Source organism: Eucyclogobius newberryi, unplaced genomic scaffold, assembly GCF_026437365.1.
Source record: "Eucyclogobius newberryi isolate DKJ021-1_F unplaced genomic scaffold, fEucNew1.0.hap1 SCAF_6, whole genome shotgun sequence".
Lineage (NCBI taxonomy): Eukaryota > Metazoa > Chordata > Actinopteri > Gobiiformes > Gobiidae > Eucyclogobius > Eucyclogobius newberryi.
In genome coordinates this window covers 37,384,169-37,512,940 of record NW_027316278.1, presented here as the reverse complement: position 1 = coordinate 37,512,940, position 128,772 = coordinate 37,384,169, and the positions used below count along the sequence as shown (strand labels likewise).

General features: G+C 41.6%; 1 protein-coding gene across 2 annotated transcripts; it reads left to right on the top strand.

Annotated features, from left to right (window-relative positions):
• Positions 1–22,712: 22,712 nt before the first annotated feature.
• On the top strand, positions 22,713–93,371 carry ebf2 (EBF transcription factor 2). Of its 2 annotated transcripts, XM_072433587.1 has the most exons (16): positions 22,713–23,032; positions 25,702–25,858; positions 30,462–30,516; positions 34,959–35,014; positions 36,110–36,183; positions 38,668–38,736; positions 82,053–82,134; positions 85,271–85,412; positions 87,549–87,679; positions 88,511–88,637; positions 90,064–90,152; positions 90,490–90,555; positions 91,141–91,312; positions 91,474–91,656; positions 92,956–93,120; positions 93,296–93,371. In XM_072433587.1, the coding sequence occupies exons 1-16, from the start codon at positions 22,902–22,904 to the stop codon at positions 93,325–93,327; spliced, it is 1,731 nt and encodes a 576-aa protein (XP_072289688.1). In that variant the 5' UTR covers positions 22,713–22,901; the 3' UTR covers positions 93,328–93,371. The 2 variants fall into 2 exon arrangements, with proteins under 2 accessions (XP_072289688.1, XP_072289687.1); XM_072433586.1 differs by having other exon boundaries at positions 92,956–93,371.
• The last annotated feature ends 35,401 nt before the right edge of the window (positions 93,372–128,772 follow it).

Genomic DNA, 128,772 nt, shown 5'->3' with positions numbered 1-128,772 from the left:
ACATTGAGACATGGATAACAAGTATACAAACAGTTATTAGTGTCAAAATACAGAGTAAAAGCCATCATAGATACAAAACACTAGTCCAGAATAAATAAATAAGATAAGAAATTCCTTTATTGTCCACACATGGGGAAATTTCATTGTTGCAACGCAAGTAGATACAGAGGAAAAGGACAGATAACTTATAGGAAGTTTGAAAAACACTTTCAATAGAAGAACTCTTAAAAACAAAAAGATAAACTCCTATAGACAAAACCTCTCATATCTTAATAGGGAATGGAGGGGGAAAATAAAGATAAAATAAAAACAGCTTGCGTAAGACAAGATAATACTAATAATAATAATGGTAAAATAAACATTCTATTTACATCAGTTATATAAGATAAGATAAGATAAGATAATCCTTTATTGTCCCACATGGGGAAATTTCATTGGTGCAACGCAATGCACCAATGAAATGTGACATTATTGCATGTGAGTACGACAGTAATTGCACATGAATATGACGGTATTGCACATGGTTAAGTCAGTATTGCAAGTGTTCAGGGCAGTGTTTGTTATAAAGTCTGACAGCAGCAGGAAGGAAAGACCTGTGAAACGTCTCCTTCACACAGCGAGGGTGGGTCTGTCACTGAAGCTGCTCTCCAGAGCGGACAGAGTGTCCTGCAAGGGGTGAGACTCATGGTCCAGCATAGATGTGAATTTAGCCAGGACCCTCCTGTCCCCCACCTCTTGCACCGAGTCCAGAGCACAGCCAGGACGGAGCTGGACTTCTTGATGACTTTGTCCAGCTTCTTCCTCTCCCTCTCTGCGATGCTGCTGCTCCAGCAGGCCACACCGTACAGGAGGGCTGATGCCACCACAGAGTCGTAGAAGGTCTTCAGGAGTGGCCCTGTCACTCCAAAAGACCTGAGTCTCCTCAGGCGGTAGAGCCGACTCTGGCTCTTCCTGTACAGTGCGTCTGTGTTGTGAGTCCAGTCCAGTTTGTGGTTCAGATGAACACCCAGGTACTTGTATGAGTCCACTCTCTCAATGTCCCTTCCCTGGATGTTCACTGGTGAGGGGGCAGTGGAGTGGTGTCTGCGGAAGTCCACCACCATCTCCTTTGTCTTTCCCGCGTTGCTGACACCAGTCCACAAAGTCCTGCTCTTGTCCTCTGTACTCCGCATCATCGTTGTCCATGATGAGTCCGATGATGGCAGAGTCGAGAACTTCTGCAGGACACAGCTGTCCGTGTCGTGTCTGAAGTCTGCAGTGTAGAAGGTGAAGTGAAAGGGTGCGAGGACTGTGCCCCACACTGCAAGTCCGAGTGTCAGACACACAGTCCCGGGCTGTCACAAACTGGGGTCGGTTTGTGAGGTAGTCCAGGATCCACTCTGCTAGGTCGTACTCCACACCAGCCATCTCCAGCTTGTCCCTCAGGAGCAGCGGCTGATGGTGTTGAAGGCGCTGGAGAGATCAAAGAACAGGATCCTCACAGAGCTGCCAGGCTTTTCAGGAACAGGAACAAGCAGTTGAAAATAAATAAATTATTGTAACATTTTTATATAAAGCAGTAACTTGTATGTGTGGGAAGTTGTATACAGTATTTTTTAAATAAACGTTTGTCCGATTTATATTTACAAGACAAAAATAAACATGGTTAAAAATGTAGAGCAAAATATTATTCATAGTTCAGAGTTAATTTGTGCTGACATAGCTCATTGAACTTCAAAACATCTACATTGTGATATTGAATCTGTCATTGCACATTAGATACTAAGGATGGTGGGATCAAGTGAAACCAATAGTGCAACTTTTTCATCCCTTGATATTGCACTAAAGACAGGGAATTTCTTTTGTTAACAAAAATAAGAGGAGAACAAATCTCGCTTATGTTTTAAGATGATCCAATAAAACCACATCAACTATTGTGTGTTATTTATGCAACTTCTGTTCAGTGTCAGAAAGGACAGGTGGAACTTCTAATATCCCATTTTCAGCATACAGTAATGGTAATAAGTAATGCACACTTGCTGGAGCTTCTGGCACTGACTCACATAGAGTCATCTAAGTTACGAAGAGAACAATGTTTGTGCTTTAAAATATTATAAATTCTGAAAAAAAGTTTCAAAATTGTTTTATAATGCAATCACGTCAATCTGTGTCTATGGTACAAATGTCTGCATTTGAATTGAATCCTGAAGGAACAGAAGGTCTGCTGGACATCACCTTTTCAAAAAGAATGCTTTGTCCAACCACTGTTATTATGAATGTGCATGACAATGCACAGTTACACTCTAGCTGCATTTCCGCTGTTTCAGATTGTTTTTATTTATATTTCATGTAGAGCACAGTGATTAGGTGATGTTAGGGCTAATTTATTATTTTTTTACATGTTAGTTTCATGTCAGGACAACTTCAGGAAAAAATAAAATTTTATGTTGTTACTGACTTACACAATTGAATCGCTTCAAGGTGAAGGATTAAATTGATATTAACAGAACTGATCTCAACCAGCAGATGGCGCCAATGTCCAACATAAACGTGTACTGTTGTTGTCGAACCAGAGATGGGAAGCAGACAAAGTAGGTCTCAAATCACCTGCCTTATTTTGTTTTCTTGTTCTTCTCTCCAGATCCTGCTGCATTTGCAAGTGTAATTAGCTCCATCCTCGGACAGAATTTCAGAGTCAAGAAACACTTTCTGTATCAATGATCTTTAGAAGTGAAAATGTGTTTTCCTTACATTCCCCCTTGAAAAATGGCAGTTAGATAATTATGCAATGCTTTTGTTCCCTTAACATGCCTCTTACTTTGAAAATGTTCCATGTTGTTTATTGTAAACTACAATATTGATCTGAAATGGCTTGTTAACAGAAACAGCGCCACTGACATTCTGTTATTGTTAATATATATTTTTGATAACAGGACATTTCTGAGCATTCAAGCCTTAGTTACAGGACAATGCAGGATCACTCTAACTAAACTAAAGATATAGAAACACCGTTATACGTATAAAGGATTATTGAAGTTCTGCATTGGTCCCCTATAACAAAATGTAAATAATAATGGTTAAAAAAATAATAATAATTTGGTGACTGAACAGTCTAATCGTTTAGTATTGATGGTGAAATCAGACGTAAATAATGTCCATAAACATGTAGACTTTTTTTCCCCAACGCTTTCTTCAGAACTCGTATACACACCCACACTGACGCGCACGCACACACATGCATCAGTTCCTTTTACAGAACGTGATGAGGTCTTCTAAATCTCCCTTTTTATTATTCATGTGACAACAAATAGCTTTGAAACTTTTCACCGATGAAAATTTGTTTGAGCTTGCTGTTATTACGCACGTTTCGCACGGACCCCGCGCGTACACTTTGGTCAGCGTGTGTGCGTGCCCCTGAGTTTGCGTGTCTTTGCTTATGTGGAACCACAATCCACCGCTCTAAAGCTAATCGATGGCGCCGCTGTTTCCTCTTCGCTGATCTGAGGGATGGGCGCGAGCCAGCTGCTGCCGCTCACGCACGTGCACGCACAGTCCCGGCCCCGCTAACCTCTGTGAGCGCGAGCCCCCTAGGCCCCTGGGAGCGGCCGGCACACGAGAGCTCATTGTGTGCGTTCTCCATCAGTGTTTCCCGTAGAAGAGTTTAGATGGCCACACAAAAATCCTGGTTCAGAGTGCACGTTACGCCTCAGAGGAGCCCAAAAGAGATCCACGGGCCAAGCCGCTGTGGATCCGCTGTGTGCGGTGGGCGCCACTTGTGGGAGGCCCCTAGGCCCTGACGCTCAGACCGGGAGGACTGTTTGATAAAAAAGACACATTTTTGGAGATGTGAGGGCAAGTATTTTGAGGGAATTTTTGATGTTATATATGTATATGTATATATAATATATATAACTGTCACCTCACCCTCCGCGGGTGGTCCCCTTTGCTGTTCCTAGCTCTGCACTTTTCTGGACCGAGATTTCCGATGACTTTCCTGGGATCTGCTCAAGCCATTCTTCCAGTTTGGGGGTCAATGCCCCAAGTGCTCCGATCACTACGGGCACCACCGATACCTGCACGCTCCAGGCCTTCTCCAGCTCCTCTCTGAGGCCTTTGTATTCCTCTAGTTTATCGTGTTTCTTACTCCGAATGTTGCCATCTCATGGTACTGCAATGTCATTCACCACGGCTTTCCTCTGCCTCTGTCTGGTTGGTTTACCATTAACATTCTATTTCAGTAACCCAGTCAGAATGTGGGATGAATATATATATATATATATATATATATATATATATATATTGCAATGCCTTTCCCAATTCTCATTCACTTTCTTTCTACACTGTCCTGTCCAATAAAACCTATGGCAAAAAAATCCTTGAAATGTGTTAAACAAAAATCGTCCGACAACATAGGGTCTTACATTTTGTGTATTTAATTTATGGTGTTGGTTGCTATGTCAGTGAAATAGGCTACTTATAGATGAAAAATCCAGGCTGATCTTTAACACATGTTGCGTCACATTAACACAGATGCTTGTGGAGCACATCATCTCTGCCTCCTTCAACTCAAAAAAGAAATAATTCTCAGTACATCAGTAGTGACTGCCCTGACCACGTGCATCCGCTCCCCACGCAGATGCTCGTGCTGACCTGTGGCTCCTGGCTGAGGGTGGGTCACGTGAGACGCGGTGGGGGCGGGGCGCCGTTCCCAGAGCCTTTTGAATGCACCGCTAGCAGATGGCAAGGGGGCGGGGGGCACATTTACATGCATTGTCCCACTCTCTAAACAGGCTCGATCTCTGCGCAGCCTCAGATTTCACTTTCTCTTTCATTGCAACCAGATTTCATATAGGGTTGTCAAAAGTAGAGTGATCATGGATATAGACACTTTAAAATCAGAATCAGAAAAGGTGTATTGCCATTGTCAATGAACAGAACTCACAAACATAGGAACTTGCTTTGAGGATACAGTGCAACATAAAACAATGAACAATGAAAAAACAACCTAAATAAGTAAACATAAAAAATGGTTTACTATGTTCACAAAATGTACAATCTAATTTACAGATGAAGTGCAGAAAGTAAACAATGCAGTGAGTGACTAAATGATAGTTCAAGTGAAAGTGTTTAATAAGTGTTCATGAGTCCAATGGCAGAGGGAAAGAAACTGTTCTTATGGCGGGAGGTTCTGGTCCGGAAGGACCGTAGCCTCCTGCCTGAGGGGAGTGGCTCAAATAGTCCATGTCCAGGGTGAAAAGTGTCGGCTGTGATCTGACCTGTTTGTCCCAGAGCCCTGGAGAAGTACAGGTCCTGCAGAGATGGAAGTCTGTAGTCAATCACCTTCTGTGGGCTCTACTGTTTGTCCCTGGCTGTGGCTCCAGCATACCACACGGTGATGGAGGAGGTGATGATGGACTAAATGATGGCCATGTAAAACTGCACCATCATCTGCGCTGGCAGCTTGGCTTTCCTCAGCTGCCGCAGGAAGTACATCCTCTGCTGGACCTTCTTGATGAGGGAGCTGATGGTGGGCTCCCACTTTAGGTAGTTTGATTTTCCATTTCTCAAATTGTTCCCAAAATTAAGAAAATAAATACAAATAAAAAGTGTATTTAAAAAAGTGTTTGTTCCTGTATTTAATTCACCTTCATTTGTATTGTGCAACGGAAAGCTTGCTTTGACCCCCTGACATGTTGTGGACATTTGGGCACTGTCTTAATAGAAGAAAAGTTAAATGTATCCTAATTCATTAGCTCTGCATACCTCATTGCTTTATGATGGAATTGGATCACTAAAAGTCAAACGACACCATAATTTCAGTTTTGATTGGAATATTCTATTCTGTCTCTAATAATTATTTTTGATGACCTCCCATTAAATGGCAAATAAAGTCATGTTTTATTATTATAACCATATGTTACACTGTAATGGTGACATACAGATGTCATATTTGCGAAGAAGACATATTGAGAATAATCCCTCATTCATCCGTGTTCCATAGTCACAAAAGTTTCAAAAATGTAATAGGTTAAAGACCTTCCCCTGTCACATAGTGATTTAGTTCAGTGAAAAATGTAACATAAATATAATTAAAGCCGCGGTAGCGGCGATGATGGCTCTCGCCACCCGCTCAACCGTGTTTTGATCTCAATTGCCCCGACACTACGTTCTCTTAGACTTTATTCTTTATACTTTATTCTTTAGACCCCCTCCTCCCTGTACCTCCGTCACCTAACAACACAGACCCGCCGCTAATGCTGATGCTAACGCTAAAGCTAAGACCACGGCACGAGAGGAAATGTTCCATCAAAATAAAAGAGGAAGAAGAAGTGAAGGCATTAATGTTGGCCAATTGTGAAAATACACAATATCTTCAATGCACTGCCGTCCTTTTTCCTCACGCATACAATTGGACTGGAGTAGGGCGATTTGGACTTGGTGATCCAGCCTCTGTTCAAGAGGTCCTCAAGGTACTCTTTGACTTCTTCATGGAGCGGTTTTGGTACAGAAATATAGGTGTGTCGTACCGGTGTAGGGTCACTGAGGCGGATCTTAAGCTGCAGGGATGGTATGGTTCCCACATCCTTGTCATTCCGAGCAAAGACATTGCTCATTTCTCTCAGCACTTGTCTCACTCTGAGCTGTTGTGCGGGGCCAAGATGATCCAGGGGAACTGGCGGATCCCATAAACTGTTGTCTTGTTCGTTAATCCTACTTGGTTGTTCTACAGTCTGTTCAACAGTTTGCGTCATTACCTCCGGTTGCATCATTTTCGCTGTTTTTGTGTTAGCTGGGTATATTGTCTTCACCGCTTGAGTTTGTCCTAGTGTGGTTCGTGGAGACAGGAAGATGTCATGAGCCGTGCCATTTGTGATTGGCAGGGTGACACTAGACCACGTCCCTCGTTGTAGTCACACCACACTCTCTTGAACCCCCAAGCCCTCTGGTAGATGCAAAGGAGAACTTGGCTCAAACAGGACATCTTGTTGTTCTGGAAGGGGACTGGTTCTCACATTACACCGGACAGTCTTTGTTTTGCCTGCAGGAATGGTAATCAGTTCTTTTCCTGTTTTCACCATGCCTTCTCTTAGCCCTTTCTCTTTATTTCTCATCACTTTCAAAAACACTTCAGTTTTCTTGCAGTCAAAGGAGAAAGCTGCACTGACAGCATCTGTCATGGCACGTGGTGGATATATGCCCCTATCCAGCAGGTACTCGATTACATTGAAACCAATGATGGGATCCTCTGCAATTTCCTATTGACTTGTTACCAGCACTGGCACGAGCAGCTCCATCTGTGTGACCTCAGAAGTAGGAAGCTCAAACTTCACCTCCACCCACCCATGAAAAGGAATTGGAGTTTTGTTCACTGCCCTTCCGTCCAATATGCTATGGCCCAGGATTTCTGACAGACTTCTCACTTTTGTATGCGGGATATTCTGCTGTCTCCATTTCTCATTGATGAGCCTGTGTCCCACAATGCCTTTGTTTCAAGTCCATCAAACCTGCAGATGATCATGTGTTTCTTACCAATCAGGTGGAGGAGCTGGGCTCTTCGTTCTGGTGAGAGGAGATTGATGCTCACTACTGCTCTTTCTTTTTCTTCAAGGTCAGCTGCTCCTTTTGTTTCAAGATACTGAATACTGTCTGTAATGAGTTTGTGCATATCACTTTGCTCTTTTTGTTTTGACTGTGGAACCAGTGGAAGCGTTTGTACCATGCTAGCTGAGAGATCTATTGGCTCAGTTCGGTCCATGGGCTTTCTTCGGGCCCTACATCCTCTGGAAAGGTGACCACTCTGTCCACATTTAAAGCAATGATCACACTGTTCCTCCTGGTCACGCTCTGGGCACTTCTTACAGCCTCTTTTCTTGTTTATGCGTGGTTGGGGGGAATATCTTTTTGATTCGACAATGGCACTTTTTATTTCAGCTATTTCCCCTTTAAGTTTGCTTATAACGTCCAGCAGTTCAGATTCTCTATGAGACACTGTAGGCAGTGTTTTAGTCTTTTGCGGCACAGCAGACGACGGTTCACGGCCTCAAACAGCATTCATCTCTGCTCCTTTCGATGTCTGAGGTTCTGCTTTTATTTCCCTGATTCTTGTTTCCTTGCTGTGTTTTCGAAACTTTTGTTGCCTCTCCCACTCTAGGCTTGCTGCTTCATTAATTTTTGCAATCAGGACATCATCAGTAACCTCAGCATCATCAAGGTAGCTTTTTATTTGGTATTTGATATTATCATTTATGAGTCCTGTACCCACAGCTCGCAGAAACTTTTTTTGTATTAGCTCAGCACTGTACTGTTCTTCTGCCCCTGGCTCTCTTGATGAAGCAAAAACAAAAAGTTCTGTGGGGACTTATTGTGTTCTTGGGTGATGTTAATCAGTCTGTGGTAGAGATCAGTTGAGCTATCCTCTTTGTAGTGTCCTTTAAGGATAGTTCGGAGTTGAGCTAGTGTCAAGTCTGTTTTGATCTCTAACATATCACGGAGAGTCAGGCCTGGGCTAACAGCTCTGATCACAGCTTCCACTATTTCGGCTTCACTGTGCCCTTTTCTCCGTCCCATCTCAATCTGATGAATGAGATTGGAGTATGATAATTTATCCTTTTGTCCCCTTTCTCCAATTTGACCATTAATTTTGAATTCTCTGCGTATGATAAACTCAGGTAGCTGAGTTGGCGGTGGAGTAGCTGACCTGGGGACAAAAGATGGCTTTTGTTCATGTTTAGTGGCACTAGTTGTGAGTTTTGCCATTTCTTCCCCCAGTTTTTGTGTTGCTGTCTGGAAGTTAACTTGGAGAGCGGCATATTGTTCTTTCAGACCGGCCAACATTGCTGCCTCTGGACTGGGATTTTCTGTACCAGACTTAGTGGTGTCAGTTCTTACTTTCAGACCATTTGCAAATGTTATCAAACGGGTTAGAAACTCACGTGCCACTTCTTCCTCATCTTCCGTAGCTTTATCAACTACTTCACTTATGGCTCTGATCAGCGTGTGCTTCTTTTTCAGGTTTTCAGTTGAGATTTTACCGTGCATGCATACCTCCAGGAGTTGCTCACAGTTCAGTTGCACCAAGACTTCACTGAGCTGGTCTTGCAGTTGTTCAAACTCCATCTCTTGCATCTCTGTTTCTTGCTGCACCGCTGATCCCACTTCTGACACCAGATTTTGTTGCACACTTCAAATATGAGGTTCAAAGTTGTATTTTTATTGTTGTTTATTTCTGTAACAAAGACAAACATTTTGTCAATGTCCATGTCATGCTCTCTGTTGTTACAGGAAACCAGTTTTACTTTTACAATGTACAATAGCTCAAAATAATCATAAAATAACAAAATATAATATACATAAACAAATTTGTGACAGACATGTGTGTTTGTTCTCTTAGAACGTTTTTAGATTAAGCAAAAGTGTCATTCTTAACTCTCCTGGTGATCCCCTTTGTTTCGATTAGCATATTAGCATACTAATGTTAGCATAGCACAAAGTTACAATAAAACAACAACCAGGCTTCAACTTCATAATCTTACAGACAATTTCGGCCTAAACTGTCCCTCTATTGCCTTATTCATGTTCACAGTTCCCATATAAACATTTGTTTTACCACTTTACCTGTAACAAAGATAAACATTTGTCAATGTCCATGTCATGCTCTCTGTTGTTACAGGAAACAGTTTTACTTTGAGCAGACGCCCCAGATACGGAGATAATAGAGCTCCCCTTGTGGTGTGGCATAGGAACTACACTAATGCAAATCAAAGCGAATTGAACACTGTCTTTCTAAAACAAACAAAAATGATATTAAATCAATTATAACATGAAATAAAATACATTTCGGGGGGTGCCCTATTTGCTAGTCCCACATGGTCATTTGAATGTATACACCTCTGAAAAACATTGACTGAGAAAACTGGCCTCAAACATTCCTCACCTGGGTCACAAGGTAGGACAATTGTGCTCATTTGCATCTCATTGAGATAAGCCCTTCCCTCCTCTAAAGATGTCACATTGACTGTTTTTAGTGCATTCAGAACAACCTTAGATTTAAGAAATGTTTGTTACACTAATTGGCCCAGGGGGGAAGTGGAGGGGGACCTGGCAGCCTGTTGCCAGAAGAAAAAAGAGTAAGACCTGTTGACCTGGGGCCTGAGGAGAGAAGAGATAGATTTGGCAACGTTTCACTGAAGGTGAAAGAGTGGGACCTGAAATGTTGGACCCTAAATGTAATTAATTAGGACATGCAGCTCTGTGCCTAGGAAGAGGGGGTACATGGCCCAGGTATTCCGGAGACGATCTTTGGGGAGAAACGAGACATTGGAGAAAGAAAACGTTCTCTTCTTGAGGAGCAGCTGCAGAGTGGGCAAGGCGGAGTACGCTCCGCTTCCTGGGAGTGAAGAAAGGAGTCCGGAAGGAGAGTGAACAAACGAATCGTGCTAGTCAAAGAGAATTTTGAACAACTTGATTGTTGACGGCGCGATGGAAACTAATGCCTTTCTTTTCAAGCACAGTCTGGAGGCCTGCTATTGTCCACGCGGACGGTCAATGTAGAGAGGATAAGAGAGCAAGAAGAAGCGAAATAAGGCAGGGGCCGGGAGCGGCGGGATTCCGGTGGAAGATGACCCCGTATGGCTTCCCTGTGCTGGGTGAGGTGAGGCCTTGGTCGGGCCACTGCATCGGAAGGAACGAGGTCAAGCTGATCCATTGAAAGGTAAGGAACGAATGTGTATTTGAGCGTGGGCTGTGTGTACGAAAATCATCAATCGTCCTGCTCCCGAACTTGAAATAGCAAATTTATCTTCATTTATTATTAAACAAAATATAAATAAACACATGTCAAAACTATGTGCTGTCTTCATCTAAATATAAAACATTCTAAACTTGTAAGAAAAGGCCTTGTGCGACTCTATGTCACTTTTGGATGAGCGCTGATTGGTTATGCAAGAGCCCCCTGGTTCACTTCTCTGTCTGAAAAAAAGCTATTCCAAAGCTGTGCTAGTGAATGAAAAATAAATAAATATGTGAATAGATCTGCTAAAGGGATTGTGAAAAAAGAAAAAGTTAGTTAGAATTTCTAGAATCTTCCTTTTGCAAAAATCAGGTACCCCTTCAGCTTTAAATGAAATACCGAAGCTCTAGGTGTTGGTCTCCGGTCACATTTTGGGTGGCAGAATTGTAAAGTGGGACGAATGTTTTCTTGTGAAAACACACACAAATACAACTCATATATTTAGTAACTGTATTTACAATTTGGGTAAAGAGGCAACATATAAAATGTATAATAGGAACCAAAGTGTGATGCAGGGCCATGGGGCCTGTGCAATGTATCATTATGCTTGTTTGCACTTTTTGTACTGCTAATTTTCAAAGAAAATAATCTCATACTCTTTATTTTTTGTGTACTACACATGTCATTGACTAGTTTAAGGTGAAATGTAAGATATAGAGGTGCATGCATTTTAAAATACATGGCATAAAACCTGACTCTTCCACTTTACCCATATGCAGCATTAATGTATTTGTCAAACCACACCAACAACTTAACAGAGGTTAAGGTTAAAATCAAGGTTAAATCAAGGCTAATTTAGAATAAATAGTGTTTTGTGAGAGTGCACAGTAAAACTAGTTAAAAAAAAAAGAAATTAAACACAAAAAACAAGCAATGGACACAAAACACTAAAACAATCAAAAGAAGCATTTTGACACAGTGAAACAAGTAAGCCAGATATATTTTGTGCAATTACACTGATAAAACACTTTTTGTATAATGTTTGAGCCTGTGTTTATGCAGTAAATTTTTTCTCCAAAACGATAACTGCTCTTGTGTCTGGACCCTCCTCCCACAGTGCTGATAAGGCCGCATGGATGGTGCAGGGGCCTTTGAGCACGCTGCTGTGTGAGTCTGCCTAAAATAAGGAGAGAGAAAGCTCATGCACTTGTCTTTTTCAGCGGGAACATCAATAGAGCAAACAGGATCTGTATTAGGGGCCATTGAGCACACAAGGGCCCCCCAACAGGGTCATTAACGCACTACACTACAGTAAAAAGCAAGGAGGGGCACAGCATTTAGGCTTTTCGGGATCAAGTGGCTGTTTTTTTACTCTAATTTCAACTCGTGTCACTTGAAGTGATGTCCAATGTTTTGTGTTACCACTTCTAATAAATTTAAGTTTTTCTTGCTCTATTGGCATAACGATAAGAACACCTTTATCTCTACTTCAGTCAAATACCTGTCGTCTTTCCAACTCTCACAGTGCATTGTGGTTTTTATTGACTGGTCTATTCAATTCAATTCAATTCAATTTACAACAGTTACCTCTGAGGGCAACAGTGAAAAATGAATCAACAATGTCTGTGGTGGCGAGGGACGATGTCCTAGAGTCCTCTGTCCTTAGACCATCCATCTCGGCCAGGAAAAACTACAAAAAACCTCCTTGGGAAAAAGTAGAAACCTGGAGGAGTTCCAGAGTGAAGGAGAGATCTGACTCTCACAGATGAACAGACGGACGCGAGGGAGACTGGAGCTGGACCCACTCTTCAGGCAGATGAGGGACCGTCTGAGTCGAACTGGACCCACTCTTCAGGCAGATGAGGGACCATCAGAGTCGTGCTGGACCCACTCTTCAGGCAGATGAGGGACCATCGGAGTCGAGCTGGACCCACTCTTCAAGCAGAAGAGGGACCATCGGAGTCGAGCTGGACCCACTCTTCAGGCAGATAAGGGACCGTCCATACGGGGCAGGGACCACTTCACCAGGAGAGGGACATCTGGGTCCACAGGTCCTCGGGAGTGAAAAAAAGAAAAAGAAGGCGGTGAACAGTTTGCAAGTGGAATTAAAAAATACATATTGTTAGATAGAATAAGTAGTCAGAAGAAGAAGATGGCGATGGTCTAGTGACCATTGCTGCACACTACATTTCAAGGTGCATTGTGGAAAGTTTTTAGTAAACTAGTTTTTCACCTGTTGTTCATTCTGACAGTACTAAAAGCACATCAGTCTATATTGCACCCTATATAGGGAATAGTGTGGCCATTCTGACACAGCCACAGTCTGCAGTCTCCTCCTATTTCTGTCTCTCCCTTGTCTCCTCCTGCCCTTGTGTGTCGGTTTGTTTCCCACTATCTGGGCGTAGCAACCTGTCCCCTTAGCAGCTCCTCACAACTGGCGGTGATCCGCAATCAGCTACTGTACAAGACGCTCACTTCCACAGCAACTTCTTGCCAGTTTGTTTGTGGCTTCATTTGCAAGTTAGCACCCGTTTAGCTCCTGTCAGTTTGACATTTTTGGAATTTCTACTAGTACTTTAATTTTTGTCCAGGACCAGCCAGTGCCCTGCCTGACTGTCTACAACTTGCCTGCCTGCTACTTACCAGCTAATCTTTGTTCTTGTCTCCAGCCCATTCCCATCTACAATAAATCCACTTGAATATTTTGATTTTGTTTTGATTTTGCTGTCTGCTTTTTTGAGTTGTTAAACATTGTGACACCTGTGTTGTGATGTGAAAAATCACATTTAATAAGACAGTTCTAAAGGAGCTCATCTGTCATTCATTCTCCAGGGTGATTTCCAGGGTTTAAGATGCAGTATCATATTATTACTTTTGCAAAATTAAACTTCTGAAAAATGTGCAGCGCTTTATTTCCTACAATTCTAATTGAGTGTCTGCGTGATGATGTCACGCAGACACTACATGTTCTTGGGAGGGAGGGAGAGAGAGAGACGGAGGGAGAGAGAGGGAGGGAGGGAGAGAGAGAGGGAGGGAGAGAGGGAGAGAGAGAGAGGGAGGGAGAGAGAGAGAGGGAGGGAGGGAGGGAGGGAGGGAGAGAGAGGGAGGGAGGGAGAGGGAGAGAAAGGGAGGGGGAAGGCGAGACCCAAACTAGGTGTGCTCAGTTTGGAGGGAGAGGGAGAGAGGGAGAGACGCAGACACTCTAGCAATGGCTTCAGCCGTTAAAAATTATCTAGTTGTTCATTGTTACTTTTCATTTTGTTATTTTTAACCTGTTAAAATATCTCAAATGAAAATAGATAAAATAATGTAATACCTGAAAAGTCTTTTGTACGCTTATTGGAGCTATGTTGTTGGAGCTTTCTTATCTTGTCAGGGGCTTCATGGAAGGGTCACCCAAGGTAAACAAGTCCTAGGTGATGGGTTAGACCAAGAGCGGTTCAGAAGCGGTTCTTGAGAGAGGCTGGATGCTCCACTTCTGTGGAGTTGCTCCTGGGGAGAGGCAGCGGGCTGGTATGGGATTATTCATAGTAACAGATCTCAGTCATATTGTCTTGGAGTTCATGAGAGGGTAGCCTTCGGCCTACGTTGTTCTACTGTGGGATTTCAACGCCCACATGGGCAATGATTGTAGTACCTGGAGCAGGGTGATCGGTAGGGCTGGGTATTGCCAAGACCCTCGCGATACGATACGTATCCCGATACTTGTATATCCCGATACAATTCCCTCATTACGATACGTATTCCGATACATTTTTGAAAAAAGTGTCTTTAAAATGTACAAAATGGATAATGTTAAGCATAAGAAAATGTATTAAATTTCATGTTTATCCACAAAGCACTTATTTATAAATCCATTATGCTCTAATAACTTCATACATCCAACCAAGTGATCCAAATAGAAATATATGGAACACATTCTAGTAAAGTATTGCATGTTTCTTGCCAAACAATTGACATGGTCTGAACATCAGCAGCTGCACAGATCAACTTCTGATCAGGTCCACAGCTCCTTCTCACCTCGGCCGAGAGGAGCGCAGCACAAACAGCAGATCAAAAGTACTATACCACCTTGTTTAAAGCCTATGAGACTATATATATATACAGACTATATATATATACACTCACCGGCCACTTTATTAGGTTCACCTGTCCAACTGCTCGTTAACGCAAATTTCTAATCAGCCAATCACATGGCAGCAACTCAATGCATTTAGGCATGTAGACTTGGCCAAGACAATCTGCTGCAGTTCAAACCGAGCATCAGATTGGGGATAAAAAGGTGATTTAAGTGACTTTGACCGTGGCGTGGTTGTTGGTGCCAGACGGGCTGGTCTGAGTATTTCAGAAACTGCTGATCTACTGGGATTTTCACACGCAACCATCTCTAGGGTTTACAGAGAATGGTCCGAAAAAGAGAAAATATCCAGTGAGCGGCAGTTCTGTGGGCGCAAATGCCGTGTTGATGCCAGAGGTCAGAGGAGAATGGCCAGATTGGTTTGAGCTGATGGAAAGGCAACAGTAACTCAAATAACCACTCGTTACCACCGAGGTATGCAGAGGAGCATCTCTGAATGCACAACACGTCGAACTTTGAGGCGGATGGGCTACAGCAGCAGCTGGGTGCCACTCCTGTCAGCTAAGAACAGGAAACTGAGGCTACAATTCGCACAGGCTCAACAAAATTGGACAATACAAGATTGGAAAAAGGTTGCCTGGTCTGATGAGTCTCGATTTCTGCTGCGACATTCGGAATGTAGGGTCAGAATTTGGTGTAAACAACATGAAAGCGTGGATCCATCCTGCCTTGTATCAACGGTTCAGGCTGTTGGTGGTGGTGCAATGGTGTGGGGGATATTTTCTTGGCACACTTTGGGCCCCTTAGTACCAATTGACTATCGTGTCAACGCCACTGCCTACCTCAGTATTTTCATTTTCAATTTCACCATTTCCACCCCTTTATGACCACAGTGTACTCATCTTCTAATGGCTACTTCCAGCAGGATAACACGCCATGTCATAAAGCACGTATCATCTCAGACTGGTTTCTTGAACATGACAATGAGTTCACTCAAATGACCTCCATAGTCACCAGATCTCAGTCCAATAGAGCACCTTTTGGGATGTGGTGGAACAGGAGATTCGCATCATGGATGTGCAGCTGACAAATCTGCAGCAACTGTGTGATGCTATCATGTCAATATGGACCAAACTCTCTGAGGAATGTTTCAAGTACCTTTTTTGATTCTATGCCATGAAGGATTAAGGCAGTTTTGAAGGCAAAAGGGGGTCCAACCCAGTACAAGCACGGTGTAACCAATAAAGTGGCCGATGAGTGTATGTATATGTATATTTTTTTTATAAAAATAAAAAAATTTAACACAACCCTAGTGATCGGTAAGAAAGGCCCCCCGATCTGAACCCGCGCTGTTAAATTATTGGGCTTCTGTGCTAGCCAGTTTGTCAAAGGGTGTCGATCAGAGCGGGTGGTACCAGGACACCCTAGAATGGAGGTCAATAATCAACTTAGATTTCTCTGAGAGAAATTTTATCACAAAGGGAAGTTTACAATACCATGTGGCCTTTTACCTGACATTTACAATCTAATTTCCCCATTTTATAGGTCTATATTTTATGTTCATATAGGAATATTATTTTCAACTTGAAGAATATTAAATTTGAGAATACATTTCCTTCTCTTCCTCTTCTCCAATAGATTTGTGATAGTTCCCAAAAAATTGCGCTGCAACAGATTTGTAATGACATGTTTAAGATAATTAGCCCCAGCATTAGCAGGGGCGGGCTCAACTAATGGCATGTTTGGGTTTGAGGCTCTGAATGGGCTAACTGACGGAACAGATGCTAACGTAACATGAGAAGGAGCACAGATGCCAGTTCAACCTCAAAATGTAAAGATGATAATAATTCTATACTTGAATCTTTAAAGTGCATTTAAGCATAATGCGTTAAACTTAGTGATATTGTTTGTTTTTTTTTGTTTGTTTTTTCAAAATATGCTTGAATATTTTTTTGATTTTTTTTTGGAATATAATATATATTTGGAACTTGAACTCAAAACCAATAATCAGTCACGATGCTAAAAATAACCCGCCCAGTTTTTGCTTTTCAGTCCAATTAAAATTGTAGAGCAGTAGAAAGTACAGATAACTGCTCTCAAACAGTGAAACAGGTGTAACCATTGTAGAATTTCCTTAAAGTACAGATAACTAAAAATGATAGCTGGAGACCAGGGTTCATTGTCTTGAGGGTAAGTTGTCACATTGCTGTTCATAGCCATTTCTGGGTGCGCCGTGGCATGACATTGTTATCAAACATTTCCCCTATATTTTATCAGATAAAAAACATTCAAGTGAGAACATGTCGGTGTAATCCCTCATTCGTCCAGGATTGTTCCACGACCGGAAGGTTGAATCTTAAACCCCGTCCTTAAACAGAAACCGGGGTTAAGATTCAAACTTCCGGTCATTTATAAGAGAGTTTTGAATCCCTGGAAAGGTAGACGGCCAGGGCATTCGGATGCTAATCAGATACTCAGTGTGAACGGAGCAAAAGTGAGTTCACAATAGGAGGCTGACAGCCCATTAAAGGACTGATAGTAAACAAAGAGGTTAGTTTGATAGTAAACAAAGAGGGTTAGTTTCAAGTGAAACCAAATAATCCCCTTTATTAGGAGGTCCCGCTCGGAGGGTAGGTCCTTCTCATAATAGGATAAATATCTAAGTTTCTAGTCTTGATTCGCAGATTGAGAAATGTTTTGTTTTTCCTAATTGAATCTTTTTCTACTTTCAAGTGAGAAGACATTTTTTAGTAACTTTCCAAATGTTGTTGTTGCTGTTTTCCAGCAATCATCCTTGTTTTGTTGAGTGTGTTTTATAAATGAATGGTTGCGTCATTAGTGAGTGCAAGCGTGTGTAAGTGCATATGGATGGGCTCAGCTGCCCAGGTGTGTGAGACTGGTTGAGCACACAGTTTTGGACATTGCTAAGACATGCAGCTCTTTTGTTCTCGATCTAGTTATTGTGTCCAATCAAATCACTAGCAATTCTAAACACTTAGTCCAAGTGGCATTGAGTAGCTTTAGTCCCTACAACCTGTAAGTTATTAGAACTTATACAATCTAATATCAGGTGCAAAATCACAGGTTAGCCATAGCTTTCCTTTTCCTTAAGCCATGTTTTTTTTAATGTAGATCAAACTTTTTGTACTGAGGTCAGTTGGGTTTTGTTGTCTCGTGGAGACTGGGGTTGCTCGTAACATTTTTTTTCTTCTTTTATTTAAGGACATAGCATTAATAATTGGACGAACCAGATGCAATGTTTTAAGTGTATGTAACAGAATATGCCAATTTTCAACACCTGTCCTTTGGGCCAATTTAGAGTTGCCACTTTTACCTAACACATGCATGTCTTTGGACGGTGGGAGGAAGCCGGAGTACCCGGAGAGAACCCACGGTAACATGGGGAGGACATGCAGACTCCACCCAGAGATCATGTGATGTTGGTCTGGTCCGGGAATCGAACCCATGATCTCCTTCTAGGGAGGCAAGAGCGCTACCCGCCTTTTCAAATCAAATCAAATCAATTTATTTTTGTAAGGCCCAAAATCACAACAACAGTTGCCTCTGAGGGCCACAGGGAGAAATGAATCAACAATGTCTGTGGTGGCGATGGAGTCAGACAATGTCTGTGGTGGCTTTTGCCACCGTGCACCGTTCAGGACCACGGTGTACCACACCTCAACCTCCTACTCCTCCTCCTGCAATCACTACTAATTACCCAGAAGCCCTACTTATACAGGCTTATCCCAGCATCTCGTTGTCTCTCCTCCCTCGACAGAGAGACCATCAATTAGATTCTGACCTGTTCCCAGTCTGAACTTTCAGTCAGTGGTATCCTCCCGTGGTCACATTCCCCAAGGTTCTAAGGTTCCGTGAGCTAGAGAACTCGCCAACGCAGGTCCCCTCTCCGTGGCACACACATGGCAGGCACAATCCCGTAACCTCCGAACACCATCATCTCCTTTGCATGCGCTTCCACCACGGATCTCTACCTCAGGGGCTTCTACACACTGACATCTACTACATAGCGAACGGGACCCATACTCCCTCCTTCTACTCAATCGCAACACCTCCTCCCCTCAATCAACGAGGCCTCAGCTTGCACCACAGTTCCCGCCAAGGCACCCGCATCGCAGACCGGACACCTGGGAACAGACCGCAGCCGGGGCGCTGAAGACAAAAGGCATCTCTTTCAGACACTACGATGATAAAATCTCCACCTGTCATCCTTACTTCCTGGTTCCTTCTCTGCTCCCCCTGGTGGTGAGAGCCATGTTTTATAACATCCCTCTGTTCTCAATCTTTCTCATCTCATAATTTCTCTCATCTCCCACTTCGTAGTGCGCTCAGCCTCCACACACATGCATCCTTTCATCCTCTCATCCCTCCTCTACACATACAGCTACAATCAATACAGCTGAAATCCAAGTTACCTAACGTAACTGTAGTTCCACAAGTATGTGTGTAGCCTTTGCTATTAGCACATATGACATAGAACAGACTCCAAATCACAGAGTCTTCTCATCCATCTCACATTCCCTCTTTCAACCCTCTGGCCTCCTTCCTCAAACCTTTCTATCTTACAGGTCCGCACCCAGTGCTCTACCTCAGTCCATCTTTCTGTCATCATTTTCAGAGGCGCATCACTATAACTCGACAATCTTCTTTCTCCAACTGTAAATTCAACATTTCCGGGGTTTGTTTTCCCATTTCTTTCTCAGAAGAGGCATCTCAGCCTGCGTTTCAATCCATCGTGCATCAATTAATGCATCAAAGACCACTCAGCACAGTCCAGCCCCTTCTAACTCGTTCCAGTTGCATACGGCATGCAGACAGTCCTCGAGCACAGCACTCTCTTCCACACATTCATATCCTCCTACAGGGCAATTCCTTCCAGATTTCAGACCAAGAATATGCTTCTCATACCAATGATAAGTAGCTTTAGTGCACCTCACAAGTCGATGCACTGAAGTCCTCACTTATGGGATTCCTTCAATCTGGCCAAGGTTTTCAAGGGAAGGCAGCTTGCTTCTTTCTACTCTAATGGGTCCTTCACGTCCATTCAAACTATAACCCACTATCAATGCAGACTTTCTTTTGGGGTTTGAGTGCCTTCTGACTAGAAGGCACTCATTCAACAATGTCTCTCTAGTTAGATCCGTAAAGGAGATTATATTACTCTGCATCTTGTTGTTGTGACAGATTGAATCAATCAATCCGTCACTCAAACTACTTCTACTCAAGTGACCATAATCAGCCAACTCCTACTCGAGATTCACCGAAATATGATGCTCAGCACAAACATTTGATGACCATCCCATTACTCTTCTTCAATCTTCAGTAACTATCCTCAATCAGACTATCGGCTCTTGCTTTCATCCCGCTCATTCACAATCTCATTCAGCTCTGTTTTACCATTCCAAGTTCCCTCATCCATCGCTCATAGTGACTTCATTACTATATATATATATTCATTCTTAAACACCTTTTTCCATGTAAGTATTCCACTCTCCTCAATCTAGCTCTCTACTCTGGAGCAAGGCGACTACACCTCCATGATTCCACCATGTAATCCACACTGTTAATGATCGATTGCCCGAACCTCATCCTCAGATCACCTTGCACTTCCATCAGCTACCCACCTTGTCAACATATTTTACCCAAAAACGCATTCGCTTTACTTGTCTTGACACTGTAATACTGCACAGTCAACTCTATTGCAGTTCCTGTTCTCCTTAAATGCTTTCAAACCTCTATTCAACTCCACCGGTAATGATCCTTATCTCCAGTAATGGGCAGATGGCTTCTAGATTCCATCCACCTACTCTTCAGAGTCCTTGACTATTCAGCATCTCTTCTCTCATGCCACTCAGATAACATCTTCATGTTCAGCCAGGCTATTACGTAGTAATCCAGATCATCATGCACATTGAAATCATCTTCGGGGGTTCTGAATTGGCTGGGCTGATCACCTTGAGACGGGCTGATCTGAGACCTGTCTCTACCCAGCCAACTCTAATCGATCTATCATTGATATCATCATCATCGATATCATTGTCATCATCACTATTATCAATAAATATTTCCACGTATTCCATTGCTTTGGCGTTGTCCTTGCAAGTGAAATGTAGTTAATGATTGTTGATCATTGACTGAGGTTCAGGATGAGGACCATGCCTCAACCTCCTACTCTACAACCACTCATCCACTCTTTAACCACCAGTCGAATTACCTCCCTTCCTCTCTCGTTCTCTCGCTCCTGTATCTTTCTCTCTCTCCTATTTATTTTATTATTTTTACGGTATAGTATAAAACAGTTTGAAAAAGTTGAAGTTTGAACATAGCTTTCTCTCTTTCTCTCTCGCTCTTTTTCTCTCTCTTTATTTTTAAAGCACTATAGTCTAAAAGACATACTTTGAAGCTGTATAAAAAAAGAAAGGTGGCGGTAAATGCAGCTTTTAAGTTGGATGCCAACTGCCATTAAAAGTAACGCAACAACAACAAGCCCTACATATACAGCATGTCTGGTTGTGCCTGTTCTATCAACCCCACCATTTATTTCGTCTTCACTTCAACACATCACCATCTAAAGAAACGGGGTTTTTGAAACGGCAGGCAGATCACCAGAGCCCCCATCCTGAGTCTCAACCCAGTAAATGTCTAATATCATCGATCTATCATTATCATCATGATCATTGTCATCATCACTATTATAAATAAAGATTCCCTCGCATTCCATTGTTGTTGGGTGGTCCCTGCTAGTGAAATGGTGGTTGATGATGTAATAATAATGTGTTAATATAAACTATAGACTATTAATTAAAACAGTAGTTTTGTAGAGCTTAGAACTTCAACTTAACAACCATGTTAAGCTTAAAACACAGTCAAATCAAACAATAACTCCAATAACTTCCCAAATTCACACACCTTGTGATATATAGAAATGTATTTATTTTTGTCTTTTTCTTAACTTAAAAAAAAAATATATATATATATATATATATATATATATATATATATATACCAACCCTATAGGGCAATTTGTCTCTGTTCAATTTGCAAATGAAAAAAGCAGTGTTGCATTTTGAAGCCAAGGCTAAGTCTCATCTCCTAACCGTAATACCAGAGCCAGGTTTGTTTCCCACCCACAAAAAGAGACACAGCACCAAACACTCGCCATATTGTAAGCATGCACATTGTGCAACTAGTGAGTGGCAGAGAAATAAACTTTCAGATGCACCTTTAGAAAAAGTATTTATCCTTTGATATAACCACTATTTTGTAGCTGAGGAGTAATAATGATGTGTTGAGTTGTAAATAAACTACAGTGCTAAAACAAGCATGTTCTGTTGTTCTGCGTCGGTGCTCTTATCAATCCACTCATTTTGTTTTAGAAATATTTTTCATTGCTTACCAGGCTTACTCGTGCTTATTGTATTGTGGTAATCTGTCAACATAAAAGAGTAATAAAGTTCAGTCAAACACATTTACTTTGCTTGTTATTTGATATTTTATGTCACTGTGTTCAGCATTGCAAAGTGATTGTAAGCAAACGATTAAAAGTAACGCTACCCAACACTGAATATGAATGACTTTTGGAGATGTTCTGAAATGAGCAGTTTGCTTTAAGTGTGACAGCCAAACCGGTCTGCCCTAATTTAGGTACAGCACTTTTAATTTAGCACAAGGTTACTTTCTTCCAGTGCAAAAACAAAAATAAAAAAACATCATCTGATCCACACGCTCAGCTCGGACACAGCTCTCGTGGCGTGTAATAAAGTGCCCAATACAAGGGACGCCGCACGCACCTATCAGTGCGCTCCGTGGCACAATCACACAGCTGCACCATATGTTCCACGCGGCCCCGCCCCCACGCATACACGCTCACACACGGAGCCTGGAGGAGTCCACTCACTTCCACTTCTACTACATCCACATCCATGCGCGGGCCATGACTGCGCACTGAGGAATGCACCACTTGGATATTACTGTCATCATCATCATCACGCTACACTGGAACCTCCTGTGACGCACGTCGGACCGTGGACCTGTAACCGCACGAAAAAGCTCTCCTAAATATAAAAAGAAAAGAAAAAGTGGTGCGCAAAAGGTTCGATGTTCGGCCTGCAGGAGCATCTTGTGCGAGACACGAGCGGAGCCAAGGAGCGCGGCGTGGACGACATGGATGCGGTGCGCTCCTGGGTGCGCAACGTAGGTGCCGTGGATGCGAACGTGGCCGCTCAAAGGTACGGGCAACCGGGGAGTTTAGGATGTGCGGTTATGTCATCGTGAGAAGAGTTTACGCATGGGTTTAAAGTGTGAAACTCCAACCTGTTCTAGGTTTTGTGTTTGTATTATTTGTAAGTTCTACTATGTCAATACAGCAAAAGTACAAACAATAACCAAAAAGCAAATTACAGTGCTTTGCGTGAATCTTTTTTAAACAATTAAAAGTAAAAGCAGCACATACAAATGTACTTTAAGAATAAAAAGCATTTGACAGATTTTGAGAACTAATAACGTTATAAAATGTGTAAAGGAAGCGTCTGGATCTGTAACGTAATCATTTATCCAGTCGTTTTTCGCAGGCTACATGTTTGTCTAACCCCAATCTTTAACGCAAAATCAATGATTTTCAATTTTGTATTTGCCACTTTCCACCAGCACGCAGCATTACAAAGTAACTAATAATAATAATCATAATACTAGTTGATGATGCTATAAGTTTGTATGTTTGCAGAATATCATTTGTAAGTTTTCTGTGAATATTGCGTGAACTTTGGAATTCATGCTTCCCCTTCCTATTAAATTCTGATGTTATTTTATTTTTAGGATTAACAAACGAAATCAGCGCAGGCTCTCATGTCTCACTCCGCGGGTGCGAATACTGGAGCAGTATCATACTTATTGCAAAACCGCTGACCTCACATCGTTGTAGGCCTATGTTGCAGTTTGAGTTATTTTTTTTATACATTTTACAATCTGACATTTTTCTAAATAGTGTCTCTAATTTTGTGGCTGGAATTGTAAGGGACCAAATCAACAAAACGATTAAACCAACTTTAAACAAGTTCAAAACCTATGGACTATTAATTTTGTTGTTGATTGAAACGTGTTTATGTCTTGAGATCTTGGATTGTTGTTTTGTTTGATTTATTATTTTTTTCAAATTGCGGTGCGTGACGCTTCCTGACAATTCTGTAGAAATACATGCGGGTTCAAAGCTGGACTGCAATCTTTTCTTTCACACACAGCGCAGGCCGAAATGCGCGTTGTCCCAAAAGTGAGATAGCAACAATAATCATTTTCTTTGCATTAGATATTAAAACGATTAGTTTACACTTATTAATATTGACTTAAAAAACAAGAATGACAAATACAAATGTCAAAAAAAAAGTTAACGCCTATGATTTTGTAATAAACCTGAGTTCCTGTTAGCGAAATGATTTACAATTAATATCACTCGTTACAGGTTTAAGTGTGGGACGATGTGCTTTTGCTGCCTCTTTGTGACTCACTCACTCGCTCCCTCACATTTTCATAATTAATCTGATTATTCCAAATGTTTCAATCTCCAGAGACGAGCAGCCCCTATGTTCAAATGGCCTTTTCTTTATAACAAATGTGATTAGTCGTTAAATTTTATTTTGCAACTGCTAAATAACACTTTGGATTTGGTGAAAATGTAAAAGCCATGCACATGAGGAGAAGCAGATTGTGTTGTGTTACAAGTGTTAAATACATTTGAACGTTTTGTCCAAATTGAAAAAATATTCAAAACTAGATTTTTTTTCTGTCTTTTTGATGAGTTTAAATATGTACAGTCCAGATGGTGCATTCATACATGTACATAAACACAGACAAATCTTAACAATGTAATGTGCCCGAATTAGCTAAAAGGATAAAGTTTTCATTGGAATTCCACCCTGCCAGATTGAAATAGACACCCTGAAAGTAATAGTTATGTATTCACATGCATATTACAGTGTCAATGCTGTAAAATGCATATAATCATTCATTACATTTTACTTTAGCTCCCCTTTTTACTGAGAGACTCTGCTGGTGAATAGGGAGGAAAAAAAATCTTATTTTTTGATATATCAATTTGTAACTTCTTCTTTAGTATTAGAGTCTTATTATCTTATTATCTTACTGACAATTGCAGTTTTTTGGAGTTAAAACTTTAACAAATTAGCATTAGAATTGAATATGAACAAATTCTTCAGTATAAAAATCTTATTATTAAAAGAAATTATTTTTTTAATGTACCTGTAGTGTCTTAACTTAAATGCAGATCTGTGGAGCATCTTTTGTTTTACTTATGCTTTACAAAAATCACAAATGACTATTTGAATGACAATCTAATGCTAAACGTTTTTGTTTGTGTCTTTATTTCTGTTCATCTTGATCTGTGTTTTGAATCCACAAAACTACTGGTAATTCTGATTTGTAAGTTGTTGTGCAAAATTTAAACAAGTTTTGTACAGCCACTAGAGGACAAAGACATCATATCCAGTTGCCAGAACATTGCAACAGTAGAGCTTATGTAGCTTGTCAAACATTTGTGGATTTTCATTTTGGATATTTATTATGGAATTATAACGGCTACAGGAAACTAGCTCATGTGCCATCTAAAAAAAGGAACACACCACATTCTACCTTCTTAAAAGTTGCTTCACATTTTGACTACATTCAAGCTACAAAAAAAATAAATAAAACAAATAAATATGACTAGATACATTAAGTTATTATTGATTCATTTGCTTCCTTTGACCAAAAACAGCATAATTCCTTATAAGGATTTCTATGTTTGGCATTTATATGTAATATAATATATTTAGTTTTTGCCCATGTACTTTGACATGAACTTGAGTTGCTCCACACTGATACGGTCCTTCCTGTGTTTCTCCCCCAGTGGAGTGGCTCTGTCACGAGCACACTTTGAGAAGCAGCCACCCTCCAACCTGAGGAAGTCCAACTTCTTCCACTTTGTGCTGGCGCTGTATGACCGGCACGGGCAGCCGGTGGAGATCGAGAGGACAGCTTTTGTGGACTTTGTGGAGCATGAGAAGGTACGACTCAGTGCTACACTTTGAAAATGTACTGTAATGTAATTGGTTTAGTCTTATGTAGACTTAGTTTGCTATTATACTAGTCCTGTTCTAGACCAGGTTTAGTTCTGCTTTAGTCTCACATTTGGTGGTGTGTTAAGTTTGAATGCCAAAAAGAAGTTGGCCAGCGAAAAAAAAGAAGCTTTATATTAATGAGGCTTGCAACAATTCCACTAATCGTGGAAAATTGAGTAGTTGTATTTTGAGCTTTGTAATTGTTGTGGCTGGACTATATAAAACACATACAAAAATATGTCAATAATTTTTTTTTTCTTAAATATCTAGACGGCTCCAGTAACCATATTTCAACCTATTATTATTATAATTGGTTTTATAATGTATTTAAAAAGTCTCAATGTTCATGTACTGCCAGACATGGGTTATCATTTCTTTTTATTCTTTGAAATTACCATATTATGTAGATTTTAAGATTCTGATTAATTTACAGACCTTTTTTAGGCATACTTCTGAAATCAGACAATACACAACATTTTGATGTTAAACTGACATTTTTATTTGCTGAATAATTTTGACATGGAAACTTGGACATGGGAAATTTCATAAAATGACACTTGATTCAGTAATTCTTCTGCTACCTCTAATGATTATTTTAGTAGTCGAATATTCAATTCAATTTCAATTCAATTGTATTTGTAACGGCCAAAATCACAAGAGCAGTTTCCTCGGAGGGCGACAGCGAAAAACGGATTAAACAATGTTCATAGGGACTTGGCAATGTCCCAGAGGCCTCTGTTCTTAGACCCTCCTTCTCGGACAGGAAAAACTACACAATATTTAGCTATTATTTGAATCGTACATGGAGCCTAGTTGAATTCATACATACATACAAATTAAAGGAATCAATATGGTGACTTAAGGCTTCTAAATAGAGAATGTTTACGAATGAAGTGAATTAGAATTGGATTGAATGCCACAGTCTTATAAAGTGTTTTTTTTTGTATGCATTTGCAGAGAAGCAGGACTATGATTCAATTTCATACTAGTCACAATTAGTCGCATTGTTGCAGCTCCAATATGAAGTTAGTACTACTACTATTACTTTTAAAAATATATATATTGTAGCTCTCACAGTATAGAAAATGTTGCAGTTTCTAGTACTTTTTTTTTTTAGTTCCGGTACCCATTTGATGCATGCATTTGCAAAGTGGAACTAGGGACTGGGACCACACTTTGGGGACTTTTTCAGCTCCTGTTCAGGGGCAGGTACTTTCCAAGGTACTTTCCAATCAGACCACAAACATTCTCTTTATTGGGAATATGTTCCATCATCATTTTCTGACTTAGACAAACTCTTTTGATGCAAGAGAGAAATTGATTGAACACAAACATTTCACATTTACATACAATACACATTTCTTAATTAGTTCCCTTCTATTTATACTGTTGTTGTGCCCCCGAGCAAGACATTTCACTTACAAAATCATGTCTATATAAGGTATCAATAAGATCAGATAAGTTGTACGTCAGCATATCTAGTGCTGTTTAGTGTAGCCTGGAGCGAGTGGAGCTGCTGCGATGTTGACGAAGAGAGATTGGAAATAAATATGAAAGGACTCATTAGCTGCTGGCCTCACTGGGACCGCGCCAGCAATTTGGAACATGCTTAGTTATTTCTTTTTAATTTACACGCAACCGACACATCATCAAAGTGCATGTTTGTGTTTGTGTGTGCCGGAGGAGAAGCGTGAGGCTGAAAGTGTCGGGTGATGACGGATGCTTTGGGACAGAGCTGAGGGTGAACGGGACCAATACTCAAAGTGTCAAAGGAACTACAAGAAAGTTATTTTGTTTTGTATGAAAGGTGCAGGTTTACAGATTACTTTTAAAGTCAGGACAAGACTATCAATGCTGTAGAAATATTATAGGCTTACAAAATTGGCTTAAAAGGTGCATTATTAAAATATGTTATTGTTTTGCCTACATGGAATGTACCACAGTGTAACAAGTGAACTCACCTGTCTGAATTACATGTTTTTTTTATTGTGCCACTTACAGGCGTAATGGACGATTTTTTTCACCCCTGTGCGGAAGGAGAAAAAAGCCTCGCTGCTAACATGTGCGTTTGTTTATTAGCGCGGCGGATCGCATCGCATCTCTCGTCTCCGTAGATTTCCGACTCTTCAGAGTCAGCTCAAACTGTCTTTCTCTGTCTTAATTTTGTCCCGTACACTGAGGGAACTATATTATGATAGATCAATGCGCTTAGACACAGGGAAAAGTGCTGCTCTCATGGGACGAGCCAGAACAAGGCTGCAGGTGAGCAGTAGGTGAGTTCTATGATTGACACGTGGCAGGACTAATCGGCAGTCCACGCCACAAGGAAATGAGACTCAGGTTTGGGCCAAAAAATTGTCCATTCCGCCTTTAATAACAACTACACCTTGATTAGCCTTAATAAAGCATGAACAACTACTCAATTAATAACCTAACACTTAACGCCTTAATTCAATTGTTACTATGGATAAATTATTCTTAATAAACAATTTGTTCGTTATAAATTAAGTATTTTTTCATGTGAGTGTAGTTTTTCTGATGTTGATACAACTTCATGATAACTTCAACTTAACAGGTACAAACACCTTGGAGGGTGGGACAATCGTAATATGCAACACTGAAACGTGTGAATGAAACAAAACCCAACTCCAGATGTGCTTCAGGCCCATTGATATGGGGCATAACATCAGCTTCATTGTTTGAAAAAGTTGTGTTGTATCATGAAAAAGACATTGAAACAAGCAGTGACACCTGCAGTCCATCATGCGTCCCCACTCCAAAGTTCTCAGACTCCTTCCAAGTTCTCTCATCTCTTCTATCCTCACCTCCTATCTCCTCGACTCCTCTCTCCTCGCCTCACTCTTCGCCTCACTCCTTGCCTCTTATCTCTTCACTTCCTCTCTCAGTTTTCGAACCAGCTTGTTCTTCTGTCTGCCGCTCGGACCGTGGCTTACTGGACCAGAGAGCATTCCTCGGAGACCACTTAGAAAGAGTATGGAGGTATGGAGGAGCAGACAGAAGCAGGAGCTCCTGGGCTGGCCCAGCCCCTACATACACAGGGAGGGGAGGGGGGGCTGTCAAGGTCCGCTGGTGCTTCTCCACTCCGGTAGTGTCAAACTTCTCCTCGATCCACTCTACCTTTTTTCTATAGAAATCTCATTTCAGGTCGCCAAGATCCAATGTGTTTCAGAGCGGTCTTGTGTGCAGTTGGTGAGAAAGTTTGAGCGAGTTGAAGTTGAAGTACCGTATTTTCATAGTTTTGGCCGGGGTGTGACTTATACTTTTATTTATACTTATATACTTATACTCCGGAGTGACTTATATGTGATATTATTTGTTATTTTCACACTTCATACTGCATTTCATACTCCAGTGCAACATATGTATGTTTTTTTCTTCATTATTAGAATGTTTTTACTCCGGTGCGACTTATAGTCTGGAAAATACGGTAGACATTTGTAGTAAAGGGACCAAGTCAATAAGTTTAATAAAGAACTAATGTTTTCTTGTATCTTTATTAGCGTACTTAACTTTATCTTTAGAAATAGTGCTCTGAGGAAAGGTTTTTGTTTCGCCATGAGCTGGCAAGGTCTGCTAATTCCAAAAGGCCGTTTAAAGCACCGCTTAAAAGTCCCCAAAAGTGCCTGTCAGTGACCAGAGACCCACATGACACAAGCGCTTTCCGAAAATGTATACAGTAGTTTGAAAGAATGGGAAATATTGTTTTTGCATCACGTTACTCTTTCTTTCTTTCTTCTTCTTGGGACACTCCCCCCTACTTTTTACCCAGTGCACATTGACGAAAAGTCAGGAAAATGCCAAACAAAATGTAAAATCTGATGGAACAATCAAGAAAGTTGGCGCAAAGGTAGAGAAACTCCCCATGTTATTCCAATGGGAACGTGAACAACCTAACATTTGGTGGGACTCATCTTCAGGAGTGGGGCATCCACATTTTTCTTTACTACGATCTCTATGCAGCAGAGCCGCAAACTTTGCCCAAAATATTGAAAATTTCAGTACACAATAATGCCCCTATTTGGAAAATAAAAGTGTGATCGTGCCACGGATTCACCAGGAGGAAGATTGGGCGCGCCCCCTGTCCTCTTGCTTTGAGCTTTCCGATCATTTACAAATGTTGGTGATTTATTTTTTTAAATGACTAAAATTACTTTTTTTTTTTTAAACTTACTGTTAGCAGATTACATTTACTCTAAATCAGTTGAGTATTATGAATGGATAATGTATGAGTAGTATTTGGATGACTTTTTTACTACTTGGCAGAAGATGGTATTGTAAGTTTTCATTAATTTAAATAGTAAATAGTAAAAATAGTAAATAGAGTAATTTAAATACATTATCTTTTCCGAGACCCTTCACTCTCAAATGTTATTATTTAAACTTATCACCAATCAAAATGTTTTTAAATTGGACAGAAGAGACATTGCCAGTTTTTGTTTGATGGGGGAGTTAAACAGTGATTTCTGACTTGTCCCCAGCTATTATTATATCCAACTATATCCAACTATTAACTACTTTTTTGTCTCAGGGAGAAAAGACCAACAACGGTACACACTACAAACTGCAGCTCCTCTACAGCAACGGTGAGTACTCAAGCTTGTCAATTGAAACATTTTAAATCAGATTTGATAATATGTTTAGAATTGTTGAGTTTCAAACCTTGATTTAATGATGACCAACAAGTTACATCCATGGACTCAACTAATTGAGACTTCAAGAACATTAAGGATGTATTCACACTACATTTTTGATTTAAACCATGATCCGTTTGCCTGGACAGTTTGGTTTTTTGGGTAATGCGCAATTGGGCCGGTTAAGATGATTTGCTAATTGGACCAGACAGCAAAACAAAACCACCGCTCAGAATGTAAAACAAATTCCAGTATGGAGATCTATTGATAATGGGACATATGATCCACAGAAAGACGTGAAAGTAAGCAGGAATAGATCAAAGTTGGACAATTAAAACATTGATTCATTATGATCATGCAAAAATAGGCCATATCTCTGTTTCCTGTGATAAGTGTACGAACAAAAATTATGGAACCAAACAATAAATATGTAATGCCTTTCTTACCTTGTTACAACATTTTACCAGATAATCTCAACCTTTCTGATTATATTTGTGACTGAAAAATTATTTTCCTTGCAGCGTTCTTGTGAAAATACAATATCAGGAGAGCAATATAAGAAATTATAATCACTTTCAAAAACATTTAAAATGTTAAAATAGAAAAATAAAGGATATGGCAAATGTTGCAAGGCTGGTTTTCTGCCTGGAAACAATGCTTCAAACTCCTCGAAAATACATGTTCATACATCACAGGGACTTTCAAAGGTAATAAGGTAAAAGTGTTATTTAGTTCTCCTTTAAATTACATCACATACTCGGAGTAAGGTGCACAACACATACCACCCTCAGCTGTTTCCCCCTCCCCAGACACTCTCCTCCCTTCGTTTTCGCTCTCTCTATCCCACTCCCTCTCTCATGGTACTCCCTTGGTGCTCCCACCGTACTGCTGTGGCTATGCACCCATGGGAGACGTACATAAAAGACACCCCTCTGTGCACACTTCCACGTGGCTGCGCTTCGTCCCCCCAGCCTTATCAAAGCCCCGTCCTGTACGCTTTGAAGAGAGGAAGGGCCGCTCTAGGCAAGTGTCCCCACTACAGTAGGAATCTCACTACACTCGAGAAGAATCCGAGAACCTAAGAAGCACAGCTGAGAGAAATTTAACTTTTTGAGTAACTGTTAACTGTAAAAAATTACAATAAATTAAATATGAGGGCTTGAATTAAGTACTATTTATCTTGATTTGAGTATATGATTGTCTTAAAATAAGATTTCGCAATAGAATAAGCATAACATGTCTTGCTTTACCTAAAATAAGAAAAAAAAGTATTTTTTTCACTGTGCAAATGAGCAAAACTACTTAGACAAATCTTGGTTTTAGAAAGAAAGTCTGATAAATATTACTAAATGTATCTTTGTGGTGCTTTCTATGTCAAACTGTTGTGGCCCGCTACATTTTTGGGCAGCACAATGTTAGATATGAAAATATTTACCTGCACGATAACATTTATGCAAATTTCAGCTCAGATTGTTACACCAATAAACTAAACTAAACGGTGCTTAGTGGTAATAGTTGTTTTGTTTGGCTGTTTGGAAGTGCTAATGTGACCTCTCCCTGATACAGTAGGGAACTGTAATCAGCGTTTAAAATGCAGGCGATCTGTTTACAATTGAAGGGTCTATACTGCCACGTCTTTGGTCTGAGTTCATAGAAATCAAGGCTAAACACTCTTAACCTATAATAATAGATTTATTCAATAGATAAAGTTGAGTTTGTTAAGCTGCAGTGGTTCAGGTGTGAGAGAGGGGAAGTCTCACAGATGATTACACACTAGAGAGAGGGCATCTGCCGCCGACAGGGACAGGGACAGGATAGGAGTACACGCATCAGGAAGGACATCGAGGAGGGATTAGTCCAGTTCAGGAGCAGCACATGAGAACAGATTCAAAGCTATCGCCAAAAAAGGTTCCTGTCCCCAAAGAAACCCTCAGAAATATTTGAATCTGTCCTCTGTTGCCAATCTGTCAGAAAAAAGAAAGAAGAAATCGCTTTTGGGCGATTTTGGGAAACATCTATTGTAAAACAGACTGATTAGATGAAATTGGAGAGAACTGTGGGTCAAATGCAGAGGACAATGTTTGAAGGTCAAATTGTTCATGTCAATTGAGCCCTCCTTCAGTCTCTGTTCTCTGTCAGGAATAGTTTGCAGTTTCTCCAGATCTTGAGCCAGTATCATCGTTACAGGTACCTGGATTAATCAAGCAAGGGACTTTCCAAATAAATCTGTAATTTAAGAATTGATTGCCCGGAGTCCACTGCACCATTTTTTTCCATCTTAAGCGATGTATTGATGTCACACATCAAGGTTTCAAATCGCAAGACAGCAAACAGTCCGGTGAAGTTATTGCTGTTGCACTGGTTTGCTGAGGCTGCACTGCACTTGTAAAAGTTGTAAAATCAAAAGGAAATTGGAAAATATTTTATTTCACAACACAGTTTTGCCAAGACCCGGTTAGCTAATGGGTCTCAAAGCCCTAACACTTAACTATGTGATTAAAAAAAGGCCACCAATGCAAATTGACATTGTTGGGTTGAAGGAAAAAGAATCTGTAATATGTCTCTCGATTCAGGGCTGAGTTCTTTTGTTGTTACTTTGAGGTGACCTTCACTTGTATTTACAGTTGATCACATGTTTGACAGAGACTGATCATAGATGCAGTGAAAGGAGAGTTCTGCAACAAAGATTCCAAAATATCAGATAGGCTCGATATGAATCTTTGCCTTTACAATTGTTCTACCTTCAACCTCTGTGTCTGTCTTAAGACCTACAGTGAGGAAAGTAAGTATTTGAACACCCTGCAATTTTGCAAGTTCTCTCACTTGTATTATTGCTGCAAAAAGTATTTGAACACCTGCCAATCAGCAAGAATTCTGGCTCTCAAAGACCTGTTAGTCTTCCTTTAAAAAGTCCTCCTCTGTTCCATTTATTAATCTAAATTAGTAGCACCTGTTTGAGCTGCATAAAGACACCTGTCCACCCCACAATCAGTCAGACTCCAACTACTGCCATGGGCAAGACCAAATAACTGTCAAAAGACACCAGAAAAAAGAAAGTGTGGAAAGGCTGGAAAGGGCTACAGCAATTGGCAAGCAGCTTGGTGAAAAAAGATCATGTGGAGCAATTGTTAGAAAATTGAAGAGGCTAAAGATGACTGTAAATCTCCCTCGGACTGGGGCTCCATGCAAGATCTCAGCTCGTGGGGCAGTGATGATAAGAAAGGTGAGAAATCAGCCCAGAACTACACGGGAGGAGCTGGTCAATGACCTGAGGAGAACTGGGACCACAGTTTCAAAGATAATACACCACGCAGTCATGGTTTAAACTCATGCATTGCACAGAAGAAGAACATGTCCAGGCTCATCTGAAATTTGCCAATGACCATCTGGAGGATCCAGAGGAGTCATGGGAGAAAGCCATGTGGTCAGATGAAACAAAAATAGAATAAACTCCACTCGCCGTGTTTGGAGGAGGAAGAAGGATGAGTACCATCTCAAGAACACCATCCCTACTGTGAAGCACGGTGGTGGAAACATCATGCTTGGGGTGCATTTCTCCACAGGGGACAGGACGAGTACACTGTATTAAGGAGAGAATGAATGGGGCCGTGTATTGCGAGATTTTGTGTAACAACCTCCTTCCCTCAGTCAGAGCATTGAAGATGGGTCGTGGCTTCCAACATGACAATGACCTGAAGCACAGGAGTGGCTCTGCAAGATGTATATCAAGGTTCTGGAGTGGCCTAGCCAGTCTCCAGACTTAAATCCAATAGAAAATCTTTGGAGGGAGCTGAAACTCTGTGTTGCTCAGCGACAGCCCCAAAACCTGACAGATGTAGAGAAGATCTGTATGGAAGAGTGGACCAAAAATACTTAACCTGGTCAAGAACTAGATCACTAGATCAAGAAGATCTCTGTAATTGTAAACAAAGGCTTCCGTCCAAAATATTACTGATTTTCTCAGGTGTTCAAATACTTTTTTGCCGCAATAACATACAAATAATTTATTTAAAAATCATACAATGTGCTTTCTGGATTCTTTTTAGATTCTGTCTCTCACTGTGGAAATGCACCTATGATGAACATTTTAGAGAACTTTGCAGGGTGTTAAGGTGTTCAAAAACGTACTTTCCTCACTGTATGTTCCCTGTTTTTGAGCCACAACTCAAGATTCCCCACAGTCAGGGATCTTTTATTGCAAATTGCTAAAATGTGCAGTGAACAGCTGGCTTTGAAACTACTTGAACAATAAACAAAACATTAAAAGAATTAAATTAATCAAATGCAGAGGTCTATATTGTCAATACCGGTTTGTTACCTTGAAATGCCACCATCAACTACAGTTTCTCAGTAGTCTCTGTGGTTGCTGATGGAGTTATGCGTTGTTTGTGCAGGTGTCCGGACGGAGCAGGACCTGTACGCTCGCCTCATTGACTCAGTCACCAAACAGGTCTGTGTATTTTCTTCTTGCTGCTCGTCTTCACTTCTGCTTTTCCTTTATACCTCTTCTGTCTTTCCTCTACACCTCGCAGGACCACTTATAGTATCTACATCCTAATAAGTGTTAAATATGTAAAAAATATGAACATAGACTTAATTCATAATGCGCAAATCCTTTATTAAGAAAGATTCTTGAAGATGTTTAGTACTTGGGTATTGTTACTTGTCTCATCTGTGCCTCCTCTACAACTGGTCTCACTCGTATCCCTCTGCTCCTCCTCTACACCTGGTCTCACTCGTATCCCTCTGCTCCTCCTCTATACCTCGTCTCACTCTGCTTTTCCTCTACACCTAATCTCACTCTGCTCCTCCGCAAAATCTTTTCTCAATGTGCTTCTCTGCTCCTCCTTTACACCTCATCTCACTCCTTTCACTCTGCTCCTCTGCACCTCTACTCCTCCTTGACACCTTGTCTCACTCTGCTCCTCCTCTACACCACATCTCACTTGTCCAAGTCTGCTCCTCTTCTACACCTCGTCTCACTCGTCTCCTCTTCTCCTCCTCTACACCTGGTCTCACTCGTATCCCTCTGCTCCTCCTCTACACCTCGTATCCCTCTGCTCCTCCTCTAGACCTGGTCTCACTCGTATCCCTCTGCTCCTCCTCTACACCTCGTCTCACTCTGCTTTTCCTCTACACCTCATCTCACTGTACTCTTCTTCTCCCACTCTACACCTTGTCTCACTCTGCCCCTCCTCTACACCACATCTCACTTGTCCCAGTCTGCCCCTCTTCTACACCTCGTCTCCTCTTCTCCTCCTCTACACCTTGTCTCACTCTGCTCCTCCTCTACACCACATCTCACTTGTCCCAGTCTTCTCCTCTTCTACACCTCGTCTCACTCGTCTCCTCTTCTCCTCCTCTACACCTTGCCTCACTCTGCTCCTCCTTTACACCTCATCTCACTCTGCTCCTCCCCAACACCTTATCTCATTCGTCTCCTCTGCTCTCCTCTACACCTCATCTCACTCTCCCTCCTCCTTTACACCTTGTTTTCTCCTCTTGTCTCCTCTGCTTCTCGTCTCACGGTCTTCTTTCTCCTCAGCCCATTTCGTACGAGGGCCAGAACAAGAACCCGGAGATGTGTCGCGTGCTGCTCACTCATGAAGTCATGTGCAGGTGAGTGAAGCAAAGTGTCTCCTCAGATAGAATGAGCTCGGGCAACTGCGGATCAAGTCTATCAAACAATATTTCTGCAATTCAGCAGAAAAAAATCAATAAATATGGGCGTGAAAGTCTTGGGTTTACAATACATAAAGCTCTAGTGTTTAAGCAGTGTGGTTGTATGAAGAACTATGTTGATATACAGACTAAGATGAGACACTGCAGTGAATAGGAACAAATCTTGAGTTTAGAGATATCCATTTGAAACAAGTCTACTAACATAAACAAATGTAAATATGTTAGGCATTTTATTTAACGTGTAAAATGAACGTCATTTTACAAATTTAGTCACATACAGCTGAAAAATTTAAATAGCCAGGATTTGTTGGTTAATTTTCGATTTTTTTTATTTTTATTTTTTTTTTATTTATTTTTTTTGGGGGGGAATTTTTTTGGAATTTTTTATTTAGTATTTGAGTAAATTAGATCTTACTGACAAAATTACAGATAGGCCAATGTAGTTGTTTAAGGTGATAGCTGGGGTTTTGCTTATTGTGTCTCGCATTAAATGTGTTGCATCTCTAACATCAAACAATGGCTTAACCCTGGGGGTGACAGGCTCAGGTGGTAGCATGGGTATCGCATAATAAGGTCATTGGGGTTTGACCCCAGTTTTGACAAGTGCAAACAGTGGTCAAGTGAACAAAATCTACACTGGTAGTGGGGAAGAAAAGTGGAATATTTGGGCCAAATCATTGGTAGAACACATTTCCGTCTCTGCAAAAGCCCAGTCCAAAAGTTGGAGATGTTTGCACTGAAAGAAGGAGGTCGTATTTTCTGAACACGTAAGAGCTTTTTTGTGTAGATTTAGCATGTTCTCCTTGTGTCTATGTGAGTTTCATTCAGGCACTTTCCATCTGGAACATGCAACAGGCTTCTTCTGGAACCCCTAACTTTAGTTGTTGTTCACCAAACGCTGCATCTAAAATCATCCAAAATCCAATGCATTACTTTAAGAGAGGTTAAAACAAGGAATAGAGGAGCAGAGTAGTGAAATCAATCAATCAATCAATCAACCTTTATTTATAGAGCCCTATACAACATTCAAGTGACCAAAGTGCTTCACAATAAAAATCAAGGCAAGATAAAACATAAAAACAAACTGTACAAAATAAAGTGTCTATCCATTACAGAGTGTTAAAAGCCAGTCTGAATGAATACGTTTTAAGCCTAGATTTAAAAAGGTTCCAAGTATGTGATGGTGCGCATGTCGGGGGGCTCATGTCCAGGGGCACCTGTCGGGGGGCAGTTTGTTCCAGAGTCTGGGACCAGCGACAGATAAGGGTCAATCCCCCCAGTGTTTGAGTCTGGCTCTGGGGACTTCCAGCAGAAACTGATTTGTCGACCTTGGAGCCCTTCTTGGTTTCGAGCAGACAGAAGCTCAGCCAGATAAGGAGGGGCCAGGCCATTTAGAACTTTAAAAACAAAAAGTAAAATTTTAAAATCAATACTAAAAAGCGGGAAGCCAATGAAGAGAAAAAAGAACCGAGGTGTTGTGCTGACGTCTGGGCGTGTTGGTTAGAAAATGAGCAGCAGGTCTAAAGTGTGCCCTCCATTGTGTGTTTGATTCAAATGCAGAAAAATCTGAGGATAAACCCAAAGTAGTTTCTCATGATCTAGCTTTAGTCGTGTCTCGCAGCGGAAAAATGTTTTGGATTACTAAATGTCGTTTTGTGAATCACTGCGATTGGCCACATGATTAAAATGTATTATTCAAATAGTTTGTGTGATTTATGAAGAAAACATTTGGGTGAAGTTCCCCAGACTCTGCCATAAAAAGAACCGTTCCAAAGTGTTCTAGAGTGAACCAGTCTGGGAAATCAGTCAACCCCTTCCCTTGAACCAAAAGCTAAGTGATGGAAGGAGGTAATGGGGGCCGAGGGGTTGAGTGAGAGCATAGACTTAGGACCTGGGGGTTATCCTGGGGTAGACTCCGGCGGCTGGGGTCCTTCACCATTGTGCGTGGGTGTGGCAGATGCCCGAGCGGGACTCACAGCTGGCCAATAACACAGAGCCAACCAGAGGGCAGGCGCGGCACAGCTGGGGAGTGGGCCTTGTAGTGGGAGCAGGGGGGGCAGTGCCTGGGCTCCACAGAGGGCTCCGCACAGGGCCGAGCGCTGGGGCAGGCGCTGCAGATGGCTTGGGGAGGGGGGCACTTTTGTTATGCGGCATAGGAGACAGGAGTGCTGACGAATGGGGCTGGCTTGATTTGGAAATCAATGTGACAGATTGCCGGGCGGCTTTTCTCCCTCAATGGGCTCTCTCTGTTTGTCTGTGTTGTTGTACCTTTTCTTCCTGCGCGCCTGCTTTGTGCGGCCCCCTCCCCTCACCGCAGCCTTCTTTGTGTGGGCCGGGTGCAGGGCCGACTCTGGGGCCCAGAGCATGTGGTGGCTGCCCCTCCTGTTGACTTTTCTCTTTCTTTGTGTGGTTTGTTCTCAGCCGCTGTTGTGAGAAGAAGAGCTGTGGCAACCGCAACGAAACGCCCTCCGACCCGGTCATCATCGACAGGTAGGACCCCGGCCCCGGTCCCCATGCAACATCCAGTACCAACCAAACACCAAGCACACTCACAGCTACACTTCTACACTGTACACATTCATGTCAAAGATGATGAGACTCACATATGCATGAGACCTGTTAAGATGCATCTGAAGAGACAACTGTGGTGTTCTCAGACTGGAGGTAATTGAGAGGATTTTGGTGATACTATGGAACAATATGATTCAGACACAATTGGACCTATGGCTTGGGAAATGATAATGAGCAAAATATTGTAATGTCATGTTGTCAAAAGTGTCACACTAATATATGAACTGTCACAATATATAGAATAATCAAGCTTCTTAAATAGATATAGTTGGCACGCGATGGCGCAAGTGAAAACTCTGTTGATTCAATGGGAAACAAGCATTTTTTAAACAGAATAATTGGAATTTTATATTTATTTGTACATAAGTCATGTCAGGGCATTTTAAAAGAAAAATATTCATATCTACAATTCTATTTGTATTTTGTGCTTGTATTGTTCCCAGACATTTGAATATTATTAACCCGGCTGGTTCTGGTACTGGTTTTATCTTGTTTTGGTCCTTGGGGTTGGACCTGAGCATGTAAAAGGTGAAATGGTCACATTCATGAGGGAGCGGGACTCGCACACCCTTGATTAACGTCTGATCTCAGAAGCAAAGCAAGGTTGGGTCCGGTTAGTACATGGGCATTCTGGACAGGGCATTCCTGGATTAGTTCTGATTTAGACATGCTCGGGATATGGCATGGAGTTCCTCGGGATATGATATATGCAGGTGTTTTCTGACTGCATGAACCTTTTTCGGAACTTTTTTTTTTGTTCCAGTCTCCATTTGAACTAGGGCCTGGGACCACACTTTTTTTTAGCTCCTGCTCAGGGACACATACTTTTCAGTGAGACCAGGAACCTTTTTTGTAACATTATGGTTATTGGGAATATCTTCCATTAATTTTCTAATTTAGACAAAAAGACACAAAAATACAATTCTTAATTAGTAAGTAGTAACTGAAATTCTGAATAAATGAATAACCGTGTTTTAATGTTGATTTTGTTGTTTGCTTGAGCCGTGTTATCACTATTTATTAGTTATCACAATGCAGATTTACAGAGCTCAAATGAAGGAAAAAAGGCTTCTGTATTCATTAGGTAATTGAACATTTATATGTTCTACTGGTATAGTCTATTAGACCCACTTTCAGTGACTGATACTGTGTAAATATGGGCTTGGGGAATTGGTTGGTTCCTCTTACTAAACAGAGACTGGGGACTTAGGTCTTGGAACTTTTATGTGTGAAAACACCTAATTTGGTCTTGGTTTAGTTCTACTGTAGTCCTTGTTCAGTACTGGTTGAGTCCTCGTTTAGACCGAGGTAGCAGCTCATTGTATCTTCTGAACAATGTATTGGCCTTCCTTCACGGTAACTTTCCTAAGTGCCACTATAACTCATTGGATCTGCATGTCCTGCAATGTATATCACTGGATTTGATTTTCTCAGCGTTACACCTGTCGTTCTCTTCTGCTTCGCGCCTGGACCCCACATGTGCTAAATGTTCTGCTGACAGACTCTTATCTTTCTCTAATGGACCCGTGTGAGGCCCAACACGTCCAGGACATTTATCAAGTCCAAGCCATTTCACTTCAGACTCATCATTTTGACAATGTCTGCTTCTCCAAAGTCTGAAGTTTTGTTATAATGTCCATGAAAGTTCAGATGTGTAAGACCTTGAGAATGGAGTTCCATGTTTTCGGTTTAGAGTAACTTCAAATAAGTCCAAGCAAAACACAAGGAGCTTAGTCAGGCCCATTCAAGTCCAAGAGGGCCACATTTTTACAGAACCTCTGGGCAAGAGCTGCAAAACATGCCACTATAAAAAGAATTGTGTGTGGCACAAAATAGCCCCAACACTGTTTCAATGAATTGAGTTAGTACAATAAAATAACTAGATTAGATTTTTGTGTGAAATAACAAAATACTTTAGCAACTTTCCTTTTTGAAATTTCCCTGCAAGTTCTGAACCAGAATTAAACTAGGACTAGACTAGGACCAACCAGGTCTGGACCAGGACTAACCAAGAATCATAACAGGTCTAAAGCAGAATTAAACCAGGACTGAACTGAGAACAAACCATGTCTAAACTAGTGCTAACCCAGAGAATATAAACCGTAAACAAGTTTTTTAACTTTTTAAATGGGTCGTGGGCTGGATTAAATTACTTGGAGGGCCTGATATGGCTATCATTGTGCTCAAGTGCTATCATTGCTTGCTTTCTTGTAATCGCTAATGCCGGGCTCAGACAGCACGCGATCCAGCTGCGAATGTTGTTCCTGAGCGGTTTGCTCGCAGTGTGCCTCTCACGTGAAGAGTTGAGCACAGTGGTGCTGTTGTGATCACAGATCACATGACTGCTGACCTGGCGAGACCATCAGTTCACGGAGGTTCACCCTCAATTTGGGAGTTTTTTCGGTGCTTACGGAAGTTTTATTTAGATTTATTTCTCATCATCTATGGTCTCAATCTGATGCGGTGTAACACACTTTGAGACCCTGAATCACTGGTCATGACATAATGTTTACATGCACAGAGGTAGTAAAGGTAGTAGAGTGAATTGATGGGTTTGATTATGAAAAAACGCTGGATGCGTTTCACTCAAATGCTTTCCTGTTTGTCTTGTCTCATTTTGACAATTTCACTGAAAGGCCTGTGGTTGGCATCCTCTGTGAAAATTCAATCCAACAGGAAGGAGCAGACTAACCTCTGTCGGCACCGCAGCGCTTTCAAAATATTATAAAAAATATCATATCTGCAACTTTGTTAGCCTATTCAATTTGTGGCAATAAAACTGAAATAAATGAAATTAATATAAATATAGTACAGACACCATACCAATGCATGTGGTCATACAAACTTGTCAATGCCCGCTCTTGGTAGATAAGCATGGATGGGCCTTGTGAGTAGTTGGGTGGGAGTCCACTGGAATGTCAGGTGCTACAGGGGGGGCGGTAGTGCAAGACACTTCACCCACCTTACTTCTAGAGTACAAGTATGAAAGAGAGTGTGTTTTTGAGTGAATGTGGGACAACATATGCAAATTAGCCCATGCCCGCACTCTGGTATGTTTACAGCATGTATATTATGTATGTTGAATGAATATCCTTTGAAAGTTATTGGTCATTTTTTAGTTTAACTTTTTACCACAAAGTCAGGTTTGTCAGCTCTAAACGTAAACAATTTAGTTATCAGAATTTTTCCTACATATTTTTTTTTTATTCCAGATCCTCAGTTCTCCATATATTTTACCACCTTAGCATGTGTTCACCTCGCGTTAGCTTCCACACCTGCTACCCCTGTACATGTGGTCTTTGCACATGTGCTGGCTAACTGTGGCGCTGACTGACAGTTACGGCGCAGTAATGTACTGCTGTGAGGGCCGGGCACGTCCAGGGCATTTTGTCTCTGCTGTCTGCATCTCATTAAACATTGTGATAAATACTGATACTGTGATGTCACCACCAGAGACACACACACACACACTCCGATCCTTGACTTTTGTTGTGAGGGCGATTCATATACATACGTCAAGTCAACTTTTCAGTCTCTGCTCAGTTCAGGCTGGCTGCTCGCTGACAGAACGTCTCTAAGGAGCTCGCCTCAAGATCGTTCAAGAGAACTGAAGGGAAAAGAGAAAGCAAGTTGTTGTTTTTAGATAGTTTAGAGTTGGTGTTTAGACCTGATTTAATTCTGGTTTAGTTTCAAGTTTTTTATATTACCGAATATCTGCACATCACTGAAGCACATACAATCAAATGAAGATCCACGCAAATAATAACACAAGTAATCCTTTATGGTTTAATCCTGGTTCTGTCTCAGTTAAGGCCTAGTTTAGTCCTGGTTTAGGCCTGGTTCAGTCCCAGGTTATTTCTGGTTTAATCCAGTTTAGTCCTGGTTTATTCCCAGTTTTGTCCTGGTTTAGTTCCGGTTCAGTCCAGTTTTAATGTTGGTTAAGTTTTGTTTTAGTCCTGGTTCAATTCCATGTAAAACATGTCTACGCAACAGTGTTTGTTGCCCAAATTTTACCACACAAGGGAAGGAAAAGAAGAAGTACAGATCAACTTATCTATTCTCATTGCAATTATTGTGTAATTTAAGATGTTCCAAGATTAGCATCACTTCTTCAAATTGAATTGCGAAAGGAGAATTTTTTTCATTTGTCAAAGGAGGCCCCTAATAAAACATCTTGCACATGGCCCAAACAAAGCTGCAAACGGCCCTTCAAACTGCATTCTGGCAGTAAATTCCCTCCTTTTGATACTGTCAGAGCAGTTGCGTTTCTCATTGTTGGTGTTTTTCCCCATGGCAGAGGAGAGACATTTATTTGGGAAACCTAAAGTACAGTCTAAAGGCATGGCATATCCGGCAGCAGCAGTCTACAAAGCCCTGCGTCCTGAGGGAGAGGCCTATTAGGGGCACATTTGTGATAAGCCAAAAGGAGAGAGCGGGTTTTGACCTCTAATCTCCGCACAAACTAAACAGCATATGCACAGTTTATATTTACATGTATTAAAAGACTGTACTTTTTCTTTTGCACTGACTGATTTGGAGATTTGAAAGTGCATTGTATGACATGTTTGATAATTAATTTGACTATATTAACATAATCATAGTGACATTTTTTAACAATTTAAATAGTCACTTAAGAAAACCATTTTTAAGTACTTGTTCATTATGGATTAAGCCTTTGTTCATGCTTGATTAAGACTATTTATAGTATATTTTTCTATATCTGTGTTTTTTTTTTTTTTTTCATCACAAACTGTCACCTGACTGGTGTAACACAATAGTCTATGTGCATTCACCATGGGTATTTTGCCACCAAACTAAGTCATTACCTGGCATAAGCACAAACGGTATCAGAAAAAGTTCACTAAACAAAATTCACAATCCATGAATTTGCTTTAATGACATTGTGCAACATAAAATTAATAATAGTAAAAAATATAAACTATGATCAAATAAAAGAGAAAAGGGTAATTAAAGTGTTTGAATATGAAATACACTTGTGGTATTGAATTTTAACTATGAAGTGATTTAGATAAAGGTTCTGAATTCCTATATCAAAACTAAACTTTCTTCCTAAAATGTCAAACTCGTTTACATTATTGGGATTGTCCAGTTGCATTTTAACAAGCTGATATTGTTTACGCCTCATTTGAATTGCTTCACTGCCCTTTGCAATCTTTTTCTAATACAACTATACGACCCTGGCACTAAACAGCTTAAAAGGTGCACTGTGTAAGTTATCTGGTTGCGAGTCCTTCCCTTGGTTTGTTTTATGGCGTTGTTATAGCTCTGTCTGGAATGCCCCACACTATTGCATTAAACTTACCGTAATTCATGCAAGTAGATCCTGGTATTTTTGACCAATAAATACATTCTTGAATAAATGCTAGAAAGTGGCGTGCAGAGACTTTTTAATTCAGGCTTTCGCGGACTGTGTCGACATAAAAATTTGCATACTCACCTGATCAATGCATCAATTAACCTGAATTGTTTAAATTATTTGAACAAACAACATATTACAGCTATAGTACTACACAAACAACATTTATGACAAGCTACTCACAATAACAGCGTACTGTTCGGACAGATGCACTTATGCCATGCCTCATTTATCACGAACGTAACCTTAAAAATATCTATGCCTTACAACAGTAATGATAAAACTGACCTGTTACTACTAGATGCAAATCGAACCACTGAAGAAATGTCTTGTATTTACCTGAAGTGGAGTTAGGCCAAAACAGCCTCCGATTTACTCACTCTTAATCAAATGTCCCGTCATTCCGTTGTCGCTGTTTTTGTTTCATAAAATAGTGTATAAAGCTTCTCCGCTAACGCCAAGTGCTGTCCTGCTGTCATTCCACTTGTCCGACCAGGATCTTCCATTGCACCAAACTAGCTCACTACCGGTATGTCATTGAATGACTGGCTGTATTTCTAACTTACTTCTAAATCATTAGAAACATAAACATAGCCTTAGCTACAAACTGCACATGCACAGTTTTGGCACAGGATCAAAATCTGTTGACTTATCTGGTCTTCATACAGGTTTATTTAGCTTGGGTTGAGGCTGTGTTGTCCTCAGAGCGCATGTGCAAACCTCTAAAAGAAGCTGCTTTCTGCATTGGTTCTAAAAACTCATGTTAGAGGCGGAACATGAACGGGCCTCTGTACATGAGCACAAACTGAGCCGCTCTGGAAGAACGGGAATCATGCTCCTCAGTTCCTGCTCATCGGCCTGCAGAGGCCACTGAAAACACAGTGACTTCCAGCCAAGCTTCGGCAGCAGAAGTGAGGGGATACGGGACTATCTGGATATATTTCGGAACAAGTATAGTTGTTAGACATGGTAATTTTAGATTTATTGGCCAATCACTGATTGCCTTGATTGCTCTGACCGCACGCCACTTCAAGATACAGCCTTTTAATGCCATGATGTATATAACATTCCATACAAAGTCAGGGCCAAACAGACCCACGAAACAAAGTTACATGGTACAACTTTTTTGGACAAGCCTAGTTCAGCTAAAGATGGCTAAACAATACTTTCATGCTGCACAATTTGTTAAGTTTAAATTTGGTACTTGACTTTGCTGTTACATTGTTTGTTTGGATGTCTTGGCAGTTCAGAGGAAAACCCATTACAAGCCGAAGTTTTCAGTTAAGATCTCCAACATCTCCAACGTTGTGATGGCCCAGTAACACTTGCAGCACATAATGAGCCTTCACTTAAAAGAGAACCATCACAACACAGAAATATCAGAAACGGATGTTTGTTTGTCTTCTTGTTGGGTTTCTATGTTCCTCTATTGGCTATAGTGTAAAATGTAGATAGGTAGTGTATAATTTATAGTTGAATAATAATCAGTATGAAGGATAAAAAAATATGGTGCAATTGTGTCCTTAAGTAGGATGATGCGTTTTATTTGGCATTTCTCACATATTCCTCTATTTGGGTAAAATGTCACTTTTTTATGTGGCCAGGTGGTAAAATGATGGACACAGACACCAGCAGCTCCAAAAAATAATGTGGGTCTTTTATTTCCCGACTGTCCTCAGGAGGAGAACAGCATTAATTTTGGTTTGATTTGGCTTACTCAAAAAATATACTTTACACTTTAATATCTGTGTCAGGAACAAAATAAAATCAACAAAAAAAGAGACAACAGTAGTGGGCTTAAAGTCTTGAAAAAAAGCAAACAGACTGCTCGGACCACACTCAGCACAGAAGGACCACGAGCAATACTGTCTCCCCTCGTCACGCTGTTTCAAAACTACCCTTACGTCAGTAGTAACACGCTTCACAGGGCTAGTAGTCGATCTACATCGATCCTTGTTCTCAAATTCTGCTTTCTCTCAACGAGGCACTCGGCTGTCGCGCTGTGGTGACGTCACAGGCGCGCAAGTGTGACTGTGCTCACATTTGACCACAGTGACATCTGCTGGCTAAACAGACTTGCAACTAGCTTTTAAACTATTATATGACCCGGCTACATTCTCCCCTGCCTGAAGTCAACGTCTCGGTGACTTCCTAACCATCAGCCATAGCTTTTGATGTGTAAAGGACCATACCAGCTAACACCTGAGAAAGATACTGCATTATTGCAGGCACTCACAGGTAAGTTAAATGGGTTTCTGTTTTGACCAGCGGTTGCCCTTGCACTTTTGCGTGGGGGTGGCATAGGCGTGACTATCTTGGATGGTGCCGCCCTCCGCCGCGGAGCAGGTACTGGTCTTTCTTTAGACAAACCCGGACTTCCCACAACTGATCCTGAGTGAGGAGAATCTTCACCGGGCTCATCCATCATGTCAACATCCAACAGTTGGTCACTTCCAGTTTTACTCCTGCTTTCGCCCTCAGAATTACTTTCTAGGTCTTCCAACCTTGGACCAATGAGTTCATCAACTTGTTCCACTAGCAGGTAGTCAGGTTCTGAGGCTGTGGATTCAGTTTCTGAGTCTATATCAGCTTCAGGCTCACGAACAAGGGGAATCATTTGATCTCCCTGACTTGGAGGTGGCAAAGGCCCTACACAAAGACGAAGATTAGACCTATGCACTCTTTTTAGTGGACCACCATTCACTGGGACTACTGTGTGTGTTGTCCCCTGGACATCAACGACTTTATGCACTTTTGATGACCATGAATCTTGAATCTTATTTCTGCCAATAGGACGATGGCGAAGGTACACGTACTGCCCTATTTCCACAGCTGGACAATAAGCTTTAGCATTCTGACGAGCCATTCTTTCTGCCGCTTTTCTTTCAGAAAACTCTCTGGCTCTCTCATGTGCATTCTGAAGACGTTCTCTGTGTGCCCTGAGCCAGTCTGTGTTCTCATCTTTGGTTGTCTCTTGCCCAAGCAGAGCATCAACAGGTAGATGAGGGTGTACTCCAAACAACATGTAGTAAGGAGAGTACCCAGTCGAGGAGTGTGGAGTCACATTATAAGCGTACACAAGTTCAGCTAGATGTTCAGGCCAGCGGCGCTTTTTCTCAGGGGGAAGTGTCTTCAGAAGGTCATGTAAAGTTCTATTAAACCTCTCACACTGGGGGTTTCCCTGCGGGTGATGAGGTGTGGTGCGGCTCTTCTTCACCCCATACAAAGTGCATAATTCTGCAATCACAGCACTCTCGAAATTTCTGCCCTGATCTGAGTGCAAACGCTCAGGCACCCCATATTTCAAGAACCACTCTTTCAATATGACCTTAGCAGTTGTGTCTGCCCTCTGGTTTCTAGTGGGGAAGGCTTGGCTGAACTTTGTGAAAACATCGGTGAGCACAAGAACATTTTCACACCCATCACTTGCTCGGTCAAGTATAGTGTAGTCAGCTGCAACAACTTCAAGAGGACGGGTAGCTAGAAATGGAGTTTGGGGTGCACGAACTTTGGGTTGTGGCATCTTTGTTAACACGCACCGTTGACAGTTTTTGATCCATTTTTCTACATCCTCATGCATTCCTCCCCAAAAACACCTTTGTCTCAACAGCCCAAGAGTTCGTTCTATCCCTTGGTGTCCCATCTGATTGTGCACACTGGTGAGGACTTTTTCTTTAAGGCAGGAAGGCAATAATAGCTGGTAGCATTTTCCAAGATTTACATCTTCAATCTCACGATACAAGAGTCCATCTTTTACTCTGAGACGGTGCCATTGTTTCAGTAGGGACCGTACTGGGATGGGCAGAGTTTGTCTTTCCTGTATAGAAGGTTTTTGTCTCCTATCCCAGAGCTCTTTCAAAACCTTAAGTGTTGGATCCGAAGCTTGGAATGTCTGGAGCTCAGCCTTTGTGTAACTGGGAAGAGTTGGTGTGTTGCTCTGCACTGAATCTATCTCCTCACTGTCCATGTGTAAAACACTTAGCTGTCTCACTCTGCAGTGCTCAACCCCTGCAGCAGTTAACTCAGAACCCAAAGCAGTGCCTACCCTAACAACGTTGCATATAGCTACACAACCATCAAACTCTGCATCCTCTGAATCTGGATCCAACTCTGTTAAAGCCGGCTGTCTGGAAAGGGCATCGGCTGCTGAGTTACAGCGACCGGGCCGGTACTTAACATCAAAGTCAAACACTGCTAACTGCGCTACCCAACGCTGTTGGATAGCCCCCAACTTGGCTGTAGACAGGTGACAAAGTGGGTTATTGTCAGTTAGGACTGTGAACCTGGACCCAAGGAGGTAGCTGTGAAACTTTTCCGTTACCGCCCATTTCAACGCAAGAAGCTCCAGCTTCATACTACTGTAGTTCCTGTCGTTCCTCTCAGCCCCTCTAAGCCTGCGACTCGCATAAGCTATGACCTTTTTCTTCCCACCCTGAACCTGATACAGAACTGCACCTAAACCAAGGTTGCTAGCATCTGTCTCTAGGATAAATGGTAACTGAAAGTCTGCATATCCTAGCATAGGCGCATCTGTCAACTTGGCTTTTAGAACTTCAAACGCCACACAGCATGCTGGAGTCCAGTTCAACTGGAACAATTGTTTGGCCTTAGCAGGACTACTCTCCTTGATACAGCCATTTACAACGTCGTGAAGTGGCCCTGCAACCTGTGAAAACCCGTCAATAAACCGCCTATAATAACTACAGAAACCCAGAAAGGACCGGAGATCTTTAACTGAGCTTGGCTGAGGCCAGGTTTTCACAGCACTTATCTTCTCAGGATCAGTGCCTACACCCTGAGCGGAAACTTGATGACCTAAGAACTTGACTTCAGATTGAAGAAGTCGACATTTTTCAACTTTAACTTTTAGACCTGTTTCTTTCAGCCTCTGGAGGACAGTTTCAAGTCTCTCAAGATGTTCTTCAAAGGTTTTGGAATACACAAGCAGGTCGTCCAAGTAAACGAGAACAATCTGGAAGGCAAGGTCACTCATTGTTGCTTGCATTAATCTCTGAAACGTTGCAGGCGCGTTGCATAATCCAAACGGCATGCGTAGATATTCATATAGGCCGAAAGGTGTTGTAAAGGCCGTTTTGTGCCTGTCTTTTTCATGGACTGCAACTTGATGGTACCCGCTGGCAAGGTCAATGCTTGAGAAGAATTCTGCACCACTTAAAGCATCTAGACTTTCATCAATACGTGGTAGCGGAAATGCATCACGCCTAGTCTTTAAGTTCAACTTCCTGTAGTCTACGCATAGTCTCAGACTACCATCGGGCTTACGGACCAAGACTATTGGTGACGCATATGAGCTTGAACTTTCTTTGATAACACCCTTTCTTAACAGTTCTGAAATGTGATCCCTCACCTCTTTGTACTGATTTGGTGGGATCCGTCTGTATGGCTGGTTAACAGGCGTCTCGTCTAATACTGGGATCTCATGTTGGACATGGTCAGTGTATCCCAGGTCTTCGTCCTGCACTGCAAAAACATCAGCATACTTAAGTAATAGCGCCTTTAACTCTGTTTGCTGCTCACTGGTGCCACCTAAGTGTAACCGATCAAACAGGGCCTGCATGTCTTTGTCAGGATTCTCTTCACTCTTCTGACTAACAGTGACCTCCTCGTGTGTAACCGATATGCGCTGAAACTGAACTTCATAAGGGTCACCTTCAATGCACTCACATGGGGTAAGAACACCTAATCTGGCTTTCCCTGGGAGCCACACATCATTTTGAGAGAAGTTGATCACTTGGACTGGACACATGTGACTATTAGCAAACACAACAGTGGGCATAACAATAACACCACCAGGTAGAGGAGTATTGCCTGGTTCTAGCACCATAACAGAGGTGTCACTAGAGTCTCTCTTTGGGCCCCTTACATAAACTGTGGACACTGAAAGGGCAGGCAGGTGACCTTTATTTTTCTGTGCAACACGAGCCAAGGCCGTCTTTTCCAACAGTTCCGCCTTCTGTACTCTTTGAAAAGCCTCTCTCCACTCTGAATCCAGTTCTCCTCCAAGTGCTGCATCAAATTCTGTTAGTATCAACTCTTTGCACCGTTTTGCAATGTTCATTCCAATTATGCCAGGTGGAGATGGATCATATTCATTTTTGTCTGTTTTACTGCCTCTGTCTCGTGTTATCAAAAATCCACATTCAGGTAGTGTCACCCCCATGACTTGAATATCTAGCTCTACATAACCCAGGTACGGTAGTGGTAGCTTGTTAGCCGCAGTGATTTTCAGCCATTTTGATGTACAGTGCATGTCCTCATCCTCCCCATGGAGATGGTCCCTGAAAAATCTCTCTGTTAAAGTGCTAACATTGCTTCCTGAGTCTATGATGCATTGCAGGGAAACACCACCAATTTGAATGTCGACAATGGGGCATTTACCTACTGCATTTCTCAAAAAGCACTCTTTGGTCAAAGTTTGTGGGGAGCCTTCGGACTTACCTCGCATTGCCTGGCTCATAGCAATGGAGGGACCCCGTTTCCCTGTACAGAAGAGGTAGTTGTGCTTGTCTGGGTTGGAGCTCTACGTGCAGGACATTGTCTAGCCATGTGTCCAACTCCTTCACACCTTAGACAAATAGGCTGACCATCTTCAGTATATCTGGGAGTTACTTTTGGCCTATTGGTCATGTTTGGTACAGTTGACTTTGTCTTTTGAGCGTTAAGATCACGCACAGCAGTTGTTAACTCTCCAATAGCTTTACCTTGCTGAGCTATTATTTTCACAACTTCCTGGAGTGTTGAGGCCAATTCACTTTCTGTGTTGCTGTTGGACTTAGCATTTACAAAATATCCATCCAGACTCTCTCCCACAAGGTTTCTGTTCCTCGCCACATTGGAAGTTCTGTTACGGTCTTCAAGGCTCCACATAATGGCTTCTTCACGAACATCAAACAGGCTGGACTGTGGTTTCTCTCTGATCAGCCGTCTGAGCTCGCGGCGGAGGGCAGAATCACGCACCCCCTCAATAAACTGGTCTCTTATTGCAAGTTGCGGGTCATTAACAGCATTAGGAGAAGTTAATAGAGCAGAGTTTAACAACTGTGAAAGAGCATGCGAATAGTCCCTCAAATCTTCTCCATCTGGCTGTCTACGTGCATAGAATGCATGTAACAACTGTGGTGTTGTACGTTTCTCTCTAAAAGCTTCACGTAAGAAAGAAAACAATTCATTGGGTGCAACCGTGTGTCCATGGGTACGTAGCTTGATCTCATCTAATGCAGAACCCTTTAAATGTGACAAAATAAAGTCTATTTGGTCCCTTTCCCTTAGACCCCTTAGACTCATAGCCCGCTCAATCTCTTCAATAAACTCGTCCACAGAGTGAGCGTCTTTACCCGGATCACCATTAAAAGGTACAATCTGTTTCTCTCTTGGCACATACACAACGGACCTCGGTTGTACGTCACCCAAAGAAGCAATACTGGACATTACAGCATCATGTTTTCGACTCAGTTCATTAAGCTGTAACTGTAACCCTAATAACTGGTTACCACTCTCGGTTAGAGGTGTAGAGGAAGCACCTCCTGCCGATTCACCTCCTGCATGGCTTGGTCCAGGAATTGAACCGCCTGGTCCGTCCTCTCCGTCTGACATCTTGCAATGTCTTTCTTTAAGTTGCAGTTTCTTGTAGTCCTCAAGTCCTTTGGAACCGTTCCAGTGGATACTCTTCCTCACAGCAGCAGTGTCTTCAGCTGAGCGGAACACCTCTTCACCACTACTGTTGTCTTAAAATTAAAAATGTTCAAAAACAGCCAAATTTACCAGGAAATCCCACTTCTGACACCAAAAAAGAGGAGTGTGTGGCCAGGTGGTAAAATGATGGACACAGACACCAGCAGCTCCAAAAAATAATGTGGGTCTTTTATTTCCCGACTGTCCTCAGGAGGAGAACAGCATTAATTTTGGTTTGATTTGGCTTACTCAAAAAATATACTTTACACTTTAATATCTGTGTCAGGAACAAAATAAAATCAACAAAAAAAGAGACAACAGTAGTGGGCTTAAAGTCTTGAAAAAAAGCAAACAGACTGCTCGGACCACACTCAGCACAGAAGGACCACGAGCAGTACTGTCTCCCCTCGTCACGCTGTTTCAAAACTACCCTTACGTCAGTAGTAACACGCTTCACAGGGCTAGTAGTCGATCTACATCGATCCTTGTTCTCAAATTCTGCTTTCTCTCAACGAGGCACTCGGCTGTCGCGCTGTGGTGACGTCACAGGCGCGCAAGTGTGACTGTGCTCACATTTGACCACAGTGACATCTGCTGGCTAAACAGAGACTTGCAACTTTCTTTTAACCTATTATATGACCCGGCTACATTTATTTGGAACATTATTTTTTTTTTAATTGATACATACTTGCTAATCGTGTTGATAGAACCTTATAATTTTAAGAGAATGTCTTAAATAATGATAAAGTAAGAAATATATAAGATTTAGATTGTTTCCCCTTTAAGTTGTATTTAGAGTGCTTTATGCAAATTTGAGTAAATTTTATTCTCCTGTGGACACTAGGCCATTGCTCCATCAGTCCATGTCTTCACTGCTCCCCGTGTCACACTGACTACTCTTTACTTACTTTGTTCTGCAATTCAATATTTTTCAACTGTGGGACACAAAGGATTTGGCTGCATTGCCATTTTGACACAAATTTTAAAAAATCTGGTGCTCGCTGGCTATCGTCAACTGCAGCTCTCCATAGTTTGACATACAGCGACTTACCTTAAAGGGGCGAGCACAAAGCAGCGCAGTGGTTTTCAAAACGGAAGTAACTAGATCTAATCATTCATACAAGTATTGAACCTTAAAACCCACTATGACCCAGTATATATTTTTATTTTTCCCACGCACTGTCCCAGAATGGAAATGACAAGCCAAAGCCCAATTTTGGACACGTTCAAAGTAAGCTGACAAAACTATAACATCACACAGTCTCCGTTCCCTCATCGCCCTGATATCCGCTTGGATTTTGCAGATTAAACGACCAGAACTAAAATCTGACGTGTCGTTTTATATAAATAATGTACGACAGACTATGAGAGCTATTCCAAAGTAAACTCGTGACATTTCTACATTTAATTTGAAGAAATTTAAGTCAAAGCATACATATACGAAAATAAAGTCATAATTTAATGAGAATTGAATCATAATTTAATGAAAATGCGTGGGCACTTTGCGTTCAATCGCCCCTGAAGCGGCCTAAGGAGCCGTGCGTACTGGGAAGCTACAGTTTTATACAACGTCACTAACCTTTTTGGCATCCCTTGGACTAACTTGGTAAAACACCAGCCCACACCGGCAGTGTTGTGCCTGAATGCGTTCATTGAAAAGTTCATGAACGCGTTCATAATTTTGTTGAACGTGAACTGCACGTACTGTGTTACTGCCGACGAACGATACTGTGAACGCGTTCCTTCTGGTGTGTGTGTGAACGGCACGATCATTCTTTTTAATTTCGTTCAATAAGGTGTCAGATTTCTAGAGACTTCCAGGCGAAAAACACATCGTTATGTTGCCCAACCAGAGCCTATGCCTGGCAAGTGTGAGAGCTCCGAAGTTGTAGAGGCCGATAGCGCTATTGCAGACGGATAGAGATTTCAAGTGTCGCACCACGCTGCGCATGCGCATCAAAACAAAAGCAGCAACAGAGCATCAAGGAGTCGCCCTACGACCAGTTACGTGAGTTTTATGATAAGGTCGGTGGGGATGGGAACAATCTAAAATTTCTGTGCAAACTTTGTCCAGCAAGTTTTCCCTCATGTTTTTGAGAATATACTGTGGGGTTGAAAGCTGCAACTGCTGCTAGTGTGGGCTGAATGGACACCAACAAATAGGGGAAGGCTGTCCCTTCAATGTGAATGTAAATCCTGGTTGAAATCTGACACATAGTTTCAGCATTAAACTAATACAATAATTGCTGCCTGTGGTTGTTTATGGGCTGTGGAAATAATTTAGAAAAATTATAGCATAATATTGAAAAAAATAACTGAACTAGTTCATTTTTTGGAGCTGTGAACTTAGTTCAAAATTTTGAATTATGAACTGAACTCGTCAATTTTAAAATGTGTGAACTATGAACTGAACTAGTTCATGTAGAAAGTGAACTTTGCCAACACTGCACACTGGACAGTATAGTGACGGTTGGTGGTGATACATTTTTTGGGAATACACCTATTGTGCTCATGTTTGTTTTTTTAAATATTGTGTATTCACACAATATTAACTAAACTAACTAAACCGCTCTCTGCAGTCTGCACATCTACTCAGCCCACAGGCTGTAACACCAGTGTTGTGCCAAAGTAAAACAGACTAATTTCAGTCACTATTGGATGTTGAATGAATGACATTTTTTATTTCGCTCGGTCTCTCCTGTCTAATGCTTGGATCGTGTTTGGCACAGCCATGTTTTACGCACACGCCATCATCTACCACTTACAGCCGAACACAACTACAGCTTAACACACCCATGTAGCCTAAGCTGATAACTACAATGAGAAGATACTATACCTAATCAAGACATATAGTGCTTACACATGGCATGACTGCAACTCCAACAACACAAGTGCATCCAACACTGGAGTACGTAATTTTTACACAACTGTGAGGTGGCAAAACAAACACGAAGTTCTTACATTGATCCACAGAGGACCTAATGGTATGCTCTAACTGGGCACAGTTTGTCTCTAAATACCTGTAAGTTTGTCAAATACTCAGAGCTTACACAGGGTTTAGTCCCTGATCCCGAATTCTGCAGAACATAAAAACAGCAACCCATCCTCAACGCCCCTAGGCCGAGAGTACAGGGTCTGAAGCACTGGCTGCGCAGTGCGTAAGATCAATGCATACAAAAAGCTAATACGAACAGTGACTTTTTACAACGTTTTGAATGGTTGAAGAGGCCGAAAGTCGATGGAGAAGATTATTGGTGAAAATAGTCCGAGACGCCCTCACCTGCCTGTGGCTCTGAGCGCGGTCGGTGTCCTTCTCAGTGCCCAGTAGCTGAGCTCTGCACGCAGGCCATTAACCAGAAGGACATGGGGCACTGCATGGGGGAAATAATTGTTTTAGATGTTTAAAAGGCCCGCATTATAACGGTTGACATCTATTGTGGGCTTTTGTGTTAACTTTTAATTCATCCAAGCAGAGTTCCATTTATGTCCTGGCCGTGGTGCTGAAAGTGAATGGTGTTTCTGTGTCATTTTGGAGAGATTCAACGTTGGTCCCGGAATCTTTAAAATGTTGATTTTATTCTCAAAATATTACAATTTTACGCTTGTAACTTAATGCCTTTTTAACCTGGTCAAATTCTGACTTTAATCGCGTAATATTAAGATTTGTTTGACTTTTAATTATAAGTTAAATGACGAAATATTTCTTTTTACATGGAATGGCCCTTATATTCTGTCCTAGTATTGCAATTTAAAATGTCCAAATAACATAATTATCCCTGGGTGTCGTAGATTAGAACTATATAACAGTATGAAACTTGATAACACTTCAATTTAACCAGTTAAAGGCTACCGTCCCTGGTTAGGGATGATTTGAGGTTCTGTAGGCATTCAATTCAATTGACAAAATATTTTTTTAAGTTACAAAGACATGGTATATATTGTTGTAAAGTGTGTGTGTGTATATATATATATATATATATATATATATATATATATATATATATATATATATATATATATATATATATATATATATATATATATATATATATATATATATATATATATATATATATATATATATATATATATATATATATATATATATATATATATATATATATACTTAAATGATTTTTTTTTTGGGAGGGAGAGGGGAACATTTTGCGATTAAGCTGATAAGTCACCAAGTCCTATTTCTTTTTTTTTGGGAGTGTCTACAGAGCCGCGGCCGAAACTGCCATGTTATTCTGTGCCGCGGCTCTTGAAACTGCTGCGCTATTTGACCGCGCCGTTTTAGACCGCGCCGGGTTAAGGTTAGAGTTAAGGTTAGGGTTAAGGTTAGGGTTAGCCATGAGGCTATATGGCAGTGCCACGGTTCCTGAAACTGCTGGGCCATTTGACCGCGCCGCGGCTCTGCAGCCACGGCCTTTTATTTAGGCAGAACTAGTTTAAAATGTGCCCTTTTGGGTACAGTTGTGTACAATTACATAATTATAAGTACAAACACATAATAAGCATAATTTCATTGTACTTTGACCAAGAGCTCCTGAAACTTCAAACTATTGCTTTTGACCAGACAAGCAATAACTGTTTGGAGAATTTGAAGTGCCTTTGCTAGAGCCATTTGCCAATCAACAATTCAATCAAATAAATCCAATATTTTTATATAAGAAATGCAGTACCATAATTTTGCCTGTTAGTTCCCAAAAACATTAATTGATGATGATCAACCATTAAAGCCTAACTTCACCACACAGAAATATTTTTTATATTTTGTAACAATACAACATTATTATGTTGTAAATTATACAGCTATCTCACACTTTCAAATACACATTATTAAAATATGTTTGTGCAATTATTCAATATATGAATAGATATATTATTTACTTTACCGAATTACCTTTAGAAGACAATACTCTAAATCCCACTGCAGAGGCTGCATCATTCATACTGGACTTGTCCATGAAGTGACTTCAGGGATTAATTCAACTGAGCATGCCTAATTTAAAATTATGGTTATGAGTAAAATTAAGTGGGAAGGTGCTTTTGAAGATTAAAAAAAATAATAATAATAATAATAATGCATACTACGGTTCTTCACATTTCATTAGTTATTCCCTCAACACTTGGTGGTTGTAAGCAACTATAGTGTCTTGCCTAAGAACACAACGACATTTTCTCTAGCGCCCCACTGGGGAACCTGGTGTTCCGCCAGTCTCCCATCCAAGTAATGACCAAGTCCTAACCTGCTAAGCTTTGATGGGATTGGGCAGTGGCAAGCATGACCAATATGTAGAATGTCAACGCTGAAGTAATGCTAAGAGACATTGTACTTTTTAAGGTCACTAAACCATTGCAAGTAAAGGTAAATCAACCATAAGGTGAGTATTATTGCACATATTGTGTTCAAATGTAAGGGTTACTAAGGCGAGAGTTTTTTAATTTGTTGTTTCACGGACTTTCCTTGGTATTTTTTAAGAGGGGGGGACGGATTAAAAATAAAAAAAATATTTTCACGTTATCAAATCACATCCCTACCATCCAGAAGTCGGAGTTGAATTTAAAAATAAAATGTTGTTCTAAATACATTTCTTGGATTCTTAGAATTATAGGCCCTACTACCACCTCTCTACATTATCCACATAATTATATTTATCAAAGCAAGAAATTGAAAATGATAAACAATATTCTGAAGTAGTGATTATTCTTTATTTGAGAACTTTTCATTAAACAGGTTTATTTCAACAAAAACTGGTCACATTAGACAGAGCAACACGCTCTTTTTTTTTATCTGCTTTTTTATTCATTTTTATTTTTTAATTCGCCCACCCTTTTCTTTTAAATTTACTCTGATTCAGCAGCACTCAACTCCTGGAGCTAACAGCTTATCCCCCGGGGCCCGAACTCAGCCTAGCCGGAGGCAAAAGTGACAATAAAATCAGAGTAGAAAGCAAGTGGACTCTGTGTCTGAGTTGCTGGTGGAGAATACATTTTGATTTTTGACGTCGGCGGGCCTCGCCTTGTGTTTAACAAATATATAGCAGATAAAATAAATTAAGTAAAGAAGTAAAGATTCTTTGGTTTTATCAACTAAGGTTTGTACTTGTATTTACAGTGTGAGTGACCTCTCCTCTGACCTCTCTGACCTCTCCCAGGTCACTGCTTGCCTCCTCAATTATTCGTGTGTGTGGGGGGGTGGGCCATACCCAATAATCCTCTGCTCTGTTCACAACACCTGTTCCCCAATTAACATGCGGCTCTCACTCCATTTCACGCCTTACACATTTTATCTCACAATATTGTCCAAATCCAAATGTCTGAATTTGAGGGTTCTTGACTCAAACAAAAATGTCTGGTCATAGTTATATTTTATTTTTCATTTTGTTTATCCCATGTGAAATGTTGCACACGCCTTGCTAGTTTTGATAGCATAAGACACAGAACCTAAAAGACAGTCAAGTATTGTTTCACTCCAAACATTGTCATTCGAAAATGTTGGCTAGCAGGAGTATGGACCTTGATACTAAACATGTACCACTTTGTGATAATTACCCCTTACATAGCCTTAATAAAGCATGAACAAGTTTATTAAGAATGATTCAGGATTTAGTAACTACTTAACTAGGGTATTTATTAGGTGTTTAGCAAGCCCAGGTCAGTCTTAATAACTAATAGTCTTTATTCATTTTTATAAAGGGGATATTTATGAAAATGAAATATACACAAGGATAGTTATAATCCAATATTTGTGTATTGTAATACAATGTTTTCTCCCATAACCAAACTGTGTGAAGAACCCATGAACACAGCACTCCACGTCTAATCTGACCATAATTAGCTGGTGTCATTAGAGCACCCATACCCAAGCTGCAGGGATTTAGCAATTCCCCAAACGGCCCTCCGTCCAAAACCCCCACTTTTCTAATCTCTTCTCCATATTGTTTCAGTTACCCCCCCTTACTGACTTTAGTGGGACTAATCTCCCCTGCAGTGAAAGCAGAGGGCCACACCACAGCTGATCCAAGCATAGAATAAAGGGGCTGATCTAAAGTGGTTGGAGGGCGAGCAGAGGTGGAAGGGGTAGAGCAGCGCTTATAAAGTAGTTTAGCGGAGATGTAAGATGACTTCTGCTCCCGAGTAATTTATCCGTGGACTACAGCAAATCATTAAGACCAATACGCACGATATAATGTGACAAAAGTAATGACTGATGATTATGCTTTTCCACAAGTTAGGCAGTGGAAACAAATTCAAGTGAGTATCAATACCCATATACTGATTGTTTTAATTAGATGCTTGAATATAGCTTATAATTACTTGGATATAAATATTTGATATATGAATAGAGATATTTGATACTTGTTACTCTAATTTAGATACTTGAACAAAGATACTTGATACTAATTACTTGAATATACTTGAACTTGATACTTGAAATTGGGTACTTGATATCTAAAATGAAAGCCATTCATTTTACATGACTAATGGATTCAAATCAAGACAAAACGCTCTTAATTTGAATATTTTTTACTAAATATAATGCTTTTTTTTGGAGCCAGTATTTTTCAAGTAACCTTAATACATAGAATGGAAGATTAAAATCAAAACTTAATTTATAATTTGAGGAAATCCTTTGATTAAAAATCTCAACATGGACTGTGGATGGATGTGATGTGTCTGGTTTGCACCCTCCTCTGTACCAGTTACTGCAGATCTGTTAATAGCTGGATTATTGCCCGATGACCTTTGACCTCGCTGGGATTATATTGTTTGAGGGCCAGTGCCAGGCCCTGGGTTTATGAGCTCGCTCTAGGTTTACAGCACAGAGACAGATGCCGTGTGTCTGCCATGTTGGTGCGGAATCAATAGGTTGTGTCCATATGATGTCCCAACAATTGTTTGAATGAAGGTCAGAATATGATGTGGAATTTGCCGCTAAATTGTCAAACGTAGATGTTTTGTTATGGTTTATGCTTTTTATATCTGTATAGCGCTGTTATTTTATTTGAAGCATTTTTTACATCTGCTTTGTTATCCAAACTTGAGATGTTTCAACCCACAAAACACAGCAGTGTGTGTCTGAAATCTGCTCTTGAAAACACATATTTATGACATATTTATAGGTCTACAGCTCTGCTTAATGTTTGGTTTGTTCCTAAGACTGAAAAGAAAATCTTTAACATAATAAATTCAAGTATATTCCTGCTGAAAGTGGGGTCACCTCTCCACAGATGTGACTTTTAACTTGACATGGTTGAGTCACCTACTTGTCTCCATGAAAAAAGATATTTTTAATGCTGTACTGTGGGACATTCCAGACAGTAAAGTTACATAGTGTACCTTTTCCTATTTACATTGTGTTTTACTTAAGCTGTGACAAAATTGTTCACTACTATTCCATGACAAGTTCAAACTCTGATGTTTTACTGTACTATAATATTCATGAAAATGTATTGTGAACTCAGATTTTTGCAAATATTGTAAATATCCCGTAAATAATAACCCTATACATAAAGCCTGAAATTTTACTTGTGGTGCACAATAATACCTTTGGGAGCTAATTTAGCTGTGCAGACTTCACTCATTGGCTATTTTGCGACCAATAAATGTTAACATAATTAACTAAATTCCGCCTATCGTTGGTCATATGGGGAGGGTCCTGCTCCTGTTGGGGGGAGGGGCCAGGTCATATAGGGGAGTTGGAGGGGTCTGAGGCGATCAATGCCCACCACTATCTGTCTAATTGATCGTGTTTGTGGGGTCTTTTTTAACAAGCCTCCACTCCAAGACCAGGGGAATAATCAATACGAATTTTCCGATGTTGTCAATATCCTGCGAACACTCAAGACCAACAATACAAACACCGGAGACCTCACTTTAAAGATACCTCCTACACAATTTATTCAACCTCACAATTATTACTTATCATGCATTATGAGTGTAAATTCAGTTGATATGAAATAGTTTTATGGTCCCATTTTCAGCAGACTATTGCTCCTATTGACCCCCTCAGAATCTCTTTTGTTGTTCGGAACCGTTGTGGCTTATGTGGTCCAGATCAATGTGTTTCCAATGCTGGTGAAGATGCGAAAATGAATAGTTTCTTTAACAGGTTTATGTTGCGTGTGTGAAGAAAGAATTGATCAAAAAGGCTCTTTGACATGTTTGCTGGTTAGAAGAGCTTTTAACACAAGTGTCCAAATGCTGAAAGGTCCTATTATGTGTATTTTATCATTATAAGCTGCACTATGTAACATTGCTGATTAACGATCTGTTACCTGCTTGTTCTACCTGAAATGTTCCACAGTATGGTATTAAACTAAAATTGCCCTGATTTATTGGCTCGAGCTTTCCAGAATGGAATGGATCGAGAGACATTGTTCTTGCCATGGTTTCTTATTGGCTCGAGCCTTCCATGGAACATGGAATGCGAGGAGACATTGTTCTTGCCATGGTTTCTTATTATTATTATAGTTTTTCATGGTCAAATTTTGCCTCAACTTGGGCATTTTTGACCCCCTAACATTGATGAATGTCACACATGGGGTCATAGACGCGATCGGCCCGGCCCGAGGTTGCGAGAACGCCCGTCGCAACAGTGCCAACTAGTTCAAAAAAGAAAAAACATGAAACGCTTAATCTTTGGCCTAGGCACATGAAACTTGGGACAGTGATGGAGCTACCTTTGACAAGTAAAACACACCTGGCAGCATCGCTCTATGATAAACAGGAAGTCAGCCATGTCGAATCAAAGTGGCACCGCCACGCTTGACTTTTTTTTTTCAAAATCGTACTTGTCCTAGGTTTTTTGTCCGATCGAGCTCAAAACAACACCTTTTGCAGACTTTATTCTTTCTGCCACAACTCGAGAGGGAGAGGGGGAGAGAGGGAGATGGAGAGAGGGAGAGAGGGAGAGAGGGAGAGAGGAAGATGGAGAGAGAGAGGGAGAGAAAGGGAGGGAGAGAGATAGAGGGAGGGAGCTTGTAGGATTTTTTACGCGTTTCCACTCTGTGGACAGCAACAGGTCTTTAACTGGACACAACATGACTGAATTAAAGTAGTTCAACTGTTGAAATGCACAGTTGACTGGAGAATATGAACAAAACACCTACCATTCCACCGCAAAGTTGCTAGCTTAGCTGCCTACCTTAGCTTGATTTCACCATCAGTCACAAAATTCAGTCCATTTGTTGTTTAATGTGAGATCCATAACTTGTATGGTGAATCCATGAATGTGTGTGCATCAGACATTATGTATCACATGAATATATTTTTATCTGAGTTTTGCTGACTTCTTTTTTCACTTAGACGCTATAGTCACATGACTCATTGCTCCACTGTTAAATTGTGTAGGACTATGTCGTGAATGAGGGATTAGATACAAGGGTGGACATTCGGACACGGCTATATATTTTATACCTTAATGAGGCTGTATCTGATTTTTGTCTATGTAGTTAAGCAAAAACAAAGTGTCTTTCAAAATTTGTTTCATTGGAAGTGCGCTGTTCGCTGTTACCATGCTGGTTGTCGCTAGCTTTAGTGAACAGTTGTGAAAAGTGTTTAAAAACTCGTGCTGGTAAATAATTAGGATGTGTTAAGAAAGTCAAGACTAACTTTGTTTCAATGAACTACTTTTAATGAACTTTTAGAACAGTAAAAAACCTAAAATCATTGTATATAATTTACTAATTTTAATTTTGAATGGTTTAAAATATGAAATTGTAAATTGTTATTTTGTTATTACCGTGTCCAGGGTTTTATTCTGTGTAAAAGCTGCTGATGATGTAGTTTAGACCTCTGCTAACATGTTCTGAAATTCAAGCGATTCTTGGATTAGATTATGGTTCATATTCCAGTTTTATTCTTAATTATCATACTCTTGGGCAATCTTTAAAATGTTTTCTCTGAACATGCATTTAATATCAAAAACAATCACAATCACTGTAACATGTCTCCTTAAACATTTCCAAAATTGCTCACAGCTTTCTCTGGCATGCTCACAAAAATCTACAAAAGCAAAATAGACGTTGGATTGATGGTTGTTTCAGTTTGTTTGTGAAAATATTGTCCCACATAAAGTATGCATTTGGGAAATTGCGGAATTCAACCCTTGACTCAAAGTATATGGAATAGACTGTATCCAACAAACAGAATGCTAACGATACTAAGCGCTAACTGTGTGCAACATGATGTGGTCAGACCAGTGGACAGGGAACAGATGGTGTAACTGACACCACGGCGGCCTCATAGGGACATTTGCATATAGTGGCGCATTATAGATTTAGAAGGCTGGATCATCATTGTCAAAACAGAAGAATCAACAAGAACAGGTGGATACAATGGTGTTGGCGAGTTTGTTTGAAGATTTGACAGAGAGAAGTTTTTTCTATGTTTCATCCATATGAGGCAAAAGTGATGCGGTTTGAGCACATCCTGATGTACATATTTTGATTGATCCGTTTCGGAACACCTGGTGTGAGAGGTACTAGCTCTGCTGGCTTGCTTTTTGGGCACATGGACACAGAACAACTGGTGAGAATGAAACGGCAAAAGCGAAATATAAATACAAAATTAAAGTATTTATAGTGACCATATCTTTATTTGTTGAGCCGACTTACAAATCAAGTGCATGTTAGCGTCAGCTGCTTCCTGTTACAACATGGCACTCAAAATATTATATTTCCAGTGCATAATGCATTGAACATCATCCAAACCCAACTTATTACATAAAGAGACATGAGAACGTGGCAGAAAAAGCTGTTATATTGTGTGTGTGTGTGTGTGTGTGTGTGTGTGTGTGTGACTGCCATTAACTGAAGCGGGGACTAGGGCTTATGCACAACCCAAATAGATTTTTCTTTGTCATTTTGATGTAACACCTGCTCTGATTGAGTTGTTAAACCTCTTCTTTAAGCACGTGGCATGTTTACGAGCCTTTTCAGACAACAATTATTTGATTTTTAAAGTTAGTTAAAATGTTTATTGGTTAGTCATTTCAGTCAGTCAAAATGTACCTAGCTAACGATATGTGCAAGGCTGGTAATATTCACTGAATTCACTTTACCTGCTATTTATTCATGTACATAACAATTGTACATAATGGTGCTGTAGCGTTGGTTGCTGTCGTTTTTAAGTATCTCTAATGGTTATTTATCTTGATATTTTAATTACATGTGTATTTTCTCCTGTTCTTGAACTTTTTAAGTTATCTTAACCCAAACAAATAATTTCCCCTGCAAAAAAGTGCTACAGTGCTAACTTTGTGGTGTGGTTGGAGATAATGGACCTTGGTTTGACATTAAATGGATTTTCCTTTTGGATATACAGAAAACGTTTTAACAATTTTGACTTTTTTTGTTTTAGAAAACATGTTCAGATTTTTTGTGTAAATGCTGGGACATAGATTTAAATTTGCACCGCACCTCTGGGCCAGCGTTCTTTTGAGTGACCTTAGAAAAACTGGATTGCTCTGCACATCTTTAGGCCCAGGACATGCAGCTGTTTGCACAATCTTTTTCCAGCCTGTTTCTCTGCACATTTTCACAACAAACAGATCTGCGGTTCTGACACAGTTCAGGCCCTAACATCACGACTGTGTGCTGCAACTCAGTGGCCCCTGGCACACCTCTCCAACCTATTCTCTGCCCCCTCTCTGCCAGTGCTTTCATTCTCACTGCCCTGTCAGAGTTCTTGATATTCCGGATATACTGTAGCTTCACCTCTCTCTATCTCTCTTATCTCTCTCTTATCTCTCTCTGTATCTATCTCTATCTCTATCTCTATCTCTATCTCTATCTCTATCTCTATCTCTATCTCTATCTCTATCTCTATCTCTATCTCTATCTCTATCTCTATCTCTATCTCTATCTCTATCTCTATCTCTATCTCTCTGTCTGCGTGTCACTCTGCCAGGGACCAGGCATCCCTGCGGTGCCAGGCTGCTCACTGGTCCAGTTGTTGCACCAGAGCCCTGGCCCTGTCCTGTCTATAGAAAACGCTGTCTTCCTGAGAATTTTGTGAAATAGTGAGAATTCCTACAAGATTCAATTCAATTTATTTTTGTAACGCCCAAAATCACAACAACAGTTGCCTCTGCGGGCGACATTGAAAAACAGATCAAGCAATGTCCGTGGGGGCGAGGGACGATGTTCCAGAGTCCTCTGTCCTTAGACCCTCCTTCTCGGCCAGAAAAAACTACAAAAAACCTCCTTGGGAAAAAGTAGAAACCTGGAAGAGTTCCACAGTGAAGGAGAGATCAGAGAGTCTGTGAGAACAGACGGACAGACGGAAGTCAGGTAGACAGTGGAGCTGGACCTACTCAGGAGGTGCGAGCGTGCGAGCGTGTGCCATGCGAGCGAACTCCTAAATGCCGTGATCTTAATACCTGGCGGTATCTTTTGAGCATGGCGGTGGCCAGCCGAAGCATGGCGGCCCGTCATGCTAAAACCCCTCAGCGAGAACACTGTTTGTATACTTTTTTTTTTACTTAAACATTGTCTGAAAGTAAGTTAACGTGTGTGAATGAGGTTTAGGCTATTGCGCTAAGTGCCATTAGCGGTGAGTGGCCCCTGGTTCAGCATCGCAGCCCTCTCATTTGTCTCCTGCTAATGAGCTCACCTCTGCTCTGGTGTGCCCGGGGCCGCTGGGGGGGATCACAGGGCCCATTAGCCTGATTCGAGGGCCCTTGACTCGCAGATGGAGTGTGATGGCTCTGCGCTAATCAGACTGGCTGTGTTTGCTTTGGCCCCGATTAGACCTGTGTTTGTGTGAAGGGGTTTTGGATTTCACTAATGACTTAACCGTGCCCCCTGCTGCTGGGGGCCGCCACCGGGAGACCCTGTTTGTTTGTCCGCTCTTGGAATCTGCACATTTTATTTGTGCTGCAGATTTAGCTCATGTTACAGCAAAATCTGTATCAATGCAATAAAGTGCAAATTTATTCTAACAACAAACTTCTATTTAAGTTGGATTAGTCAATTAGGCTGGACTTTTTTGTCAGTTTGCTCTCTCAACTACAAAAGGATCTGTACTTAAGTTGAGTTGTATTTTGGTTAATACTTATTATGTTGACTAAGACCCGATACTTTTGTAGAGGTGTTTTATGTGTCTTTTTTATGTATTTATCCAATGCATTTTTCTCCCACATTCAGATCAGCCCTTTAAAGTTGCACCTACACACACCAAACTCATTCTTAGACTTAACAAGGTTCTGACAGATTAAACAGAAAGATTAGTTCATTTGTTCATGATGTTGGAGAGTTTGTTTGAAGATTTGACAAAGAGAAGCATCTCAAATCTCCTTTGCAAATGCTGTGTATCTAATATGTAATTTAAATCTGACTCTGTCCATTTTTCAGATTTACATTTTGGCAATTTTTACAAATCCTTATTTTTATGAAAACATTACAAAGCTTGTAACACATTTTTTACAACTATAAAAGTGAACTTCAGAAAGAGATTTTAAGGAAAACACATGTAGTACTGCATTACAAGACTTGGGCTCTGTACTTTAATGACAGGTAAACTGGGACAGAGGACAGAGTATGGACCCCCACTGACATGAGTATTTCCAGTGTAAAAAATAACAGACTGTAGCTGGGCATGTACAGTATGTGCAGTCTATATTAATTGGTTGTCAAGGACACCATATGGTTTTAATGCAGAGTTGTTGACAAAATGTTCCCAAACACATCCGTATGGAATATGAAAGTTCTTGTAACACAATGCATGACATGTTAAAAACTAGCTCAGGTATTTCACATAAAGACAAAACTATTTGTATTAGTAAGTATAACTATTAGTCCAAGAGATTACGAGAATTAAGAGTAACTGTCTTTTCATAAAATCTGTTTTTGATTTAAGTTGATTGACGAATGAAATAAATCTATTTTTAAGACAATATCAACATTGAAAAAGAAAATACTTATACCTGCCTTATGCCGCATGAACAAAGACATAATCCATAGTGAACAAACATTTGAATAAGAATGATTCATGGTTAGTAATTACTTAACTAATAATATAACTGTATTCCTTATCCTAACCCTAATTAATTAGTTGCTGAACTTAATCAAACTTAATAAACTATAACATTATGAATTAAGTCTTTGTTCATGTTTTGTTAAGGCGAATTAAGGTGTAACTCACAACTTATTTTCGAGGATACTAGTGTTTAATTATTGTACTTTATCCGAAACATTTGCAAATAAACTAGACGGTTAACTTGAGCAGGTTAGCTCTCATTTGGGGCCGGACACATGAGCCACCCGCGCAGACCTCGTCCTGGCACCAGAGGTGATGGAGCTGTGAGCGGCGAGGGCAGAGGTGACATAGCGCTGACAGACTCTCAGCAGGCCCGCTGTGAGAGGATCCCCCCTGCCAGGCCCCACCGCAGTGCTCCCCCCTCCCCACACGCTCGCCCATACCCCTTCACGGCCCCCCACATCCCACCGGCTCCTAACATTTGCACTGCGTTAGTCACGGACAGTAAATTAGTGCGCCCTGGACATCCTCTCCTCTCGGTCGCCTCTGTTTTCTCTCCTCAATGTGCATCTGGTTTCTCTATTCACTCGTTCTGAAGATTATTTAGTTCAAATCTATAAAGAGCAGAAAGAAACGGTTTTGGACTCTGCTTCTGTGAAGATTAATTGCTCTAGAGAGGATTCCAAGTTTTACAAAAACTTATAGACAAATTGTTTTCTGTAAGGCTTAGCATAGCAGATAAGTTTACCCATCAACTCATTTGTAGTACACTTTTTTTAAACATTTTCTGTCTGAAAGAAAGTAACAGATTGTGATCGATTGGCACAGATTGGCAACCACGCTAATGTCAATCTGTCCCAGGGCAGTTGGGGCAGGAGTATCTCTTCCCAACATCTGCATGAGTGAATGAATAATGAATTGAATTATAAAAACTGTCAAGAAAAGCACTTTTTAAGACTTTCTGTCTTCAACATGGTGTAATTCCTCATTCAAAACAGAAAGAAGAAAACGTTTTAAAGGTAGTCATCACAATTATGGTCCAGATGACTACCTTTGAAACTTTTTCTACGATCTCTCTTCAACCTTATGTTATTTAAGAGGTATTGTTCACAACAATACTAAAATGACTTTATTGCACCTAGATCACATTTTACTTTACTTCTAAAACAATGTCCACTGCATTGTTTTACATCAGGGGTGCCCAATACGTCGATCCCGATCGACCGGTCGATTGCAGAGGCAGTGAGGGTCGATCGCGCCAAAGCGCGACGGAAAGCGCTGGAAAGTGCCGAAGTGCACAGGAAAGTGCCGAAGGGCGCGCTGTGTAACAGAGGAAGGAGGAGAGAGGAAGTTCTGGTTAAGCTCAACCTCCTATCATTTAAGCGTAGTTGTGGTCAGTATATCTTGTTTTCAAAATACTCAGTTGTCTTAAATGGTCTAGTTAAATAGCAGATTTTCTCTACTTTTTATATTGCACATTTTCTATATGATAAACAATATTAGGCTATTAATGAAAGCCTACATTGTGTTTCTATAGCCTAATTATGGTTAAATAAAAATCTGTTTAATACTGACAATAAAAAATAATACTAAATTATACAATAATTTAGATCTATAGGTATATCTTCGAGTTTTGTCAAATGTAAAAGTAGCTTGTGAGCCGAAAATGTAGCAGCATTATGTGTGTTTTTTCAAGATATTTCGACTCAAGTCATTTTCAATCTGCTTCTGGGTTCTAGCTCTGATTTTCAGATTTAACATTGTTTTTTGAACATTTTTTAAAAATAAAGTTCAGATGACTACCTCTAAAACTTTTTTCTGCTATGGACCACCCCTAGGCGAATGAGGGAAAGCACCAACTTAATATCACTTATTACAATAAAATTTGGAAAGAAGAACAATGACATGGACTTATACCTCAGGCAGAAGATGCTGCTTTTGTCATTCAGATCCTCTCCTCTCTCCTTATGTCAGTCCGTCCATCGTGTGTGTCTGTGTGTCTGTGTGTGTCTGCGTGTGTCTGTGTGTGTGTAGGTGTGTGTCAGCACTCAACCTTCCTCTTCCTCCTCAGCTGATAGGCTTCACGGGTTCCTCCCTCTCTCCTCTCCTCCTCTCTCTCCAACAGCTGTTGTTTGTCAGATCTTATCATTACTGGCTAATTAAGAAGACATCTCTTCTTCCATCCGCTCCTCTCCTCCTCCTCTTCCTTAGCGTCACGGCACCCATCTTTGCTCGCGCAGCACACGGGTTATCTACAGACATGATTAGTGATGACTGATTGAAAAGGTGCAAGTAGGGCCACTATTGTTTCCTGTATGAGTGACATGTGGAGGAGGGAGTTATAGCGAGTTGATTTCAGAATGTTTTAACTGTTTATATTATTTGGTAGAGGAATTCAACCAAGAGAGACTAATGGACAAGATGATGATTGATTGGTTGATTGATGAATTGTGGTGGTAGTGAAGAAGCAGAGATGGATAGGCTAAGGAGGCGGTTGGTTCTCCTGCTACAGGAGGATGATATAGGGCAGAGGATGGCTGCAGTCTGAAATGGCTTGGAAAAAATATTAACACTTTAAGACTTTGGTTCATTGATGGTAGTACCTTACAACTATGTTGTTTTTGCTTAGTATCTTCAAAAAAATGAAATGCCCAAACCTACAAATGGGTTTGGTTAATGCAATAGTACTATATATTTTTCACTTAACTTTGCATTCAATAAACTAAACTTACATTAGCCAATTATTGAGCCTTTTCTTATGTACTGTATCATAGAACCATTCCCTACAGTAGCTCTTCCGTATTTTCAGTGGAAAAGTTAGCATTAGTTTCCAAGCATCACAAACTATGTCAGACTAGGGCTGTTTTGACGACTGACAACCACTCGACCATACCTGAGAAACACCAGAGCCTCAATTGAAAAATGTGTAGCACTGTTATTATTAACATTAGCAATAAGCTAAATAATAACTCAAGAGCTTTCCCTACTCACAGCTTGAAAATCCTTGTTTTTTCAAGTGCTCTGATTCCTCCCATCAACTCACAATATGCTCCTGATGCTCCTTCAGCTATGTACTCATGACCAGGAGCCTGGCTCAGATCAATGTTCTAAGGTACTACCATCAAAACAATGTGGAGGTGTTGTCGAGATTAGATGATTACCTACTTTTGGATACTCACTGACTTCCTGTTGAATTCAGTCACATTAGATACAATTCATTAAATAATATTAGTTAAAACCAAACCAGAGAGTTTTACAAATGTTTAGAAAGACAAATTTACAAAGACTTTAAATGGAAAACTATGGGACCATTACAGAAACATTTTCGATGCTTGGTGACATTATGTGAGAGCCGGCTGAATATTTTTGCTTTCCTATCCCCCTGGACCACAGATCAAGCTGGGAGAGGTCAGCGAATGAAGGGACTGCTATTCCCCATCCTGGTTGTGAATTCATGTTCTTTTGACTCCCAATATCCATCCGTATCCATCTAGTTGGCAGCTGACCACCGCTGTCCCATGGGGCCCCGTGGTCTCACTGCTTAGGGCCAGAAATATCCAGATTCATAAGGATAATAGAAGTTGTTGTTGAGAGAGAGAGAGTTCATCTTACAAATTCGAAAATAGCCCTGCAGTTCATTTGGGCTGCTTTGTCCTGGTGATATCACGCCAACAACGCCAAATGTATCATGTTAAAATATGCTGTAAATCTTTTTTTTCTTTTCTTTTTTTGTAACATTGAATGGACAATCTTGTTAGTTGTTGACCACCACTGTTCATTCCCCTCCAACAACATCAATTGATGGACATAAGCAAAATGTATTACCTTTCTTGTTTACCTCTTTAAGGCGAGATGCTCATTCTTTTAAATGTTTTGTTCTTTGGTAAGTTTTCTCTCTCAACATACAAGCTTTCATCATTGAATGTATTTCATCCATAGATTTATGGGACATTTTAACATTTTTAAAATGTAATTTTGAATAAAGAAGAAGAGACAAAATATGAATTTCATGCTAGTTTTCAGTAAGATTCCATGCCAACCAAAAATTACAACAAATGTATAGGTTATCCCCTGCCCATGTGGTCCTGCTCTCACAACACAGAGCCGAAAATACCTAGATTTATAAGGGCGATAACATCAGTTGTTGTTGAAAGACTTGAGTGTTTTTGGTGAGTCCGTCTTGGCTTCAGTGAAAGTTGGCTGAAGGTTTTACTGCACTGTTCACTTCTATAAATCAGCAGCAGAAGGCCAATGTTGGGGTGGACACAGTTCTCAGGTTCGGGGGCTAGTGGAGGCAGCCCGGGGGCCACAGGGGCCAGGGAACGTGTTGCGCAGAGACTACTTTCTATTACTAAGTGCGGATTGCAATATTTCCAGCCACTGTTGTTGTAAATGAGAATTGTCAGCTCAAATACTCATCTGTTTGTCTGTAATAAATCTAAACTAGAACAAATAACACCTGCCACATTAACAATTATTTGAAACAACAATTATTCATTGCACTCTTCCTCATTTTTTGCATTATTTTCTGACCAACTGTAAATTTGACATTTTTTTATTATTCAATTCTTAATTACATGCCTTATTTGCATGCCTTATTTTATATATATTTTCATTTTTTGCTTTTTATTCATTCTAAAAGTACTCAGCTCATATGTAAGTATCAATGTACTATAAAACGTGTCTAAAATTGTGTTCACTACAATGACTGTCTTATAAGAGTTAAATCGTAACCAAGTTTTGGAGAAATTTGAGGCCCAAATACATATTTCTAAAATCAAGTGAGATGTCAATGTGTCAATGTTTCTCAACATTTTCACAACACTTTATGTAGTGCTATCATTTCACAAAACAAAAAGATGATATCTCCAAATGGCATCAACAACTGTAATGTTTTAGTATTTGGGTGGGTCTGTCCAGCAGCTGTCCAATCTCTTTTGCGTTCTGATTGTACAGAATGTTGTCATGACACGAATAATGGTGGATGAAATGAGAGTGTTTGGAGATCTGCAGTGCTGACAGACGAGTGCGGACAATTTCACCGATACCCTGTGTTTTTATGTGGGGGGTTCTGGAGGGGGGCACTCGGGTGTGAAAGGTCCTGTGCTGGTATGCGACAGCGGCAGTATCGTTTCGGGGAGGCTTCTCTGTGCCCCATTAGCAGGGTCAGAGGTGGGCTGCCCCGGGTGTTGACCTCGGTGACCAGTCTAGCTTCCAGTCTGCCAGGAGGGAGCCAGTCAGGGGTATTTATTACTCATGCCCCCCTCGACCCCCTCTCTCCCTCCCCGTTGAGAGGAAAGGAAAACAAAACATCCTGACCCTAGCTCTCCAAAGACTCATCCATTGGATACATATCGTTGCTTGTATGGAATTGTTCTACATTGCTAATTAGCATCTATGTGGAATATGAGCTTTCAATTTTAGTTAGTAAATACTTTTGCTTACATAGATACAAGTATGATAAGTCTTATTTGTTCTGAATTAAATGTACCATTTTGGCATTATTTCACAATTTGCTTGTATGTCATTGTGACCCCTGGCAAGTGTGGTCATGTACATCCACCAGGGAGTGAAAGTGTGCACGTGGACAGTGCGAGCGTGCACGTGAGGCTACTGCTGGATGACTTAGTACGGTAAGTGCGGAGTGTGTCGGAGGAAGACCCTCAGCATGTCAGATTCATGTTGTAATGTCCCACATCTGCTTTCCTAATACTGCCCCCCCCCCCCCCCCCCCCCCCCACACACACACACACACACACACACACACACACACACACACGCTCACCAGCCTTGCATCAGGACACTGTTTTTGTTTTGGTAGGGGGGGCAGAGGGGCCGATGACTGATGGAGCTGAATACAGGATGTTAACACTTCTCTACCCCTTCTCCCAAGCAATAGACAAACACAGTCAAAACATAATTTGCATTCGTATATTTAAGATTATTTAGGAGATTATAGACACACTTTTGACATGACAAAATCCCGTTTTTTTCTGGACAAATATTTGTAGAAATTTTAAACCTACAATTGTTTTTTTTCCTCCTACATATTTATTACTTTTCCTCAAAAAATACTTCTTGTAAAGTTCAATTATTTGGAGACTTTTCTTGATTCCATCCATTTCATCTGGAGGCAGACTATGTTTATACCCTGGTAAATTTGCCTGGTCGACTTCACTTTGCCTTCCATTCTGTCATTTTGGAACATTCTGATGCATTTTAAAAGGGTATTGTTTGTGCAGGTAAATGAAATTAGCTGTATTCCGTGGCATTGCATCAACAGCTGTCCCTCTATCAAATGTTTTTTCTTTCTTTCTCTGAACCAGTGGTCATTGGTTCATTGTTTAGTCTTGGGAAATGGAACAGTTGTGGAGATGCAGACGTGACCCAGGACCTTGTGTTTAGATCCTGGTCTGGGGGTTAGTGGGTTGTCACTGTTTCTCTTGATTAATCAATCATATCATTATATCGACTTACATGCATTTCCTGGAGACTGATGTTAAAGCAGTCATTATGGTTAAGGTAAATATCAGCCATTATGGTTAATAAGATCATTTTATTGGCAATATAAAGTAATTATTTGAATCACTGCAGAATGGAGAAGGCATGGGGAGGGTTAGCATGAGTAGGATTGTACGATATGAGAAAAAAATAATTGCAATTGTTGTAAGTATTGTGATTAGATTTACAATTGTATTTTTAAAAGCAATTTTGTTAAACATGTACCATAAATCTGTTATGAGTGCAAATTGTAAACAACTCCAGGAGCATTAAAATTTGAAAGGAAATGTGTACTCATAAACTAATTCCCATGAATTTCAATACAGCTCTAAACATACAGAAGAACAAAATACATGATTTAAATAATTGCAGTTATTTAAATAATTACCGCTGCTGCTATAGGGATGGTACAATAAACAATAATATAGCTAATTGTGATCAAAAGAGAAGACATGGTACGTTTTATATGATCGTGATAATCGCCATTCTAGCATCGATCCATGATGGTCTCTACGAGATCATTGTCGTTTTTCCTTATACCTAAGTACAATTCTATAGTTGTTTGAATAGCAAATAATTGAAGCTAAGAAATTGTCTTTATAACAATAATTCATATTATTTCATAATCCACGATTATTGTGACATCAAATTTCAATATCGTCCCATGCCTATTTTGCAATTTGATAATTGTGCCAACTCACATTGATTTTCGATTTGATTGCAATTTATGGAACAGCTTTAATCATGTGTTATTACTTTTTATAATCTAAAGTGCTGTATGCTTGTGTATTTTTTTTTTTTTTTCATAATTCCCCTGAACTTTTAAAAGATTTTACCATTTTTGGAGTATTTCTTTAGTCGACTTCAGACTGTAGAGATTTCAGTCCCCACAATATTCTGAATACCTGTCCACGCTCCTATTTGTCCATGCTTTGGACTGGCACGGACAGTCCACTGGTCTTTCCCCTCCAACTGACTTACAAACGGTGACATAATGTAGAATAATCCATGTTTGAACGTCCTGGTACACTTCAGCTGTTTGCTCTTCTTTGTAAGATAAGATAAGATATTCCTTTATTGATCCACATGGGGAAATTTCATTGGTGCAACGCAGGTAGATACAGAGGTAGATACAGAAGAACAGATCACTTATAGGAAGTCTGAAAAACACTTTCAGTAGAAGATCTCCTATAAATAAATAAAAACTCCCATTGACAAATAAATAAATACATTCATAAATACCATTGCATGTGATCACGACAGTAATTGCACATGAATATGTGTCACGACAGCACATAGATTGCACATGAATTTCACAGTAATTGCACATGAATTGCACATGAATTCCAACAGCAATTGCACATATGACAGAATTGCACATGGTTAGGTCAGTATTGCGAGTGTTCAGTACTAACAGTGTTTGTTGTAAAGTCTGACAGCAGCAGGAAGGAAAGACCTGCGAAACCTCTCCTTCTCACAGCGAGGGTGGATCAGTCTCTCACTGAAGCTGCTCTCCAGAGCGGAGAGAGTGTCCTGCAGGGGGCGACACTCATGGTCCAGCATAGATGTGAATCTAGCCAGGACCCTTCTGTCCCCCACCTCCTGCACCGAGTCCAGAGCACAGCCCAGGACGGAGCTGGACTTCTTGATGACTCTGTCCAGCCTCTTCCTCTCCCTCTCTGTGATGCTGCTGCTCCAGCAGGCCACACCGTACAGGAGGGCTGATGCCACCACAGAGTCGTGTGTATGCCATAAAAGCTAACACCATGTCCACTTGTACATGAAAGGAAACACATGTAAACACACACAACAAAGTAGAAATCTTTTTTTCTCTTCAAAACAAGCAACACTTTTCACCCCCACACGTCTATGGTGGGCGTCGTACATTGGCCAAACAAAAACAAACATAGGCGATATTAAACTTAGGCAAGCACAATAACGCGGGGGGATAAAAAAACACAAGGCCCTCGACTTCATATTAATTATGCAAGATTAGTCTAATTATAATTCAGCAAATGAATGTGTGGCAGAAGGTGCGAGGCGATGGGGCCGGGGAGATTTGCATGTTAAGTGGGCAGGGGGGAAAGCGGCTAATGCATGGTAATATATGCGCTAACGTCTCGCTTTAATTTGGGCGCGTTTGCAGCTGTGCGCGTCCAAACCGCAAACCGAGGGGGGTGAAAAGTTGACTCAATGTTTTTTTTTGTCGGGTGGAGCTGGGGAGGAGGGTGGGTGTGGGGCAGTACAGGGTGGGCGGGCCAACAGCGTGTCACCCAAACAGAGCAAGATGAGGAGAAGTCAACAAAGTGGGTCAAGAACTCTCGATGGAAGTGGTGGAGTGGAGAATTAGCTGTTGGCACGTCAGTCAGTGGGATGAGAGGTGACTGCAGCACTGAGAGTAGAGATTAGCGCAACGCAAACAAGTTGCTAATAACTGAGTATGCTAGATTTAGCTTGAAGTACAGAATATAAAGTCTATATAAAAAGGTAAAGGCCTGTGACAAAATAGTTATTTTCAAACAATAGCCACTTGATGTAGCCTAAATGTTTTAATTAGATACTAATTACTGGACAAAATGCATTTACATTTTGAGCACATTTTACTACATTTATTTTTATTTGTCATCATATTTTTCAGGTTCAATTATGAAGAAACTTTAGGCCTACTGTATAAATACAAGAGCAAAGCATCAGAACCTCAACACGCAATCCAACATCCCGAAGTGGCTAGTGATAGTAAATTTGTTACTAGCCAAAATATAAATGTAGAATCTGTTTCTATTGCAGTTAGTCCGAGCATTATTGTTTTTATGGGAAGTGGCAAGTGTTAGTCTTTCTACTATGGTTTACATTTTGCGTGAAAATTTCAGTTTTTGCCAACTAACGTCCTGCAGAGTCAGCGTATAGATATTGGTGGTTTTCAGATTCTTGAATGAGTAAGATGGGGGCAAGAGCCAGATGGAATTTCCCCATGTGGGACAATAAAGGATTATCTTATCTTATCTTATCTTATTTCCCCATTCATTACATTGTATTTGGCCATGAAATACATAAAAGGTAAATTCCAAACCCATTCCCTCCTTGTATTACAACAAAAAAACAGCATTTAACAACATTCAGTTGAATGGCCTGCCATCTGTATTAAATATGATTGACCTTTAGAATGTTGTGATGTCATCTGAAACCCAGCAATCTGGGTTTTGTATCTGCTTTTCATTCTGCTTTATATGGAATTATAGTGGGAAGATCAATCAAAACACTGAAAGTTCCAAATCACTTAAAACTGAATTATTGTATAATGCAGCACAACCATAAACACGGAATGTTTCGGACAATTTTATTCATTATTCCTTTGTAAATGCAACTTTTAAGTGTCTTAATGGTCTTTCTCCTGATGTAATGTGTGAAATCATACAAAAATATAAAAAAAACAAAGATGTTAGGACAAGAGCTGAAATAGTTGGGAACTGAAGAGTGAAAAGGTGCTGGCTGTGAGTCAGTCTGCGTTCTCAGTGAAAGCTTCACACTTATGGAACTTTTTGCAGCTGGAGCTTAAGCAACAGTCTGATGTCAGACTCTTCACCACAAAACTGAAATGCTGACTTAAAGAAAACAACAATGTGAACATTTAACTGCCTAGGGATGTTTAGTGGACAGATATGCCTTGTTTCTATGTATTTTTATCTGTGTTTTTTTTATCTCAATAACCTAATAATACTACTTTTAGGAGCCACCTCAGCTGGCTCCTCTCGACGTGGAGGAGCAGCAGCTCTACTCCGAGCTCCCCCCGTGTGGCCGAGCTCCTCACCTTATCTCTAAGGGAGCGCCCAGCCACACGGCGGAGGAAACTCATTTCGACCGCTTGTATCCGCGATCTTGTTCTTTCGGTCACTACCCAAAGCTCATGACCATAGGTGAGGGTAGGAACGTAGACCGACCGGTAAATAGAGAGCTTTGCCTTTCGGCTCAGCTCCCTCTTCACCACAACAGTCCGATGCAGCGACTGCATCACTGCAGCCGCTGCACCAATCCGCCTGTCGATCTCACGCTCCATCCTTCCCTCACTCGTGAACAAGACCCCGAGATACTTGAACTCCTCCACTTGGGGCAAGGACACCCCACCCACCTGGAGAGGGCAAGCCACCTTTTTCCGGTCGAGAACCATGGCCTCGGATTTGGAGGTGCTGATTCTCATCCCAGCCGCTTCACACTCGGCTGCAAACCGTCCCAGTGCATGTTGCAGGTCCGGGTTTGATGGAGCCATCAGGACAACATCGTCTGCAAACAGCAGAGATGAGATCCTGTGGTCCCCAAACCGGACACCCTCCGACCCCTGACTGCGCCTAGAAATTCTGTCCATAAAAATTATGAACAGAACCGGTGACAAAGGGCAGCCCTGGCGGAGCCCAACATGCACTGGGAACAGGTCTGACTTACTGCCGGCAATGCGAACACAGCTCCTGCTCCGGTCATACAGGGACCGGACAGCCCTGAGCAAAGGGCCCCGGACCCCGTACTCCCGGAGCACCCCCCAAAGGACACCCCGAGGGACACGGTCGAAAGCCTTCTCCAGATCCACAAAGCACATGTGGACTGGTTGGGCAAACTCCCATGAACCCTCGAGCACCCGATGGAGGGTATAGAGCTGGTCCAGTGTTCCACGACCGGGACGAAAACCACTCTGCTCCTCCTGAATCCGAGGTTTGACTATCGGTCGGATTCTCCTCTCTAGTACCTTGGAATAGACCTTACCTGGGAGGCTGAGGAGTGTGATCCCTCTGTAGTTGGAACACACCCTCCGGTCCCCCTTCTTGAACAGAGGGACCACCACCCCGGTCTGCCAGTCCAGAGGCACGGTCCCCGAACGCCACGCGATGTTGCAGAGACGTGTCAACCAAGACAGTCCTACAACATCCAGATACTTTAGGTACTCAGGGCGGATCTCATCCACCCCCGGAGCCCTGCCACCGAGGAGTTTGCGAACAACCTCAGTGACTTCAGCTTGGGTGATGGATGAGCCAGCCTCCGAGTCCCCGGTCTCTACTTCCTCTTCGGAAGACGTGACTGAGGGATTAAGGAGATCCTCAAAGTATTCCTTCCACCGTCCGACGACATCCCCAGTCGAGGTCAGCAGGCCTCCACCCGCACCGTAAACGGTGTTGGTGAGACACTGCTTCCCCCTCCTGAGGCGCCGGACGGGTTGCCAGAATTTCTTTGGTGCCGACCGATAGTCCTCCTCCATGTCTTCCCCGAACTCCTCCCAGGCCCGGGTTTTTGCTTCTGCGACTGCACGAGCCGCGGCTCGCTTGGCCTGCCGATACCCGTCGATGACCTCCGGAGACCTACAAGCCAGAGTGGCCTGATAGGCGTCCTTCTTCAGTCTGACGGCATCCCTTACTTCCGGTGTCCACCACCGGGTTCGGGGGTTGCCGCCATGACAGGCACCGGAGACCTTGCGACCACAGCTCCGAGCAGCCGCATCAACAATGGAGACGGAGAACATGGTCCACTCGGACTCAATGTCCCCAGCCTCCCCCGGGACATGGGAGAAGCTCTCCCGGAGGTGCGAGTTGAATACCCTACTGACGTTCCCAACAGACCCTCACAATGCGCTTGGGTCTGCCAAGTCTGTCCGGCTTCCTCCTCCGCCAGCGGATCCAACTCACCACCAGGTGGTGATCGGTTGACAACTCTGCCCCTCTCTTCACCGGAGTGTCCAAGACACGCGGCCGGAGGTCTGATGACACGACAGCAAAGTCGATCATTGACCTCCGGCCTAGGGTGTCCTGGTGCCATGTGCACTGATGAACACCCTTGTGCTTGAACATGGTGTTCGTTATGGACAATCCGTGGCTAGCACAGAAGTCCAATAACTGAACACCGCTCGGGTTCAGATCGGGGAAGCCGTTCTTCCCGATCACCCCTCTCCAGGTGTCACTGTCATTGCCCACGTGGGCGAAGAAGTCCCCCAGTAGAACAACGGAGTCCCCGGTCGGTGCACTGTCCAGTACCCCTCCCAAGGACTCCAAGAAGGCCGGGTACTCTGCACTGCTGTTCGGCCCGTAGGCCGCCACAACAGTGAGAGACCTGTCCCCCACCCGAAGGCGGAGGGACGCGACCCTCTCGTTCACCGGGGTAAACTCCAACACGTGGCGGCTGAGCTGAGGGGCTATCAGCAAGCCCACACCAGCCCGCCGCCTCTCCCCGCGGGCAACACCAGAGAAGTGGAGCGTCCAGCCCCTCTCGAGGAGATGGGTTCCAGAGCCCAAACTGTGCGTGGAGGTGAGGCCGACTATATCTAGTCGGTATCGCTCAACCTCCCGCACAAGCTCAGGCTCTTTCCCCCCCAGCGAGGTGACATTCCATGTCCCCAGAGTTAGTCTCTGTGTCTGGAGATCTGGTCGCCGAGGCCCCTGCCGTCGACTGCCGCCCAGATCTCTCTGCACCGGCCCCTTATGGATCCTCCTGCGGGTGCTGTGCCCACGGGAGGGCGGCCCCACGTCGCTCTTTCGGGCTGTGCCCGGCCGGGCCCCGTGGGGTAAGACCCGGCCACCAGGCGCTCGCCATGGAGCACCCATCCCAGGCCTGGCTCCAGGATGGGGCCCCGGTGACGCCGATCCGGGCGACGTAAACTGCTTTGTTCGTGTTGTCGTCATAGGGGGCTTCTGAACCGATCTTTGTCTGACCCGTCACCTAGGACCTGTTTGCCTTGGGAGACCCTACCAGGGGCATGAAGCCCCCGACAACATAGCTCCCGGGATCATTCGGGCACTCAAACCCCTCCACCACGTTAAGGTGTCGGTTCAAGGAGAGGACGGTCCCTCTTCTGCCTGAAGAGTGGGTCCAGCTCGACTCAGACGGTCCCTCTTCTGCCTGAAGAGTGGGTCCAGCTCGACTCAGACGGTCCCTCATCTGCCTGAAGAGTGGGTCCAGCTCGACTCAGTCGGTCCCTCATCTGCCTGAAGAGTGGGTCCAGCTCGACTCAGTCGGTCCCTCATCTGCCTGAAGAGTGGGTCCAGCTCCAGTCTCCTTGTGTCCGTCTGTCCGTCTGTGAGAGTCGGATCTCTCCTTCACTGGAACTCCTCCAGGTTTCTACGCTTTTTTCCCAAAGAGGTTTTTTTTGTAGTTTTTCCTGGCCGAGAAGGAGAGTCTAAGGACAGAGGACCCTGGGACATCGTCCCTCGCCACCACAGACATTGTCTGACTTCATCGCCACCACAGACATTGTCTGACTCCATCGCCACCACAGACATTGTTGATTCATTTCTCCCTGTGGCCCTCAGAGGCAACTGTTGTTGTGATTTTGGGCCTTACAAAAATAAATTGATTTGATTTGATTTGATTCTGATGGTCTTTATTTCACTCTGACGTTGAACCAAGAGCAACTGTGGTTCTCCTCCAACCAAGCCTTTTAAAGGTGCACTATGTTTTTGGAAGAAGGTCTACCATCTACTCTTCCCCTTGGAAATGTCAACGCTTTACAAAGAATGATCCACAGTGTGCCATTAAACTTATTTCACTCCTTTGAGACAAATAGGTAGCCCAACCAGGCTAAAAGTCAGATTTGTGGAAATTTTAGACCTGGTTCTGGGATGCAATAACAACCAAAATATTGTGGTAGGGTTATTTTTATTTTTTATATTAAATGTCCTTGGAATATGACAGTACAGATATCTTGAGATAAAGATTTTGATCATATCGTATTGACATATTTGGATAATATTGTAACACCCTTCCTTCAATGTTACCCACATTTCTTCTGAGCTAACTACTGTTTTGACAAGTTTACAAGAATATGGAGTTGTGCTCGTAGGTAACATTGTGTTTACTACAATGATATAAAAATCTCCAAATATATATAAATAATATTTATAATATATTTTTTTCTAATGTATTAACATTAGTTGGCTAGATTGGAACACAAAAGAATAATTACATTTAATGTCAATATTTGTTTCGATATATACAGTAATGTGAAAAATCTTGGACTATCGACATTTTCAAACATGTACAATTTCATACATAATTTTTTGTCATTATTCCAAATATACATTCATCTTAGCTGCAAACTTGAATATCTCCTCCACAAATACTCTGATCCTGTTCTCATGTCCTCGTTGTCTGGTGGAATGTTCTCGCCCGCTTCTTGATCTCCTCTCTCTGGGACTTTGGGACTGCAGCAGAGCTTGGTTGCCATGGCAGCGGGTCGTGTTGCCGACCGCGTCCACCTGGGAATTTGGACTATTTTTCCACCCCCTTTTCCTTTCTGTTCTTTATTCTTCTTATTTCTTTGTGTACACCTCGGCTGGGCTGGTCGGCCATGGCGGCATCTCACCCCTATGCAGCACATGTGTAATGAGACACATCTGCCTGAGAAGTCAAATCTTGTCCCTGCCTGTCCCCCTTGTCCTCTTGCCTTCGCACTTCCTCTGTAGTCGTCTCTCCACTAACTCCCTGGTGACGTTTCAAACACACCGCAGCAGCAACAGCAGCAGCAACAGCGAGACGTTTCCCTGGAGGCCTTGCTCCATCTTCTACATCACTACACTTTGAAACGCGACGTGCTTTTGGCTCTCATCATTTGATTTATTAACTTAAAACGAAGCAAAATGATATGAGAGAACAGATATGAAAATGTGAAGCTCTGACGGTTGGTGTTTCTCTTTGTTTACCACAGGTTTTTCTTGAAGTTCTTCCTCAAGTGTAACCAGAACTGTCTGAAGACGGCAGGGAACCCCAGGGACATGAGGCGCTTCCAGGTATGAGCGAGAGAGCGGAGAGGGTGCGAGGGTGGAGAGGGTGGAGAGTGAGGATGTGTGCTGAATGTGAAGCAGAAATACCAAACCTCCACATTCAAACACATATATATGTTGTACTCTTGAGAAATACCTTTATGATTACATGATGTACCATATACAGTACATAACATCGAACCCTGTACCTCCGTCACCTAGCAACAGAGACGCTAACGCTAATTAGTATTAGTAGGAAATTAAGCCTTTTTGAGGGCGTGTTACACGGAGACCGTAAGGAATATCAACTTTCTTTTGAATTTTTATTAATTTTCAATGTTTCTAGATGCAAAAAGTGTTGTTTTGAGCTCGATCGGACGAAAAACCTAGGACAAGTACGATTTTGAAAAAAGAAAGTCAAACGTGGCAGCGTCAATGCCCCATTCATTTCAATGGGAAAAAGTACTGATACTTTTGCAAATACTGCAAAAAGTACAAGTTGTTCAAATGTCAAAAGTAATTGCACCCCTAAGACAGTTAAAGCGATCGTAAAGAGGTACAACTTGTTGAAATCGGTGAAAGTGTTAAGGAGTTGAAACGCGTCAAAATCAGGGAAATCTTAGAAAACAAGAACATATAGTGTCTGCTTTATGACGCAGACACTCAATGAACATAATGTGATTTCAATGTGAAAAATCTAAACTGTTTTTTGTCAAAGCAAATGCACAGATACAGTAGATATCAGAGCCTGGTTTGAACACATTTACTACTGGACAAATACTCACACATATTTGCCACTATTTTACCACAAATTATAATTGTGTGAAGCTTAAATACACATTTTTAAAAATATGTGCAAGAATAGAATCAGCTTAAATACAATATATATAAACGGCAAGAACAACAGGGCAAACTAGCATGGAAATTCAAAAGTGTTGCTTATTTGTTGTGGACTTAAAATCCTTAGTATTCTAATCTAATGTTAGTTAGGAAGGTGCTTACTACCGTACATGGAAACTAACACAAACTATAGTTGTTTACAGTCTGGAATGTTGTTAGTCAAGTAAATTAAACTACCAACTCTAAAGTTAGTGTAGTGCAGTTTAGTTATGTCATTTCTTCAAACAGTTACTTACCAGAACTATATCAGATGAAAGATACTTGGATTAGTGGCCAAATGACAGAATACAATTTTCTTTTGCTATGATACCTACCTGGACGACTGAGGACAACTTCTTTTGTGTTTAAGAAAAATTAAATATGTTTCCGGCCAGAAGGCTTTATTAGACAGTATAGACATTTGGCAAATGGTTGAGGCCCGAATTGGAGCACACAGCACTGCGATGACAGCCAGATATGCTTTTAGAATTGTTGTGTCTCTGTCAAAGCCCAGAAAAAGGTCTATAAAATATTAAAAACAATGAAACATGAATCAGCAAATTCAAATACATTTAGGTTAGAACTTGATATGGATCCTTAGCTGCGCATACACCTCTACTAACTTTGACTTAAACTCTAACTCAAAAGCGTTCCCCTGCGTGGCCCTGACATCCATCTCTGGAAACGTCAGGATTTAGAGGTGAAAGTTTAGAATCAATAAGCGCCCGGTGACGTGAAAAGCCAAACGGAGCGCGCCGAGCCAGGCCGGTGGGAGCAGGAAGCGCAGAGGTGTTCAGGAAGTGGTCAGGAGCAGAGTAATCGCTTCCAGATGGAGAGGTCGCGCTCCGTGACCCAGGAAGTGCTGACTGGGGACCGCCCGCCTCACTTCCTGTGTGCGTCTCTCAGCAGCGCTCATGGTAAAAACTAAAAGGAGATCTACTTAAAATTTGATTGTTTATCTTGTCTGGTTTAGTTGTATATATGAATTTAACTTTTTTCAAGATACTTTCAACTTTGAAGATTATTTCAGATACACTGAAATTGCATAGACAATATAGATTACTTTTTTAAGAAACAGTGTTTTTATTTACACCCTTTTCCTATAATACTGATAATGTACATGTTCTGTACAACACATTTGCAACATATTGAGGACCACTGCCATTAAGAGGACATTCATTATCACAGCGCAGACCCTGCATATGTACGTCTCCTTGGGCTCTGAAGAATGTTTGCACAGGGACTGCTCACATGCAGCACCAGAACATCAGATTAACTCCTCCATATATCACACAGTATTGTTGCGCTCATCCATATGTGCAGCACTCTGGACAGGGACTGAACAGCTGCATGAATCACAGGCCAGTAGAGGGAGATCTGGAAAACGGCAGGACACGCAGGAGTAAAGAGCAGCATTTGAGCAGGGAAGAATAACAGTTTGAGCCTCAGTTCAAAGTCAATAATAATAACAGACAGCAAAGTTGGCCTGGTGAGTGATCACATACCCATTTTAATTAAGTTAAGTTATTTCAAAATAATGTATAATATGTTACAGTGAATAATCATGGGCAAAAATATCAAACACAAATTTGTTTTTTGTATTCCTTTTTGAACCCCCAAATGTGACTGCTTTGCTTGATTATTTTTGGACAAGAAACAAATGTATGTATTGTCAAAATCTAAACTGGATAGTTGACTCCTGACTTACATGCATAAACTTACAACGACTTAAGTTCAAATTGATGTACTTTCAACCATTTTATAACCCTGTGTTCCCTCATCAACTACATACAAGAGATGTATTTAAGTATCTATCTGCTCTGAGCCTCAAATCAATCAGAATTGTTGCTTCACATGTAAAAATCTGGACTTCTTCTACCCAGTTTTAAAGTCCACTCACCAAACTAACAACGAATGAATGGCTCTTTTAGCATAGCATTCACGTTGCTTAAAGGCTTTATTTATGTTTTCATTGTTCATTCCCACAGCTGACAGCTAAATACCTCATTGGAAACAGAAGTGTAATTTATAAAGTGTATTTTCTAAATTTCAACATTATTTCAAATTAGAAATCTGAAATACTAATCCCAAGGAGACCAAAAGCAGGTTTAAAAGCCTATTAAAGCCACAAGAGTACAGGATATATGCACTTTGAATAAGAAGTATTTAATTTGTCAAGAGATAACTACATAACGTTCACTAAACAGAAATGTATGCAAGAATGTTGGAGAAATTTAAGTTCTGAGATAAAATTGTCCTCACGTATGTGTCCTTTCACTCTCAGGTTGTCCTGTCCAGCACGGTCAACGTAGATGGACATGTCCTCGCTGTGTCCGACAACATGTTCGTCCACAACAACTCAAAACATGGCCGTCGTGCTCGCAGGCTGGAGCCGGGCGAGAGTGTCGAGAACCCCATAGAATATGGTACAATCCTGTAACTGCAAAACTCTTTTGTTTGGTGTTTAATTTTTTGCTCAGTTTGCTATGACAACATCATTTTCACATATTTCACAAATGTAACATATCTGCACCCAAATATGTTGTATTATTTCATTAAATCCACTTCATCCATAGATTTATATGGGACATTGTAACGTTGTAAGCCTTTACAATGTTACAATGTCCCACAGAGACATGGAGATCAGCTCTTAAAGTTGCACTTACACACAACAAATTTTACAATATTGGACTTAACAAGAATTTGTCCGGATCAAATTGAAATTTTCTATTTCTTATACTATTATATTTTAGATTAGAACATAAACTAAACAACAACAAATAAATAATAACATAACAACAGAAAAGGGAATAAAAAGAAACAGAGGCTGGCCCTGAGAGAACATAGAGGAGCAAAAGTTGAAAATTAGGGAGTGGCATCAATGAGGAAAGAAAGAAAAAAAACATATATATATATATATATATATATATATATATATATATATATATATATATATATATATATATATATATATATATATATATATATATATATATATATATATATATATATATATATATATATATATATGTGTATGCACACCCCTATATACGGTACGTACACACACACACACACACACAAATGATCAAATGTATTTGTTTGAACGTTAGACCCCTTCAGATGAACCATCACATTTTTGAGGGGGTTCTCAATAATCAGTCTGATTTGGTTTCAACTACAAAAAGAGGCAACATTTCAATTGTTATACCTGTTTTCAGTCAAATCAAGCTTACTGCAATGCTAAATTACAAAAAATTCAATTCAGATTAAGGAATCCAGAATCCTCCTTTCAATATATTTTTAGGCCGTGGTTGGAGAGCCGCGGCGCGGTCAAATTGCCGCGCAGTTTCAGGGACCGCGGCATTTCTCTTATAGCCCGTTATAGCCTCATGGCTAACCCTAACCCTAACCCTAACCTTAACCTTAATCCAAACCTAAACCCTAACCCTAACCTTAACCCGGCGCAGTCTAAAACGGCGCTAAAACGCGGTCAAATAGCGGCGCTGCAGACACAAACACACATTATTATGGTCTAAATATATGTGACAATGTGCAATTAAAACATATTTAAAAATAGATATGTTTGCAAACTACGGCTTCAAATTGATACCTCTAAATGTAAGATTTTTTTCCTATTTACATGCAAGTGTCTTGCTTTATAAATATTTTAGTAACCTGGTTAGCCCAATTAATTCATGCGATATTTGTAAGTTCACAAACTCTTAAGAATCCATCTTGACCGACTCAAGCTGTTGTGCTTCTGACCAATCACAGCATTGTGATTTCTACAGAGAAAGGGTGAAGAGCCTAAATTAACCAAAACAAACATGGCGGCGCTGGTGTACTTTAGCTCATTTCAAGATAAATACTAACTGTTCTGTATTTGGCATTTAGAGAGATAACTTTTGGCATTTAGACTTTTTAGAATTTGCGCACAAAAACTTTCATATAAAGTCTACGTAAACATTGTCGCACTGTCACACCTCATTTGCACCCTTCATAACATCTCTCTCAGAAAGGGCTCTGTAATTGCAGCACTTTGGAGAAGCTGGTTAGATAACGCCCAATCCTAATCACCCAGATCGATCAACACAAGCGGTAGCACCACTTATGAGAACATTAAGTCATCTGCACATTAGTAACACATCATAAGAAGTCATTAAAATAGATATTTTCATATAATAATAACTCAACTACTCGAGCAACTGTCACCATAATGCAATGAGTCAAACTAAAATAGTACAAGAAGCTATTGTATCTGGCACACATGGTTTATCTCTATCAGTTCAAATGATTTCAGTCAGACTATTGTTTTATTTTTTGTTTTGATGTTAGATGTTTTTGCTACACACACACACACACACACACACACACACACACACACACACACACACACACAGGAAGAATGCATAGGGTCACTAATTGTTAATCTGATTCATTTTTAGGGTGTATTGTTATTTGTGACTTAATTTAATGACAAAATAAAGCAGCAAGACAGCTAAGAAAATAAACAGTCCATCCCTAATTTTGACCTGAATTTTTTTTTTGTCGTTGCCCCAAAGCTACCCCGTGTATCAAAGCCATCAGTCCAAGCGAGGGCTGGACCACAGGGGGCGCTATGGTCATCGTCATTGGGGAGAACTTCTTTGACGGCCTCCAGGTCGTGTTTGGCAGCATGCTGGTGTGGAGCGAGGTATAGACCATAAACAGAGGACTTTTAAACTTAACAACTGTTATTTTACTAACAAACACACTGTAAACATAAGAGGATCTATTAGTTGATTTATTTTATTTATTTAGTTAAATGTATGGCAGCAACTTTATTATTATACAATAATTTTAATAGTTAACTAGTCAGCAATTATTTGTTTGATTAGTCAAACGATAATTTGTACATTGACACTTCACCTTTAAAGGTTGATCTATAGTGTTTGAAGGCTTCTAGGTAGAGAATATTTACAAATATTGTGTAATATCTATTCAGAAATCATCTATTGTTTTTTGTTACATTTATGATGCTTTAATTGTGTAATGATGCCACTGTCTAGTGCAGAGAACTATTGTCATTATCAAAATATCACTACGACTATTTTCTGTAGTCCAGTAATTGTTGCAGCGGTTTGTCATAGGTTTTTAGACCTCTTTCAAGGTAAATTATCTTGTAACAAGCATTTTCTTATTCTACTGAAAAGAAACGTCTTACGTAATGTGTAATTGTTCAAGTATATAATTGTTTTTCTGCACTTTTGTGTTTTTTTTACAGTCCTTTCAATTTTGGGTGATACTTAATCTCAGCCAAAACATTTACACTTACAATATTTTAGCACATTTGTGTAGGTTTGCTACACTCTTTTGTTTTCAAGCATCATCAGATAAGAAAAGAAATACTGCGCTGTCCTTCAGAATTACCTTGAAATGAAAACCTAGACTTTAAACTAACTTAAGTCAAGATAAAAGTTATGAATTATCAGATTTTGCCATGCAATATTGAGCCTGATTATAAAGTTTGGTTTTGTTGTCGTAGCTTATCACGCCACATGCAATCAGAGTGCAGACACCACCTCGGCACATCCCAGGAGTCGTGGAAGTCACTCTATCTTATAAGTCCAAGCAGTTCTGCAAAGGAGCTCCAGGACGCTTCATCTACACAGGTGAGAGGCCCTCTGCCATGACACACAGGAATATTATCATGTATTATTCTCACATTTTACACCTTCGTATTGGAACTTCATGTTTTATAACTTGAAGGACACAAAAAAGTCACCACAAAAAAAGAGGCACACGCTCCTAATTCCTAATTCATAGGACCGCTTTGATTGTGACACACATTCGATGTGGCATATTTTCAATAAGCAACTGCAATATCAAAAGCTTTATTTCCATCCATATTTTTCACCGGTTGATCTTGTATTGATAGAGCACATCCCAAAGATTCTTAATGGGGTTCAGATCTGTAGTAGTTTAATGTTTGCTTCTCCTTAGACGTTTTCTCTGCTTGATGCCATTAATTTGACCTTTCGCAAACATACTGACATATTTTCCATGATTACGGGATTTGTCTTTCCACATGGTTGTTTCAGAAATGAGCAGCCATTCACCGCATCAGTTGGGTTTAAATACTCAGCTTGCAGCGCCAAGCAGCAGTTACCCAGAAGGAGAGGACCTAATGTATTTGCTTGGTTGAATCTAAGTGACCACTTTTTTTTTTTGGGCCAGATCAGTGTATTATCCAAAATTTACTTATTTTGAGCTTTTATATTACAAAAATGTTCCCTCATCAAAAACACAGCTGGAGTTGTGATAAGCTTAATTCACACTTAATACTATTTGCATGTCTTGTGAGGTCAAATGTACATATCCAGAGATCTCCACTTCTGTTTTTAAAGGGCAGTACTCATCTTGCCCTCCACTAACAAGGACTATTGTCTTGTCCCACTGGAACCAAAATCCAAACAAGGCTGAGCATGACCAACTGCGCCGGAGTGACTTCTGCACGTGCGCATGACAGGGCATCTTAAAAAAAGACAGGGAAACAAACTGTGATCGCTCTCTTAGCTGTGATCTCACACTGGCAGCCACTTACACATGTTGTAACATCTGATCTGTGGCCTTCCAGGGCTGATGGCACTCTCCAGATCAAACACACGCTGCCGACAGCGCCATGCCTTCCACCGGCAAACTAGCTTCAATTTTTTCCCCCATAGTAATTCCCTCTGCGATGGAGCTCTAACACCAAATCCTGATGAGGGACGCATTGTGTGACTTCCAGTACAAACATAATTTAAAGTTCTAAAACATGAGATGCCAAAGCATAGGTACAAGCGCGAGGACAATAATACACATATTACAGAATATGTGAATGGAAAAGGTATAGTAATTCTGTCAAAATGCCGTTGTTGGGAGTAAAAGGCAGATGGACTATAGGAATTTAAATATTGGTAACCCATTTGCTTCTATATTATTAAAGAAACAATAGAACCTTATTATAACAAGAAAGTAGGTTAGCATTTTGTTTGTCGTTTTAACACTGTAACTTGGTTTGGCATGTTGTAATAAATCAGTTTTTTTGTGTGTCAGCTTTAAATGAGCCAACTATAGACTACGGCTTCCAGCGTCTGCAGAAAGTCATCCCACGACATCCAGGAGACCCAGAGAAACTAGCCAAGGTAAGGCCCTTATTAGTACTTATGTTTACATTAGATGTTGTTCTGTCAATTCAAATTCAGTTTTAGACATACTTGACAATTAATATTTTACCTTTATTTAAATCTTTCTTTGTTAGAATCTACAAACTGCTATGTGTTCTTAATAAAGAATGCATTTGAAAATAATGACAAAACCGTTGTTAGAGTGGTTATTAGTGTAGCCGTAGCTCGTTGAAATTCTCAGACCGGCTAACACAGCCTTTTGAATGTAATATGAGGGTAGGATTGAATGAATGACTATTGGCAAGTAACAAAAGTGTGTGAATAATCGATAACTGAATGGCTTTTCTCTCCACAGGAAATTCTTCTCAAAAGAGCAGCTGATCTGGTGGAGGCCTTATATGGAAACCCGCACAGTAATCAGGTATTTTCATCATAGTTTTACTTTTGTGTATTCTAAGTTATATATTATTTTAGGCAGCTACTACGGACTAGCAAATTTGGCTGTAGTTGGAAGCCTTTGAGACAGATGCTGAAGAAGCATCTTTGCCTGATTTCACCAAAAGTTCAGCTTATCCAATTTAACACTCAAGACATCGGATTCTCTGACACATCAATTGCACTGCTTAAGTCTATACCATAGACACTGTATGTAAAGCAGACAAGTTTGATGCCAAAATTGTCTTTGGTGTGAATGTACTATACAAAAAGTATTTTTTCAAGTATTTTCAGTTCCATTAGGGTTTGTTTATGTATTTATTTGTTTATTTGTATTATATGTTTTTTTTTGTTTGTTCATCGGGATCCCCATTAGCTATTGCCTAATAATGGCCCTAAAAACGCTTTTATTACATACAGAATAACATAACATAATGTGAAAGACATCCTTGTATAATGTTTCAACAAAGTCTTGATAATTGCACTTTTTATAACGTCCATTGGAAGGCTTATTTAGTTTTTCCTGTATAAACAGTGTTCATTAGTAATATTCAAATAATTCCGCTCTCAGGACATGTTGTTGAAGCGTGCAGCGGACATCGCAGAGGCCCTCTACAGTGTTCCCCGTCCTCACAGCCAGCTCCAGGCCCTGCCCAGCTCCCCGGCCCATGGCAGCGTCATGGGCCTGGGCTCCTACCCGTCCCAGCTGGGCGTGATTGGAGAGCCGGTCCAGAGCAGCCAAGGTACGCTCCACACTGAGCTCACGCTGGGAGGGTTTTAGGATGGGTTTACTGAGAGTAGACTCTTAATAATTAACCAGGACTAAACCAAACCAGGTCTGCGCAACACAGAATCAAACTAAACCCGGTCTAAACTGTTGCTCACCCTCGCCTCTCCTTCACAGGATACATCCGCAACTCAAGCAGCTTGTCTCCTCGTGGCTACCCCTCCGCCTCCACCCCTCAGCAGGGCGGCTACGGCAGCAGTGGAGGCATGACTGGAGGCTACGGGACCGTCCCAATGAGCAGCCTGGGAGTGCCAGGGTCCCCCGGGTTTAACAGTGCCTCCCCGACCGGATCTCCGTACAGTAAGTCAGACGGCTGTTTAGAGGTGGCTGCAGGTGGCTTGGGATTTTCAAAAGACTCAATTCTGTCACATTGCTTATTAGCAATTGTAAAGACTACATATCATAAATAAGCAGTAACAAATAATTAAGGAATGTTAAATTAGTTAAAATGTATGCATGGACAAAACTGACCAAAGGTTAAAGTAAATGTAAAGTAAAACTAGTTCAACACTGCATCTCCAAATGTCCCCTTCATGTTCCCCATCCAGTAGGCGCTGTGCACAACAGCGTGCTGGCTGGCTCACTATCTCGCAAAGCTAATAGACAAAAAGACTAACCTTTCTGAAGTGTTTTCTGTCACTATTTAACAATAAGCATGTTTCAGAGAAGTTTAAAGACACAAATTCACTTCAGTGTCAGTGGAATAAAAGAAGCCACTGCGCAGCCTCACGTTAGCCTCTGTCTATTGGCCTGCACAATCAACAGGGGCTCTAAAACTGAACTATTAAACACACTAAGCATTGAAAAACATACATAACAGCATTATACAGTGGCAATCAGGCATAATAAAAGTTTGAAACTCACTGAAGGTAGGCAGCAGTCTCGGCTTTGCTCCACTTCACATAAAACTAGAAGGTTATGTCGCTTTTAGACAGGCCCTGTCCTCACAGTTCCACGGTCCACATGTTAACCTATTGTAGGTTTGCTTCAAAATAAAAATTGCTGTGCCTCTAGAATTGAATCTATGGAGCTGCATTTAACATTGGACTCATAAGCCCAATTATCTACTCACTTTGAAGTTTTTCTATCTTTTGGCGCAGTTCCAGGGACAAAGTATAGGTTACATGCTCCATAATATAAACAGAAATGTCAGCAAATAACATAAAAATGACATGGCTCTCGGCTGCTGCTCTCACTTTCTGCCCAATAGGCATGTGCTAAAAATCCCGAAAGAAAACAACAACAGCAATCACTTGTATTAGGCTACCAAAAGTAGGCCTACAAGTATTTTGAAAGCTCAGCTGTCAGATATGTTTTAGATTATATTTCAGATATGTTTCAGTATTCAAACATTCATAAAGACAATGTTATGAAATATATTTATATTTTGTTATTTTAAGACTAAATCCCCCATTGTACCTATAACTGATCATCCTGTGTGAGAAAAGAAAATGTACTTCTAGAACCACTTTTGAGCATCTGGTCCTTGTGAATGGTAGTCTCCGTAACCCAAAACCTGCAACCCAGTGACCGCAGGCCGTTTGGGGTCATCTGCCTGGGCATTAAACCTCCTCTAACCGTGTGTTGTGTCATCCACAGTCATGCCCTCCAGCCCCACGGTCCCCGGCAGCTCTTCCTCCTCTCTCCTGCCTTTCTCCTCCTTCCCATCTGCCGCCAAACAGAAGAGCGCCTTTGCCCCGGTGGTGCGACCTCAGGGCTCCCCCTCCCCGGCCTGCCCAGCCTCATCGGGCAACAGCTTCCGAGGTAGCCACCCGACTCACTATCTCACCCCGCTGTCTGAACTCACCAACGCAGTCTAGGCCTTCTCCTGTACTACTAACCCCTCCAACGCTTTGGCTGGACAAGAGAAAGAGACGCTTGGATGTACCTTAAGTTGCGCAGTAGAGTGATAGATCTTGTATTATGTTTTTCTCTCCAGCCATGACGGGCCTGGTCGTGCACCCAATGTAAACAAAGCTACTTCACTTGGGACTGCTGCTTCATTTAGCTTTGGCGCAAAAAGGGCATGGAGGATGAAGGCTAGGTCACTTGAAGCTCACAAAAAGGTTCCTCCCTTCATATTAACCACTTCTGAAGCCGTAATGGGTGAGCTACGAACATGTCCAAAGAGCAGCAGAAGTGCACGACGCAAAGGAGGCCATTTTGTTTTTCCAACGCAGCAACGAATGGAACCTAACAGCTAGAAACTTGGCTAATGCTAACAGCACAGGAATAGACCGGATTACTGTGTTCACTGAAGCAACACCTCATAGGAAGCACTCGTTTGTCAACCGTCAGCTAAAAGTTTGCTGACTGGACCAGATGACTGTGTTCTTTGAAGTAGCACACCATTTAACCTCATAGGAAGCTAGCAAGCAGCTGATTGCAAACAGCTAAAAAACTGGACCAGACAATTGTGCTTGTCCACTATTTTGGACAAACAGGGATACATTTTCACTTCCGACTCTGGATTACTTTTTTCCTGTGTTTTTTGCCAGTAGACTTGCAAAGACGGGCCCGCACTCTTAGCACTCAAACTGGACTCTAAGCTAACAACGGCTCTGATGTTAGCGGAGCACTAATCGCGGCGCTTGACGTCATGTGTGTAGACTGTCTGTGTGCTAGCCAGAGATGAAATTTTGTAGTAGAAATTTTTAAGACATTCCAGAAATATAGACTTTTTATTATTATTTTTGTTCAGCTCTTTAAGGTTTTACAAGGAAAACTCTTTGTCTAAAGGGTTAAATTAATTCATATATTGATTTATTTAAAAAAGCAATTTAACTTATTATTATTATTATTATTATTTCTATTATTATTATTATAGTTTAGGTGATAATATAAACATTTGTATTATTATTTGCAATTATTGAAATGAAGGAATCTCAACAATGGCTCTTTGAGGCAACTGCTGTTGTGATTTTGGGAATTACAAAAATGAATTTAATTGATTAATGCCATTATAATTTATGTTTTTTGTCAAAATACATTATACTTAAACAAGACATTGTCCTAGCTTTATGTTTGTCTTTATGCAGCACTGTTAACCTTGTTCTATGTTGCAGATATGATTGGCAATGATTTGTCTTTATGCAGTACAGGAAATGAAAGCACAAAGAGAAGGGGGCTTATTAGAGGAGCGTTTTACCATGTCATGCCGGTCTCGCTCATTGGGTTCTGTCAACATGCCACAGATATTTTATTCAGCGCACAGGAAAGTGATGGAACCCACAAAACATTCTCTATTGTCTTATGAGCAAACACAAAAGTTGTTGGTTTTGGACTGTGGAATTTTAAATGTTTAAAAAAAGAAAGAAAAAATCATAAAATGCGCCACAATTCAATTAGCTCTCTACTTTTGTTGTAGAGTGCGCTTGAATGAATCCGTCCATATCACGAAATCTGTCATTATCAAAATCGGCATTCTGAAATTAAAAACCTTAACTATATATACTTATACGAAAGTTTTTTTTACAAGTTTTGTTATAGAAAAGCAAACTAACTTTCTACACTGGAAATTCTAAATAATTTCTTATTTGTTTTATAGCATTAAAATCATGAGTATTAAGATCATTGATTAATTGAACATGTATTATGATGACATAATTTTGACTCCAGGCGTCTCCATTCCAAAATTTGGAACATGCTGATTAGAGCATTTGAAAGGGTACATTTCAAGACCTTAAAGGGCTTGTATGTACGTACATACATACATACATACATACATACATACATACATACATACATACATACATACATTTAATCCATAAATAAAAAGGCCTGTCATGATAACAGATTTTGAAGTGCAATACTTTGCTACAAAAAATGTTCACAATAAACAAAAATATGTCAGCAGAATGAACCACTTAAGTACACAATTTTGGGTAATTAAGCTGTTAAAATTCCTGCTACCGTAAAAAGCAATGCAAAAAAACAAACACAGTAGTGTTTGTATTGTAAAGCAACTTCTAGTTCATCCTAAAGACCAAATCCCCCCCAAAAGAAATGCAAAGCAATATACACAATATCATGTAAACACTTGAGTATATAGCAATTAGCTCATGAGTCACTGAAGTTACTTATTCAACTCTCTGCAGCTCCAATCATATTGTTCAACAACAACAACAACAACAACAACGAAATGTCCCCAGAAATCTAAAGTACCAAAAAATATTTTTCCTGCTGTAATGTAATGAACCTATCTAGACATTAAGATTTTAAGACAATCAATTTAGGAAATATTATTACCTTGTGGACATGTTTCGGCTGCTTAACTACACGCCATCTTCATAAGAGTCACCGGCGTGTAACTTATCAGCTGATGTTACTTCCTGAGGCGTGGTCAGCCTGGACCACCTGCCAGGTCGGTCGCCTGAAGGTCTCTGGAGTAGCGTGTTCCATGTGTGGGCTAAGTGGAAGGCCCAATGTCATGGTTGATGCTGTCACTGCCTCGCTTTCTGATTTCAATCGCCTCCTTGATAAAGCGTTTGAACTTGTTGTTCCCTAATCCAATGACACAGTCCATAATGTGGTTATTTCTTTTGCAATGATCTGATATGGCTGATATTAGATAAACAGCTGATTAGTGACAAATCACAGTGCTGGTAATAGTTCTGAAGATGGCTCGCAGTTAAGCAGCTGAAAAATGTCAACAAAGTAATAACAATTAATTCATTGTCTTAAAAAAGAACCTAAGTCTGTGGATACATCTTAAAAAAGACTAAATGAACTACCTGTAACTATCCCAGACTGTTGTTTCTGTCAAGCTTTAACATCACTAACAGTTCATGTTTTTCACTCACTTCACTCTGCAAGTCCTTGTTCTTGGTTTGATTTATGGTTACTCTCTGTCAACACATAATTATCCACATTTCATCAAAATGTGAGGTCAATATTGTAGTTTTTTTTTTTTTTTTTTAAATAATTTAAAATAATGTGCTCCTTCTTACAATCTGAAATGTAGTTGTTCTCAAACATGGACATGACCCATTGAAGTGAACAGAGCTGTCCTATTCACAGTGCTGATTTGCAGTGATGAGTAACATTTTAGAGATGTTGTTACAATTGTTTAATTTTATTTATTTCAGAACATTAGCAATTTTATTATGTTTTAAAGCCATTTTTAAAGCAGCACATATTGGTGCAAAAGTGATTTGTATATCTCAAGTTGTAATTATATTTTGTGCTCTGAATAAAAACAATGCAAAACTACTTTACTGTTCTGGTGTGCATTCTTCATTAGACAGTATAATTCAGATAATAAGAACTAGACAACCGAATGGAATAAGGGATAAGCAAGATCAGTTAAAGGTGCACCACTTTTTTGGTCTATTACCTGTTTGTCTCCATGGTTATTGCTTTGCCTGGAATGTTCTGCAATATGGCATCAAAGGACACATATGCCAAACTGAGCTTTTACCCATGTTTTAACTTTGCTCCCTCATCAAAAACACACCTAGCTTCATTTACACTTGTTTCATGAATCCTGTTTACGAGTTTGTCTTCTCTACTCCTTCTCTGAGCCTCACAAATTTTACAATTTCACAATGTACAATCATACAAAGGTAGAGGGTCAGAAGTCTCCTGAGCAGTTTTCAAGTACATAAATAATTGCCGGATTGAAGCATTTCTTCCTCAAATCATGGTTATTACAAATGCATACTTACATTAGCTTGTTGGCAACAGTTGCAATCTAGGCAACTGCTGATTAGGAAATGCCTGAGAGATAGAAAGCCATGTGTGGTTTTCAGTACATCCATTATTTCAATTTAAAAAACATGAGATGCCATAGTAAAAGTGCAAGAGCATGTTTACAGGATAAGAACAATACACTTAATTCTTAATGTGTCCTTTAAAAGGATCACCTTTGAAACAAGCAGTGTCATCGGCCCAAGTTACAGGTCAGATTTGTGGAGTGGAGTGCCCGCTTTGCAGGTGCATTTTTATAAAAATATTTCAATTGATTCACGTTTGAATAAATTATTCTCCTGCAGTCAAGATGCCATTGCTTTGATCCCTATTGTCCCCGACCCCCTGGACATGCCACTTACCCCCTAGATACGCCATACTACAACAAACTTACTTTGTTCTACAATTTATTTCCTTTTTCTTAATCTGTGACTCACATAGGGTTCAAAAGCGTCCTGACATGTGGCACAAATACATGTCAGTAAATAAATTTATCTCCTGCTCTCAGTCAGGTCCATAAATAAGTTGTTTTAGATTTATATTGCTATTAAAATAATCCAATATCCAAAATATAAAATAATCATCCATTATTAAGATAAGATAAGATAAGATATTCCTTTATTGTCCCACATGGGGAAATTTCATTGGTGCAACGCAGGTAGATACAGAGGTAGACACAGAAGAAGAATATATATTACCATATACATATTACCATAGATAGTAAATATATTGCAGACAAAAACACAATAAACCGTCTTTTATTTTGTTTAGCTATTGTTTAATAAATATATGAATTATACTATATTATAAAAATTGCAGCAATAAACAATTCATGAGCTCAACTCAAAGCAATCCTTACCTCTTACAGGCACAGTCTTTATAGGTCTGTGGTCGTGGTTGTCCTGGGGCAGACTAACTTTGTCTCCTCTGGTTTATGTTTGGAACAGATTTTTAGATTCCAAAAGTCTCCCCTCTTTCACTTAAGTGAGCATACCAGCCAATTTGAATGATTCCGAGAAAAGTAAAAAAGTAGTTTTTGCTCTCAGACAATTTTTTGAGCACAATAATTAACAGAGAACGCAAACGGAACAAAATGCTGACTTGATCTTTACATAACCACCATATTTCCACTGATGCCAGCATATTTTGGGTCAACCCTTGGACGGACTGTTTGAGACTTCACACTAAAACAACACAATGTGATTGGCATGATTTCTGACCCCAGCCATGTTCTAAATAAAGAGTATGCGCTGTTACCATCTGGGTGCCGGTACTGTGTAACACGCTTTAACATGGTCAGGCTCAAACAGTCCTTCATACATCTGTCCATCCTTACGGTACACGAGGAGCCCACATGCTTAGCAACCTACCTAAGCACGTTAGCACAAAGTATTCTACTCTGCCCCAACCACCCCTCAGACCAGTTTTCAGTCAGTATATCTTGATGACTAATTAGCAATTCTGTTGGCTTAAAATAATAAATCCACGGCACCATTTAGCAGTCTACACTTGCTGTATTTTGACATGTGCGTGATCACTGCTTTGTTCTCACCTGCCACACTCCTGCACACAGATCTGATGAGGCGCGGCATCTTAATTGTTTAAAACTGAACGGAGCATGTCAGAGACAAACAACATGGCTTTCTCTCTCTGCTCTCCCTTCAGTTGCGGGCCCCTGGGGACCTCCTCCTCTCCTACAGGCAGCTCCTCTCTCTTGTTTGGCTCTTTGTTGGTGCTGTGTGCTGTGCGCTCGCCTCGAGTGGGGCGCTCTCCTAAAATGGCCCTCCTTGTGTTGGTGTAATTAGCGGCAGTAAAAAAGGCCGCTTAGCTAGGCGCTCTGTTTCCATGAGCTAATTAATGTAGAGCAGAAGAGGCCCCTGTTAGGATGGGAGAGAGATGTGTGATCCTCGGAGTACGACAAATGCGCAATATTGCATTTACACATTTTTACAGTTTTTAAAGTGCACCTAGTTGTGCTACAGTATAGTTCCTCTTAACTCATTCATAAATAAGGAATTTATAACTTAATTGTCTTAAATGAAATAGCAAGTATTGCTATATCAACCCAATACTAATATCAATTAATCTTGTATTAAAATTGCTGGGGGTTAATGAGCCATGTAGCTCTAATGACCACAAGACCAATAATTCTATTTAATATCTGTTTATAAAACTTTATAAGCTGTTTCATTATTAAAACATTTAGACATTTAATTATATTGTTTATGGCCTGAAAACAACCGCGTTGAACATGAGTTGGGACAGTTGGTTAGCCTCCATCGTACCTTTAAACTCTTACGATTTAAAGTTTTTTTTAAAGTCTACAGGAAAAAATAATGAACTCCTTTAAGCATGACAAAAAGGTTTTAAACACCACTTTGCATTTGTTTTATAGCTATAACTTGATACAACAGAAAATTAAAGGCCTTTAAGTGAGCCTTATAGTGCGGAAAATATGTGTGTGTGTGTGTGTGTGTATATATATATTTTTGTGACTCTATATAACAACATTAGGGTCTCTCATTCTCATATCACCCCCTCTTGTCCTCTCACCTCTCTCGCCAGCCTCCGCCTCTCTCTCTCATCTCTGTAGCAGTTTAAAGTCTTTTGATTGCCCTCAGAGCAAAGCACGTCTGAAGCACCACCTGCTGCTGCCTGGTTCTGCTTCACTCCCAATAAGCAGAGTTCACCTGAGGCTGACAGGCCAATCACAGGCCTCCTCTCTGCTCCACCAGGCTGAGCTGGAGACATATGGAGAGATGCAGCGAGGGGGTTGAGTGAGTAAGGAAAGGGATGATAGGACAAACACACAAACACAACTTTTTGATGCCTAAATTATTTTCCCAATGCATTAAAATATTTGAACAGTGATACTTACTTCAGCCTTACCCCAATACAATGCAGCATTGACATTTTTTCAAGAACAATCAAAAATAATGGTATTTTTGGGATTCCTACATGTGCCACTATAGGAACACAACAGAACACTTTAGTCTTAAACAAAATAGAAAAGAATCATTGAACTGCATTCAAACACATTTTTTTAACACTCTATTTTATAGATGTTACATGTTTCTTAATATTTAGTGTCCTGAGCCAAGTCCAAATTAGGTCAAACTAAACTAAACTAAATTATGTCTATATTAAATATTCTATTTCCAGTGCATTATATAATTAACATGATCCAAACCCGATTCATTGCATAAAGAGATATGCTGTTGCCTATCTTTGCTGTTAGATAGTCATGAAAAACAGCGCAATTTTGTTTTTGTTTTTAAATTAAAGTAATGGGGTTTGATTCTTATCTACTGCGGAGAGTTGCTGACACTTAAAAGCAGCGAGAATTTACCACAAACTTTTTCCATCTGCTCTTCCTCGTCCATTAGCCCTCTGCACCAGACAAGCCCTCAAAGCTTTCAAGAACACAAACTTTATCTCTGATCCTAAAATATAACACCTGGACAGTTGGAAATTGGGCTTGTTAAAAGTGTCTTCAAGAAGGCTAACATTTATTAACATGCCAGATGATAATATGCTGCTAACTATCTGAAACAAACAGCTCAGCCTCAGTATGGCGTAATTTCTGTAAGTCTACTGGTCCCCGCAGTGGTTGGGATTTCAACTGCATGACATGAGTGATGACAGAAGAGCGTCCCATCGTCATCAGAGGAGACATCCTGCAGAAGGCCTTTTGTTCTTCAGCTCAAGGACAAAAGGAGCGTCTTATAACATGAAACAACCCCCTGGTCCATGCTGTTGATCTGGAGCTGGAGTAGATAATTCAAAAAGGCAAAAACCTGTTGAAACAGACATTTAACATGTGCACAAATTCTCAAATTGACAACTTACCTTTGTAATATGATCCAAAAGATGATCTTCCAACAGAAACATCAGTGATATAAGCTAAGCATTAAAGCAGAATTTCTTGGTAAAAAAAGTTTGCCAAGTTGTGTATTAATTTAAAAAGTTTAACTTTCAGACGTTTCAGCTGCATTAGAAACATGGTTAAAAATCTGATAGATCTATGTTAAAAACTCAACTTATTATTTTTTTTTCATTCAGTCCACCAAGTGAGATGTCATCTGCGAGGCGCGGAATTCAAATAAAAAATAAAATTAAAAAACTGCGACTGTATTTTAACAAATTGAAAACAATGTATTTTATAAACTGACATTTAAAACACTTTATTTTAACAAACGCAATATGAAAAACAATACTTTATTACCCAAAGATTTTTAAAACATTATATTTTTTACACTGATCTTTAAGACATCGTATTGACTTCAATTAATAGTTTTTTGTTTTATTTATTGGATCCTTGATTGGATGATAGAAAATTCCATTTGTGTGATAAAAAAATAAATAAACTGGGGATAAACCTGAATTAGTTTCCTGTTTATTCTAGGAAAACATTAGTTATATTTAGGTGATGTCAGTTGCTCACATATAGAGCCCTGCGTCTGGACCCAGAGCCAGCCCCTGAGCATGGAGACACAGGCCACCTTTTAAAGAACCGTTCCAAAGCGCTCTAAAGTGAACAGGTCTGGGGGATCAGGGCCTGTGGAAGCGAGGCTAATAGGCCCGATGTACTTGTGAGAGTGCATCCTCCTGTTCCTCTCTCAGGGGAACGGGTTTCTGTTTACAATTAGCCCCACAGACACAGCGCGGACACACATTAGGCTCCTATGCTCTCACTGTGCAGGGGAGATGGCCCCAGCCCCACAAAGTATTTTTGTGATTGACAGGTGGATTGACCAGTCAGTTTTTGTGGTCGCAATTACAATTTGATTTGTTGATGTTTATGGTTAATGTATATTTTTTCTTAATTATTATTTTATTATTTTTAAGTCAAAGTCAAACACCTTATTCTATGCATGCTTTATTTTGTTGTTGTAAATTGTTTGCAATGGCAATTACTTGTTTCGGATACTGAATAATGACTTCCCCCCCAGTCTATTCACTTTACAAGTCTTCTATGGCAACATTTTTTCCTTGTAGCTGACCAGACTTTTAGCACATCTTTAGTGAGTTTGTGGAGCCAATCCCCTCCTCATGGCCCCCGCCCTACCCATAGAATAATATCGGCCCCTGTCCTTTGCAGGAGATTCATCAAATTGTACAAGGAGTGCACAGCCCATGAGCAGGGTCTGTATTGTCCTTCACAGCCCCAGCCGCTGTCCCGTCAGTAAAAGTCCTGCTGTGGCCCTTAGAACACCCCCCCCCCCCCCCCCCCCCCCTCCCCCAGGGCCTTCTGTCGTCCCCTGGGGGCCCGAGGGAAAAAGGTAGCAGATGGGACCGGCCCCTGAGACCCCAGCCCCCCTACACACAAAAACACATACATAAACACAAGTGACACATGCATATAAGGCCTTTGTACTATTGAGAAAATATATATTTACTTTCAAAATGTGTAAAAGCCAGAGCAATATATTACAATAAATGTGTGACGCAACATCATCTTACACACACACGTTATGTAGAAGGGACTTTTTTTTTCTGTTGTTGATCCTTTTCCTGCTCATTCTCTGAGCCTCACAAAAACACTCAAATTCAAATTTCCCAGATAAATTTACTACATGTCCTCCTTTCTCTCTCATCCCCCATTTCACGCTAACCTTTCCTGTTTAATAAAGCCTTTGGGCATTTTTTTTTTTTTTTTTTTTTTTTAAAGAATAAATCAGAAAATAAGTCAGGCATATGTCTCCCTATGTATCAGCCCTATCTGTCCAAGTATCTGGTAAATGTTTCCTGGCATTCTTTCTTTTGTTATTGCTTTTTTGATATAGCCAAAAGTACATTCCGCATTTATCGTTTCAACTGTTGGAGTTTTACCTCCCAAAACGCATGATAGTGATGAGCTACTTGGCAGCCACTGTTCCTCCAACAACATTACTTCCCTGTGAATAATTCGGACTGTGACATGGCGCCATAAAATACTGTGATACATTTTTCCAACAGAATTTTTTCCAAACACGAAACTCCTGTACTGTTTTTAAGTCCATAAATCATCACACGACAGAACATTTCTCTGCAGCCACTGTGACTGGCTGAATTTCATTATAAAGCTGTAGCTGACTAAAGACAATTTTGTTCAATTAAAGACTTAAATTGGCGCTGCCCGAAAATCAACAGGATAATCGTGAGCGATTTTGAAGCTGTGCAGTGGAGTGTGTCGCCCTCTCTCTCCCACGAGCACACAGCACCACCAGCACCAGAAGAGCCACATGTTGAACCAACACATGGGCTGGTCAGGTGCAAGTTGGGACCATTTTTACTCTCGGTTGGATATGTGCAAACGAAAACATAATTTCAGACAGAAGAGTTGGCAGCAGTGGTTCTCTGAAGCCCCCCAGTACAGAGGAGAGAGGAGAGTGAAGTCTGTGATCCAGGGGAGCAGTCAAAAAAATACACTTTACAGGTCCACTATTATAAATATCGATCTTATAGTTTGACCTGGTCAAATAAATTATATAATCAAATGATATAAGTTAAAATATTATATCTGAAGTGCAAACCCCAAAATCAAATCAAATCAATTTATTTTTGTGAGGCCCAAAATCACAACAACAGTTGCCTCTGAGGGCCACAGGGAGAAATGAATCAACAATGTCTGTGGTGGCGATGAAGTCAGACAATGTCTGTGGTGGCGAGGGAGTCAGACAATGTCTGTGGTGGCGAGGGAGTCAGACAATGTCTGTGGTGGCGAGGGACGATGTCCCAGGGTCCTCTGTCCTTAGACTCTCCTTCTCGGCCAGGAAAAACTACAAAAAAACCTCTTTGGGAAAAAAGCGTAGAAACCTGGAGGAGTTCCAGTGAAGGAGAGATCCGACTCTCACAGACGGACAGACGGACACGAGGGAGACTGGAGCTGGACCCACTCTTCAGGCAGATGAGGGACCGACTGAGGCGAATTGGACCCACTCTTCAGGCAGATGAGGGACCGACTGAGGCGAACTGGACCCACTCTTCAGGCAGATGAGGGACCGACTGAGGCGAACTGGACCCACTCTTCAGGCAGATGAGGGACCGACTGAGGCGAACTGGACCCACTCCTCAGGCAGATGAGGGACCGACTGAGGCGAACTGGACCCACTCTTCAGGCAGATGAGGGACCGACTGAGGCGAACTGGACCCACTCTTCAGGCAGATGAGGGACCGTCGGGGGCGAGCTGGACCCACTCCTCAGGCAGATGAGGGACCGTCCACACAGGGCAGGGACCACTTCACCAGGGGAGGGGCATCTGGGTCCACAGGTCCTCAGGAGTGAAAGAAAGAAAAATAAGGCGGTGAACAGTTTGCAAGTGGAATCAAAAAATAAATATTGTTTGATAGCATAAGTAGTCAGAAGAAGAGGATAGTGCTCAAGCTGTCATACTTCCCCCAGCATAATTACTCCTAGGGCAGCGTAGCTAAAGCTGTGGGTTTATGTTTCTGTTCCTAACTACTCTGACCATAAGCGATTTCGAAGAGGAACGTTTTAAGCCTGGACTTAAATGAAGAGACTGTGTCAGCATATTTAACATGGGTCGGGAGCAAAACCCTCCTGTACATAGGCTATACATTTGTCTCATCTCAAATAAACACCATGAATGAATGAATCCGCATGAATGCTGATTGATAAGTGTCTGCTCAACTAGAGACCCTGAGTCACTTTTTCTTCCTCATTTCTTAATAATAAATTTGCTTTGTTTAGATAGCTTCTCAAGTTTTCATTTCATAACAGTATGTTGTTGTTATGTCAAAATATTGTGCCTAGAACTGGCCCTGCTCATGTGTGTACACTGACTCCGGTCCAAGTTTTGGTGCACGACAGAAAGTTCTTAAAATCAATGCGCCATGTTACAATGACTGCCGAGCACCACGGTCCGGGAGCCGCGCGGGTCTGCGGAAAAAAAGTAAGTAATTTTTGCCGGAGACCCTGATGCGGCTTCATTGGACAAGAATTCTTGGGGGAAAACACATAAATCAATGTAGTGTTCATCAAAATCGAGTTGGTGTAACAGGCAATTGGCCACGGGTCCCAAGACTGGGGTTAGTGTGACTCTGGGCTGTTCTGTCATATTATACCCAAAACACATCACCGCTACTGCAACAGCTTATGTAGTAGAGTGTCAGGAGCAGACTGACTGACGGACAGAGAGGAACGGGACACAAACACAGGAAAAAGCTATATGACTGCCGTATTTTCCGGACTATAAGTTGCACCGGAGTATAAGTCGCACCAGCCAAAAAATGCATAATAGAGAAGAAAAAAACCATATATAAGTTGCATTGGAGTTTGAAATGCGGTGTGAAAAAAACAAATAATATCACATATAAGTCGCTCTGGAGTATAAGTATATAAGTATAAATATACGGCGGAACGGAAATGGCGCAAGGCAAAGCTCCAGGTTCAAAAATAGATTTACAGAGAAAAGTTGTGCAGATACAACCTCATTTTATGTAGATCTGGGGAAGGTTTTTAAAACATAAAAAATAAAGGTAACAAAACTAAAACCACCTTGACACTGAGCTAACTCACTTTGGACCTGTAACTGACAAAACTGAACAGGAGATCATCACCAGTCTGAGTTTATCTACATGCTGCCTCGATGTGTTACCTATTAGATTTCTAAAGTCTGTGCTGAACAGTTTGTTAGCACCACTCACTCACATAGTTAAACTAATCTGGAACATTCCCAAGGGCTTTGAATACTTTGGTCATAAAGCCTCTCCTAAAGACCAGCAGTCTTGATGCAGCAGTACTAAGCAATTTACCAGCCCATCTCTAATCTGCCATTTTGGGGCAAAGTCCTCAAAAATGTTATTTATCAAAAGCTCTCTGACTTCTTCTTAATAAACAACTCCAAGTCAGGTTTTAGACCTCATCACAGCATTAATTTGTCATTTGTGACCTTGCTCTTATCAAGGTCACAAATGACATCCGATTGAACACTGACACAGGCAAAGCCTCAGTCTTAATTCTGTTAGATCTGAGTGCTGCTTTTGACAGTCGATCATAGGATCATCTTAGAGAGACTAAGAGAGAGAGACTAGAGGACTGGGTGGGCATCACTGGCACTGCCCAAAATTAATTAAAGTCCTATCTAGAAGACAGGCAGTACTTAAATTAAGTTAAAATTGGTAACTGTGTCTGAGACCACATGGCCTTGACCTGTGGAGTGCCCCAAGGGTCAATCCTGGGACTCCTTCTGCTCAAACGCTACATGTTGCAGGGGTAATACACAGCGAAAATGTGTCCTATCAAAATTATGCAGAAGACACTCACATCCATGTTTCACAGACGGCAGGTGAATATGGACCAGTGGATTCACTCTGTCACAGCATCCAACAGATCAGTGTGTGGATGCAAAACAACTTTCTCCAGCTGAAATCATTGTCTTCGGCCCACAGAAACAAAGAAACAGTGTTAGCAGTCACCTCCAGTCTCTCGCTCTAAAACCTACAAATCAAGTTAGAAATCTCTGGTTAATAATGGACTCAGATTTGAACTTTAACAGCCACGTAAAATTAATCTAAAAAAGATAATAGTATCTAAACCTGACTTGGAGAGACTTATCCTTATAACTTATGCATTTGTCTCCAGTTAATTGGACTACTATAACGGCCTGCTCACTGGACTCTCCAAACGTTCTGTAAAACAGCTGCAGTACATACAGAACACTGCTGCTCGGGTCCTGACTAGAACCAGGAACTAAGTTCATATTAGTTCTCTGCACTGGCTCCCTGTGGCTCAAATAGACTTTAAAGCAGCTCTGCTTTAAAGTCTGTGTAAGTCTCTCCATGGCCTAGCACCAAAGTACATCTCGGACATGTTAGTGACATATGAACCATCTTGTCACCTGCTGGGTCAAGATATGAAAATATAGTTAAAATGCCATGTCATTTTTGGGTTTGTAAGACAGGAGGAGAATGTTTAATTTGATTCTAAATTCAACAAGGAGCAAGTGAAGTAACCCATGCACCTACGTAAAGTGCACTCTTCTTTTAGTTCCTGTTAGTAATCTTGCTGCCTTTTTTTGAACCAGTTGAAAACATTTTATAGAGCTTTTAGGACACACTGCGAGCAGGGACTTACAGTCGTAACTAGTAATCTAGATGTAACAAATGCATTGATATGTTTTTCAGCATCGCTTATAGGCAAGATTTTTCTAATTTTAGCTATATTATGCAGATTAAAGTAGGCTGTTTTACAGGCTTGATTTATATGGGCTTTGAACAAGAGCTCTTGGTCAACTAAGACCCCAAGGTTTTTATATCCTTCACAGAAGCACTAAGTCTGTCTACTTGACCGGTCTGATTGGTGTGTCATCCGCAGCATAGCAGTGGAAGTTAATGCTATGCTTTCTGATGATGTTACCTAACGGCAGCATATAAAGAGTAAACTGAATTTGACTGAACCCTGCACTTCAGATAGGACTGTACACTATAGGCTACTTTAGAACACGTTGAGGAGCTCTGGTTTATATTCACAAACTGGTACCTATCCAATAAATCTGACTTTAACTGTCCCTATGACACCTACATCACATTCTAACCCCTACAGTAGAATGTTGTGATGGATGGTGTCAAACGCTGCAGAGGTCCGAAAGAACTAGGACTGATAATATTAATAATAAATCATTTAACTAGTGTAGATTCAGTGCTGTGGTGAGCTCTGAACCCTGACTGGAAAACTTAAAGTAAATTATGTAAATGGTGACAAAAGCTGTTACTACAAAGACTACAAATCTTTCAAGAAGTCAAAGGGAAGATATGAAATAGGTCTATAGTTTGCCTACCAGTCACGATCAAGATTAGGCTTTTTCAGTAGAGGTTTAATAACTGGATATTTGAAGAACTGTGGAACATAGACACTTTCTAATGAGGTCTTTATTGTATTAAGAATGGAATCTATAATTAGGATACAAGTTGACAGTTTAGAGGACATAATGGCTTGCTCAGTGCTAATAGTGTGAGTAATTTAATTTAGTTTATCTCTAATTGTTGTCATTTTATTCAAAAAATAAATAAAAAAACATACATAGAAAATCATCATAGCTGTGAGTAGCTGGGATTGACGTCTGGCTATAGTGCTGAAAAGAAATCCAGTGTTATTTTTGCTTACTTCTTTCAAATTTGGATAGTATCTATATACCGTAGATTATGAACAATATACTTTTCTTTCTTTAAATAATTGTCTAACTTGTGTGTATATTTTTAGGTTCTTCTGATGAAATGTCTTCATCAAAAGCAGCAGAGGTACATTTTGCGAGGAGAGTTGGAGACAGGTCTGCTGATGCTGCTGGTGATGCTCTCATAACAGTGTCCTGGTCAGACCTCAACACAAACAACCGCAGCCACGCTCCTGGACGTCCCTCATGTACACCTGACACTGTGTGACAAGTGACAAGCTGAGCCCTGTCACCAGAACTGTTTCAAAAAATACATAATCTACTCAAAATAAAGCACTAAAAAGCCTCTAAAATGGGCACCCAAGAAGAGGACAACACTATTGTTTGAATTGATGTAAAGTGGGTAAACCTTTATTTTTGTAATTTAAAAACTTGAGATGTAAATAAAATAAAAGGTCAGATAGATTTTTTTTGGTTAATATACACAGGTTTATGCCATTTTAAAGCTTATAACAACCAATGCTATTAAGTTTATATAAGTAAGTAATATATTATTATACACTAGCCTATAATACATTTGAGTTACATTATTTGTTGATTACATTTGCGTCGCTTTTTGTGTCTTCCTGTTACTATTTTGGTCTGATAACCTCGCCACTCCAGCAGTGTTTTGATTTGTAGTAGTGTGACGTAGGATGGCCGGAGAGGTAGAAGTCAAGTGAGACGAGAGATAATTGTAGTCCACATTTTATTTAATCTTCAATCAAAATAAAGTGCAAAGTGCATGTGCAAAAAGGTTTGGTGTCTCTTCCAGCAGCAGAACCAGGACTGATGGTTCAGGCGCCTTTTTATATGGTCCACCCTGTCAGTAAGACTACTATTCAAGCTAACTATTCAGCAGCACCACATATTGTGTGCGTAATTACTATAAAAGTGAGTATTTGGTTGTGTTAATGTTTATCAATTGTATATTGTTGATGTTTATCATTATCCTTGACAGTTAATGCACTGTATTCAGCTAAACTGCCGCAATCCTTTACTTATCGCTGTTCAACTAGCTTGTTCTAAAAATAGCTCCGTTATCGGCGCATATGTAGGTTACTAATGGATGTAGGTAACCCAAGTTCAATACCGCATATACTGTGCAATGTAGATGTTTAGTAATGTGACTAATTCATGTTTACTGTCTTTCTGTTCCCAGACCACACACATAATATTATTACAAATTAAAGGACATTCTCAATTCAATCCAGTTTCCCCTGATTCTCTAACCGAAATCAACGGCCCATACTGTCCGCTCCAATCAGTGTTATTTCCCCTTGGCTAATGTGGATATTTCTACACACCCCATTGGGTCGAACTATACATAATTACCAGGGATGTTGACATTATCTTTAGCTCATACAAAATGTATTAAAACCTCCATAAAAAACAATAAACACATACCCATTTCACTATACATAAATATATACATAAAACCCTAAAACCAACACCTAATCAATGATAAAACCCTTAAACCCCTGTGCCAACCCCATCTTGCTCCCCTACACTTCCTCTGTCTTGGTCCAGCCGGGAACCTTTAAAAAGGGAGCTTGTTCGTGGAGGAAACCTTTTGTCTCCTGGACACAAGAACAGAGGAAGTGAGTAACATACAATTCATTATCATGGATGTATTATATTATCTGGATAGGGTACGCCGCCTCTGGCTCCAAATTGAGTAGCGGCCACTCCGAAGAATGCAGCCTTTTGGTTTGACCATTTCAAGAGTTCGGCCTCTAAAATTACCAAACATGCTAAATTGTTTTTAGTCTAAAAATAAAATATAAGGAATTTCACTCTTTGACTGTTTCCAAATTACTTTAAAAATACAATTTAACCTCCCGGAGAACGGTGTACGAGCACCGAGCGCGCACGCAATCATCATGAACGAGCCTCAGGAGAACATGTGACGGAAACTAAACACAAGCAGAAGAAAGTGACGAGACGAGACCACGATACACGTAAGTTGTTTGTATGTCATTCCTCACGTTTCACACATCGTTCCATATGAAGTGTAAATCAACGATTACACCGCGAGTTAATGCGAGAGTTAACGCGAGAGTTAACGCGAGAGTTAACGCGAGAGTTAACGCGAGAGTTAACGCGAGAGTTAACGCGAGAGTTAACGCGAGAGCTACACAAAAAGATGCATTGGAACAACACGTCGTGATGGCTCATGTCTTCTGCAAATAAATAACTCATTATTTCTCGTGTTCTCATGTTCTAAGAGACAAAGGGTTAAGCACAGATCAAGGAAAACTAGAGAAAGAAGAGGAAATAAAGTGATGTTTGTATGATGTGCTATCAAAAACTACCAATAATTCAAATATAACCTGCTAAAATGGGTAATATATTACATATATAAATGTAAAGGACAGGGGCTGAGACTACATTTGAGGTTTTATTACCCATTTAATAATTAAGTGTGCTGTGTTTAACCAGCAAAGCCCACGCTTGTTTTCTATATGAATGTCATGGATTTACTTCCATGGAATATGTAGAGATTTAGTAAACATGTGAATTAACTTCTAACTTCTAAGGTTTAAACTTATGCATAAGTAACAACGTTTGGTTCTAGCTTTAAAAATTAATGTGAAGAGGAACTTTTGTGTTGCATAGCGAAATGTAAATCTGTCAATAACATATTCCAGCTTTTCTCTGTTAAATGTGTGAATATATCAATGTTCTAATGAGTATCTTTCTCATCTTCAGTGCTGACCAGTGAGTTTAGTCTATCTGTGCTGTCCAGAGCTCTACAGGTCACTGCAGACCTGATCACTGCAGACAGTCATCTCAAGTAAACTCCTGACGACTCCAAAGCAAAAGGTATTTAAATATTAACTTGTGCCTGGACTAAAAGTAAACAGTGTAAAATCAGAACTTTAAATTTATAAAATGTCTGTTTTTGTTATGACCAAAAAAAATAAATGATAATTGTTCTTCAAAAGAGACACTGCTGTGTCACATGTGTCTGTGAAGCAGCTTCAGGACAAACATGTGAAGTGTATGTTATATGATTTGTATAATCTAATACATATGAAGTGTATGTTCTATGACTTGTATAATCTAAAGCTGTGACATGTTATGTTTGTCCCTCAGTCAAACGATGGCCTTTTCACCAGAAGACTGCGTAGCCATGGAAACAAAGTCTTGTTAAATACTGAAATATTCAGTATTTAACGCAATAATGTCATTCATGTGCATATAACTGATGTAAAAAGAGTGTTTATTTTACCATTATTATTAGTATTATTTTGTCTTATGCTAGCTGTTTTTATTTTATCTTTATCTCTATTTCCCCCCTCCATTCCTTATTAAGAAAGAAAAATACTGCTTAACTCAATTATGTAACAGAATCGATGATTATATTTTATATTTCTTATTTGATTAAAAAAAAGCATATTGGCCAAATTATATTATGTAAATAAATAACTGAAAAGTTAATAACAAAATACCCAAACCAAAAACTACAGAAAATGATGAGGACCTTATTACACCTCTAAATGAGCAAATGTAATTCATTGTCATTAAACCAGACTTTTTATCTTATCACTTCTTTATAATTCTCTTAAATATCAGACCTTTATATAGATGGATATAACAATCTATCATTATACGTTACGTAAACAGACTATTTCAAGCCGAATCATTCCAAAAGTCCATGTTGACTGTTCTCAGTCTTTCACGCTGCTGTGACGTGCGCGCTCCCGGCGCCAAAGCCTCACGGCGATGATGTCACAAAAGTGGGCGTAAATGAGACTGTAGTCAGGAAGTAATGCGGAACTAAACTTTTTGGAACCATGCGCCAATGTGCACGCTCCATAGGTTTCAATGGCGGCCATCTTGGCTTCCGGGGGCTTGTTCACTATACACAATTCACTAAAAACACAAACCACATTAACACACACAAAAATATCTTCAACAAATATTGCACTAATATATATATCTCTCGCTCTCTCGCGCTCGCGCGCGCGTCTGGTTCACGTTCAGAATAAACTTTTATCAATCAAACCAAATGTCCAGAAAGACTCATTTCCCCTTCACATGTAAAGGCACTGTGGACAATATCAGACAAAAGAATTAAAGTGTGTGTGTCTCAGCATGGCTCAGTTCATGGTCACTTCTAATTTTGTTCTGGTCCATTTGCATTCACAATTAAGACGAATCACCAGGCAAACAAATCCTGATTCAAAACTGTATTGTGAATGCACCTAAAGTTACGTAGTGCCTTAGCTAATCAATTAATCAAGCTTCATTTATTACCGTATTTTGCGCACGAAAAGGCGCACTGGATTAATAATAATAACTTTTAATTATATAGCGCTTTTCAGTGACCCAAAGACGCTGAACATAATAAAAAAGGGGGGGGGTATTTACAGAAAGGGGGGACAATACACATTAATATACAGATAAAATGAACAAGACAGAAGTAGAGAGAAAAAGATGGGGATGTAACAGGGGGTAGAAGAGTAGGCAATGGGGTAGAGGAGGGTAGGGGAGGTCATAGGCTTGGGTGAAGAGGTATGTTTTTAGGCGGGATTTGAATGTTGTGAGTGAGGGAGAGTGGCGGACAGGTTGGGGGAGGGAGTTCCAGAGTCGGGGTGCTGTTCGGGAGAATGCTCTGTCGCCAAAAGTTTTGAGTCGGGATGTTGGTGCAGTCAGGGTGAGAGAGGAGGAGGATCGGAGAGCTCGGGAGGGGCGGTGGGGGATGAGGAGGTCAGACAGGTAGGGGGGGGCAAGGTGGTGAAGAGCTTTGAAGGTGAGGAGTATTTTAAAGTTTATGCGCTGCTTGATGGGTAGCCAGTGGAGAGAGCGGAGAACGGGAGTGATGTGATCACGGGACCGAGTGTGGGTGAGGAGGCGGGTGAGGAGGCGGGCAGCGGCGTTTTGGACCATTTGGAGTCTGTGGAGGGAATGGGAGGAGATGCCAGTGAGGAGGGAGTTGCAGTAGTCAAGGCGGGAGGAGATGAAGGCATGGATGAGGGATTCAGCAGCGGGGAGGGTGAGGCAGTGTCGGATTTTGGCGATGCGGCGGAGGTGGAAGTATGAGGTCTTGACGATGTGGCTGACATGGGGAGTGAAGGAGAGGGTGGGGTCCATGATGACACCGAGATTGCGTACCAGGGTAGAGGGGGTGATGGTCGAGGTGTCGATGCTGAGTGAAAAGGGACCAGTTTAATTGAGAGTGGATTTGGTGCCAATGAGGAGGAGCTCTGTTTTGTCACTGTTCAGTTTGAGGAAGTTGAGAGTAAGCCATGATTTTATTGTAGAGATGCAGGTTTGGATGTGGCTGAGGAGGGTTTTGGGTGGATTTGGTGGTGAGGTATATCTGGGTGTCGTCAGCGTAGCAGTGAAAGTCCAGGTTGAGTTGGCGGAGGATGTGACCAAGGGGGAAGATGTAGCAGATGAAGAGGAGGGGGCCGAGGACTGAGCCCTGGGGGACCCCCTGCGTTACTGGGGAGAGGGTGGATCAGTGACCGGAGAGGGAAATGAACTCTTGCCTGTTGGTGAGGTAGGATGTGAGCCAGTCAAGTGCAGAGCCCTCAACACCCAGTTGGCGCAGCCTTTGTAGGAGGATGGAATGGTTTATAGTGTCAAAGGCTGCGCTGAGGTCTAGTAGTAACAGGATGTTGAGGGCCCCGGAGTCTGCAGAGGTGAGGAGATCGTTGAGTACTTTGACCAGGGCTGTTTCAGTGCTGTGAAGTGGGCGGAAGCCAGATTGGAGGGGTTCATAGAGGTTGTTTGACTGGAGGTGGGTGTGAAGTTGGGCGGCGACGATGCGTTCCAGCGTTTTTGAGAGGAACGGCAGGTTGGAGATGGGGCGGTAGTTGGAGAGGTTGGCGGAGTCTAGGGTGGGTTTTTTGAGGATGGGGGTGATGGAGGCCAGTTTGTAGATGGAAGGAACATGGCCGAGGGATAAAGACTGGTTGAAGAGGGTGGTGAGATGGGGGATGAGAGCAGGGAGGCAGGCCTTGGTTAGAGTCGTTGGGAGGGGGTCGAGAGAGCAGGTGGTGGTTTTGGAAGCGGTGATGAGGTCTATGATATGAGAGGAGTTAACAGAGGAGAAGGTGGTGAGGGGAGGGAAGGGTGGGTGGTCAGGGAGAGGAGGGGGGCAGGGGTGGAGGTGGTGATGGAGTTAATGGAGACGGCAGTCATGGAGCTGTTTTTGGAAATTTTGTCATTGAAGGCAAGGAGAAAAGAGTTGCAGAGGTCAGGGGAGGAGGGTGGAGTGATGTCCGGTGGCTGGAGCAGCTTGTTGACGGTGGAGAACAGGGTGCGAGGGCTCCGGTGGGAGCTGTTGATGAGGGTGGAGAGGTGGGCAGATTTGGCGGCTTGGAGAGCGTCACGGTAGGAGGAGATGTGTAATTTGAAAGCTTCGGCGTGGACGGTGAGGCGGGTTCTTTTGAGGAGTTGTTCGAGTTGGCGGCCAGTCTGCTTCATGGTGCGGAGTTCAGGGGTGTACCAGGGGGCGGGGTTGATGTATGAGACGGAGGTTTTCCAGGGGGCTAGGGAGTCAAGGGAGTCGGAGAGGGTGGTGTTGAGCATGACAGCATAGTCGTCGGGGGAAGAGGGGGGGGAGTCAGGGGGGAAAGCAGAGGATATGAGCTGGGAGAGCGTGAGGGGGTTGACTGACTTGATATTGCGGTAGGTGATGGTGCGTTTTTTGGGGTTGTGGGGCGAGGGTAGGGGGGCGGAGAAAAGGATGCAGAGGGTGGGAAGGGGAGGGGGTGGGGCTTAGATATGGGTAGGAGAGAGGAACAGACTAAGTCCAGAGTGTGGCCTTTGGTATGGGTGGGGAAGTCAATATGTTGGGTGAGATGGAAGCAGTCCAGGAGAGAGAGGAAGTCGGATGTCAGTGGGGCGTTGGGGCAGTCAATGTGGATGTTGAAGTCACCAGTGAGTAGGAGGCGGGCAGAGAGAGAGGATGCGATGGTGAGGAGTTCAGACAATTCAGTGAGTAAAGAGGGGTGGGGCTTTGGGGGACGATAGATCAGGATAGCGGAGATAGAGTTGGGGAGGGAGAAGGCGAGGTATTCAAATGATGAGATGGATGGAAGGTTGAGGTTCAGTTCAGTGATGGATGTAGATTTTTTATGAATAAAAGCAAGACCTCCCCCACGCCCGGAGAGGCGGGGTTTGGCAGTGTAAGTGTAGTTGGAGGGAGTGGCTTGGTTGAGAGCATAGAAGTCCAGGGGCTGTTGCCATGTTTCACAGAGGAGGAGCAGATCAATGTTATTGTCCAGTAGCAGTTCAGATATAACAGGTGATTTGTTGGCGAGGGAGCGGCAGTTCAGCAGTGCAAGGGAGATGGATGGGGGCGCAGGGGTGGGGGGGCGGAGGTTGCTGAGGTTGGCAGTGGGGGTGACGGGGGGGCGAAAACTAGTCCAGAGTGAGGGGATAGGTGAGCCGTCGTTGGAGTGTTGGTTATGGGAGAGACCAGAGCCCCTGTGGATGTAGCGGGGCCGGCGAAGGATCCCAGCTGAGCTAGCTGCAGAGGCAGCAGCAGCTGGGAGACGGTGGTTATGGTTGAGGAGGTGAAGGTCAGCAGCGGTGTAGGTGAGTAGGCGAGAAGTTGGTGGAGCGGTGGCCTGGAGGCGCGGGAGTGATAGTCCGAGGAGGAGATGGAACGTAGCAGCAGATGAGAGTAATCCAGTTAGAATGTTGGCGGTGGCTAGAGGCTGGTTAACTAGAAGCTGGTGGGCAGAGAGTTGTGAAAAAGCAGCAGTGGACCGGGTGTTGAAGCTGGTGGAGTGAGTGGCGTTGGTTGCCCCAGACCTTGTCTGCACGGCAGGGAGGCCCCGCGATACCATGACGGACCTCAGCAGGTGTTAAGCCAGCTGTTAGCTGGCGGCTAGGGCAGTAGATAGTCCAGGAGTGAGGGAGGAGATGAGCGATGGACGGTGCAGTAATGTCCGATGAAGTTAAGGAACAGGGATGTAGACAGAAGACAACACAGAGACGCGGAAACAAAACAATGGAAACGACTAACAAAACAAAGACGTTGGGACAGAAGCGGCAGTCCACATACCTGACGCCGGCGTTGCTCTAGCCCAATCAAGACGCATTTGAGTCCAGTTTTGTGACCAGATCACCCCCGTCTGTGGAGCGGGGAAAGCAGAGAAACGGGGCTGTACCTTGGTTGTATGGGGCTGCTTTTCTCCGGGTGGAGCCGGTGCCCCGCTCTCCGTGTCTGCTCCTGTGGCGGGCTGGGGCCACACCTTCGCCCAGGTACAGACCTCCGGGGCGGCGGGTGCGGGAGCGCGGAGCCGGTGTTCGGGCGTGGAAACGCCGGTGCAGCGGTATTAAGCACACCATCAGCTATCTGTGTACCATGTGTACTGGTCCATAATAAAGCGCACCGGACGATAAAGCGCATAAGATAAACAAAACAGACGGATAAGTCAGTCAGTTGAGCTTTATGAAACGCGTTCAACTCATTCAGATCAACATCAAAACACACTCTGCTATCGCTAACAGACACGTTAGCATATCCAAATCAATTCTCAGTCAAGATCACTTGTAAACACGTAAAATACAAACACAGAACACACTCCGCTACTGCTAAAAGACACGTTAGCATATCCACAAATACACTCACTTTCAGTTCATTCCGCATCATCAAATCCTTCAAATGCGCCGAAGTACATCCCGCATAGCTATGACCAGACGTCCCAATTCACCTGGGACAGCCCCGATTGTTTACGTCCCGTGTCCCAGTTTAATGTCTGCTGGGGCGCATAATGGTAAAAGCAGCCAAAGCGCCGATAGTGCTCCGTGCTAAAATCCCTTTGGTCATGTGATCCCGCATCTCGGACCCACGCGGCAGTTCAGTGATGATTCCGGCCTTTTGATTCCCACAGTTGACTGATAGTTTAGCCCGTAAGCGCATAATATAAGAGTTCCAATGGTCTCTCGGCAGCCATCTTGGGCCATTTGGGGTCCTTCATTTACCGGTAGGTGTCTGCGTTGTGCCTGACAGAAAATGTTGTTTACGTTTTGACAAAGTGTTGCTTGTGCCGCGTGCAGGTAGACTACTATTCCCAGAATGCTTTGCACATATGTTGTTGGGACTTCCGGTTCCGGAGTACTGTAAATATAGTCGTGTCTCGGGTCCCAAATCCGAGTGAATCCTTCACTCTGACTCATAAAACTACTGTGTTTTCCGGACTATAAGTCACACCTTTTTTCATAGTGTTGGCTGGGGTGTGACGTATACTTATATTCAGTGGCGGCTGGTGGTACAAATTATAGGGGGGGGCTATTTGACATGACCGTATTTTTTTTAAATGTCCAAAATTGAAATTTTTAACATTGACTGTATGGATACATATTTTAAATACACATTTACAACTGAATTAATTAAGTAAACACACTTCATTTCCACTTTTGTTAATGATAATACAGTGACTTTGAGGCAGATTCCATTTGTGAGAAAATACATTTTACATAAAAATTACATTTTACACTAAAATTAAAAGAGCAAATCAAAAATCTCAGTGATACTGCCACTTATCGTGCAGAGTAGCAATTACTACATTAAGAGGAAACAAAAGCACAAATAATTGTTGGAGTTTCATAAAACAGCTTCTAAGTGGCATTAGTTACCCTGAACTACATGTGCAACATTTTTATATTTAATCATCAAATACATTATTGCTGTATGGAAAGTTGTCATTTATGGCTTTCTTTCATAGGTTTTCTAATAACAAAAGCATATTTTTATCAAAAGAAGTTAAGCGATACTTAATGCTTAGCGTTAGCCTTATGCAAGTACTGTAATAAACTAAAAAAAAACTGTTGTCATGGTAACGGAGCACGGAGTTTGACAGACACATGTCTCGGCTCGGATTGATACGAAATCAGCCACTTTCAACACAAAGCCAGCAAACAGTTGAGCAGCTCATTTTGAGTCGTTTCGGACGTATCTTTTGTCACAGACGTCTGTAGATGCAGTTTTAAGACGTAAACACGGAAAACACTGCGTGTGTAGCACTTCCGCGTAGGCGCGCGCACATGCCTCAGTCTCTAGCGTAAAAAGTGTAGCTCCATGGCGTAAACACTACTTTCAAAAGGGCGCTTTCTGGAGCGCCCCATAGTTGCTATTTTCCTATGGAGAAAACCATAGTGACGTAGTCACTTTTGATTGTGATTTGATTGGCTAAAAATCCCCATTGCTTTTCAATGGGGCTCTGGGGCTCTTTTCAAACCGCCCCACAGGTACGTTGAAAAGTGACACAGGCTGCGCCAGGCAGCGGACCACGCGCCGCGCAAACAAAGTATACTTATATCTATTTATAGATATACAGTTATATATATTGATGTATATTATTATTTTACACATTCACACTAGTAAGAATATAAGATATTTTTGAATAAATTATATTGTTTTTAGACACACCAAAAATTTACGTAGTTGGTAGATTGACAGGGGGGGGCGGCGCCCCAGCGCCCATAATGGACCAGCCGCTGCTGCTTATATTTATACTTATACTTATTCTTCGGAGCGACTTGTATGTGATATTATTTATTATTTTCACACTTGTAACCGTATTTCATACTCCAGTGCAACTTATATAAGTTTTTTCTTTTATGCATTTTTGGCTGGTGCGACTTATACCCCGGTAAAAATACGGACTCATAGTCCGAAAAATACGGTATGTCTTTGGAGTCTGAGTATAGTATACACAATATGGTGTCAACATAACAATTATTTAATTACTACATTAGTTGACGATTATCTCAATAATTGAGTAGTTCAGTTGCAATTAATTTATTTTAATTAATTGATCTTTGAGTCAGACCTCAAATATTTATGCTCTAAAATCATGATCCAAAATTTTAAATGATCTTGTGAAAACTAGTTTGCTATGTCATAAAAACAGATCATCATTTCGAACCATTTAAATGTTAATTGTTGATTTTTAACAAACAAAGTCACCTCACCAAAAACATCTGTAGTTGTGTTTTGTCTCCTGCACACAGTTTTTTGCTCACTTTGCTGGCTACAACTGCATTTTATACATATAAATTACAGTGAATTCTACCTTTAAGCTGTTTAAGTAACTTTACTAAAATATTTTCAAAGAGCCTGAATAATTTCTAAGTAATTTTGCTTTTGAGAGACATGTAATCAAAGTGTACTTTTTCAATCTTTTGTATTTTGTTTCATTCACTCTTGTTTCATTAATCCTGTTTACAAGCTTGTCTTCTCTGCTCTTTCTCTAGCCAGGGGTGTCAAACATACGGCCTGCGTATTTTTCGTTCATAGAACCGTAGTTACATCCGTAACCGTTTTTATCGGGAGGGAGAAGTGCTGAGGGCACTTACGCACCTCAGAGCAGAGGTCTGGGCAAGGAAAGAGACGTCTGGTTTGGGAAACACGTGGAAGAAAGACGGTTTTGTGGATGTTAGAGCTGCTCTGAAAGTGGAGCTAATGTGGAGCTAACAACAAGAAAACTAACTTCTGTGATGATGCACTGTGAGGAAAACATCCTCTACAAACCTGGACCAATGAAATTTCCCCATGCGGGACAATAAAGGATTATCTTATCTTGGATCAGAAGCCACAGGTAAAAACACAGGTCAGTGTAACAAAGTATGAACATGACTGTCCACACTAATGTGACTGTGAACACAAACACAACGACCTGATTTGAGTCACAACATGAATCATTTGTCAATAAGATACACTTAAACTATGAAAATAGCGAGCTCATATTGAGTTTGAGCAGAAACATGCCTGTGATATGAACATTTCATATCAGAAATCGCATCAAAAGTCCATGTTCCTGTTCCTGCTGCTGCATGAATATGGACTCAGTCTTTCTCCTGCTCCAGATTTGCAAAAAGTCTCAACTATTACTAGGCTGTAAAAAAGCTCTTTATTTCTTATAATTTTTCTTGTTTTATTTTGTACATAATATTTGGCCCACGATTTGACAAAAGTTTTGTTTGAACACTGTGGCTCATGCACTTATTCTATATTTTCAAGGCCAGAGGGTTAACTTAACCTCCTTACTTAAACGTGTGTTTGTATTTAGTGGTGAGTCAGTTCAGGTGTACAGATAACTACACAGACGTGGACATGTGTGTCTGACACTCGGACCAGCAGTGCGGGGGCGCCCCACGCACCCTTTCTCTTCACCCTCTACACTGCAGACACCCTCTACTCAGACACAACACGGACAGCTGTGTCCTGCAGAAGTTCTCTGACGATTCTGCCATCATCGGACTCATCGCGGACGACGATGATGTCCACATCATCGTCATCACCTTCTACGACTCTGTGGGGGCATCAGCCCTCCTGTATGGTGTGGTCTGCTGGAGCAGCAGCATCACAGAGAGGGAGAGGAAGAAGCTGGACAAAGTCATCAAGAAGTCCAGCTCCGTCCTGGGCTGTGCTTGGGCTGTGCTCGGGCTGGACTCGGTGCAGGAGGTGGGGGACAGAAGGGTCCTGGCTAAATTCACATCCATGCTGGACCATGAGTCTCACCCTCTGCAGGACACTCTGTCCGCTCTGGAGAGCAGCTTCAGTGAGAGACTGATCCACCTTCGCTGTGTGAAGGAAAGGTTTCGCAGGTCTTTCCTTCCTGCTGCTGTCAGACTGTATAACAAACACTGCTAGCCCTGAACACGTGCAATACTGATTTAGCCATGTGCAATACCGTCATATTCATGTGCAATACTGAATTAACCATGTGCAATACCGTCATATTCATGTGCAATTACTGTCGTACTCACAAGCAATTAAGGCCATATTTATGTGCATACAACTGATGTAAATAAGTGTTTTATTTTGTTTACTTACTTATTATTAGTATTATTTAGTCTTATGCTAGCTATTTTTATTTTTATTTATTTTATTATCTTTTATTTTATTTATCTGTTATTTTATTTCCTTCTCCCTCCATTCCCTATTAAGATATGAGAGGAGTTTTGGTAATAAGAGTTTTTTTGTTTAAGAGTTCTTCTATTAAGTGTTTTTTTGAAACTTCCTATAATCTGTCCTTTTCCTTCTACTGCGTTGTAACAACGAAATTTCTCCATGTGTGGACATTAAAGGATTATCTTATTGTATCTTATCTTATGTTAGTACATTTAAAAAGAAATGTAGCTCTTGAGAAGTTTATTTTGTTATAAAGTCATAATGTTTTTCGGTTCCAAATACCTATGACTAAATGTTTATCTCTGTAGATCAACTCTGAAGTTGTAATGCACAAACTGAAGCACAGTGTTGCTGAAATTACACTTGTTTTTCTTAATACATTTCAGTTTGAGAACAAAAGTGTTTGTAATTTCTTTTAATCGATCCAGTAATTTCTTCAAAAACAGCGTAGGCTATATAAAGCTATTTATTGCTTATATTTTTTTATTGTTTTACGTTATGTTCGGCCCGCGACCCAGCCTGAGCGTCGAAATTCGGCCCGCGGCTCAAAATGAGTTTGACACGCCTGCTCTAAGCTCACAAAAACGCTCTTGGTGCTGTTTTTAAAGGTGCATTACCTGATTTTTATTTGTTTTTTTTAAGTGGAAAAACAGAACTAATTAATTTGAAACTCTGTTCAGCTGTCCACCGTGTATTTCTCACTTACTTAATGTATTCTGAACTTTGTAAAAAAAATCACTGAGTTTATAAGCGCTTTACAAAACTTTCAAAGACCAGAGCTAGTTTTGGCATCATATAAAACTAAAAAAAATTAGCAGGCTTATAGCGCACTTTCTGCTTCTTTCTGTTTATAATTAGATGCAGACAGCACACAGCTGTCTCATTTTGACGAATAGAGGCTGTTACAATAATATGTGTATTGGGGCAAAACAGATTTAGACTTTATTACATGATGAAAAAAAATCATCATCACTGTCTGGGCAAGCTAGCTTTTTTTTTTTTTCTTGTTTCTCTAATGGTAATTCCCTCGGCTGCCAGTAGTTGTGGGCTAACACCTGATGAGAGAACATCTGACTGAGGAAAGTAAATAGTACTTTTCAAACATGCATTTAAAATACTGAAACATGAGATGCCAAAATAAAATTGAAAGAGCATATTTAAAGGACAAGGATAACTAATGCAGAATATGTGTCCTTTGAACAGGCTGTGAATATTTTTTGGCCCCACTCTGCTTCCATATTACAAGACTAGTATGTTATCCACCTCTCATCCACACTGAGCTGATGTGTGTGATTAATTACCCAGCGTCTGACAGAGGAGGGGCCACTCCGAGTGCAGACCCACCCCTCAGTGTTCCAGGAGCCCTGCCGAGGGGGGCCCGGCCTGGCTAATTGACCTGGCTCCTGTAAGGCCATCCATCAGCCGTGGCCCCAGTGCCCCTGTGCGCAGTATTATCTAGAGGTAAGTTAGTTAAGCATACCAGCTGCTCCAAGCCTGGCCACACTTTCATGAGCAGCATTATTTCAAGGGGGTGTCTGCAGTGCCGCGGCGCGCGGCCGAAACTGCCATGTTGTTTTTGTGCCGGCCGCGCGCCGCGGCTCCTGAAACTGCGCCCCTATTTGATCGCGTTTTAGACCGCGCCGGGTTAAGGTTAGGGTTAAGGTTAGGGTTAGGCATGAGGCTATAACGGGCTATAAGGGAAATGCGGCGGTCCCTGAAACTGTGCGGCAATTTGACCGTGCCGCGGCTCTCCAGCCACGGCCTTATTTCAAACCTGCATGATGGAGTTTTCATACTTAAAGATGCTTTTCTGGAGGAAAGTTCTTTCCTCTGTGGAGATGTTATTGCTTAGCCTGGAATGTTCCACAGTATGGGATTAAATGTTTCTTTCTGGCGTCAAATGCATCTGTTTGTTGCTCAAACACTAAAAAAAACTGTACTGCATCTTACTGTGAGCAGGCTTTCCTCTGCATGGATCCGACCTGCAACCTGGCCTGGTGGCTTCACCTGCTTGTTTGCCTTTTGTGTCCCAGAGATGTTAGCAGTTATACAATTTCTATAATAGCTATTTTTTTTAATGTAAATTAAAAAATTTTACATAATGAGTTTTTTGTTATATTATATCATTTTAAACCAATTTCAATAGTATTTTTGTGATTTCCTGTTACCAGTTCTGTTTAGCTGTGTATATGACTGACGTGACGCTAAAGCGGCACTTCGGCCTGGAACACTTCCCTTGCTGTCTCACCTGCGCAACCTACCGTCACCGACCTGCTCTGTTACAATAGGCTCAGCAGCAGCTAATTACTTGCTCAGCCTACTTGTTTTAAACTCGTCCCACCTCCACTCCATTCAGCAGTTCAGCTCATGCAGCATTTGTACTCACCGTTCAGTCACAGCTTTGGTTTTCTGTCCATATCTTAAGGCAAATTTCAAACTTCATAAGAAGGAAGAAGTTTGTTCGTTCACCTAGGGCTGCGAGAACAAGAACAAAGTTAGTGTCTGCTCTGGCATTCATACGTCAACAGAAGTACAATTAAAAGAGAATTTCTTCCAAACCCCACATGTGGGTCAAAACACAACCCGCGTTTGTCTCATTCCTAAATCTCTTACCTTAACTCCGTTACTCGGATGTTTGCTGCATGTTCCCTCCATGGGTCCAGGTTTCCTCAGTTGGCTTCAACTCCAGGGATCTCTCCAGCATTTCCGACAGCAGCCTTTTGGCGCACATGTCTGCCAAGCCTCACTGCGGCTCCTCTCCCTATTGCATCGACTCATCAGATTTCCTTGTATTTCCTCAAGGTGTTCACACTTGCTGGCTTTCATCTGATCCGGGCACATTTCCACGGATCTCATCTTGGTCTCACCCTCAAGGTAGGCATGTCCCCCCATACATACTCACCATGGCGACGTTAGATCACTGCACCCTGGAGCTCGCAGCCACAGTGTCAAATTTCAAATTCGCTAGGCATAAAACCATGCAGTAAATCAATTTTGTCATATCTGATTCACTTCAATATTCTCTTTTTAAGGTTCATGTCATGTTCCTACTTTCTCTTGATTGTTGCTCAGTAGTGGTGTAAGAATCTTCATAAGTTCTTTCACGGAGGGTTGCCTTTTCAAACATATATGGAGTTGGAGATGTTAATCGCTAACTGATGTTCAGGAGCGGGACCACGCCTCAACCTACACTCCACTAGTAAAACACGCCCCACTCTCTAACCACACCTCTAATTACCTAGAAGCCCTATTTATAAGGCCTATTCACAGCATATCTTGTCATCTTAGCTCTCTCGACAGAGACAGTCAGCCAGTGCGTTCGCTTGATCAAATCATCAGATTCTGACCTGTTCCCAGTCGAACATCAGTCGATTGTGTCTCAGTACGTTATCCAGAAGACCCGCCAACGCAGGTCCGCTCTCCGTGGCGCACACTCTCGGTAGGCGTGATCCATGCCTCCAACACACTTCCTCTGCACGCGTTCTCCCGCGGACCCCTACCTCCGAGACGTCCACACGCACACCGACCTCTACTCCAGCAACGGGATCCAACGTGACCCAACGGATCCGCCTCTTACTTCTTGGCCTCAGCTCTCATCAGGTGCGCCCCCGTATGCCGCGAGCTCCGGCGCCTCGCGCCCTGCAAGTTCCGTGCACCGCCTCGTGCGCGCCGCCTTGCGCGCGCCGCACTGTGCGCGCGCTCCCGTGCACGCCCGCGCCCAGCCCGCACCGGGCCGAAGTCAAGGGGGACTTTGTGCCAGACCTACGATGATATTAAAAAACTAAACTTTTCGCCAGCGTCCGCACTTCCTGGTTCAAGCACGCAGCTGACGATGTCACCATCAGCCCACGGCTGCAGCTCGACCTCTCAGCTCCCCCTGGTGGCGGGAGCCAGCTGCACTCAACTCCCTCCACACGTATTTCTCTATCTCTCCACTACTACTGCCATTCAATCACTACGTCTACAACTCACACCTTCAACTCATTAAACTCGGTTACAACTCGGTTACAACTCAGTTACTCGATTACAACACAGTCAGCTCACAGCTACAGCTCACAGCTCAGCTCACATCTACTACTCACAGTTACTCAGCTGCAGCTCTCAGCTCAGCTACAGCTCAGCTCACAGCTCAACTCACAGCGACAGCTCACAGCAAAACTCACAGCGACGGCTCACAGCGACAGTTCACAGCTACAGCTCACAGCTCAGCTCACAACTTCTACTCAGCTGCAGCTCACAGCTCAACTCACAGCGACAGCTCACAGCTCAACTCACAGCGCAACTCACAGCGGCAGCTCACAGCTCAACTCACAGCTTACAGATATAACTACAGCCATGCTCACCGAGCCCCGCCGGCAGCTACGCTCACGGCAACGACACAAACTCAAAACCACGGCACCAGCCACGCTAGCTCCAAGCACGAACCTCGCCAGCAGCCTCGCTCGCCCCGACCCACGGCAGCCGGCCACATGCTCTCCACGGCAGCAACCACGGTAGCAGCCACATGCCGGCTCCCTCTCTCAACCACTCATCCCTCCTATCACTCATCAGCTTTCTCAACCACCCCGGCAAAAAGCTTGTCCCGACTCACGGCAGCCGCCCACACGCTCGCCCCGACCCACGGCAGCGGCCACACGGCAACAGCCACACGCCCGCTCCCTCCCTCAACCACTCGTCCCTCCCTCTATCACTCATCCCAATCATCCCCTCTCTCAATCACCTCGGCCACACGCTCGCACCGAACCACAGTAGCCGGCCACAAGCTCGCCTCGGCCACTCACTCGGCCACTCGGCAGCGGCCACACAACAGCCACACGCTCGCTCCCTCCCGCAACCACTCATCCCTCCCTCTATCACTCATCCCAATCATCCCCTCCCTCAATCACCTCGGCCACACGCTCGCACCGAACCACAGCAGCCGGCCACAAGCTCGCCTCGGCCACTCACTCGGCAGCGGCCGCTCGGCAGCAGCCTCACGCCTGCTCCCTCCCTCATCCCATCCCATCCCTCCCCCCCTTCCCACACCTCCCTCCCACTCCACCCTTCCCTCCCATCCCCCCCTCAACCTCATCCCTCCCTCAATCACCCATTCATCCATTCAACGCTTCTTTCACGTCCTCACCAGGGTCTCAGCGGACACAGGGACGCCGTCTCTCCCCGGAGCAGGCACCGGGATGCTCAATCATCTCACATTCCCTCTTTTCAGAAGAGGCATATCTTGGCACGCACCTCAACCCATCGTGCATCTCGAGGCATCGAAGACCGCTCCGTGCACTCCATCATCCTACAGGACAAGTCCTTGAATCCAGACCAAGGATCCGCTTCCCGTTCCGTTCAGGTGACCATCGGACTCCGCACTAGGATGACTCTTTTCACACACCTCGTTTCCTCCACGCCTGTTCGGATTATACCCCACATCGTTCAGGACATTTTTTTGGGGGGGTTCGACCAGTCAGAAGGCACTCATTCGACAACAAGTCTTTGTAGATCAGTAAGGGATATTATATTACGCCTCACCTCCATAAGTCTCTAAACTGTCTACTTCCCTCTATCAATCCGTCACCTGCATTGCTTATACTCAAAACCATAATCGACAAACACCTACTCACAGTTCACCGTTCAAAATTCGACGATCCGCACCAAACTTCGATGATCGCCAATTCCTCTTTGATCTTCAGGAAACACTTTAAAATCGCACTACCCTTTCATCTATCTCTTGTTTCACTCATTCCAAACAATCTCATTCAGCTCGGATTAAATTCCTTCAGTCATCACTCACATTGACCTTACTACTATCCCCAGCTCGTCAACTCTACATACATGCAATCGATACATGCAATCGCTCTCCCTAACCTTCTCTGCTCTGGAGCAAGGCGACTCCACCATGTAATCCAGTTTGAAGTTCGGACAAGCAATTGTTAAATCTATCGCACTCGCACCTTTTCGCACCCACGTACACTATCGATTACCCACATTGCGAAAACACCATTCAAATGCACCAGTACTTGTTTTCGTCTTCAGTAAGACAGACCGCTTTTAGATCAGGCTACACTCCAGAGAACCTCGACTATCCAGCTCCTCTTCTCTCGCGCCACTGTTAACATAATTTTCAGCCAGGCCTCCCGTCGAGATGCGAATCATCTCCTTCATTTCTACATCATTTTTTGGGGGTTCTGAATCGGCTGGGTTGATTCCCTGAGACAGAGCCCCCATCCTGAGTCTCTACCCAGCCAACTCTCGTGCTCGATCGTCGCTGCATCGTCGCTACATCGTAGCTCGATCGTGGCTCGATCGTCGCTTCACTGTTGATCTCCATCGTCGCTCTCCATCGTCTCTCCCCATCGCCGACCTCCATCGTCTCTCCCCATCGCCGACCTCCATCGTCTCTCCCCATCGCCGACCTCCATCGTCTCTCCCCATCGCCGACCTCCATCGTCTCTCCCCATCGCCGACCTTCATCGCCAAGCTCCATCGCCGAGCTTCATCGTCGTTATTATCAATAAATAGTCTTTCATACTCCATTGTGGCGTGGTCCCTGCTAGTGAAATGGAGTTGGAGATGTTAATCGCTAACTGATGTTCAGGAGTGGGACCACGCCTCAACCTACACTCCACTAGTAAAACACGCCCCACTCTCTAACCACACCTCTAATTACCCAGAAGCCCTATTCACAGCATATCTTGTCGTCTCAGCTCTCGACCCCACCCTCCCACCCCATGTTTCTACCATCTTAACCGTAACACATCACCATCTAAGGAGGGGGGGTTCTGAATCGGCGGGGCTGATTACCTGAGACAGAGCCCCATCCTGAGTCTCTACCCAGCTAACTCTCGTGCTTGATCGTCGCTGCATCGTCGCTACATCGTAGCTCGATCGTGGCTCAATAATCGCTTCACTGTCAATCTCCATCGTCGATCTCTATCATCGATCTCCATCGTCTCTCCCCTTCGCCGACCTTCATCGTCTCTCCCCATCGCCGACCTTCATCGCCAAGCTCCATCGTCGTTATTATCAATAAATATTCTTTCATACTCCATTGTGGAGTGGTCCCTGCTAGTGAAACAGTGCAGAGTGCCACAGACGACATGACAATGAAGGGAATCATTCAAAATGTTGCAATGACATTGAGCCAGCACACCTTTAATAAGGATTGGAATATCAAGTTAAGTCAGTGCGACATCAACATATTTGTTATGTAGGTTACGATAGCAGGTTGTTTCTAATTTAATAGTTTGGACCAATTTAGCAGGAAGCCTGAGGACCAACAAAAGAGTCTGAGGGCCGCGTTATGCCCCTGGGTAGTTGGAGTCAAAAAATGTTCACTGACTTTTCATCAAACTTCTCTGTATTTGTGAGAGGAGAGCAGAGTACTGAGCGAGGGTCGAGAAAGAGACAAACACACAAACACAAACACACAAGAGGGCTGCACTAATGTTGAGACACACACATGAGAGTGCATGCATGGACAAAGCAGACGGTGGTCAACAGCGTCCAAGTGCTTCAAAGTAAATCTAGCTAAACAGCTGTAAAGACACAGAAATACTTCAAAGCTTACATTTGGAATATAATAAGCTTAATGCATCAAGCATTTAGTAACTAAAAAATAACAGAGCGTGTAGTAACAAATGCCAGAAACTTTTCACTTTTCAGCAATTATTCTTTACACTGACAAAGATAAATAGAACAAAC

What these genes read in the sequence shown, in the direction of transcription:
- ebf2 (XM_072433586.1), top strand. Translation starts at nt 22,902, where the DNA reads ATGTTCGGCCTGCAGGAGCATCTTGTGCGAGACACGAGCGGAGCCAAG. An exon ending in GCCGGTCCAGAGCAGCCAAG is followed by an intron (nt 91,313 to 91,473) that starts GTACGCTCCACA and finishes TCTCCTTCACAG; the next exon opens with GATACATCCGCAACTCAAGC. An exon ending in CCCGACCGGATCTCCGTACA is followed by an intron (nt 91,657 to 92,955) that starts GTAAGTCAGACG and finishes TGTCATCCACAG; the next exon opens with TCATGCCCTCCAGCCCCACG.